The 103,512-nt window shown below is 51.3% G+C and overlaps 2 protein-coding genes across 13 annotated transcripts; both read right to left on the bottom strand.

The window, feature by feature from the left end:
- Positions 1–20,893: 20,893 nt before the first annotated feature.
- Triobp (TRIO and F-actin binding protein) lies at positions 20,894–86,653 on the bottom strand. 10 transcript variants are annotated; one of them, NM_001409036.1, is made up of 24 exons: positions 86,537–86,604; positions 86,190–86,346; positions 83,961–84,112; positions 79,258–79,357; positions 78,124–78,269; positions 76,327–76,513; positions 75,043–75,199; positions 68,952–71,286; positions 64,569–64,680; positions 62,920–63,960; positions 60,513–60,584; positions 49,119–49,175; positions 46,282–46,350; positions 46,099–46,188; positions 45,697–45,806; positions 43,620–44,148; positions 42,874–42,984; positions 35,979–36,126; positions 34,536–34,638; positions 33,941–34,100; positions 33,751–33,864; positions 32,092–32,178; positions 31,295–31,455; positions 30,100–30,768 (listed from the first exon to the last, which is right to left on the bottom strand). In NM_001409036.1, the coding sequence occupies exons 3-23, from the start codon at positions 83,981–83,983 to the stop codon at positions 31,297–31,299; spliced, it is 5,910 nt and encodes a 1,969-aa protein (NP_001395965.1). In that variant the 5' UTR covers positions 83,984–84,112; positions 86,190–86,346; positions 86,537–86,604; the 3' UTR covers positions 30,100–30,768; positions 31,295–31,296. The 10 variants fall into 10 exon arrangements, with proteins under 10 accessions (XP_038935507.1, XP_063119989.1, NP_001395965.1 ...); XM_039079579.2 differs by lacking the exons at positions 30,100–30,768; positions 60,513–60,584 and adding an exon at positions 20,894–23,871 and having other exon boundaries at positions 75,043–75,202; positions 86,537–86,653; XM_017594983.2 differs by lacking the exon at positions 60,513–60,584 and having other exon boundaries at positions 75,043–75,202; positions 86,537–86,653.
- A 7,008-nt stretch (positions 86,654–93,661) lies between these two features.
- Nol12 (nucleolar protein 12) lies at positions 93,662–99,275 on the bottom strand. 3 transcript variants are annotated; one of them, XM_063263916.1, is made up of 8 exons: positions 99,171–99,225; positions 98,238–98,330; positions 97,932–97,938; positions 97,525–97,630; positions 96,594–96,642; positions 96,000–96,142; positions 94,376–94,476; positions 93,662–94,085 (listed from the first exon to the last, which is right to left on the bottom strand). In XM_063263916.1, the coding sequence occupies exons 1-8, from the start codon at positions 99,223–99,225 to the stop codon at positions 93,917–93,919; spliced, it is 723 nt and encodes a 240-aa protein (XP_063119986.1). In that variant the 3' UTR covers positions 93,662–93,916. The 3 variants fall into 3 exon arrangements, with proteins under 3 accessions (XP_063119986.1, NP_001012765.1, XP_006242069.1); NM_001012747.2 differs by lacking the exons at positions 97,932–97,938; positions 98,238–98,330 and having other exon boundaries at positions 99,171–99,275; XM_006242007.4 differs by lacking the exons at positions 97,932–97,938; positions 98,238–98,330; positions 99,171–99,225 and adding an exon at positions 98,784–99,067.
- Positions 99,276–103,512: the final 4,237 nt, after the last annotated feature.

The raw sequence follows: 103,512 nt of genomic DNA, 5'->3' as shown, positions 1-103,512 counted from the left end.
TCCGCCGAGCAAACTCGACCTTTCCCAGCGGCCCGGGCCCTCCCGCTGCCCGCCGTCTCTCAGGGTCTCTGCTCGGCTCCCTAGGCTTCCCCGCTGGGGACCCTGGCGCCCCGGCCGCCGCCCCCCGCGCCCGCCACAAGCCCCAAACGGCGCCGAGGAGCGCTGGGGCACCGGCACATTTCCCCTTTGCGGGGGACTGGCTCTGCGGAGGCGGGGAGCCCCGGGACTTGAGACCCCCCGTAGGAAAGCTCTCCCCTGGGACTACCAGGGACCCCACTCCCGGCTGCCTGCGGGGTCCCCCAACCTGGCGGAGCGGCTCAGAAGCGGCCACAACTAACACACGCGGCCCTGAGCTGGGCGACTCCCAACCGGGCCGAGTCGGGACAAGGGGGGAGGGGTCGCCTCCCCGGGGTCCGGTCACCTCTCGGGGGTCACCGGACCACAGCTCCCCTGACACCCCTACCCCCTCTTTGCCTGCGGGGACCTCAAGGAAACTTTCCCAGGAAGAGTTGGAAGGGCACTTTCAAACTTTGTCCCTTCCCCCTCTTGAGTCTCCTCTCCCCTCGATGCACCCCCGGACCTCCGCGAGGAGATTGCTCCCTAAGCCCGAGCCCCCCAAAGCTTCCTGAGACCCCTGGGAGATGCGGACCGGCCTCCCGGGTGGACTGCTCTCCTCAAAGACCCCCCCACATCTTCCATATACCTGAGTATAAGAGTTCATTTACATGCCTTGCTAGCTTGGGAGTTTTGGGGGTGTGAGAAGCAGGACGCCGAGGCCCACCCTGGGGGGGGAAGGTCCCCTCTCCCACTGCCTTTTCAAGGTGGGGTGTGCCTTGATGGGGGGTGCAGTCTATATCATAGGTGCTGCCCCATGGCTCTGAGCAAACTGCCCTGGGGACCCTTGGGATGAGCAGAGGGCTCCGTGTGCTTTAGAGACTTGGAAAAATGGGAGCAGAGGGAGAAGCCGGGGAGGGAGTCCTCGTTTCGCAAGTTGTGACTTAGGTATATAGGAGGTATGTAGTCCACCAAGGAGCCGTGAGCCGGACCACCGCCATTTTGCTTGGAAGATGCTGTGTCTTTGTTAAAATGTATCCATCTTCCTCTCCCTGCTTGGCAAAAATCCACGAAGTGAGGAAGGGGCTCAACCATCTGTAGTCCGACCTGGGGCTGTTGGGAGTCCTAGGCTCCGAGAGAGTTTAGAGGCTCCGAGATCTGCCGAAGACACCCCCAGAGAGCCCAGAACCTCTTGTCTGCAGCGGACATCCTATTCCCAATGGCAGGTCCTCTTGGCAGCGGCCCTGAAGTACGGTTCTGGTGGTCTTGCCTGCCTGAACTCGATCCCTGGACCCCCCAGTGTTTTCATTCCCTATCAAAAAGGCACGAAGCTGTTTAATTAAACAGTAACCCGGGAGTGGGGAATTGTAGCTGATCTAGATGAACTAATGTCTGCTAAGGCCTGGGGCTGTTTGTCACACCAGAAGGAGCAGCTTAGATGATGGAGCTGGGGGAGGTATGGGGAGAGCTCTACTGGACTTGGGAGTCCCTGAGACCAAGGTAGCGCGCGCGCGCGCGCACACACACACACACACACACACACACACACACACACACACACACCACACTCTATAGGTTAATCCCAATGATTGGAGGAGGGGAAGGAGGAACCAAGTCGGGTGCCTTCCTTGCAGGCTTATCTAGGTGAAGGGATGAGTTGCTGTTGGAGGCCGGGTTAGTTCAAAAGGTCAAGGTTTTTAATTTTAATTCTGATTCTGTCAGTGACCCTGCAGGCTCCTAATTTGAAAATACATTCTAGTAGGTTGGTTTGGGATATTTTGAAAACAGATTCTCTGGGTTCCCGCTAAAATCTTTATGGAGAAGGCACCCACATGCCCTTACCTCTGAGATAATGTACAATGCTCCCCACGAATACAAACGAAATTAATCCGATCACACAATGTTGAAATTTTTTTATCCTCATATCCATTACAGTTTGCAAGATGCTTTCCAGCAGTTCCTCGATTCTTTGGCAGAGAGGCTGTGTATTAGGATCAGGACCTCATACTCACCTTTACCGGGAGGTTTTGGGGCTTGGAAGGAGAGGTGAGAGCCTTTATGCAGTGAGGCTCAGGTCCACACAAACCCCAGACCTTCATTTAGTCTCGCAGTTCTAACAACATCTTTACCGCCCCACACAGTCCTCTAACATCTATTACCTGCCCCACTCCTGCGCCCGACCCCATCCCAAAACAGTATATCTCCTGAAGACAGAATTGTGGAAGGAAGGGGACTCCTTGGGTTGGAACTAGGAGGGGCGTGTAGGGAAGTGGGGGAGGCACCTCCCGCTGAGACACAAGATTAACAACTCCACCTCCTTATGGTTCTGGGGAGTTAAGGGAAGAATCGGGGTTTTCTGAGAGATGCCGAGTTGGGCAAGATGAGAGGGGCTGCCGCTGGAATAACCTAGGCTTACTTCCGGGACACTACAGAGCCAGGAGGCTTGGTGACTCCTGCCTGCTCACACAATCCCCCTCGCAGGTGGCTCTCCGTGGCTGGCTTCCATCCGGCAGCCCCCACCCCATCCCGGACTCCCGACCAGATCGCTCGAGATTTAGCAGCTGAGGCTCTTTAAAAGCCTCAGAGCTGCGGCGCTGCAGGCAACCTTCCTGGGAAATGTAGTCTCTATAGAGTGGAGTCTCGCTGCTTCCCGGGCTGTTTCTCTACTGGCCAAAAAGGGGCCTTGCCACCTCGGTGACAGAAAAATGAAACCTTGAGGGGAAAAACATACATCTCATTACAGTGGGAATCAGGTTCTTGTCGGGCAGTGGGGCTTATGCTCTTGACGATAGCATCTGCAAGTTATACACGGGAGCCCTGAAAGGCTTAGTGACTCTACAGGGTGGCTGACTCCTTTCCTTCCATCTCCTGGTAAGACCCCCTGGCTCATTCTGAGCTCAAGATTCCTAATGTGTTTAGTATGTGTTAGGCACTGAGTGTAAAGCCAGGAGCTGAAAAGAGATGCCTGCCTGTGTGGGGGATGAAATTGCAGTGGAAAATAGACGCACAAAGCAGAAAATGAACGGTAACCATTAAATCCGATGGGCACAGTGATGCACATCAGTAACCTCAGCCCAGGGGAGGTTGAGTCAGGAAGACTGGAGAGTTTGAAGTAGGCTGAGCTACATAGGTCCTTCTTTCAAAAAAGAAAAGAAAATGTGTTTGTTGGAAAGGGATGATCGGGGGTTGGGGATTTGGCTCAGTGGTAGAGCGCTTGCCTAGCAAGCGCAAGGCCCTGGGTTTGGTCCCTAGCTCCTGAAAAAAAAAAAAAAAAAAGAAAAGAAAGGGATGATCACAGACAGACAAGTAGAGGTCTTCAGAGGGACTGAAGCTCCATTCAGAACCCATCTGGGGGCAGGAGAAATGACTCAGAGGCTAAGAGCACTGGCTGCTTTTCCAGAGGACCTGGATTCAATTCCCAGCATCCACGTGGTGGCTCATGACCATCTGTGACCCCAGTTCTCAGCGATCTGACATCCTTTCTAGGCTTCCACCTTTTCCTGGCACTCGTGTGCACAGACATACATACATGCAAAACTCTCACACACGAAATTAAAATTATATTTTCTTTATTTTTCTAAGATTTATTTATTTTATGTATATGAGTGATCTCTATGTATACCTGCAGGCCAGAAGAGGACATCGGATCCCATTACAGATTGTTGGGAGCCACCATGTGGTTGCTGGGATTTGAACTCAGGACCTCTGGAAAAGCAGTGGTTAAGTGCTCTTAACTGCTGAGTCATCACTCCAGCCCTCTAAAATTATTTAACAAAAAACCAACAGAGACCTGGAGAAGGTGGCTCCTTTGTTAAAAGCACTTGCTACTCTCCCAGAACACCTGAGTTTCAGTCCCAGCACCTATGACAGCAGGCTCACGGGCTGTTACTCCAGTCCCAGGGGATCCAGTGTCCTTTCCTGGTGTCCTTACCGGACACCCTCACATACACACATATATGAATAAAAATAAAAGGCACCAACATTGGGCAGGTGAGATGGCTCAGTAGATAAAGGTGCTTGCAACCAAACCTAAGGACCCCAGGTCAAGTACCCAGACCCACAAAGCTGGAGAAGAGATCTGCCCTCCAGGTAATTTTCTTCTGACCCCAGCCCATGGCTTGTGATAAGTTCATGTGTGTGCACAGACAATAAGTGTCACTTTTTGTTTTGCTTTTTGTTTCTAAGACAGGGTCTCTCTGTGTAGCCCTGGCTGTCCTAGAACTCACTCTGTAGGTCAGATTGGCCTCAAACTCACAAAGATCCACCTGCCTCTGCCCCTGCCCCTGCCCCTGCCCCTGCCCCTGCCCCTGCCCCTGCCCCTGCCCCTGCCCCTGCCCCTGCCCCTGCCCCTGCCCCTGCTGGGATTAAAGGCATGCATGCGTCACCACTGCCCGACTGATGTAACCATTTTTTCTTCTTCTTTTTTTTCGGGGCTGGGGACCGAACCCAGGACCTTGCGCTTCCTAGGCAAGCGCTCTACCACTGAGCCAAATCCCCAACCACTTTTCTTCTTCTTTTTTTTTCTTTTGATGAAACCATTTTTAAAAGCAGCCAACGTTTAAGCAACTATTTGAAGGAGGGAAGGAAAGGAGCCGTTCCTATTACAAGGGGGAAGACTTTTATGCCAAGGAAACAGCTGTCACTAGGGACATGTGGCAGGGATGTGCAGAAAGGGATGTGCAGAATGGCTAAAACAAACACAGTGGGCACAGGTGCGTTTAAGTGACACGAGGAGGTGGCCGCAGAAGGAGGCACACCTGGTGTAGGGGTCTGTGTGTGTGACTAGAGACTTTGGATTTCAGTCAGTGAGGTGGGAGCCACCGGAGGGACACAACCTCACCCACAGTCTCTGTGTCTCTGTGTGTAGAAGCTGACATCAGATACTGTGAAAGAGACACAGAAGGGCCAAGGTGAGTGGGTGGAGCACAAGGAGCAGCAGTGGCCAATGACGAAGGAAAGTGTCAGGCAGGAAAAAAGGCCAGTCATATCAGATGCCACCAGCCAGGGTAACAAGGACATAGTCCACTCTGTTGTAAGGCTGCTACCCTCCAGGAGATGAAAGTCTGACAAAGGATCCCCAGAGTCTGCAAACCTCTGTGGGGGTCAAAGTTCAGTTTCTAACCCGTCTTCTCCAGAAGCAAGGCCTTGCTGAGGTTAATGCGGGGTGGGGGCTGAAGGGCAGGAGGAGCTGAGGGAGCTCAGTGGAAGGAAAGAGCTGGGCTTTGGAGCACCAGAGGAAGGCTTTTATAGAGCCGTGCAGCAGCTCCAGCCTGACAGGACAACTTGAGTAGAGCCCATCGGTGGGAAAATTGGGCACTATAGAGAGTAGGGGGCCTGAAAGGAGGAGATCCAGCAGAAAGAGGGAGCTGGGGACAATGGAAGGAGTGTGTGTGTGTGTGTGTGTGTGTGTGTGTGCGCGCGCGCGCGCCAGGTGCCAGGTGCCAGGTGCCAGGGAAGGCTGTGTAGGTGGTTTGAGGACATTAAAGGAGAATGTGGGCGGAGAGGTGCTCAGGCCAGGTCATATGGCCTTTAAGTTATGGGAGGGCTTGGAATTTGTTCACGGGGCAGTCAGAAAACACTGGAGAATCTACAATAGAAACATTATACTTTATAAAAATAATACAGTTGGGGTTGGGGATTTAGCTCAGTGGTAGAGTGCTTGCCTAGGAAGCGCAAGGCCCTGGGTTCGGTCCCCAGCTCCAAAAAAAGAACCAAAAAAATAATAATAATACAGTTATTTTAAAGTAAACACGTTAAATTATGGCATACAAAATTACAGCATTGGGGCTGGGGATTTAGCTCAGTGGTCGAGCGCTTACCTAGGAAGCGCAAGGCCCTGGGTTCGGTCCCCGGCTCCGAAAAAAAAAGAACCAAAAAAAAAAAAAATTACAGCATCTACTGCCCACCAAAAAAGTAGGTCACATTTGTACAATTCTCTGTAGTCAACGTAAGAAACTTGGTGGTGGAGGAGAGAAAATGAAAGAAGAAAAAAGCATGCCTGATTCACTGTTGCCAGGGGAGGGGATGGCTCAGTAGATAAAAGCCCTTGCAGCCAGGCATGGTGGACCCCTTTAATCCTAGCACTTGGGAGGCAGAGGCAGGTGGATCTCTGTGAATTCCAGGCCAACTTGGTGTGCACATCAAGTCCAGGACAGCCAAGGCTGTATTGAGAGACTTCATTTCAACTGTCTCCTGGTCACCAAAGCCCTAAAAGACCTCTTTTTGAAATGGATTTCTCCCCTCCAACCCCCAGAAAGAACTTGCACCTAAGTAGGAGTTGGAGGCAGACAGCTGGGGGAGCTGGGCAAGGTGACCATAACAGAGAGGCTTCTCCACTGGTGCCTCCAGAAGGGACATGACCCAGTTGGCTCGGTAAACTTAGCCCACTGCAGACGTGTGATATACGGAGTGATACATTTGTATATGTAAGAAGACAGGGCACAGCCAAGACAGTGGTGGCAGTGCATGCCTTTAATCCCAGCACTCAGGAGGCAGAGGGGTCTCTGAGTTTTAGGCCAGCCTGTTCTACAGATCAAGTTCCAGGATAGCCAGGGCTACACAGAGAAACCCTGTCTCAAGAAGAGAAAGAGGATGGCTGGAGAGATGGCTCAGAGGTTAAGAGCACTGTCTGCTCTTCCAGGGGTCTTGAGTTCGATTCCCAGCAACCACATGGTGGCTCACAACCATCTGTAAGGAGATCTGGTGCTCTCCTCTGGCCTATAGGCATTCATGCAGGCAGAAAGCTATGTGATATATACATAATAAATATTTTTAAATAACAAAGAGGAAAGAAGGAAAGAAAGACGGGGGTCAGGGAGGAGTGGGGAGAACTCTCTGCTTTCAGCAGCAGATGGGTGGGATGGGCGAGTTGGAGATGTGATGGCTGAGACTTGAGTGCAGACCCTTCCTCTGGAAGGCCTCCCTTTTTTCTGTGCCCTTGTGCTGTGATCACTTTGATGGCCAGATGAGGACTGAGTCAAGTCTGACTCCCCTACTTCACCAGCTCAAAGCTGCTCCTCCCGTAACTGGGGACAAGGGGGTAAATTTGAAGATGACTGAAGAGCCTGCTGATAGGAAAGAGTTTCAGGCCTCTCATCCTGTGTGAGGTTCAGTGGGACTAGCTGCCACCTGGCTCATCAGGGTAGGCCTGTCCCAGGTCAGCTGGCAGAGAGGACACTTGGACTTCAAAGGAGACGCCTCACGGTGTGGCAAGTTGCTGACCAGTGGTGACCTATATTACTTAGAGCCGGAGGCCAGGCATTGGGGTGTGCAATGACTCATGTGCTTTAAGCCAGTGGCCACATTGAACCCACAAACTCCATCCATTCCCTTTTCCAGGAGCCCAGGGCATGCACAGGAAGTGGGAAATGGGAAGGTTATGACCGCGGGGCCCTCCAGAGGCCAGCCTCTTTTGGAGGCAGCAGGACTTCCAGACTATTCTGTAAGAGACCTCAAGAGGGAGACTCTGGTCTTTTAACTAACTCAGGAGTGCACAACAGGGTCTGGGGAAATCTGGGGCAGGAGGATTGTGAGTTCTAGGCCAGCCTGAGAAATAAGACCTCATCTAGAAAACCCACCTCAATGCAGTGGTCACATTGCTTAATGATAAATAAATATTTACTTATTCTTACTTTATGTTCACTGGTGTTTTGCCCGATCAGTGTCTATGTGAAGGTGTCAGATCCCCTGAAGCTGGAGATACAGCTGTGAGCCACCATTTGGGTGCTGGGAATTGAACTCATGACCTCCGGAAGTGCAGTCAGTGCTCCTAACTGTAGTGTTATTGGGGTCCTGCATATGCTCCGCCGCAGGGCTCAGGTCACTCTGGGTCAAGATGTGGGAAGTTGGTGGGGTTTACCACACACCACCGCTGGGCGGGTGTCGGGCTGTGGGAAGCTGCGGGACATCACTCTGGGGGTGAGTGCAGGACACAGCCAGAGCTGACTCGGGGGTCCCCGGACCTGCAAGGAGACCAAGTTTGGTTCTCTGGCTCTTAGGTATCCAGGCACTGCTGGGATGCCACAGAAGAGCTGAGAACAGAGTGGGGGCCCACAGGCTGGATCTAGCCCGAGCCAAGGGGGGAATGAAGGGGTGCTCTGGCTGGTCCCGAGGGGTAGTCCTTGGCTGGACAGTAGGCTGCAGGGTTGGTGGCAGACCTGGCTGAGAGCACAGGGAGGCCTCCTATGGGAGATGAGACATCAGCTGTGTAGGCGAAGGCCTTCTCTGTGGCTCCCCACGGTGGATCCCTATGAGGTTGATTATCATGGTGGAGAGTGGATGAGTAGGATTGTACTCCACTTCCCAGGGTGGACCTGAGGTTAGATATCTTTTGCAGGGTGGAGTGTCTGGGAAGGAAAGCTTATTGGCTAAACCTCCAGGCCTTTGGTTACCTCATTATAATGGAGCTCTGTCTTGAGCCTGTGGTCACGTCCTCTACCTGTGGAGGGGCTTGGGACGTTGCCCTTACGTGACTGATGGCCACAAGTCTATGAAGGGCGGCAGCTAATGATTTGCCTGGTTTGCTGGGAGTCAGGCGAGTGCCTACCATCCCCTTCAGGGTCACTGGGGTTTCAAGCCTTCTCAACCTGGAACCAGGATGCCTTTCACAGTACCACACCTAACCACAGAGCCATCTCTCCAGCCCCAGTTTGTTGGTTTTTATTTTTCACTCCATGAGCTCCTGTACTGTTGTAGTTCTCTATAAACAGCCAGCACATACTTCCCAACTTTGATTGTATTTTTAAACGTATTCTCTGACAATTCCATACATGTATGTAATGCCATATGCGTGTGAGCCACTGAACTGAGTGGCAGGCACACTTGTAAACGGGTTATTTTGAAGCACACGGCAACTTACCGGTCACTACATCAATGAAGAAATATGACTCCCCCTTCCTAGCAGTTATTAATCACCAATAGCACCTCAGCTAAGGATAGGGCCCCCCTTTATCCACAATGGAATGTTGACAGCCTTCATCCTGTACAGGTCTTGTTACAGTAGCCACAACTTCTGAGTACATGAGTGTAATGGCCGTGTCACATCCAGAAGACAGTGTTTCTGTTGAAAGAGAGAGGGGCTGGAGAGATGGCTCAGTGGTTAAGAGCGCCGACTGCTCTTCCAGAGGTCCTGAGTTCAATTCCCAGCAACCACATGGTGGCTCACAACCATCTGCAATGGGGATCTGATGCCCTCTTCTGGTGTGTCCGAAGAGGGTGAGAGCATACTCATATACATAAGATAATTCTTTTTTATAAATTTATTTTTTTTAAGATTTTATTTTATTGTATGAGTACACTGTGCCTTCAGACACACCAGAAGAGGGCATCAGATCTCATTACAGATGGTTGTGAGCCACCATGTGGTTGCTGGGATTTGAACTCAGGACCTCAGGAAGAGCAGTTGGTGCTCTTAACCACTGAGCCATCTCTCCAGTCCCCGATAATTCTTAAAAAAAGAAAAAGAAAGAAAAGAAAAAAGGTAGTGAGGCATAGGAATGGAGGAACATTTAACTAGCACATGGGCTTTCACCCCAAGCTGTTGCTACTGTCATTATATTGCACACAAGCAAAAAGAAATAAAGAAAAATCTTGCTGGGTGGTGGTGGTGGTGGTGGTGGTGGTGGCGGCGGTGGCGGCTGCAGTGGTGCACGCCTTTAATCCCAGCTCCTGGGAGGCAGAGGTAGGCAGATCTCTGTGAGCTCAAAGCTAGCTTGGTCTATAGAGTAAGTTCCAGGACAGCCAAGGCTACACAGAGAAACCCTGTTTCCATAACCAAACAAACAAGCTAAAAGAGTCGTGGCCTTATTGAAGAAGGTGTGTCACTGGGGGTGAGGTTTTGGCTTCAGAAGCCCAGGACATTTCCTGCGTCTCTCTGCCTCACACTCATGCATCAAGATACCTGCTCTCAGCTATTGCTGCAGCGCCATGCCTGCCTGCCTGCTCTCAAGCTCCCGGCCATGACGATCGTGGAACTAACCCTCTGGAACTGTGAGCTCCAATTTAAATGGTTTCTTTTATAAATTTCCTTGGTCATGATGTTTTATGGCAATAGAAATAGGTCTAACCAAGACAGGCGTGGTGTCTGCAGTCATTCCACTCAGTGCCACGCACCATCAACTCAGAGATGTCCTCGGCTGAACACCGCAGGCTCTCTTCAGGCATAGATTCAAGCAACTGACACTCAAAAATATTTAGAAGAGAAAGTCAGAGAACAGACTGGGGTCGGGTGGGGGAGAACTGAGATGAAGTGAAAGACCCCCAAACTTGGGGAGACTCTCGCTCCAGTCACGGGTTGGGGTACCCCCAGGAAACACGAGTAGCTGGTCTTGATGTAATCAGCAAGAGGCAGTTTTATTTACGAGATCTCGGGCTGACACATATCCCACACAGGAGATTGAGTCAAGCCCCTAGCCTCTCTAGGCAGGAGCTTATATAGGGAAAACCAGGGGTTTCGTGTGGATACACATAATTGGCTAATACAAATGGTGCACAGTTACTTTTGGCACGGAGTTACATCAACAAAGCATACATGTAATCTAGCATCTCAGCAATGTGGGCAGGGCAACTCATCTCACTGCAGCAGGGAGTGAAGGAAGGGGAGGGGGTGGCTCCAGATGGCCAGTGTCCTTAGGAGCTGATAGTCGGGCCGGTGAGCCCTATCTCAAATTCTCTCAGGCATGTCTGGACTTTGTTTGAGACTAACTTTTTGAAAAAATTTTTTAAAGATTTATTTATCTACTATATATAGGTACACTGTAGCTGTCTTCAGACACACTAGAAGAGGGCATCAGATCTCATTACAGATGGTTGTGAGCCACCATGTGGTTTCTGGGACTTGAACTCAGGACCTCTGGAAGAGCAGTCAGTGCTCCTAACCACTGAGTCATCTCTCCAGCCCCAACTTTTTGAAATTTAACTCTTCATTCCCCTCTACTTGTTGTGAGTAGTTCTAATCTTAGAACTACATGGAGAGTTCAGCTTCATCTGGCATAACAGCTTGGTACTGTTGTCTTAACATGAGGATGCGTACAGTGCTAATCTGCTCCCTGACAAAAGCTAAAAGGCGATTAATGATGTAGGGCCCAAAAGTGAGCAAAAGGAGGAAGATAATCAAGGGACCAGCTAAGGCTGACAGCAGGGTGGTAAGCCATGGGGACCTATCGAACCAGCTTTGAAACCAGTTATCAGTGGTTTCTCGTTCTCGTCGTCTCTTGTCCAACCTCTCTCTAAGTTTAGCCATAGAATCTTTAATGGTCCCGGAGTGATCGAGGTAAAAACAACATTCTTCCCTCAAAGCAGCACATAGCCCTCTTTCTTTAAGGAATATCAGTCTAATCTTCTCCTATTTTGAAGGACTACTTCTGAGAGGGAGGTTAGGTATTCTTGGAGGTCAGCTAAAAAGTCTTTAGGATTCCAATCTGAACACTATCTAAACCTATACACCAAGGTCATGACTATCTTAGAACTTTTAAACTTATGGCCCCTGAGGCACAGTCCCAAGAAGTGTTAGGAGTATTAACATATGTAATGTTACATCATTTGTAATAGAAATCAAACCTATCTCTATATTTTTCTCGATGGAACCCAGGGCAAACATGAAATTCTTGTTTCTAAAGCACACTCCTCAAGTGAGCATTATAACAACCTCCCAGTCACTTATCTGATGTGTAAGTCTAGGGAGCTTTTTGAAGATCTGAGTGTCCCTCTAGGTCCCAGCTCTCAGCCCCAACAGCTAGTATGCGACTGGTGAGGGCTGAGAATTGACAGCTGTCAGGGTGGTCAGCAGCACCAGGTACGGTCCTTTCCAGCAAGGCTCCAGTGTCTGGGCTCCGTGTCATTGTATGTACCTACAGTCTCTGACCTGGAATGGATGAGATGTCTCGGAGGTCCCTGGGGCATAGGCTGCTGCCAGCTGTGAGCAGATTTCTTTCTGTATCACCTGTAGGTCTTTTAGCCTGGCACATAAATCATTATTACTATGACATGTTGGTTCAGTAACATCATCTAATACAGTCAGAGGATCTGAGGCCCCATATAAGATCTCAAAGGGGGTAAAGCTGAATCTGGAAGGGGTATTTCTTGCTCTGAAGAGAGCAAGAGGGAAGGAGGGCCACCCAGTCTACGCCAGTCTCCATGGTCAATTTAATTTGGTCAGGGTCTCTTTTAGAGTTTTATTTATTTACTCTACCTGTCCTGAACTTTGAGGTCTGTAAATAGAATGTAATCGACCTCTAAATACTTGGCCACACCCTGGCTTACCTTGGCAACGAAAGTAGGGCCATTGTCTGACCAGATTACCTTGGGCATTCCAAATCCGGGGAAAGATTTCTTCCAGTATCTTCTTGATGATTGTAGAGGCCGTCTCTTGTTTGGTGAGGAAAGTTTTTGTCTATTCCTGAAAAGGTATCTACAAGCACTAGGAGATACTTGTGATCATATTTTCCTGGTTTCATCTCAGTGAAGTTTACTTCGACTTTTCATTAAACTCTCTAGGTCTCTTTGCCCTGTTTACTTGTTAAGTATTCACTTATTGACATACCTTATACTTTTTACTGTCTCTCTGGTTAAAATCTTAAAGTCTATTATATACACTTAACTACTTGGACAAACTTTTTATCTCTTAAATGAGTCCATTTCTGTATTTGGCAAAGTGAGTTTTTTTCTTTGTTCTCTGAGGAGTATAGCTTTCTCAAGTGTGCCATTGTCTTTTTTATTTTTTTTTTTTAAGCAATTTGGGCCTTTTCTTCTGTTGTACATTCTAAGTGAGGCCATCCCTTAGTCCAATCCCAGTTCCCAGTGGCTGTCTCTTTTTTTTTTTTTTTTTTTGGTTCTTTTTTTCGGAGCTGGGGACCGAACCCAGGGCCTTGCGCTTCCTAGGTAAGCGCTCTACCACTGAGCTAAATCCCCAGCCCCCCAGTGGCTGTCTCTTATAGGTCTGTAACCAGGATAGGCTTCTGTATAGCCATTTCCTGAGCCACTTTATCTGCTTTGTTACTGCCCCATGCCACTGAATCTCTTCCTTCTGATATCCTGAGCAATGAATAATACTCACAGTTGTTGGCTTCACCAGGGCATCCAAGAGATGGTAAAGGCATCTGCAGCACTGATGTGCTGGGGGGTAGAAGTTCAGCCATCCCAGATGACATTGTGTTGTCCACCACGGCAGCACCCACTTATCTCTGACCTTCATGAAGAGAACTGTTCCCATCTGTAGACAAGGTAGCCTCGGCTTTCAGCAGGGGTCAATCAACCAGTCACAGAGGTCTTTTCTCCACCCATGGGCTTCTGCCAGTGCTTGACACTCATGTTGCAGTGGCTCCAGGTCAGGATTGGGCAGCAAGGTGACCAGATTGCCCCCAACAGGTGGAGAATCTAGTCCATGTCAGCTGATCAGTGATCCCATCCTCTGGGACATTTCATTTAAAGGCAAAACATCAGCCACTCTACCACAGTTTAAGTCCTGGATTGGGTGATAATTGTCAGAGCCCGGCTGGCAGGAATGATGTGTTCCAGGCAGAACGGCACTAAGCCACACACACACATCTCCCAGCATCAGGTACTGGTGCACTGAGACAGGTCTTAAGCTCCACATACGCAGTCTGTAGATATGCATACACATGGCCTCACCCAGCCATTTTAGCCCACGCAAGCCATTTTGGAGAGCAATTTTCTCATGAGCAAGGGATAGGGGCAGTCAGGGATGACCATGAACTAGTGGGTGGGTTACCCGGCCCACGCCAAGGTCCACTGTTCTTCGGGCAGTCCATAAGTATTGTTCGTTGCCAGTAGCCTCTTGCACTCAAAGTCTTTGAATATTGGCCCACTGGGGGGGGGCATAGGAGCACAGAGCATTGGGTCCCTGTATCCACACTTCCCTTCTATCTCTGTACATAGCCAGCACTCTAGGACCAAGAAGCTCTCCAGTGGCCCCTCTTGTTCTTTCTTGGGCAGTCCCTGACCCAGTGTCCTTTTTCTTTGTATTAGGCACATTGATCTTTAGCCAGGAATTCTCTTCTGTTGCCAGGTACTATCTTCCTAGGTTCCCTAACTACTGTGGCCAGTATATGTTCCTCTCTTGTCTTTTTTCTTCCCTAGCTTCCTGTTCTTTTTACCTTCTTTTTTCCTCTTTCTCTTCCACAGTCTCTCTCATATCTTCTGTATCTTCTTCTACAGCTATTAGATGCTGTCCACTTAACCACACTTTAACTTTACTTTCTCTGTAACTTACACTAACTCTCAGCAACTTAACTTAACCCTTTAAATTTCTGTAATTTTTTTCTTTATATCCTTTCTTTATCTTAACCAGATTGGTGGGGCATTTTCTAGCCCCTCTGAGACCCACCCTTGGAGCCTGGCGGCAGACCTGGCACTCCCTACCTTTAGGCGTATTGAAGTTAACAGGCAGAAGTGAGGGCCTTCCATCCGTGTCTGGAACATTCTTTCTGGCCTCTAGTAGGATTCCGTCTTTCCTCAGTGGTAAAGAAGACCTGTAACAGTTACTAACAAGCATCTCAGATGGGATGGTGAGAAAACAAGAGAATCTTGAGAATAGAGGTCCACTGAAGAGGACAAATAGCATTTAGTCACACAGCTAAACCAGGAGGCCTTCTTGGGACAAAAAGGCCGTTGTAGAAATAAGCACAAGCTTTGTGTCTGTGAAACAGAAAGGCAAGCAGAGAGGCAGCTGATCTGTTATCGACTATTTCTCTGGACTTAGATTTTACTTAAGAAGTACCTCTCCCTTCAGTGCCAGCTCAGTGGCTCTGTCTCTCAATAAACCCAGCCTCTGAAGGACACTAGGCTTCTAGTAAGAACTAATAACAAAAGGATGGAGAGAGGGTTAGAACCTGGGTGTTAGATACTAAGTGGCTGACAAAAGAATTGTAACCAGTTCACCTGGGGCTATCAGGACCTCAGTAGCAGCCCTTTACCAAACTGTCTCACTGGGTTAAAGGCCCATGGAAAAGAAAACATTAATCCTGACCTTGGCCACGGCCAAAGCCTGAATTCAAAATTTTGACTGGCAAAACAAAGTTCTTCACAGTTTGTTGTAGATTCTTTGAAACTATTTTAGGGGCTTCTCTGCCCCCCAACCTGGGGCATTTTGACCACAGGGGCAGGAACTGGCTGCTGTGGGGATAGGATCAAAGCCACTCTCCATGTCAATGATGACTAACAGGGAAGGTTACTTAATGTTGGAGATCAACTCCTCTCTTGGAATAGGGCCAGCAGATAAGGCAGGCTCCCTTAAAGAACTTCTCTTAATGAACACTCTCCTTTTGTGAGCAAGTGTTGAAGGTCTGGCCACTGAAGGCAGCAACTGGAATTTTTTTTTTTTCAGGGCCAAAAGTCTTCTCATAATACAACCACTAACTCTACGCTATCTTTCTTTTTTTTTCTTTTTTTTGGTTCTTTTTTTCGGAGCTGGGGACCGAACCCAGGGCCTTGCGCTTCCTAGGTAAGCGCTCTACCACTGAGCTAAATCCCCAGCCCCCTATGCTATCTTTTTGTTGTCAAAGCATCAACCCCAGCCGGCCTCCTTACCTTGAAACTCCTCTTACGCTGACTTGGCCAGAGCTGCGCTGCTGCCCACGCACAGCCTGTAGCTTGCCAGCAGGCCTGCATGCTTGCCACCCTCAGCCCCTACATTTTCCTACTCTGTGCTGTCCCTTCATTAGAAGCTGTGAATGTTTAAGCAACAGGGAGAATTTTTCTTCAGGATCTAAGGTAAAGTTTTCAGGTTCTTGTTAATGCCTGCTTCAGACGGATCACTCGCTAACCTGGAATCCTTCATACACAATGGTTAACAGCAGCTGGGCTGGACAATGGGAGTAAAGAAAGGGGCAGCTCTCCTTGGGGAGGAGGCTCAAGAGAGAAAGACAAAACTCCCCGGCAGAAAACAATTTCTCTCAAGCAAATTATTTTTAACTTTTAAGTTAAGCACCAAGAGGACCAAGTAAAACTCCTTGACAAACAAAGCAAACAGTTTCATGATTTCAAACACAGTCGTCAGTCCAAGATTTTAAACACAGTCGTCAGTCCAAATTCAAACACAAAACAAAAGTCAAAAAGACACTGGACAATACCACAGAAAACAATCCAGACAAACAAGACCAAGACAAAGCATCCTATAACCAATTTCCACAGATGCCTGGTACCTTCAGTACCTGGCCCAAACTGCAGCTTAACCTTAGCTGCTTCTGGGATACCAAACACAGAAACAGAATACAGACAACAGACACTAACACATCTACGCACACTTGTCCGTGCCTATACTTAAATAGGCAGCCGAACACAACCTCCGAAGTCAAGTCACAGTCAGATCTTTTCGACTGTCAGTCGCCGGGTTCTCCCGACAATATTCGGCTCTTGGAACGTCTCCCAGAGCTGGGGCGTCCCCACTTCTGCTATCTAAAAAAAGAAAACAAAAAGAAAACGGCTATTCGGAGTAGGAACCCAGCACCTACTCACAGGCGTCTGTCCGGGGTGGGAAACCCTTCCACCCAAGCACACTTAAATACAGGGCAGGAAACCCATCTACCCAAGTGTACTTACAGGCGTCTGTCAGGGGCAGGAAACCCTTTTGCCCGAGTGCACTCAAAAACGGGGTGCACTCAAATTCGGGGTGGGAAGCCCATCCACCCGAGCGCACTCAAATTAAACCTAGACCATGGCACAATATACAGTACGTAATACACAACATACACACACACACACACACAGCGGCCGCTTTCAACACTCACACCAACGTACCTCCAAGAGGCATTCGGGTCTCCGGGGGTCACGCTCCTATCCCGGACGAGCCCCCAATGAAAGACCCCCAAAACTTGGGGAGACTCTCACTCCAGTCACGGGTTGGGGTACCCCCAGGAAACACGAGTAGCCGGTCTTGATGTAATCAGCAAGAGGCAGTTTTATTTACGAGATCTCGGGCTGACACATATCCCACACAGGAGATTGAGTCAAGCCCCGAGCCTCTCTAGGCAGGAGCTTATATAGGGAAAACCAGGGGTTTCGTGTGGATACACATAATTGGCTAATACAAATGGTGCACAGTTACTTTTGGCACGGAGTTACATCAACAAAGCATACGTGTAATCTAGCATCTCAGCAATGTGGGCAGGGCAACTCATCTCACTGCAGCAGGGAGTGAAGGAAGGGGAGGGGGTGGCTCCAGATGGCCAGTGTCCTTGGGAGCTGATATCGGGCCGGTGAGCCCTATCTCAAATTCTCTCAGGCATGTCTGGACTTTGTTTGAGACTAACTTTTTGAAATTTAACTCTTCAAAAGTACTTGCAGTAGAAGAAGCCTGACACCTTGGGTTTGATTCCCAGAACCCATGGTGGAAAGAGAGAACCAACTCCTAAAAGTTTCTGATCTCTGAATGACGTCCTGGAACATTTGTGCCTGCACTTTCGTATACACACACACACACACACACACACACACACACACACACAAATACACACATCATCATCATCACTACCACCATCATCATCATCATAATGTAGAACTAGAGTTTCATAAAGGTTACTCATTGTCAGAGCCCGAATGTGCAGAACTAGAGTTTCATAAAGGTTGCTCATTGTCAGAGTCCGATGTGCAGGGCCGGACGTGCCTGAGGGAGAGCCAGAAATAGGACTTGCCAAACCAGCTATCAGCCCCAAGGACATTGATCATCTGTAGCCACCCCCTCCCCTTCCTTCACCCCCCTGAGTGAGATGAGCCACCGTACCTGCCTGCCGAGCTGCTAGAGAGCACGTACTCCTTGCTGATGTCATTTCGCGCCGAAAGTAACTGTGCACCATTTGAATTGACCAATCATGTGTAACCGCGTGAATGCCCCTTACCTCCCCTATAAAAACCCCCGAGTTTGGAAGCTCGGGGTCGATTCCTCTGTCTCCTGTGTGAGATATGTGTCGACCCGGGATCCCACTAAGACCTGGGATCTCGTTAATAAAGCTACCTCTTGCTGTTACATCAAGAATGGCTCCTCGTGATTCCTGGGGGCACCCCACCCTGCGATCGGAGCGAGAGACGCGGCTCCCCGTTTTGGGGGTACGCTCTTTCAATAACAACAACGACAATTAAAATAAATAAAAAGGTTAATGGGCTGGATGTGTGGCTCAGTGGTTGAGCACCCAGCATTAGCAAGCTCCTCAGGATTTACCTGTGCTGAAGAGGCCCAGACCTTACCAGACTGGGTCTCGGACACCACGTAAAAGCTGTGCACCCGGGCTGGAGGGATGGCTCAGTGGTTAAGAGCACTGACTGCTCTTCCAGAGGTCCTGAGTTCAGTTCCCAGCAACCACACGGTGGCTCACAACCATCTGTAATGGGATCTTGATGCCCTCTTCTGGTGTGTCTGAAGACAGTGATAGTGTACTCATATACATGAAATAAATAAATCTTAAAAAAAAAAAAAAAAGCTGTGCACACAGTAATCGCATTGTATCAGGGACTGGCTAGAGTTCGTGGAGAGTTGACTTAAGGTGTTTAGAAGGCTGTGCACAGTTAACTTGCAAATACCACACCATCGTGTGTGTGTGTGGGGGGATTCAGCATCCTGAGGGATGTTCTATCCCCAAGGATCCCCAAGAGCCAGTACATGTAGACATAGGCGTGTCAGCATCAGGAACACGATAGAATAACAAGACGGCAGAACTCTGGTAGCTGGCGAACCCAGGCATCCGCGTAGATAGTACCGTGCCATCCAGTCACACAGCTCTTCTGTAGGTCTGAGGCCTTACAGAGTCAACTGGTTAGAAAAAAAGCACTGAAGAGTCAGTCTGGTGGCCAGGCTCCCACAAGCCCACAACAGGGCCAGTGAGGCAGAGCTAGTCAGTTCACAAAGGCTAGCCCAAGTCTGTTCCTGAATGCCACTAAGCCTGCTCCTCTTCTCCCCTGTTCTGAGAGCCACAGCCTCAGGCACCTCTGGCCGGGGAACCTCAGCAGATCTCTATCTCAGAGGTCTTTGTCCAGCCTCAGGGTAGAGACTGTAACCAGACCCTTCTAATCAGCCCTAATCCTATGGCTCTAGGAGACAGCCATTCCAAGCCCCCGCCCTGGAGGTCTTTAGCAAATTAACTGGCATTTGTCTTTGTTTGGTTTGTGTTTGTTTGGTTGGTTTTGTTTTTTGAGACAGGGTTTCTCTGGGTAGCCCTCACTGTGCTAGAACTCACTATACAGACTGAGCTGGTCTCGAACTCAGAGCTCCACCTGTCTCTGCCTTCCAAGTACTGGGACTAAAGGTGTGTGGCACCACTGCCTGGCTTGTTTTGTTTTGTTTTGTTTTTGCCATTTGTATTACTTAGGTATCTATTTCTGTGGTAAAACACCGTTAGAAAAAAGAAAGTGGGGCTGGAGAGATGGCTCAGTGGTTAAGAGCACTGGCTGCTTTTCCAGAGGTCCTGAGTTCAATTCCCAGAAACCACATGGTGGCTCACAACCATCTGTAATGGGATCTGATGCCTTCTTCTTGTGTGTCTGAAGAGAGCAACAATGGAATCACATATGTAAAATAAATAAATCTTTTAAAAGAAAAGAAAAAGTGACAAAGGGAGGAAAGGGTTTATTTCAGCTTACAAAATTACATTCATTCCATCATGAAGAGAAGTCAAGGCAAGAACTTAAACCTGGAGCTAGAGACTGACGCAGAAGCCACAGAGGAAGGCTGTTTACTGGCTTGTTCTCCATGACTTGCTCAACTTACTTTCTTTTTTTTTTTTTTTTAATAACATGAGTATTTCTTATTTACATTTCGAGTGTTATTCCCTTTCCCGGTTTCCGGGCCAACGTCCCCCTAACCCCTCCCCCTCCCCTTCTTTATGGGTGTTCCCCTCCCCATCCTCCCCCCATTACCGTCCTCCCCCCAACAATCACGTTCGCTGGGGGTTCAGTCTTAGCAGGACCAAGGGCTTCCCCTTCCACTGGTGCTCTTACTAGGATATTCATTGCTACCTATGAGGTCAGAGTCCAGGGTCAGTCCATGTATAGTCTTTGGGTAGTGGCTTAGTCAATTTACTTTCTTATATAATCCAAACCCACCTGCTCAGGCAGTGGGCACCATGCACACTGGGCTGGCCCCTCCCACATCAGTCATAAATCAAGAATTAATCAAGATTAATTAATTGAGATTTGCCTACAGGTGATCTGATGGAAGCTTTTTCTCCATTGAGGGCCTCTCTTCCCAGATAGCTCTAGCTTGTGTCAGGCTGACAAAAACAAGCACAGCCAGATGTGTTGTGACAAGGACCCTGATACTGCCTGTGGCCTTGCCCGAGGCTCCCCTGCCCTGTTCCAGCTCCCCGGCTCTCTATATGACTCTTTTCCTCAGGTCTGGGTGCACAGGCGCCCACAAGAGGAGTCCCAGAAGCCCCATATCCCCTGCTCCTGCCCTGTATTTATTCTTTGGTGCAGGCCTTCCTTGCAAAGTGGCCAGGGTTTGACTGGGAAAAGGAATGTCTTTTTTTCCCTTTCTTTCTTTCTCTCTCTCTCTCTCTCTCTCTCTCTCTCTCTCTCTCTCTCTCTCTCTCTCTCTCTCTCCAAACGCATCCGAAGAGGGCATCAGATCCCATTCCAGATGGTTGTGGTGGTTCATGTGGAGCCACCACGTGGTTACTGGGAATTGAACTCAGGACCTCTGGAGCACTCACCTCTCTTGCAGCCCTGAGCTTAGTTCCTTGAACCCACACAACAGGCAGCTCACGACTGCCTGTAACCTCGGTTCTGGGGGGACCTGACTCCCTCTTCTGGCCTCCAAGAGCACTGCATGCAGGTGCTATCCTAAAGTCACAGATACGCAGGCTCACGCATGTGCACACATACATACATGAAAACATTTTTTGTCAACATAATATTTTTAATTGATTCTTTGGGAGTTTCCCAGCATGCACACCAACTCCACTCATTTCCCTGTCCTTCCATGTCTGCCCCACCCTTGTAACCTCCCCCACACAAGAAAATTGCAAAAATTAAATTAAACTGAAAGAAAATAATCATTGCAGTGGCGTTTGTAGCTGCAGTGTGTCACATGGTATATCCTTTTGCCCACACAGGTTTACTTGCAGATGTTTATTGCAGTGAATCTGGTTCGAGGCCTCTAGTTTCTGCCACATGATCGCTATTGGACCCTTGTGGAGACTCCTCTCAGATATTTGGTTGTAGCCCAGAGTCATGGAGATCCTGCAGCTCTGGCTCTACAGGACTGGCCCCCTTGTGCACCCCAGCAATGATCAGATGGAGTAAACGTTAGGACGGGCTAACTCAAAGGATCTGGGCCTAGGTGAGAGCAGAGTTGGTGTAGTGGCAGCCGAACAGGGTTGTGGGGCAGCTCAGCACAGCCCACAGACATCAGCATGGCTTCAGGCAGCAGCCCAGACCACAAACATCCACATAACCTTCAGTGGTAGCATGAGCCACAGACATCAACACAGCCTCTGTCTGGATCTGGACCACTGACCCAGTCATAGCCCTCAGCAGGACCTCGGGTCTCATCATGGTTTCAGATGGCTACACAAGCCACTCACATCAACATGCCCCCACCCCACCCCGAGGCAGGAAAGCTGGATGACATCACCAAGGCTTCAGTCAGAGGCACAGAGGCACTGCTAACATCCACGTGGATCCCCGGCTTCACCTCAGCCTGGGGCAGCAGCACGGACACAGACACCAACATGACCACTGGTGACATCATGGACCATGGTGGTCCTTCCAGGAGGGCCAATCCAGAAACTGAACTTTTTCTCATCTCAGGCCTTTGTCCTCGCACAGAGCCAGGGTGATTCTGTGGCCTGGCCCGGTGGCAGGCTCAGGACCCAAGTCCGCACTTGTGTAAGCTCCAGGCTGCCACACACCATGCTGTGGACCTTACTGAGCAATGACAGCAGGTCAACCCTCTCTCACCTGTCACCACCACCATGTCTGCATACACCACTGTTTTCTGTCTTTCCCATCTCCCCATCACGTGTCATCATCATAGTGGCCATGGGAATGAATTTTTGAAGAAGCAATAGAAAGAATTCCGATGCTGTGCAGTGGCAGCTCACACTTTTAATCCCAACATTTGGGAGGCAGAGGCAGGGAGATTTTTGAGTTCGAGGCCAGCCTGGTCTATACAGAGAGTTCTAGGACAGCCAGTGCTACACAGAAAAACGAGAGAGAGAGAGAGAGAGAGAGAGAGAGAGAGAGAGAGAGAGAGAGAGAGAGATGGGGTGGGGGAAGGCAGGCAGCCTGACCCTAGGCCACATGCTGGGCCCGGCTGCTGCCAAGAGCTATGTCTACTTGTGCCTCAAACTGTCCTAGGTGTGTCACACACCTCTGAGGACAGTGTTGTTGATACCCTCATAGGGGCAGGAAAGCCAAGTCCAGAGAGTGGGGCTTTTCCTCTGGGGTCAGAAGAGGTATGTTCATGAGTAGGCAGGGCTGGAGAGATGGCTCAGTGGTTAAGAACACTGGCTGTACACTCTTGGGACTGGAGTGTTGGGATGGCCATGAAATGCTCTTACAGAGCCTGCCTCTGTCAATGGTCAAGTGAAGGAATCATATCCAGTCAGGACAGGATCTGGGCTTGGGAGCTGTTGTGGTTTGTATATGCTTGGCCCAGGGAGTGGCACCATTTGGAGGTGTGGTCTTATTGGAATGGGTGTGGCCTTGAGTGGGCGTGGCCTTATCAGAGGAAGTGTATCACTGTGGGCATGGGCTTTAAGACCCTCACCCCACCTGTCTGGAAGCCAGTATTCTGCTAGCAGCTTTCAGATGAAGATGTAGAACTTTGCTCCTTCTGCACCATGCCTGATTGCGTGCCACCATGTTTCCACCTTGAAAATAATGGACTAAACCTCTGAACCTGTAAGCCAGCCCCAACTAGATGTTGTCCTTATAAGAGTTGTCTTGGTCATGATGTCTGTTCATAGCAGTAAAACCCTAACTAAGAGTGGCTGAGGTGTGAGTTACTATGCCCCTTATTGTCCCTGAGTGAGTCATGCTGTTCTCTAATCATGGGGTTCCCCCCACCCTCTCCCTGTAAAATGAGAGAGAACTGCCGGTACTTGGAAGGCTTATTGTGAACATTAGGAGAGATGCTGTGTATGAAGTTTGCTTGACGCAGATACTCATCAAAGTAAACCCCTCCCTCCCAGGCCCTCAGAGGCCACCCAGCCCTTGTGAAGTTCAGATGGGACGCCAGGGTGGCTGAAATGAGTCAGTTACAGCTGAGCCCTTTCATGTTCAGAAACTGCTATTAGCCTGCAGCCCTTCAGGTTAGCTGCTGGGGTTCCTGGGGGTGGGGGCAGGGGTGTGGGGGAGAACAACCTCTTGCTGCTTGGTGTGAAGCTGAGGCCGTTTATAGGGTGCTTGGCTCAACCATTCATTTCCAGACGGTCTGTCAGTCAGTCAACAAATTCTCACCCAGCTGAGAGGTCAGGTGCCGGGTAATGGGCAAAGTGAAGCTGGCTTCCTTTTGGAGCTTTCATGTCCGGGAGACCATGGAGAGATCATGGCATGTGGGAGGGACTGTGGGGACCTGAGCAGGCATCTAACTCTGAATATCTACATCTGGGAGGGAATCCGAGGGATGGCAGGTGGTAGCTGGACCTTGAGGTTGCATGGGAGGGGTCTGCCACTGGGGAGGGCATGGACCAGGGAGTGGAAAGCAAGGCAGGCTGCATCCTGTAGAAGTCAAGGGCAAGTGAGGGGCTACTGTGCCAAGAGTCATCACAAAGGTGATGGAGGGCAGGGCAGGACTTCAGGAGAGGAAACAGCATTGCTTTGAAAAGCAAGTGTGTCAGGAGTGCTTGCCACAGAAGTCTTTCTGGGAACCTGCAGTAGGAGGAAAGAACCAATGCCATATAACTGCCTCTGACCTAGACAGACAGACAGACAGACAGACAGACAGACAGACAGACACACACACACACACACACACACACACCCCACACCACATACCACACACCACAGTATGCATATGCCAGTACATACATATCTACACAGACAGAATGATGCTTTTTTTTTTTTTTTTTTTTTTAAAGCCAGTGTCGGGGTTGGGGATTTAGCTCAGTGGTACAGCCCTTGCCTAGCAAGTGCAAGGCCCTGGGTTCGGTCCCCAGCTCCGAAAAAAAGAAAAGAAAAGAAAAAAAAAAAAAAGCCAGTGTGCTCTTGAGAAGACCCACACTTGATTCCCAGCACCCAGATGGCTGTTCACAACTGTTACTCGAGTTCCAGGAGCTCTGACAGAAGGTGTCATGGGTACCTCCACAAGGGACTTTCTTTCTTTCTTTCTTTTTTGGTTCTTTTTTTTGGAGCTGGGGACCGAACCCAGGGCCTTGCGCTTCCTAGGTAAGCGCTCTACCACTGAGCTAAATCCCCAGCCCCTCTTTCTTTTTTTTTTAATATTTATTATATATAAGTATATTGTAGCTGTCTTCAAACATACCATAAGAGAGCATCAGACTCCATGGTTGTGAGTCACCATGTGGTTGCTGGGAATTGAACTCAGGACCTCTGGAAGAGCAGTCAGTGCTCTTAACCACTGAGCCATCTCTCCAGCCCTACAAGGGACTTTCAGAGGCTCTTCTGCTTGTGTCCTCAAAGACCTGTGGCCATTCTGAAAATGTACCAGGTCCTGCAGAACCACCAGGTGTCCCACATACCCAGGGGGAAACCTAGCCCACTTCCCTGTCAAGGTGCCCTTTTGACCCTGAGACTGGTTCAAGGTCCTGCCTTTCTACCCAGAGAGGGTCAGTTGGAGGAGTCATGCTGGCCTAGACAAAGATCCAAATTCACAGGTTCACCACGGACAGTGAGTCACTTGCACCACTGTCAGCCAAAGGACTCTTAAGTTCAGCCATCACAAAGAACGGACCATTTGGCTTTGTGCCTAGCAGCTGTTGTCAGCCCCACAACTTTAATGAAGCCCCAGGAATGGCTGAGAAGTGATTCAAGGGGCTCTGCCTGAATGGAAGGGCGGGTCTGCAGTCTCAGAGCTGCCATTTAGGTTTAAAGCTGACCCCAGGGCTGGGGAGAGGAGGCCTCCAGCTGGCCAGGGAGCAACAGCCCCTGCGGATGTGGAGGAGAATGACAATGTGGTGACAACCCGTGTTTGCATTTCCTTTGGTGAGGCACAGTCACTCTCTTCAGTATGGTGCCTGTCATTTGCTGTCTTCAGCTTTGGGATATTCAGCAGAGCAGCCACCAGCTCTATTGTGCGGATGAGGAACTGGAGGTTCAGAGACACTTTGTCACCTGCTCCGGGTTGCACAGCTACGGACAGATATGGGAGAGGTCTCCTTGATTCTCAGACCTGTCCTCTCTCCATTAGTAAACCTCCCTTGGCATCTGTGCTGGGTGAGGGGAGAGGTGCCCAGGGGAAGAGGGTGGGAATTGCTTCCTCGGGCCATCTTCTTATTGGGGGTTCAGCCTGGCTCAGGTTCAGACATTTATCTTCAATAAGACACCCAAAAGAGCCAAATTAACAAGGGAGAGCAGCCAGGTGCTGGTGGTGCACGCTTTAGTCCTAGCATTGAGAGGCGGGTGGACTGCTGAGTCCTACACCAGCCTGGTCTGTCTCAAAAAGCCAAAACCACTCAGCCAACCCAATAAATAAATACTGGAAAGCAGCAAAAGATTTGGTCAATGTGACCACAATGGGAAGAGGGAGAAATCCATTTTCGGGTCCTGAAGTGAGGTAAGTTTAGATAGAGGGTCAAGGATTTGCATTTTCAGGCAGTCTTAGGGGTCAAGGGGCAGCCCCATTCAACGTTGACTGGTCATTGTCTGGCCCTTCTGTATGGGGGTCTGACAAGATGTTAGAACTGAGATCCCTTCTGGTGGTGGCCTTCCCTTCTCTCAGCCAGAGACTCCCCATTTTTCTGGGGTCCACAGCCATCTGAGGGACAGTGAGTGTCTCTTCAGAGCATCTTCATTCCCATAGGTCAGGGACAAGAGTCCTCCTCCTCAGAAGCCAAGAGTAAGGTTGCAGAGTCGCTGTGGAAGGGAGGAGGACTGGAGAACTCCAGGGAAGCACAGAGAGGGAGAGGCCGACCTCTGATAATAGAAACTGTCACTTCAAGGAAGGCCCTCAGGCAAGAAGCTTGGGGTACAGGGGATGGGCTGGAAACAACCCTGGGGCCAACCCAAGAGCCCTCTGTGGCCATTTAGCTGGCCACCTGCTCCCCACTCTGGCTGCAGGGAGCCTGCGTGTTCCCTGATACCTGATACCTGGTGTGCCTGGAGCTTCTCTGTGTCCCACTCCTGGGCTGACGCCTTAACTAGCATTTCTGTGCTGACCGGGCTCCAGGCTCCAGCATCTTTACCCAGACTTCTGTCCTGAGCCAGGATGTTTGATGTACCCCTGAGGCTCCTCAACTCCTGAAGCTCATTCAGGGCAGTGGCCCCACTTTCCCCGCTCCAGCCTCATCTGCTGCCCCTCCACAGATGGAGCTCCAGCTATAGTAGCAGCACATTCCTAGGATGAGAATCTCTTCAGACTCAGCCTTGAACGCCATGCTCAGAGGCAGACCCATTTCCAACCCCTGGCCTGGCTAATTCCTGCTCAGCTCCAGAGCCTCTTTCACCAAGAAGCCTCCCTGATCTCCCCAGCTGGTTTTTTTTTTTTTTTTCTCTTTTCTTTTTTTCGGAACTGGGGATTGAACCCAGGACCTTGCGCTTCCTAGGCAAGCGCTCTACCACGCTTTTACCAAGCCAAATCCCCAACCCTGATGGTGGCTTTTTGGATGAGCTGATTGCCTCTAACTTCCGAACCTTCTTCATAGGCCAAGGCAGCCTCAGGATGGAAGGCTGGCTTCATGGGGCCTCATCCAGAAGGTGGCTCCCAGGACAAGGAGGAGTTAAAGCCCAGGTCATTGGTTCTCAACCTTCCTGATGCTGCAGCCCTTTAATACAGTTCCTCATGTTGATGACCTCCAACCATAATATTATTTTCGTTGCTACTTCACAATTAATTATGCTACTGGTATGAATGGTAATGTAAACATCTGATGTGCAGAATAGCAGATATGAGACCCCTCCCCATGAAAGGGGTCATGACCCACAGATTGAGAACCACTGGGTTAGAGAGCCGACACCCTGCAGGTAAACCTTGGGACAGGGGTTCCCCGAGTTCCTGAAAACGGGGTAGGGATAGATCAGTGGTTAGATGCATGCAAGCAAGTAATGGAAAATGGTCAAGGTCAGAACAAAGAAACACCCAGCTATAGAAGACCCTAAAGAGGGGGCTGGAGAGATGGCTCAGCGGTTAAGAGCACCGACTGCTCTTCCAGAGGTCCTGAGTTCAATTCCCAGCAACCACATGGTGGCTCACAACCATCTGTAAAGAGATCCGATGCCCTCTTCTGGTGTCTGAAGACAGCTACGGTGTACTTACATATAATAAATGAATAAATCTTTTTTTTTTTTTAAAAAAAGAAGACCCTAAAGAGCGCCCTGCAAAGAATCCCACCTTAGTAGAGGAACAGGAGGCTGGGAAGAGATCTGGTCTGAAGGATCCACCTCTGGTGATCAGGTCCGGCTACTGTCCTGTCCCCTTGAACCTGGACTAGCCCTAACTTGTTTTTGATTAACAAGGGGAAGTGATGTCACAGCATCCAAGTGCTGCTCATAAACTCCATGGATTCTGCATCTGAAACCCTTCTTATCGGAATCAGCCAGCAGGAAGGGAGTCAGACTACAGATGTCTTAGGACCACTCAGGATATTCAGGAACCATGAGGAGAGCTGTAGAGGAGCAGACATCTTAGTAAGGTGGCAGACCTGTGAAGGAAGAAGCTATCACGCACATCCACAGGGAACGTCGGGTGACCTGCACTTTGACCACCACCTGACAGAGCTGCAGGAAAGGCCCAGGAGACTGGTCCAGGCCCGCCGTAAGTCCAGGAGGGTGGACAAAGCAATAGATGACTGAATGTTTGTGGTTCAGTACTCCAAGCCTTCTGGAGGGGAGGGATTACTGTCCTATTTAACAGATGAAGAAACCAAGGCCCGAGAGGGAAGTGAGTTCCGGAGGCAGTAGTGGAGTACAAGGGAGTTCAGGCTACTGACAGAGCAATGGCTAGAGGCCACAAACAGACCGAATGGCCAATGATGAAGGGGACTGAGCTCCTCTCCCAAGGTAGCTCACCTGACACCTGCTGGAAACCTGGTTTGTTCTTTTGAAAGTGAGTTTACTGGGCCAAAGAGATTGCTCAGAGCACTGGCTACTCTCCCAGAGGACCTGGGTTCAATTCCTGGCACCCTGATGGCAGCTCACAACTGGACCATCTGTAAGTCCAGTTCCAGGGGATCCAGCTCCCTCTTCTGTGAGGACCAGGCACCCAAACTGCATGCAGGCAAAATGCATGTGCGCGCGCACACACACACACACACACACACACACACACACACACACACATGTTAAAAAATAGTTTTTAAAAAGTTTACTAACGAGATTTGTACCCAGTAAAATGCAGACATGTGCAGCTCGGTACCTCTTACACGGGTGTGTGCCCTGACACCACCACCCAGACTGAGGCAGTACACAGCTGCAACCTCGAGATCCCTATGCCCACTGCCAGGTAGTGTCCCTCCGTCCCCAGCTCAAGGCCTTGCCTTTGAACTTCATGTGAACTCCTCCTCCTTCGTGTGAATGAACTCCTCCACATGTGATTTCTATGGCTTCTACTACACCATTAAGTCTGGATGATTTACCTGTACTTTTGCATATAGTGACTATGGTTTATTGTCATATTATATTACCATATACAACTATACCGCAGTTGTCCTTTGGTTGGGCGCAGGGAATTGGGTCCTGGAGCTTGCTATGGAGCCGAGGGTGAGACTTTGAACCTCTGATCTTCCATCTCTCAAGTGCTAGGATTAACAGATGTGTACCACGGCCCCTAGCTTACTCGGGGTTATGGATGGGACCCAGTGCACCAACTAAGCCACACCCCCAGACACTTCTTCTGTCATTGACTGACAGGTAAGGTTTGGGCAACCTTGAATAGGGCTAGTTGTGCAAAGGCTGGCCTTGATGCTCTATGTGCCTGTACAGGAAGGGAGGGGCTGGGTCAGAAGGGAGATGTCTCAGAAAGAAACTGCCAAAAAACTCCCCACTGTGTGCCAAGTATGCTTCTGCCCCGAGCATGACAATCCCTGGCACCTCCGTCTTGGCTAACACTCGGTCTTTTGAGCTAGTCTAGAACTGGGGAGGGAGGAGTGTGTGGTGCTGGAGCTACCATCCACAGATGGCCAGCATCTCTTCTCTGGTATCTCATTGGTGGAACTGCCTGCCATTCACAAACCAATCACAGGGAAGGATATAGAGAGACACTGCTATACTCTACGAGGCAGGGCTGTGTCTTTTCCAAAACACACCATTGATGTTCACAGAGCAATTCCTCTTGCTGGTGGTTCTGCTTCAGAAGGCCCTTTTTTGAGTTTTCCATTTGGGAAAACTGATCTTGAAGCTGCTCTAAAACCAGTAGCAGGCTGAGCCAATGTCTTCTGTGGGATTCCTGGGACTCAACCCAATATGGTTTCTGTATCTTGGGAAAGTGACCACAGGTACAGCCTGCCATAATGGTCGCATCTGCCATTCCCACTCCTACTTTTCCCTAGGGGAAGAGACTCTCTGGGCATAGTCTCAGCCCAGTGCAGGGAATGATGGGAAACACCCATATTCTGGAGAGGCAAACTGAGGTGCATGGGGAGGAGGTTGGGGAGGACAGACTTGGCACTAGCCCTCTTTGCAACTCCTCAGCCAATGAGTCGATGAGTTAATGAGTCTGAGGCGGGGCCACTGGTGTTTCACCAGAGAACCAGGTCAGAGTGCAATTTCTGATTGCCATGAGGGTGGAGCCTGGGTTCCGAGGCTGCTACTGCTGCTGCTAACCTTCACGTCACTCAAATGTCTAGGTCTCTGGCTCAGGGGATAAACTGGGGTCAGCTCGGGCCTCAGGAGCATACAGACTCTGCTTCAGCTACAGTGGGACACAGAAGCCACTTTTAACAATCTGGTTGCCACTTCCCACCCTGCCCAGCATCCACAAAGCCATAGTTGCCGGAAGGTTTTATTAAGTTAGGATGACTCATGGAACAGAGGAGAAGCGTCTTCATGGGTGGCACTGGTGGTCCTCACTCAGCACCCCTCAGAGGAGTGGAACTATGGGGACAGCTACTGGCTCCTCCCTCTGCCCCCTGGTCCCCATGTCCAGAGGCCAGGGCAGGAAGTGGTTAGTAGAGGTAGGGCAGGAAGAGAGGGCTGCTCCCTGCCTTCTCTCTCTGGTCAATCACCCTGACCCTGCTTGGGCCTTTGTGAGAAACCAGGGTCGGAAGGAGGGCCATGCCAGGGATCAGAGAGGAACAGGAGCCAGTGCTTGAGGCACACATCATCGAGAACTGCCTTTTTAAAAAGTTCAAATGTTTTAGAAAAAAAAAGGCGGAAAAAAATCTATATAAAAATCTCTTCACATATAAAATCCTGAAGAAGGTGCAAGGTAAGACCCTGTGCAAGGGACGAGCTCAGATCCGCAGGGTGTGTCTGTGCATATATGTGTATATGTGTGTGTGTGTGTGTGTGTGTGTGTGTGTGTGTGTGTGTGTGGTGTGAGTGCACATGTGACCCAGGGTGGGGAGAAAGCTTGGCTTCTGACTTCTGCCAGAGAAGGAGGGTGGCTGGTCCCCTGGGGCTGGAGGGTCCTCAGCTGATGGGAACCACAGGGACCTGAAAGGTAAGAGTAAGCACTGAGCACTGCCAGTGTGGGCCAAAGTGTGTGAGCGAGACTGCCGTGACTGCTGCCCTCAAGGCTGGGCCAGACCCATACTTCTGCACTGTACACACAGCCTAGAGCGGCCTGACTCAAGTGGCTTTTCAGGAAGGGAAGGTAGACAGGCTGTGTCAAACCGGAAGGAAGGGCTTCTTTAGTCAGTGCTGACTGCAGCGTGAAGCAAGTTTGGAATGTGCCAGGGGCCACCACCAGCCTGTGGAGGGTCAGACTACTAGGGAAGTGGTCATGACAATGGCTAAGATGCAGGCCTTCGGGATACCAACCTAGCCATGTGTCATCACCTGGGGACAAACACGTACAGGCTGACAGAGCAGACCCGGACAGTCTTATGGTCATAACAACCCTTTGTAGCTAGCACAACAATGTCACTGGCAGTCAGAGAAATGAGCCAGGGAAGGGATGTGCTGGTCCACAAGCTGCACACAAATGACCATCAAGCTGCACTGCAGGGTCCTCACCCACCTCTACTCAGCCAAGCTGTTCCTTACAGCCTCCTTCTCCTGCAGGGCAGCCATGGCCAGGCGCAGGTGCTCCTTCAGCTGCTCGATCTCACGCTCTGACCGAGTCTTGATGTGGTTCAGCTCCACATACACGTCCTGGTACTTTCCCGTGAAGCGCTTGTCCTAGGGCCACAGAGGAACACTGAGGGCTGGAGCCCACCACACCCACTCCCTGCCACATACCCACTTTGGCCCCTGCTGGTCTCGTAGAAGGCCAGGTTCCCCCAGTGATGGGGATTTCATTGTCCTTCCTTGCCCATGAGATGGGTGGCAGCCAGGGCCTGGGGAGGTGAAGCTTTTGCCAGGGTCACAAGGAGTGCATGTCAGGGGCTCTGGTCTTTTACTGAGTTCTCTCTGCCTATTCTCCCAAGTACAGCCAGAGTGGCCCTGGCTCACACTCTCAGCGTCACCATATATTCACAGCTAGATGAAGGCAGGAATACATCAAGGGTGGCCAGACAGGCTGTACAGAACTGGGTAGGTTTCCCGATTGCTAGCAACACTTGGAATCAACCCACAGCCAGGCTGGGAGAGTTCTGTTCTGTTTTCAAGTCTAACCCCAGCACCTGCTAGGTGCTCAACAGTAACAAATGACCTTGAATGACTAAAACCAGGCATGGCCTTGGATGAGTCACAGCCCTCCCTTCTCATGCTTGTGTGTAGTGGGGCAGTGGAAGGCCTAAGGCGAGGCCATGGCCAATGGCAGCTGGCCCAGGCCAGCACCTGGTGCTCACCTAACCCAAGGCTGGCGCTGCCTACCTTCTGTATCACCTGGAGTTCGTCCCGGAGACACTGCACCTCCTTTTTCAGGTACTGGAGTTCATTCTCCTTCACTCGCAGCAGCACCTAGGGACACGTGTGCTGGGCTGAGGCAGGACCAGAGGCCAAGGCTATCCAGATCCATTTCCCTGCAGCCTGGGACTTCGCAGACTCAAGCCTCCGTGCACAGCAGTGAAAGCCCCTGCAAGCCACAGTCTACTCCCCCAGGCCACTGCCTCTGCTTTCCTCTTCCTCACTCTTGCCCCTCCTATAAGGTACGTAGGTCTCTCCCTGCTCCCTCAGCATGGCCTGACGCAGTCCCTGGCACAGGCTGTACTGTGGCTCCACTGTGAACAGTAGCCGTATGACAGTGGTGGGCCTACTCCCTGAGCTCTCTGAACTCTAAGGAGTAGCACTATTTACACGTGGCGGACATAAACTCAGCCTGGCAGGAAAGTCCCTAAACTTCAGACTAGCAATCTACTGCCCTGTTCCAGCCCCAGCTCCCACACAGATAGCTATGTGACCTTTCAAAAGGCCATCAACTCCTCTAGGTTTCTCCACTGGTTTAAAGCAGACAGTAACAGTGCTTGACTAATGGGTTTGATGGCTGATAAGGGAACAAAGGGTTTAGAGCCTCTGGGCACAGAAACGAGTCTTGTATCAATGGCTCTCAACTATGGGTCGAGACCCCTTTGGGGAGTTAAACGACCTTTTCACACGCTGCCTAAGACCATCCTGCATATCATATATTTACATTATGATTCATAACAGTAGCAACATTACAGTTATCAAGTAGCAACAAAAATAATTCTATGGTTGGGGGGTCACCACAGCATGAGGAACTGTACTCCAGGGTCACAGCACTAGGAATGTTGAGATCTTTGCTAATAAATGAAACAAAAGCTGGGTGATCCTGGAAACACTCACACGTTCTACCTTCAATGCCCCATATACAGAGCACCAGCAGCCTGCGCCCCCTTAATTTTATCTATTTATTCCTTGAGACTAGATGCTAGGGATATAGTTGAAAACAGCGGTTAAGAGCACTGACTGCTCTTCCAGAGGTCCTGAGTTCAATTCCCAGCAACCACACAGTGGCTCACGACCATCTGTAATGGGATCTGATGCCCTCTTCAGGTATGTCTCTGTACTCACATAAATAAAATAAATAAATAAATAAATCTTTTTTTTTTTTCTTTTTTTCGGAGCTGGGGACCGAACCCAGGGCCTTCCGCTTGCTAGGCAAGCGCTCTACCACTGAGCTAAATCCCCAACCCCATAAATAAATAAATCTTTATTCCTTGAGACAAGAGTTTCTCTATGTAGTCTGGCTGTCCTGGAACTTGCTATATAGACCAGACTGTCCTTGAACTCACAGAGATCTGCCTGCCTCTGCCTTTGCCTCTGGAGTCCTGGGACTTCAGCTGTACATACCGTGCCCAGCACGCTAGCTGTTTATTCACAGAGGCAGAGACTGAGCAGGTCACTCAGCAGGCAGATGCCAGGCCCGGGTCAAAGGCTAGAAGGCTTAGCCTGGAAGACCGCAGAGTTTTGAGTGACACCTTCGGGAGACACCCAGTATTCTAGAGAGCTGCCGCACAAGTCCTTGAGCCAGGGGTCGCCTGGCACACAGGAGGAGGAGAAGGGAAGGTTTACCTCCAGCTCACAGGAGCTCCTCTCATTGCTGCGCCCACAGCTGTTGCCTGTGCCCTGAGAGGCAATGAAACTGCGCAGACGGTCGATCTCCTCAGACAGGTGGGAGTGCAGCTCCTGAGAGGATAGGGCAGTCAGGGCGGAGACCCCAGGCCCGTTTGGCCTACTCAGAGCCTGCTGGGGGCCAGTCTACCTGGTTGTGGCGCAGCAGCTCCTGGCCCTCCTGCTGGCAGCACCGCAGGGTGTGCTCTCGCTCCTCCGCCTGCCTTGTCAGGGCCCCGATCTCCAGGCACTTCTGCGAGTACCTCTCAGACAGCACCTGCAGCTCCTGTTTCAGCGCCTCCATGTCCAACCTAGCCAGCAGGGGATGGGGCAGAGATGAACCATGTGGGCTCTCTTGCCACCACTTGGCCTGGAGTCACATCTCGACATTACTGGTTTTAGATACATCGCGGTTTTGAACTCAGCCTATACTGGCTGTGGGCTGGTAGCACTCTGGCCCGTAGGGGTGTCCGCTGACAGGATGAGCTCAGGAGCTACCTCTCACACTACCACAGCCTCAGTACCCACAACTTTGTTGGGGCAGGGAGACTTGACTAGAGGTCAAGAACAACACTGCAGCTCTGGGAGACACTGAAGGGGCATAGAGGCTAGGCCCTGGACACTGAAGACCCATGTGGTCTCTGCCAAGGCCCTCAGCAAAGCCCCAGGCACATCTGTCAGGCTAGTGCTCCTGGCTCCGAGCCACACCCACACCCAGGCCCCGCCCCACCCTGCCGCCATCTTACTGGTGTTGCTTCCGAAGGCTATCTGGGCCCTGCTGGAGACTCCGTGTTTTGCTCAGCTCCCGGCTTAGCTCTTCTTGATAAGCCTTCTTCATGGCTTCAATGGCTAGGAGCAGGACAGACAGGCAGAGGACAAGTTGGAAGGGGGTCATCACAATTCCGTTTGTACTGGTGCAGACAGGGCCAGAGGTGTGCAAAGAACACGGTCAAAGCTGTGTCCTGCACCCAGTGGCCTTGTGTGAGTTGGTCAACCTTTCTGGGTCCTTCTTGAGGTAATTCTTTGTGAAGGGCTCTCCTGGGGTGATATGTCAGTATCTTCTATTAGTGGTTTCTGGCTAGCCTCGCACAGTGCCTCACACCATCTCTGCATTGTCTGGAGGACCATCCGTCACAGCCCATCTGCCCTGCCCTGCCTGTGATCCAGATAGCAAGCTCTGCAGCTCGCTACCCCATCACCACAAACCTGTGTGATGCTGTGTGGGTGACTCAATGGCTCTGCCTCAGGACCCTTCCTGGAGGTGCTTAACTATAGCTTCTCCTCACCAGAGGGTGCTAAGTAAGGCCTAACACAGTGAATAAGGCCCCAACACTGGCTCCTGTGGGCTGTTTCTAACGGTGAGCTCCCAAGAACCCAATATTTTTCCCATACTGCACAGGGCAATCTAAAGTTCACTGCAGAGACTTTGGTGCAGACCAGTGGGCGATGCCTGCATCCTGCTGGGGAGGGGCAGCGTCTCTAGGCTGCCTGCTGGGCGGGCCTGCCCTAAAATGTGAGCACAGCCAAGGCTTGGCAGGACCACGTGGACCTGAGCACAGGGAATATTTAGACGGTATCAGCAGGATGCAAGCTCCAGGTCACATGACCCCATTCATGACCAGAGGGGCTGCCCAGGATGTTCCAGGCACACAGCAGGTGTGCAACGGACAGAGGAGGAGGTAGTTTGTCTGTCTCAGGGGTTTCCTGTTTCTGGCTTGGGAAGTGGGCAGTTCAGAGGCCAGCTTTGCAGCTCTGCCATTTCTGAGCTGTGCCATCTGGGACAGGCCACTAACCTCTCTGAGGTCCAGCTTCCTCACTCGCTGCACACCATAAACACTCGGTGCCGCGAATATGTGGGCTACAGCAAGGCTCACAACCACTTCTTGAGCATCCCAGGGTCTGATCCTAGTACCTAGGTGGGGGATATTCTACCAGAAGTGTGTGGCTGACCGGTGTCTCTCCCCTCTGCCTTCACAATGTTGACAGAACCAAAGGAAGAGAAGTCACAGCCCATGGGAGGAAGGGGAGGGGAGGGTCTTTTACTGCTTCACTTTCCCCTTTGTAAGCTGGACCGCAGATTACTTCTGGGGCTTCCACTGCTACTGGATCCTTCCCCCATGTCCTTAAGGGGCTTCCCAGTTCAAACAAGGAGGCATCAGGCGCTGCCCGTGGCCATCCTGGGTCCTCACCTGAGGCCGTGGCTGCCGTCTCCTCAGCCAGTAGCCACTCCTTCTCCTGCTGCAGCCTCTGCAGCTCTCGCTCATGGTGCCGCTGCAGCTGCTCCATCACCTGCTGGTGTGAGGACTCCATCTCTGCCAGGCTGCGCTCACAGGCTTCCTGTGGGCCAGAGGCCAGGGAGGTCATGAGGTGGTGACCCCTGTAGGCTTGTCTGGAGCCTGGCTCATTTCCATGCTCTGAAATGCTACACCAGGATTCCATACCTGCTCCCCTCCTCCGCCCAGCTCTCCTCACTCACAGACTTCACCAGTCCCTCTTCAGCCTCAAGCCCTGCAGCTACTCTCCATTTGCAGGACTAAGTCTGGCTCCCACAGTCCCATCTCTGCCTGGCCTGGTACTGCCAAATAACCTCATAGTTAAGAAACCAGCTCTTGGGATAGTGAAAGGGCTCATCAGGTATAAGCCTGCAGTTCAATCCCCAGAGCAGGCTCAAGAACGGAAGGAGAGAAATGACTGCACGAAGCTGTCTTCGGAGTGCAACATGCATGCTCTGGCATGCGTGTGTCCGCCCACCCCCTCGATAACAACAATTTAGAAACCTCTGCCTGCGATAGGAATGCTCTCCTGGGTCACTCGCTTTCCCCCACAGACCATCTTAAACACCTCTCCTAGTTCTGCCTCTACCCTGCCTCCCCAGGTCTTGCTTCTTCAGGAACATAATAGCCTGGTGACACCATACACCTGACCCAGCTTAGGCCTGGGGTACAGACCAGGGTAGGTCACGTGGCAGGGGCTTAGTAAATGAGCTGGAACTGCTCATAGCATGCAAATGGTTTTGTAGGCCAGATAGTAAGCAGTTAGACCCATGTCTACTATGACGAATGTGGACGGGCAGCTGAGGTTATCACCGTCATCATCTTTTTGTTTGTTTTGTTTTTGAGGGAAGATTTCTCTATCTAGCCCAGGCTGTCCAGGAAACCACAGATCCCCCTGTCTCTGCCTCCTGAGTGGTGGGATTAAAGGTGTGTGCCACCACTGCCCAGCCATCACCATCTGTTTGGGAGAGGGTCTGGCTATGTAGCCAGACTGGCTTTGAACTCTCAGCATTTCTGCCTCAGCCTCCCAAGGGATTTCAGGCATCAGTGCATTTCTACCACTCTAGCCCTTGCTTGGGCAGGTTGACTCCTAGGAGCATCCCACGGATGGGGACAAGAGGGTTCCCACTGAAAGTTGGGGTATGAAATCTGAAGGTAACCGACATGCTCACCAGGAGACCCTTGATTCAGTGATGGGCTCTAAACCGCGAAGCACAATAGGAGGCTGTTGGAGGCCAGGGATGCCACGTGGACTGCTGTGGAATGAAAGCTGACTCCTGACAATACTAAGGGGTGCAAAACAGGCCACTGCCTGCCCTGGTCTAGGTATGCAGAAACACAGAAAACGCTGGAAGGCTATTGTGGCACGCAGAATAGCAGCCCTCCAAAGATATCCATATATGACCTGAGACCATCTCACTCCACGAACAAAGGAACTAGGGCTTCTGACCAGCTGGCTCTAGAAGCAGAAGTTTGTCCTAGACAGTGTGGAGGCCTGAGGGATGTTTGAGGACAGCCCAGGGGACAAGGGCAGAGAGCAACAGTGAGGGAAAGGCCTTGAAAGGAAGGAAGGGAACATGAGCTGGGAAAGCAGGCACAGCAAAGACGCGGATCCCATGAGCCCGCCTGCGGCCTACCAAAAAGTGGTGTCCAGCTCACACCCGCTCCCCAGCCCGTAAGGACTTCAGCAAGTCTGCCATCAAGTCAGCTGTTGGTGCTGACTGGTCCCCTTGGCCACAGAAAGCTGATCCAGACAAGGCAATGGTGGGAGAGGCATGCACAGGGCTGGGGTCCGTGCACGCCACCATGCACATATGGAAGTCAAAGGTTCTCCATTTCCTGGGGTGGAACTCGGGTCACCGGGCTGGGAGGCAAGTAACTTTACCCACTGAGTCATTAATGGCACTTGTGAGCTTATTTCCAACCTTTTGATTTAGATAGATTTTGCAGTGGAACCTCGAGATTTGAGCATCCGAGGTAAATGTTCTAGTACTAAAGAAAAGCCCAGGCCCATCCTGTGATCTTGTGGTTTTTTTTTTTTTTTTTTTTTTGTTTTTTGTTTTTTTTTTAAAGACCTTAGCCTCTAGCTAAGCTGGCCTTGCATGGAGGATCCTGCTACAGTTTTCCAAATGCTGGGATGATGCACGACCATACCTATAATCCCAGGACTCAAACTCTGAGGGCAGAGGCAGGTAGATCTCTGTGAATTCAAGGCCAGCCTGGTCCACAGAGAGCTAGATCCAGGACAGCCAGAACTACATGCACACACACACACACACACACACACACACACACACACCCCTGCTTAAAAAAAAAGAACAGGGGCTGGGGATTTAATTCAGTGGTAGAGCGCTTACCTAGGAAGCGCAAGGCCCTGGGTTCGGTCCCCAGCTCCGAAAAAAAGAACCAAAAAAAAAAAAAAAAAAAAAAAAGAACAAAAAGTAAATGTTCTTATGTAATTTACTTATTAATTTCTTGGTTTTTTTGAATCAGGATCTCATTACATATCTCTGGCTGCCCTGAAACTCACTAGACCAGGCTGACCTTGAACTCATGGAGATCTGCCTGCCTCTGCCTCTGTCTCCTAAGTGCTGGGATTAAAGGTATGTGCTTTCCTGCTGGGCTGTTTCTTGTATGATTAAAAAAAGGGTTGGAGGCTGAAGAGATGTCGAGAGATGGCAGAGTGGGGAGTGGGTAAACTACTTTCTGTGGCTCAGGACCTGGGTCCTGATCCCTAACAGCACAGTAGTAACCACGGTGCTACAGGGAATGAATCAGGCAGACCCCCAGCTCGCAGCGAGCTCTAGGTTCAGTGAGAGACCCTGTCTGAAAAACGTAATGTGTAGTTGGCATGGCGGTACACTTTTTTAATCCCAGTACTTGGGAGGCAGAGGTGAGTTTGAGGCCAGACTAGTCTACGTACCAAGTTGCAGGCCAGACAAGGCTACATAGTGAAACTCGGTCCCAAAAAGAAAAGAAGAGGGGATATCTAGAGAGCGTCTCAGCACCCAAGTCAGTGGCTCAACCCCTTGTTAAGTTCCAGGGGATCTGAAGCTCTTTTCTGACCTTGGTGGGTATCCACATATACAAGATATACATTCACACGCATGCTCACACATACACACACGTACACATGCTCACACATGGACATGTACACTTACACATAAATAAAAATAAAGAGGCCCGGTGTGGTGGCACATGCCTTTAATCCTAGCACTCAGGAGGCAAGGCAGGTGAGTAGTAGGGAAGCCTGGGCTACACAGAGTCTCCGTCTGTAAAAACAAACAAAACAAAAACCAAGCAACCAAAACCAAGCAAACAAAAAATAAAAAAAGTTAACTTCTGGCTTTCACCTGCATACACAGGTGAGTACACACATGCACACACATGAACATACCACATGCACAGAGAAAAAAGAAGAAAGAAACAAGTATGAGGTCACTAAAAAGGGCAGGGCCAGGAAGAAGCTGAGACACGGAAGGGCACATGAAGGAGTAGTTCCCCCTGAGACCTCCACCCACTTCTTGGGCAGCTACTCCTGAGACTTGTAGATGTAAAAGGCTGGGTCCCGATGTTCTGAGTGTGTGTGTGTGTGTGAGTGTGTGTGAGTGTGTGTGTGGGGGGGGGTCACCTGTCCTGCCGGGCCTTTGCCCCTGTCCTCTCCCTGTAGGTCACCTAGGGAGTAGAGATGAGCTGACTGTGCTCTACCATGCTGCTTCACCTGTGAGCTTCAGCCTCCACCAGAGAGGCCTCACAAGGGGGTGAGGGCAAGCCAGGTGGCAACTGCGACCTGCCTTTCTTAGTGCTCAAGATGTCCTGGGGGCTGGAGAGATGGTTCAGCGGTTAAGAGCACTGACTGCTCTTCCAGAGGTCCTGAGTTCAGTTCCCAGCAACCACATGGTGGCTCACAACCCTCTGCAATGGGATTTAATGCCTTCTTCTGGTGTGTCTGAAGACAGCTACAGTATACTTATAGCATAAAAGAATAAATAAATTAAAAAAAAATAAAGATGTCCTGACACTGGCCACCTCTCTGCTATGACATCAAGATAGAGCCCTTCTCCTATAGCTACTGCAAGTAGGCCCAGTGTTGAAGCCCCTGTTCTGAGTCCTTTAGCCCTGCAAGAGGGCCACCCACTCAGCCTGAGAGAACAGGCTGAAGAATTGCTTCCCAGTGGTCACCTCTCCAGGATCAGCTGAGTTTCCAACCACCATCTCCTGTGCCAAGGGACATGGGACTTATAAGCTTCCTCTTCTCTCTAGTGTCTGCTGTCCCGCCTTCACTGTTTCCCCGAGTCCCTCCACTTCATCTTTTAGCACCTCAGTCTCACCTGCCCCGAGCCTGTGCCAACTTACACAGATGGAGCACTGGCAGGTTTGAGGTGCCTAGTGGGGCAGAAGAGGAGCAGAATGCAAGGCTCCAGGTCTGCCTACAGCTCAACGATCACACCAAACTTCTGGGCATCCTTGGGAGCTACTGTAGTGAGTGCCTCTAAAATTTCAGCTGAGTAAAACAGGGTTTTTCTTAAATGAAGTCTAAAGCCTGCTCTAATAGAAAAGGGAACACATACAGCTGCTCTGATCCCAGAGAACCAACCCTCCCAGAGAGGATCTCCGAAGTCCACTCAGGGACCCCAGGTTGGAAACCACCCATGACAGGACCTGACAACACTGTCCCCACTTCCACCCTCCCTTAGCTCAGGTAACCCCAGGATAGCCTCCTCACCAGTCACCCAGACTTTTGCCCCTTCAGCTACCCCTTGTCCCCACAACTCAGCAACAGCTAGACCCTGCTAATGTAGCAGCCCAGCCCCAGGACTGCCAGGGCTCCCCTGCCCTCCCAGGCTCCAGTCACCAGGGTTCCAAATCTCCCTTTGACCTCGGCCAATCTATTCTCAGTCAGCCTGCCCTAGCTCCTCAAGCTTGGGCCTTGTCCTCTTCTGATCACTGCACTCCAGGAGATCCTGGTGTGTCACTGGAGAACTCTCAACATCTGCAGGAGACAAACTCCAGCTTGTTCTTGGAGGTTCCACTGTAGGCACCAGTTAGCCTGCCACCTGCCGTCGCAATGTCCCCACCCACTCGCCACTAGGAGCTCAGTCTGTGCCCCTCCTCCCATCCCAGCATTCTCTCCTCCTCTTGGCACTGGTATGTATGGTGTAGACGATCCGATTAGTCAGAACCATGACTCTGCTGCTAAGCAAACCTACTTTGGAAAACTTAAATGCATCAGCGTCAGTTATCACCTAGACAGACCATGAATCACCTAGGCAACAAGCCTCCGGACACGCCTGTGAGAAATTATTTATGGCTAGGCTCTGGCCATGTCTGTGAGGAACTGTCTCCTGAAGTTTAACTGAGGTGGAGAGACCGCCATACAGGAGAGATGTACCAACTTCCTGCCCCTGTCCCCGGGTCCCATTCTGCATGGAGGAAGAGCAGCTGGGCACCTTCATCTCTATGTCCTGGCCATGGGTGTGATGTGGCGGCTGACTCCCGTGACCATGCCATCCTACCACGGACCCTGCCTGAGCCCAAAGAAACCCTCTCTCCCTTGAGGCGCCTGTATCAGGATACTTTACCACAACACAGAAGTAAGGAAGACAGAGACGTCATGGCTGACGTCCCACCTCTGTAAAGCAAAGCATTTCTATTGTATGTGGCCTTGGTTTTGCTTATGGCTACTGCACCCAGACAGCAGGAAGCCTACACAGCAGCGCTGGTCCACCGCACGGGGAGGCTCACACCATGGAAACTGCTCCACGTCCCATCCTGAGACTCAGTTACTGCCTTCCACGTTGTCTGGAAGTGACGGGAACATGCTAGGAACGCAGATGGAGCCTCTCGCTGTATCATGTCTACAATTACTTCTGTACAGAATACACAAAGGTGAACTATTCTGACTAGAATGTTCTCGGTCTCGACAGAAAGCTGTTGTTCAGTTCCACAAAGATTTGCTTACAACGTTGATCTTGAAAAGCTACTCATTAGTATAAAAATATCAACCAATACACGTCTGAGAACTGCCCGTAACTGTTAATCAGCTGTGGCCACAAGAGTATGGAGAAATCATTAAAGCCGTCCGAGGAAATCCATTTCTGTATGGAATTCACAATAAAAGGATTGTAGACTTTATTTGTACATTATATAGTAAACAACCTTTTATAAGTTATAATAAATATGAGCACACACACACATTTTTTTTTTTCTGGTGAGCTAGTTATCCAGTTGTGAGAATCAAAATCTTCCCCAGACACAGACAAATGTCCCCAGGGGACTAAGTCATTTCCCAGGGGCAGACAAGGTTGCCCTAGAGGGAGAAAGTCACCCTCCCTCATTGAGAACTGCTGTCTCAGGCAAACTCCTAAGGGCAAACTGGAGGCTCCCAAGTCCTGTGGACATCCTTGGTGGGCAGGGAAAGCCTCTCCCTGTATTAGGAGTGACTCCCAGGACCACTGGGTCCCCACTTCCCCACAGTGATGCAAGGAAGAGGTCCAAGTGCAGACCAGTCACACGGGGACTCACACACAGGCTCTGCAGTCAGCTGGACCCATTCTTAAATCCCACCTCTGACACCTGCAGGCTGGGCAACCTCGGGCAGGTCACATACCCTCTCAGAGCTCAGTGGCCTTGTCTGTAAAATGGGCACAGTGATCATGCCCACCAGCTGTGGGGAGATTAAACAACATGATGTGTAGCAACCGCCGGGCACGAGTCTCACACACAGAGGGTTTCCCAAACACAGGTGATCTCTGACAACACAGCAACCAAAAACCTGCCCCTGGCCCACAGAGCAGTTCTTCAACCCTACCTGTGAGATGTAGCCTGGAGGGATATGGCTGTCCTCCTGGAGTCTGGGTGCATTCTGAGGAGCTTCCCCTCGGAGACGCCAAGCCTCCAGCTGGGCACGAAGAGACTGGACCTAGGACACAGGAAGCCCAGATCAATGGGTGTCCTAAAATGGGGAAGGGGGCTGGTTGGAGGAGCCCACAGCTCCATACATTACAAGCCCAGGTTCCCTGGGTTGTATAGTAACAGCTCTGGTTTGGAGAAGGGCAGCAGTCCTGAGAGGTACCAACAAAGGACTCTGTGTCTGTGTCCAAGATGGCTAGGTCAGTGACCCGGGTGAGCTTTGGCCCAGAGATGAAAAGACAAGATTGGGAAGAGCACACTGTAGTCGCAGTATCTATCAGCCCATGAAGGGAATGGGGTGACATCCCTGTGCTCACTTCCCCTGGATGAATGCTGTAGTGGGATCTAGCAGATCAGAAGCCAAGGAGGGCAAAGGGGCACCTAACCCGGCTCAGGGTGTCACAGTATCCAGCAAATGGCCTGTTCGTCACCTCTCCTCATGCCTCCTCCCTGTGGTTAAGGGCAGAAAAAGCCATACAAAACAAAGGCAATGTGCAAATCAGTCAAAGAGGCAGTGCCCTCTGAGGAGCCTGAGGTGCCAGTTGGCAAGTCAGAAAGGGGTGAGCTCCTCATCACCACAGGGCTGCAGGGCCAATGTCAGGCCATGCCCACTGACCCAGTCAGCAGCTGGGGAGAGAACCCTACCTCCTTCTCCAGGGCCTCATGGCTGTCACTTGTAGGTCCCCGACGCTCACTGTGGCCTTGGTTGAGCAAGGCAGTGAGCGGCACTCGCTTGTTCTCCCGCAGGGGCAGCTTTTCCAGTTCCTGCCACTTCTTCTCAATCTCCTCACTGAGCCTGCTCTGCTGGTCATCAGTCAGTGGGGCACCCAGGCCCCTTCGAGACCCATCACCACTGGGCGTCTCTGGGGTCCTGCTGTCCGTGGACTCGAACCACTTGCGTCTTTCCTCAGAGCGTTGTGCCAGGTCCCGCTCCAGATCCTCCTGTTTGCTTGGGCGTTCAGGAGTGGAGCGGGACAGAGTACGCACGCGCTGTGGGGAGCTTGGCGTTAATGGAGAGAGTTCCACGTAGTCCAGTGACTGCCGTGATCCATCCACCTTTCGAGGACCACCCCGGCCGATAACTTCAGAGCCCGTCCGCTGCTCCCCTATCTTCAGGGAGCTCTTCTGAGTGCCGTAGCCATGCAGTGTGTTTTCCTTATTGCATTCTGAGAGCCTAGGAATCAACAGAGCCTCGTCAGGGGATCTCTGTCCACTCAAGTCTCATACAAGCACTTGCAGAGGGGTTACTCATAAGTCAGGCCCCTGGGCAGGGGCTGGACATGGACCCCAGTGAGCAAGCAGTCCAGCCTAGAGATTGAGAACTCACGCCTCATTATTATCAGACCCTGGGAAGACCTTAGCAGATCATCTGCCAGGCTGGTCCCTCTTTTTTTTTTTTTTTTTTTTTTTTGGTTCTTTTCTTTTTGGAGCTGGGGACCGAACCCAGGGCCTTGCGCTTCCTAGGTAAGCGCTCTACCACTGAGCTAAATCCCCAGCCCCCAGGCTGGTCCCTCTTGAAGTTCTGGTCACTGTATGAGGAACACAGGACAGCAGTGTCTCATATGGCATGGATGTGGGGGCTCAGTGTGCAAAACAGGAGATCCCATCCTTTGTGCATGTGTTACGGAAGTCATAAAACAACAGTAACAGCAACAAATACACAAATAGTGAAGCGATGGCTCAGCAGTTAAGAGCGCTAGCTACTCTCGTGGAAGATTTGGGTTTGGCTCCCAGCACTTGCACGGCCATTTATGACTCGGGGGATCTTATGCCCTCTTCTGGCCTCCATGGGCACCGTACACACATGGTGCACAGACAGACATATATACAGGCAACATACACATACACACAAATACACACACACAAAAGAAACCTTAAAAATGCGTAAGGCCAGGCCCTGGGTTCAGGGGCTCAGTGTAGGCCCTGCTGACGAGGGGACACACTGAAACCTGAGTGAGCAGTGTGTATGTTGTTGAGATGTCGAGTAAGTGACAGCAGCAGCTTGGCTGTGTTCACTGTCATTCAGCTCTACCTATGTTTCCCAGCATCCCCTGAAGCAATGTGATCACGTGACCACATTACTAGGGGGCGGGTAGAAGCAACTCCCTCTAAAGGGCCTTCTCTCTGCAGTTCAGCTGTGCCTTCTGACCTGAGGACCAAGCTGCTGTGCTGAACACCAGTCCTGTACCGCACACTTCTGGGCCAGTCTTGCAGAGCACTCTAGCCTACACCAGAACGGCCCAACAGTGCAATTCTGCAGAATTCACCAACGGCCCTGGGCACATGCCTACACAGCTCGAACATGACAAGTGAGGAGCCTGAGGTGTAGATGGAAAGGCCTTTGCCCTCTGGCTGAATAATCAGGGTCTAGTCAGGCTTGGGGACTCATGCTTGCATCCCCCTTAACCGAGGCAACTAGAGGCAGCTGTGTGACGAGGCCGAGCTAGCAGAAGAGCCTCTCAAGCCTTCTCTCTAAGTCACTAGGACCCCATCCAGCTGTTAGAATATAGGAGGACGGAATAATGAGACAGCAGGTAAAATCCTCATTCTCAGAGGATCTCTGAATGGCCAAGGACGTGTGTTCTCTTTCCACAGTTTGTTACTAGATTAACTGAGCCCCAGAAGGTACAGTCACAGGGCCTTCAGGTGAGTGCACAGAACCCCACTCAGGGACACAACATCTTCATCCCCCACCGGGGTCCCAGTCCAGCCCAATACATACTTGGTGACATCTGGGGCTGAAGTTGGACGCACAGTCTTCCTGAGAGCCTCAATCCAGTTCCGCCGGATGCCCGAGGTCATGGCCGACAAGGTATATACAGCATCCTTGGTCTGTAAGGACACCTTACGTGTAACTCGACACATGGCCAGCCCTGGGTTCTCTCCCCTTGGGGAGGTAGCCCTTCCTTCCCAGGAGGGTGTATGGGGTTGAGTGAGTGGAGGGTATGACAGACACCCTCTGCCTGTCTGTGGAAAGTGCCTCCCTAGGTATGTTAAGTATGGGCATCAGAACTGCTGACTGGCAGAGGGTAGTCTGAGAGTAAATGAGCAAGTGAGTCAGGTCACTGCCTGCCCAGGGCCTCGGGTTACACCCTCCGCCTCCCAGATCTACATGCAGCCTCACATGGATCTGGAAGCCATAGTTGCGCTGGACTGCATATTCTGTGACGTCCGTGCAGGATCGCAGGTCGATCTCCCCATCCAGCTCATCGGCCTAAAGCAAGAAAATCCACGATGGGTTCCCACTGCTCGAACACCAACCACAGCTGCCAGCCCTCCCAGGGGCCCGCCCACCCAGGCACCTCACCTCCTCAGCCGTGGAGTCTCTGTAATATTTGAGGCTTGAATCTGTCAGCACAAACCAATGCTTTTTCCACTGTGAAAGAGGAGACAGTGAGGAAAGGTTCTGGGAAGCCTGTGTGTGCTTGTCCATCCTTTAACCTTGTTCCTACAGCTGAGGGATGTGAAGGGCAGATCAGATCTGAAGCCAAGCAGACAGAGGCTATGAAATGGACTGCCCCTCCTCAGTAACTAGGCCTTCTGTGCTCCAGCGTGCAGCCTTTCTCTGCTCGCTGGCACCCCCACACTACTGTTTTTGTAGTTTTTTGAGACATGGTTGCATGTAGCTTGGGCTGGCTTTCAGCTTGTGATGGAACAAGGATGACCAGGTACAGGTATGTCAATGCACATAGAGCATGTGGATGGGTATATGTGCATGTGTATCAGAGCATGTGGATGGTATATGTATGTCAGTGCACACGTGTGTCAGAGCATGTTGGTGGGTACATGTATGTAAGTGCACATGTATGTCATGTGGAAGGGTACATGTCAGCAGTGTGCATATGGGTCAGAGGACAACTCTGTGGAGACTGTTCTTGTTCCGTCACCTTTACTCTTCCCAGATTCCAGGAATTAACTCAGGTCACCAAGTTTGCCATGGTAAGTGCTTTAGCGGCTAAACTGTCTTGCTGCCTCAACCCTGAACTTTTCTGATCGTCTGGCCTTCACCCTTCTGGGCACTAGAATTACAGGTATGTGCCATCATGCCTGGATTATGTGATGCTGGGGGTCGAGGCCACTGTTTGCCTGGGAGGCAACCATTCTATTAACTGAAGTATTCGCAGCCCATTCCAGACCTCTCAGGACGCCAAAGCTCAGCATAGCACGTGCCTTCCTCCAGTGCAGATGAGGGAAGGGACAGGGCTTTGTGAGGTTAAATGCCTACAGGGGCAGTGACTAAGTGGGGTCAGACCTCTGCAAGTCTTTCTCCACAGGCCCGTTGGACTGATACAGGGTCAAGGACAAAGGCCTCTCAGAAGGACTAGAAAGAGGTCTGAGGCAGGCCACTGAGTGCCGCCTCCTGGTCTGTGCTGTGGGGTGTGGGGAGGTTCTAGTGTGAGAATACACTGGTTAACCCCTCACATTTGTGATTCTGCAGTTTGAGTCTCTGCAGTGCCTCCCTCAGGCTGGGGAGCCACACGGGCGGCTGAGCCTGGCATCCCCTGTGTATCTCAGACCCCATCTGGCCACTTTACTGGGATTCCAGCTGAGATCAGCCCTCTTCCAAGATCAGTGTCTTCCAGTGAAACCTCCTGGGGCTCCCCCAATAGCACCAACCCTGTCTAGGCTGTTTCCTATTTTTATTCCTCAGGGACATGATATGGTTTCTAGCATTTGAGGGTGATGTTTTCTACTTCTTCCCAGGCATCTCCCCTGAGAAACAGGCTTTAGCACCAAACACCCAGAGTGTGAGTGCTGCCTTGCCATGTGCAAGGGTCACCTCTCCCCAACCTTCAGTGTTCTGACTGTATACTGGGGTTGGCAAGAAGTCCCCCGATGTTGGGTCGTGTTGGAGGTTATCTGTCCCCCATGTGTCTCTCACGGCATGTAGCACAGGAGCCTGAGGACAGTTCAAAGACACCAGCCACTTAGAACAATCTTGCTCCTGGAGTGGACTAAGGTACCACTTGGGAACTCAACTGTCTCTGCAAAGTGAGGTGGGTTCTATGAAAAATGGTTTCTTAGAGGTCTAGGCCTACTCTGTCACTAATTGCAACAGAAGCTGGTGGAGCTCTGAGGGCCCAAGGTACCAGGTTCTAGGCCTGGGCTGCCCAGGGTATCACTCAGCCAGAAAGAGAGCTCATTCTTGTGGACCTGACTCCCATCTGTGCATGAGGGGCTGGGCTGGCTGCCCTCCCAAGGCCCTTCCAGTTTGGACATTCCAAAACCCAATGTTAGAGCATGAATAACGGCCAGTTCTGGGTGGGGCCTATAATCCTTCTGCCCTCCGGGGACTTTGGGTAGGGAGGCCAGAGAGGGGTCACTGGCAGGGCGCCAGGCCTTGTGTGAGCCTGGAGAGCAGCCACTAAGGGATGGCGAGCAGGCAGGAGGGACAGAAGGCTGCTGGCTGCGGGGACTAAAGCGCGTGGGCAGGAAACACAATGCGATTCCCCTTGGCTCTGAGCCCTGCCCGGCATGCAGGCCACATGCAGATCTGAGCCACAGGCGCATGCAGGCAGAGTAGGCAGAGAGCCAGTGCAGCTCCCAGCCGTCGGCCTGCCTGGCAGCTGAAAGAGCAGGGCTAGTGGACAGCACGGCCCCAGCTATTTCCACGGACAGCCACAGCAGACTAGAAAGATGGACGGTGAAGAACTGAGCTTATCAACCCAGACAACAGGGGCTTCTGGCTCCTCAACGCAGTGACCTCCGTGACTCTGTTCTCCATCACACCCATGTCACAGATCTGGTGACGGAGGCTGTGGTTCCACCGACAGGTCTGGCCTGTGTTCCGTGCCCTACTCTGTACTGTCTGGAAGTTGGTACAATTCAGGCTTCACAGAAAAGACCCTCAGATTCCTAGCCAGTGTTGTCCTGAGGAAGGAGAGCCAAGACACTGCTGGTGAGAGCTAAAGATGGGATCTGGAGCGTGCAGGGTACAGAAGCTCTACCCTGTGACTTACACACTAGGACTATGAGGAAGCCTAAAGCTAGCAACCGGTCCCTCCTGAGTACTCACTAGGACCAGAGATTTGACTCCATTAGGGTTGTCACTGGCCCTCACAATGAACCTCTTTGCCCAGCCCAAGAGCCGTTCCACAGAAGCCCTGCATCAGCCCAGCCAACCTCTCCCATCCAGCTTCCTACCTCTCCAGGCTCATCCAAGATCGACATCCATCCCTTCTTGAAGTTGAGCAGATCGGGCTGTGGGTGGATCAGAAGGCAAACGGTCAGACTTAGTAAGAAAGCCAACTGTGCTGCTACAAGGAAACGTGACAGTCATCTTGCCCTAGTCCTGTGACACTGAGGTCCTGGGAGACCAATGGAGAGAGCAAAGAACCCAGAGAACTTAACTTCCCCTCCTAAACCAAGCAGAACCAAGCAGACTCCCAGCCACTGAGATAGCCTTGGACCTTTCCCCAGCATCTCCTGAGAGCCAAGAGGTGGAGCTGAGTGGCTAACACCCATCCCAGATGTCCAAGCTCCCTGGCCCCACCCAAGATGGGGGGCCAACAAAAGGAACTTTGCCTATAAAGAGAGCCCTGGGGAATCCAGAGGGTAGCCCCGAGAAACAGCCTAGCCAATGTCCGAGTCCTCTTCGATAAGATCTAGGTGGGCCATGCAGAGCACAACCTAATGCTTTATCCGAGCCGCTACTCCTGCCCTTCCCTCATCTCCTAGACACCCTGAAAGGTTGAGCCAGGCCCAGACTGAGGTCAGATACTCTAGGGCCTCTTTCCCCTATGTCTCCTTAGACAGGCCATAGCACCTCAATCCTGGCAAGCCCTACCTGGCAGGTCCTACCCAGGGTGGCATAGCCCTGAAGTCTGGGAGCCCCCAGCTGCAGCTTGTTCCACAGGCACAGGGAGGCTGTGAGCTGGATGTCTCTGCCTGGGTCTACATGTGGGTGCGCATCCTGGCATTTCCCTGACCTGCTCATCTGGAATGTATCATCCACCAGATCCTCTCTGACCACTGGGGCCCTCTCCTATCTAGGTCCCCTGTCCTTCAGTAGCCTCAGCTTCTGCCCACTGGCAGGGAGAACAACAGGGCAGACCAAACAGGCTGGCGGGGAGGAGGTGGCCACCTGTTGCCATGGCTCTGAGCCCACCTATCAGAATGTGCATCAAGTGAGCCTCACCAGGCCAAGGTGTCTGGTTGCACGAAGATAGTCTTTGGGACCGTGTAGCAGGGTGGCAGTGGCAGCTGGGAACCACCTGACCCTGCCATCTCTGTGGGCCTGTTCTCTTCTAGAGAACCCCATTTTCCTCAGGTAGCGTAAGTGTGCTGAGAGAACCCCCATCAAGCAGCCTAAACACCTAGAGCCATCCACGGCTACAGCTGGGGCTCCCTCATCCTGTATACCTGTCTGAGGGAGGAGGTGGGCTGTGCTCCAAGCCCGGAAACCCTGGGGCTGTGTTCATCCTGTTTGCTTTCTCTTCTGTCAGAGCGTCTCCCATCTGTGACAAGGCAACCCAGGATGATTCCCAGCTAAGACTGAAGACGGTGATCACCCATATCTGGTGGGCTGAAAAAACCTTCCCTTCAACATAGACTCTAACACCTGACCACAGCCTCAGGACCTGGAGGAGAGGCCTAACACAACAGGTCTCAGGAGAGGCTGTGTAGGAATATTTTTATCTCCTTCGCATACATTCCTGTGCTTTGGGGCAGAGCCCCTGATTCCAAGCAGCCAAAAGCTGGTATGATGGGGCTAATCCAGAGGAGAAGGCCACCAGGCACAATGACAGACAGGGACCCAGAATGCTGCTTTCCAAGTGTGCGCCATAGCAGCGACCAGTTCCCTTCGTCACAAGTGTGGCCCCATCCAGGCTCTGTTTCATGTGTGGCAAATGACCATGGGTTCTGCCCCTGCCCCAGTCAGAGAGCCAGGTGACTCAAGCCCAGTAACAACGAAGGCATGTCAAGTCTGGTGTGACGCAGCGTAGCAACTTCAGGGAGAGAAGACCAGCAAAGTGAGTGTTTAATCCTTCTGGGAGGGGAACCTATGGGCAGGGTGGAGAGATCTGACAAGAACTAGGGAGGTGGTTCAGTCAGTGAAGCATGTGCCACATGAGCCCAAGGACCTGAGTTTGGACCCCTAGCACCCATATAAAAAGCTGGATTGGACGGTACGCGCCTATAATCCTACCCAGGCAATGTAGACACAGGATCCCTTTGGTTTGCTGTGAGTCAGCCTAAACTGGAAAGTACAGATGCAGTAAGAGATTCTATCTTAAAAAATACAGTACAGGGGTTGGGGATTTAGCTCAGTGGTAGAGCGCTTGCCTAGCAAGTGCAAGGCCCTGGGTTCGGTCCCCAGCCCTGAAAAAAAGAAAAAAGAAAAAGAAAGAAAAAGAAAAAAAGAAAAAGAAAAAAAATACAGTACAGATGCAGTAAGAGATTCTGTCTTAAAAAAATACAGTGAAGAGAGAGGCGTTCCCAAAGCCAACCTCTAGCTTCCTCCAGAAGTGTGCATCCACAGACGGACAGACACAGACACAGCTACACACACACACACACACACACACACACACACACACACACACACAACTGACAAAACCTGGACAAGGTGCATTCAGAGGGCCACAGCTTCCCCAACTCCTCAGGCCCAGAGGCCCATTCTCCACCAGCAAGACTAGCATGAGGAACACCCTCCTTCCCCAACCAGTACCACAGGTCATTCCTGCCTGTCATTCAGCCCGAGCTGCTGACCCTTCTAAGCGCGGACAGCTAAGGGGACCCTTTTACTGGGGTCATTAAATGCCTTAATCTCTCCCGCCCGTCTGCCCCGACCCTGTTTATTCCACCACACTGTGCTCACAGATCCCCAACACACAAGGACACCTCCCTCCAAGTCTCTTACATCTGCCATGTCCTCACCTTGAAATACTAGGCATCTTCCTCTGCTGACCAAGCCAGAGCTCACCCCATAAGATCATCTACCCAGCCACCTCCCCCCCTCCCTCTGCAGAGCCCCCTGAGGCATCAGGCCCCTCATAAAACACTTTCAGGAGTTGGGGATTTAGCTCAGTGGTAGAGCGCTTGCCTAGGAAGCGCAAGGCCCTGGGTTCGGTCCCCAGCTCCGAAAAAAAGAAAAAAAAAATAAATAAAACGCTTTCATTTTCCCTCTGGGTGGGCTGATGCAGTACAGACAGGGCTCAGAGTCCCAAGCAGTCCTGAAGGCACCAGGTACTTAGGAGACAGACAGACAGACAGTATAAGAACAGAACAAGTATATAATTTGATGTGCAGCAGTGGCTGCAGAATGAGGCTCCTTAACACAGTCTGGCCTGGCTAAGGCGAAATGAGAAAGAGGCTCTGGATTCTAGGTCAACCAGGATCCACTGGCTCCCTGAAGAAGCCTTTCTTACCCGGCCCGGTCCTGTGCCACTTGCTCTGTATAGAACACTACTCAGTTAGGAGTGAGCGTTCTCTCTCTCTCTCTCTCTCTCTCTCTCTCTCTCTCTCTCTGTGTGTGTGTGTGTGTGTGTGTGTGTGTGTGTGTGTGTGTGTGTGTCAGATGGCAGACATGAACAGAGTTTGAAGGCTGGAAGGACCTGAAAACAAGCCCTGGGTTCTGAATGGAACCCAGGAGGAGCCCAGTGAGCAGTGTGGCCGGAAACCTCAAGCCTCTTCCCTGCTTCAAATCATTCATGATACTCACTACTCATGGTCTGGCCCTTCCCCAGACCCTACTCTAGGCTTTCAGCATCCCCAATTTTGCCCACTAGCCTTAATCTACACACCCCTTCCTCCACATTCCATCACCATCTGACAAAGTCTTGCAATCAAAGGACAACTCCTTCAGGAAGCCCTCCTAGCAGCAGGGATGTATGTACTCTCCCGCCTCCTGGCACCCCTCGCTCAGGATGCAGGTACACAGGAGGCGCTCAGCAGACTCACCCCCGCCTAGCGCGTGCTTCTTGGGAGTGGCAACTGTGTACATTTCTTATCTCTCCCTGGAAAGCAAACTGAGACTGACTGAGGCATAAATTTTGGCCTAGCCAAGGCCAAACTGTATCACCAGGGCTCTACACTTCATTCCTACACTCAGCTTCCCCAACTGTCCAATGGGGTTGGTCTGTCAACTTTGAATCTGGTACTATGAAAGCACCCAGTTTAGCATCTGCTAGGGGCCCACTGAGCCAAGCAACCACCTCCCCCCCACACCAGGACACTGCCTCCACTCCTCCCCCAACATCCCTCGGCTCCCTAACAGGGAAGGGGAGGTTGCTGACGCCAGGAAAGGCCAGTAGGGAGGTGGCAGGATGTGGGGAGGCCGAGGAAGTCCAGGCAACAGAGCCAGGTCATCACACACACACACACACGCACGCACGCACGCACGCACACACGCACACACACACACACACACACACACACACACACACACACACAGAGCAGGGGCACTACAGACCACGCCCCCCGACAACAGAGCCAGGTCATCACACACACACACACACACACACACACACACAGGGCAGGGGCCCCACAGACAGACCACACCCCCAGCAGCACAGCCCACCCCTCACTAGAAGGCTGGGTTGCGCATGTGCATACACACCCTGTTCATCCTCCTCCCAACCCCAGGAGGGCCACTAGACTCCCAGAGCCTGTCTGGGGTACTAGCCAGAAATCAAAAACTGCCCCACCCCTCCACTCCAGAACTTGATGGCCAGGTGGTCAGACCGACCTGGAAACAAGGCTGCTTCTTCTCTTACATTCAGGACACCTCATTAGCACCCCACCCCGAGTATCAATCCACTTGGCTGTGAAACAGGGAGAAGAGTGCTCTCAACTGTGAGCTTCGACAGGATGATCAGGGCACAGCCATTGATTGACAAGTCTTGGTACAGCCGACCTCCAAGAGAAACTGAAACCTCTGACCCCGCCCAAGGCCCCAGCTCTTAACGCTGTGAAGACTCAGTTTCAGCTACCCTAGAGCGGTCTCCCAACTATGGGGTGGGCGGGGCCGGATACCCCAAACCTCTGGCCAGATCCCACATGGGCTGAACAACCATCCCTGTTCAGGTCAGGTCAGCGCGACCCGACCAAGGCCGGGAACACCTCTTCCGAGGCCCAAGCCAAGCAGCCTTGGAGGACTCGGGCTTCCACCATAAGATCTGGTGGGCAGAGAAAATATAGCCCTAGTCTGTCAGTGACTACTGCCCTCCACAGCACGGGCTCCGCGGGGGGAGGAGGGCAGGGAACCAAGGGGGCAAGTCTGGACCGAGCTGCCCGGGCACTCGGTCCCCAGCCTCGCTGGGTTCCAGCCGGGGCCACTCACCGTCATGGCGGCGCCCGAGGACGCTGCACGGGACTCTCGGGCCGGGCTCCGCGGCGCACCCAGCCCGCCGCCCCTCTCGGCCGCCGGCCGCCGTAGCTCCAGCCCTTCCCTTCCCCGGAGTTGCCCCGGCCCCTTCCATCCGCCCATAAAACTTTTTTTTTTTTCAAACTTCCTGGGAGGACCCGGGCGGACCAATGGGCAACTTGGAAGCCCGGGCAAACATTGGCGGGGGTGGCGGAAAGACCAATGGGAGCGAGGGCCGGGCTGGGGGCGGGGCCTGTACGACGGGGCGGGCGGATGGGGCGGCCGGCCGGGCGGGCCCGGCTCCGGCCGTAGTTCGCAGGAAGGAAGGGCCTGCGTGCAGGTGACTCCGCCGGAGACCGCATAGGGGCGGGACACTCCGGCCGCACAGCCGAGACAGAGAGCCTGAGTGCCCCCGCCAGAGTGATAGATGCCTCTGGCGAAGACGTCAGTGTTGCAAAGCGAACGCAGTACAGCACTCTACTAAAGTTACCCGCGGTGTCAGCATTCGTGCTCCCCTGAGAAGGGGGCTCATTCGTTTCTATTTTACCCATGAGAACGCGGTGGTTCAAAGATGGACCCACTTACTTGGCAGAAGTCTCACGGAGAGGGAGAATTGGGGAGGGTGGGAAAGAGGAGTGGGGAGAATTCTAGCAAGTAAGCTGCACACCAAATGAATTCCGGATTGGTAGATGGAGACGTAAAACTTTCTCAAAGTGCCCTGTTTCCCAGGTGGGACTTTTTGCTAAGAAGTGCTGAGTTCCCGGATGTGGGTGTACACCTGTTGCGCATGTTCCCAGCTCCCTTATCAATGTGCTGTATTTTCTTTGCCTGTGGACGTTTTAACTGTGGTCCTGCAGGTGAGGAGGGACCTTAGAATTAGTTGCTGATTGCACTGGAAGCTTGTGTGGCAGTAGCCATTCAACCGTGTTAGCTTAAGCAAGGAACTTTGAATACGCTATACCTGAATCTCACACTCGACAAAATGAGTCGATGTGATCGCCCATGAATGTTAATCCAGTCAAGTAATTAAAACAACTTCTCTGTCTGTAGTTAGCTTAGGTGTGAGCCAGGAAGCCTGGATCACTTGCAGTTTCAGATACTCTGCCACCTTGATTTGGAGAGGCATTGCTCTTGCTGGCCATGCTGATATAGGCTGGGGGCGGGGCAGGGGGGGGGGACGGGACAGGAGGATCAAGAGTTCCAATCCAGCATGAGTAACACGTGTAATTCTAGGCTAGCCTGAGCTACATAGCAATATTCTGCCAAACAAGTAAACAAACAAAAAACATAGGGGTGCACACCTGTAATCCCTGCGCTTGGGTGACAGAGGCAGGAGGATCACCACAAATGGTGACTTGAGGGCTAGACTGAGCTTCCTATCAAGACCCTGTCTCAAAACTAAAGAAATAAATGTGTATTGTATATTTTAATGACTGTGGTATTCTGAATCTTTACCCATTTCACAGATGAGGACTCAGAGGCCCAGAGAGCTGAGTTCTTTTCGTGGCATCTCTGTTGGAGTCTCCTCATTGCGGCCCACAAATCCACGTATTAAGTTAATTTACTCTAGACGCTGGCCATTTGGTGCCCATTTGCTTCCCACCCGTGTGGGCAATCCTCAGAGGTTGTCAGCCCTTAGAGAGTCAGTGAGAAGAGGAAACCTCCTACCACTAGGGGCCTGGGCTAAGCACCAGCCTCCTGGCTCCTGGCCTCTGAGGTTCACCTTCTGGTAACCTCCACCCAAGGGCTGCAGTGCTGGTGATGGGCTCGATACACTGGATTTTGCCCAGGAATCCTTTATAACCTGCCCAGGACTGTGCTAACTTCTATATGTGCTTCTTCCATATAAGGGACACAATGCTGGACTTTTAGAATCCCCTGTAAAGGCAGAACTTTGGAAGCTAGACTACCGAGTATGGAACACTTTCCTTCCTGCCTTCTGTATTTGCGCGCGCGCACACACACACACACACACACACACACACACACACACACACACGTGGGGAGAGAGACAGAGAGAGAGACAGAGAGTTTTCTCTCTCCTGCTACCCCATAAAAAAGATGCCTGGAAAATTCTCTTCAGCCTTCAGGCCTCAGTCTAAACACATTCCAGGCAGACTTAGAAACTCACTGCACAGTGCTCCCATTCCTCACCTACTGGTCCTTTCATCCAAGTACCTTGCTCAGGAGACCTGAGCACATAGTTATAGGATACAGCCCGACACACACACAAAGCTCTGGGTTCCATCCCCAGTGGTGGAAAAAAAATCTTCGCCCTTTATTCCCCACATCTGACCTTTCATCCCGTGCTCCCTGCATCTGACCCCTCCATCTGTGTTCCCCACATTTGACCCTTCATCCCGTGCTCCCTGCATCTGATTCCCTGCTCAGTGCTCCTCATGCCCTTCCACTTACCTGAGTTTGTGGCTCAGGAAAAGAGACAATGGCCCAAGAGCACACAGACAGGTATGGGCAGAGATAGAATTCCAGGCAGCTTTCTGGGTCCTCAGCAATTCTCAGAGAAGCCCCAGGTCTCTGGTACAATTCTAGTCCACAGATAAAGACATCATTGCCCCCAGACTTACCTAGCCTCAGCAGCCACAGTCTGTCAGGGAACATGATGGGCAAACAAGCCAGAGGGCTATGGGAAGTCACCATCACACGGGTAGGTTTGTAGCTATTTGAAGCTCAGATTGGCCAGAGCAGGCCAGAGCATGGAACAAGACACCTCACTGCTACCTGTACCAAACAGAGTCAGGCACATCCTGCGTGGGACATGGGGCTGGGAATCCAGTAGGTACACAATAATTGCTGGTGGTATGCAGTCCCACACTTCCCTCACCCATCTCTCCACCAAGGTGTTCCCAGCCACCCCTCCCAACCCTGCTGTGTATGGGTGACCTTTAGTTATTTTGATAAGGCAAATCCTGCCCATGCTTGAAGGACCACTGCACCCAGGTAGCCATGTTTGCTTGGCTGTCATGGGTGCCTCTACCCACAAAGAACAGCAGGACAGACTCCATGACATAAATGGGAAGCATTATGGACAGCAACCCCCACTCCTCCATCCCCCTACAGTTTCTGGGCATCCTGAGCTTCTTCCCCTAAATCCTAGACAGTTCCATGAACCACCCTAGCTAACAGATGTGACAGATGTGACATTCAGTGCTCTGACTTCCTCTGTAACACTCTCACTTGGGACTTTGCAAAACCACCCTGACGAGATCCTGACTGTCAGCTCATTTCAGTGAGCCCAGCGCCCAATTTGTAAAAATTGGTGTCTGCCTCCAAGGGCCCAGCATCAACAAGAAAGTCCAAGAATCACCCAGTCACTGACACGATTGACACCCCCCCCACCTCCTACCCCTGCCGCCCCAAAGTGAGCCCTTGGTTGCTTCTTGCCTGCTGTGAAGGGGCAGGAGAGGACAAGTCATAGCTATCTCTTCCCAGTGCCCTGGAGGAAGCCCCCACCAGAGGCCCCAATGTTTACAGGCCTCTCTGGGCAGGAGATGGGTTACGTAAGGCCAGATGTTTGTGAAACTGGCCCAGGCCCAAGTCTGAGACACTCTCTGTAATCTCAGAGCCCCTTTAGGCCCTCCTCCTTCTCCCCTCCCCCAACCTGGCTCACTGGTCCAGGCTAGTAGCTGCTGATTGCACATTACCCAAACACCCTTCATCCTGAAGGCTTGCAGGATCTGTGCGCTGCCCCAAGGCAGAAAAGACTACCTTCCAGAGCCTGCCAGAGCTTTGGACCATCCTCTCCTTCCATGAGGTTCCCCCACTCCTCCCTCGTAGCCCCCCCTCCTCTCTTGGCTAGCCCCAGCCTCCTCCCCACTTCCCTTCTCTATCCACCCTCACCCCTCCAACCCCTCAGGAGCCCGCCTACCCTTTGCCACCTGAGGACCCCCAGAGACAGCAGGTACGGATTGAACAGCGCGGGCCGGTCCCCGGGCATCCGCCATGAAGTCACCAGTCGGCCCTTGAGTGGGCTCCCAGCCTTGCCCTCTGCTGGCCTCTTGTCTGCCTGTCAAACAGGGTCCGGTGTTGGCTGTAGGTCCCTTTGGTGGGATGTGGCATCCCTGGCCACAGCCTCCCCTGACAATTCTGTTACTGCAAAGGCCCAGGGCTCCCCCCCACCTTCCCCATCAGAGCTGCGAAGGAGACAACTGTCACCTTGCTTGTACTACATGGTGTTTGACCAACAGGGGCCCTGGGACCCCACACATCCTTGGGATTTGTATCTACATTTTTTTTCTTTTTTCTTTTTTTTTTCTTTTTTTTCTTTTTTTTTCAGAGCTGGGGACCGAACCCAGGGCCTTGCGCTTGCTAGGCAAGCACTCTACCACTGAGCTAAATCCCCAACGGGATTTGTATCTACAAACCTAAGGTCAAACCGTAGACTGCCAAGGAGTGGGGTATGGGTCACAGACATTTAGCTCATGTGGTGTGTGCCAATCTGGTTCTAACATTAAAAACCAAGAAATCTGAGCCAGGTGTGGTAGTGCCCATCCGTGATCTCAGTACTTCAGAGGTGGAGGGCAGGAGGATCAGGAATTCAAGAGCAGCCTCAGCAACATTGCCAGTTTGAGGTCTACCTGGGCTACAGCAGGCCCAAATTAAAACCGCATTTAAAGAAATATTAAATATGTATTTCTGAGTTCTCTTGAAACATCTAAAAGCTATGGAGGTCTGGGTCTACCAACCTCTCAGCCGCTACCATCTAGAGACAAGGGATCTCACATGTGACCCCAGCTTTCACTCTCATCTGGAGCTTCTTAATCTGCCTGGCCTCTCGGGCATTACCTTGAAAGGAATGAATCATCAGCTTAATACGGATGCCTATGGCAGAGCCCTAGCGAGTCAATTATGAAGTCATCTCTCTTGGGGCAACCGAATCAACCAGCAAAACAGACGGATTGGCCTAAAGCAACAGCAACACAGCAGCCCACAAGTTGAGGAGAGGAGGCAGAATTTCCCTGTCCTCTGACTGGAATCTGTAAGTCTCTAGAATGGTATGTGACGTGTCGAAGCACAGGTACCACGGAGCTTTGGGGAAAAGGCGTGTCCCCATGAGCACACTCCCGTCACAGCCCACGGCCCTGACCATCACATGGCACCATACTGGCTCTCCTCAACTCACACCACCACGCAGAGATGCTCACTACGTGTTGTGAGTAGGAACAGGTGAAAAAAGAACGAATGATGACTGAATGAGGCAGTTAACACTTCCGTCCAGTAGAGGTGGCCTGGGGAGGGGGTGGGGGCTTTCCATGTTGCTAATTTCCTCTTTGCTCACAAAGCCCAAGCTCCAGGAAGCATGAAGAAATCACCCCAAAAGAGGAAGAGTAGAGCTGTCAGGGCCCCTTTTAGTGACAGGAGCCCTCTGTCCCCTCCGCATTTCACAGAAGAAAAGACTGGCCACCAAGCAGATAGAGGTACATACACTCTACAGAGCCAGGAAGCAGGAAGACAGGGTGGGGATGGGGAGCAGAGGGAGCCCTGAGTAGGGAAGTGGAGTCCTGGTTCTACTTTAGGTCCAGCCACACAGTGGCTGTTGCCTTGTCTGTAGAGATGGGTTGGACAGCACATGTCTGTCCCTAGCTCTGATCAGTGGCTGGCCAGTCTTGGCTACTAGTCACCTCTGGCTTTTCAGGAGACAGCATGGGGAACACTGGGGAAGGAAAAGGCATAGCCACAGCGTCCTCCCTCACGTCTGCCTGTTCTCTGCCTCTGCCTCACTCCTTCAGAGATTTCTGGTGAGAAGAGTCTGTTTGCAGGTTTCAAGGAGGAGTAGGACACAGCTATGCTGCTACAGCCAGGCCCAGGACGCCTTCCCAGCCCATCACCTGCTCTGGCCTCCAGGACCCTGCAGAGCCTCCTTTAACCCACTCTACTACTCCAGACCCTAGCTCCAGGAAGCCTGGTCCAGCCCTCTACACCCAAAAGAACATTGCTCCCAGGAACTATTGGGACCAAACTGTCATTTGCTTAGGGAAGGACAGTGTGCGAGTAAGTCAGAAGCAGAGCCCTGAGCTTCTGACCCCAGGACCATCCCCACCCAGGTCCCCACTTGATGGTGGCTCTGCTGACCACCTCCTCCAAAAGTTCCCCTTCTCAAGAACTCATAGCAGAGCCAGTCTGGGTCACGATGGTCCCAGAGCTCATCCCACCTCCAACCTGATTTTCTTTCCTTTCCCCTCCCCATGTGCCCAAGCTTAGAACCCAACTACCGAATCAGCCTGCTTCTGGTCAGCCAGTGAGTCTTCGCCTCTGCTTGGTTCTGACGCCTCAGGTTCCTCTGGCTGAAATTGGGAGATAAGAAAACACAACTGGGGCTGGAGAGATGGCTCAGCAATTAAGAGCACTGACTGCTCTTCCAGAGGACCCAGGTTCAAATCCCAACACCCACAATGGCAGCTCACAACTGTCTGTAACTCCAAGATCTGATACCCTCACACAGACATACATTTGGCAAAACACCAACATACATAAAATTAAAAAACAAAACACATGAGGCACATAGGTGTGCATACACACAATTAAAAAAAAAAAAAAAGAAAGGGGATTGGGGATTTAGCTCAGTGGTAGAGCACTTGCCTAGCAAGCGCAAGGCCCTGGGTTCGGTCCCCAGCTCCGGAAAAAAAAAAAAAGAAAAAAGAAAGAAAGGAAGGAAAGAAAGAAAGAAAAGAAGAAAAGATCACAGCTTAGCCTTGGCCACCCCTGTGATTCACCCATCCATTTACCTTCCAAATTTTTCAGTTATTTTCTCTTCATCCAACATCAGCCAGTGTCCATCCAGCCATCCCGGATGTGTCCCACATTACCCTCCTGCCACCCACTGCCCATCACTGTTAGCCACTTTCATTTGATTGTCACCCAGCCATCCATCTACCATCATGTAGACCCCACCCCCATCCACTCACCCGTCTACTCATCCTTCCAGTGGTCACTCATCATTAACTAAACATCCACGCCATACCATCCATCATATTCCACTTAATGTTCACCTACCTAGCCATATGCTCACCCGTCACTGAGCAACCACCACTGCCCATCCCCCACCCGTCTATCTGCCACCTGACCATCACCACTTGGTCATCCTTCTTGTCCATCCATCACCTAACTACTATCCCGTCCACTCGCTCCTGTGTGCCAAGAAGCATCCACGGATTCACTGATCTACCAGCCACTGAGTTGAACATCTCCTCTCTAGCAGGTCTTGGGCTGAGAGCCAGAGGCACAGGGATAAAGTACTCACCACGGCCCCTGACCCCATAGAGCTCATGTTTGCTTGTTTTATGGTGCTGGAAATGGAACCCAGGGCTTTGAGCATGCTGTGTAAGTATGAATATGCAAGTGCTCTCAGAATATTAGATCTGGGGTTGGGGATTTAGCTCAGTGGTAGAGCGCTTGCCTAGCAAGTGCAAGGCCCTGGGTTCGGTCCTCAGCTCCGGAAAAAAAAAAAAAAAAAAAAAAAAAAAGAGAACATTAGATCTGAGGCTTAGATAGTGAACAGACATTTGGCAGGTGACAAGGGATGGCAGAATCAGCAGCAGCAACGGGAACAGCATGTGCAAAAACATGATGTACAGAGTCCTCCAGCCAGCCCCGCATGGTGAGAGCAAAATATGTGGAGGGAGCCAGAGGAAGGGGCCCTGAATAATATGGAAAGCATCTTCATTAGAGGAGGACCTGGAGCCCCTGGAAGGACCAGCAGAGTTCTCTGCTTTGTCATCCATGAAATTCCTTCACGCTGGATTGACTCATGTGTGACATATGTGTTCCTATAGAACTGCAGCCAGGGTGCAGCCACCCCCAACACACACGCACGCACACACACACACATTAGTGCTCTGGGCTAGGAGGCATCACTGGCTTAGCCCCTGATCTGTTCTGGCTACTATCCTGAGTAGCCAGTGAGCACTTCACAGCCTATGTGAGCTACTGAAAAGGCTATCGGTTCAGGGGCTGGGGATTTAGCTCAGTTGTAGAGAGCTTGCCTAGGAAGCGCAAGGCCCTGGGTTCGGTCCCCAGCTCCAAAAAAAAGAACAAAAAAAAAAAAAAAGACTATGGGTTCTCCACGACACCCCCCAAGGATCCTGAGCCTCAAGTAGAGGAACCCCAATCTTTCTGACCTCCCATCTCCCCTGTAGAAGTCAAACTGAAGCAAGCCAGAGACCACTGGGAGGCATCTTTGAATCCCCATCCCACCCCCACCCCTGGCCCCTGAGCATCCTGCCATTGGCCTGCCTCTCCATAGCCTAATGCCAACCTGAGACCATGTCATCTGACCCTGCATCCTGGTGTCTCTGTACTGAAATAGACAGTCCACAGGATAGGGTGGGAGAGAGGCTGACGGTGTAGTAAGCAGGGCCTTTGGGGTGGAACACTTTAGTAAAGCTCCTGCAGGTATGACCCCTGGGAAATTCTAAGGAGTGTGGGCCTCAGCTTCATCATCTGTAAACTGGGGACAGTGGCAGCTGCTTCTTCACTGTGCATGGTGTGTATGGCCTACACACTGCCTATGAGCTGGTGAGAGAACTGCCAGGTGTCTTGCTGTCCTGTGGCAGGGGGCAGGGAGCATAGTTTGAAAGAATGGCCTTTGCTGGACATCCTTCAGATATTGGGCAGACTTACCCCCAGGTCTGGTGGGCTGTGGCTTTCTAGGTGATCTATCTGCTCCAGAGCAACCGGAGGTGAAGTTTCTGGTCCACTTGTCACTTTGGTTGTTGGCCACTGGGTGGAGGTACAGGCAGGGCTGGGTAGCTGTGCGGGGCTCTCTGACTGCTGGCCAGGCCTGTGTCCATTGGCTAGGGTGGCCTTGGCCCATCCTTCAGGCTGGGTCTGCGACTCTGTCTTCAGGGTGTCCTCTGTGTCTGAGGAACCCGGCTCTGGTCCTGGAGCTTTGGCTGGGTCACGCGAGTGCCTAGTCGGGTCTTTTTGGGGCAGTCTAGCCTGCAGGAGCTCCAAGAGGCCTTCCCAGTCCAGCCTTGGGAGCCGGGTCCAGGCCCCATCCTCAGGTGCCCGGAGAAGGCCTAGCAGGTCCCTCCAATCTAAGTCGGGTGGCCTCTCAGCACTATACTGGTGTGGGGATGTTCCCTCAGCCCTCCAGCCCATAGCAGTGCCGGCTTCAGGCTGCCGAGCACAAAAGCATTCTGCTGGGCCTGCCCAGGAGTTCTCTGGGGAAGGTGGAGGCTGGTGGGGCCTGGGCAATTCCTGAAGGCTACCTTGGCCCCTTGGGGGCCCCCCCTGTATTCCATTACTGGGAGGCTCCTCCCAGGCCTCTGACTGTCCCCACCTTTCCCTGTGTTCCTGGGGAGGGCCCCTCCATATCCCCTCCAGGCTGGGACCCCCAAGTTCCGGCCAGCCTCCCAGACTTAGGCCCTCCTCCTGGCTGCCCCAGTTCTTTTCTGGGTGTCTGTTAGGACTTTGGGGTCCTGACAGCCCCTCCCGGCTCTGCCACCCTCCCAGAGGCTGCCTCAGGCCTGTGTAGCCACTCTCCAGATGCCTCTCTATCTGAGCCTTCCTCTCAGGAGGCCTGGCTGATGTCCTGGCAGGTGGTGCGATCCTCTGGAGCTGCCGGTCTCCCTCAGAATGCTTCTCCGGACTCTTAGGATGTGGAGGTCCTGTTCGGCTCTGCCGAGTTGGCTCTGCCTGCTTGGCAGAAGGTTTGGTCACCTGCGGATGAGGTGAAGAGATGGGTGAGGCTCCCGACTGCACCCGGTAGCTGACTGTCTTAGCCAAACCCCAGAAGTGAGGCTGTGTCTTCCTAAAAGCTTGGATCGAAGCAGGTGGGAAGTCACGGCTCTGTCTGTGGTGTGCAGCTCTCACCTCTCACACACTTTCCTCTGCTCCAGAAAGAGATCTGCAGAGAGCTGCTCACTTTCCAGACTCCCCTCCGTAAGCTATCAGGTACCCGAATTTCCACCGTGGGTAACTGTGCCATTGGGGTGTGCCTTGCCCTCTAAGTTTCATTTGAGATCCAATCTCTAGACTGGATGAGGCAGCCCCAAGAGCTTGCCTGATGCACCTGTGGCTCTCAGAGATAGCAAGATAGCAGGTGCCTCCGAGGGGACAGCACTGAGGGAATGTCTTCAAAAGATTTGTACAGAGTCCTTCACATCTTACTAAGAGTTTTTGGACCATGGGAAAGAATGGAGTTCAATCCTATGCTGGGGCCCTGCCCTTCTCACAGAGGACCTCCCTGCCCAGGACACCTGCCTGGAACCGAGGGTATTGGGAGAAGCAGTGACAAATCATAAGGGCTGGTGGCTAGCGGTGCTCACCTGCCTGCTGGGGGCAGGACTGGACTGTCTTCGAAGTTGGCTCTGACCTTGGCTGGGCCGCTGTGACCGTCCCTCATCCCGAGCCTGGAAGGCCCCCGGTGCCTCCGATTTCCTATGAGGAAACGTAGCTGTTCCAAAGGGCCCTGGGGACTCCACTCCAGCACCCCGCATTCCCAGCCAACCCTGATAAAAGACTCACTGAAAGCCCAACATGAGGATGACCCTCTCAGGGTCTCAGTTTCTCCTTCTGGAAAATGGGGACATGTAATCTGACTCATGAGGCCATGAAGACACAGGAGTGAGGGGTAGGGAGGAGCCCATGGCTCTCAGCCACCTCATTCAGCCAAGAGCCACCCAGTAGCCAGCCACCCCCCCCAACAAAGGTTAGACTAGTCCTTGTGGGGATTCAGATTTAATGAGCATCTATTGTGTAGCAGGCACTGAGCAAAAATAATCACAATGTTTAAAAAAAATATTTATTGAGCACTTCCTACATTCTAGATGCCAAGCGCTTGTGTGCCAAGAAGTCCCACTTTGTACAGCTACTTTGAGAGGACAAGAGGGGTGAATGTTGGGTACCCCATTTCCCGTTCTTTCTGCCCCTTCCCCGTCCACATGCACACTGCAGATTCCTCGAACCAGCTGCATTCTCTGCTTCTCTTAAAGCTAAACCGGCCTCTCCATCACTCAGCTTCCACAACGCTGGTCCCTTCTTAACTACTGGCTCCTGGCTGGGTGACTAGGAAGAAACTTTTCCCTCCAACACAATGATCCCAGAAAGGTCACTAGCAAATGTCACCATACACAACGGAGGTGACCTTCAGCCTGTGCCAAAATCCAGATACTCGTGTGGGTCGACAAAGAGCACTCAAGGTTATATTCAGCACAGGTTATATTCAGCACAGTACCGCCATTAGAAGGCTAAGACCCGGGACAGTCTGTTCCCTCTCCTGGTCTGGGAGCTACCACCAAAGACCCAGCCTCTGTGAACATTTACCTTCTGTGGGGTCTGACTATTGGACTTCATCTAAACTGGTAAAGGAAAGAGGTGTGTGTGAGATCCCAGGGTCCATCCCCAGTCCAGCAAAACTAAGTAAAGTCAGTGGAGCCATGCCTGTGGACACCAGGAAGAAGAGAAGCTTTCAGTGAGCCCAGAGTCCCAAAAGGAGACAAGAGGAGGGTTGTGAGGGGGTCTGTGAGGGGGGCCCTGAAGGAGGTCTGTGAGGGGGTTTGTGAGGGGGGCCCTGAGGGAGGTCTGTGAGGGGATCTGTGGGGAATGTCTCTCCCAAGTCTTCACAGCAGAAGAACCATGCAGAACACTGCAGAGGTTTGCAGAAGGAATGGACCATGGGCGGTTGATGACACCTGAGATCCCAGTGCTCAGGTGGTAGGGCAGGGAGACCAGGCGTTCAAGCTCATCACTCACTACATGGAAAGTTGGAGGCCAGCTGGGCTACGTGAGACCCTGTCTACCAGAAGTGTGGCGTCAGGCTTTGCTATGGTCCTGTGGCTTTTGCTGATGTCATTAGAATTCGTTCTGGAGGCTGTTGGAGTCCTTAGTAATCCTGAGCTCCCTGGATTCTAAGCTTGAGGAATCCCTGATAAGGTTCCATTTTTAATCAATTTTAAGGCCTCTGAGCAAGTTTCCCCTAGAACTGACATGTAGGAGCTTCGATGAAGCAACATCTCAAACATGACGGGGACCTAATAAGAAAGTGTAAATGTGAGGTTGGGGATTTAGCTCAGCGGTAGAGCACTTGCCTAGCAAGCGCAAGGCCCTGGGTTCGGTCCTCAGCTCCGAAAAAAAGAAAAAAAAAAAAAAAAAAAAAAGAAAGTGTAAATGTTTGAGCTCTTTCAAACATTCATTTTCCATACCAACTCCAGCTTGCTCAATGGCCATTCCTCCCAATACGTCTTCCCTTATCCCTCTTGAAGCTTTGAAAGACAGGACTGAAAGCCCTAAAATATCCTGAGACACCTCCTCTCCTGGTGGAAAGCCAGCTCTTCTGCAACAGGTCTTGCCTGGGGCAACCTTTTCCCAAGGGCTGATGTGGCTGACCAAGGAAATGAGTTTCCTCTGGATACTCAGATGGGCCTCTGGGCCTCCAAATGGTGTCAAAGAACCAACAGGGCAGGGTAGCACACACCTTTAATCCCAGCACTGGGAGGCAGAAGCAACTAGGAGTTCTAGGCTAACCTGGTCTACAGAGCACATTCCAGACAAACTAGGGCTACATAGTTTGTGTTCGTTTGTTTTTAAAAGAACCAAAGACACCAAGTCTAGGTGGCCCAAGGAAGACTGTTTTAAAATTCAGGCATCTAATGGGGGTTGGGGGAAGAAGGCTGAAACACCAAGTCAAATGCCTAATGATATGACTCTTCCAGATTTTCTTTGAGAAAAATGTTCCAGGCTTAGAATGAAGTTTGGACAAAGCAGATGCTCAATAAATACATGTCAGAGGAGTAAATTGAAGACGATAAAAATACAACCCTGTACACCCCCCTACCCTGCTGCCTCATAAATTCTGCCTCTCACAAAATACATGCTGTCCACAGAAGGCAAATGGTGCTCAACCTGGAAATGTACTAGACGGAGAAAATATGAGAGTCCAAGGCCAGCCTGAGCTACATAGCAAAGCACTATCTCAAAAGTAACTTTGAGAGGGAATATTTAATAAATGCGTAAACACATAGGTGATCTCTATTACAGAGCCAGCACGGCAGTGCATTTGGCTGCACCATGAGTTCAGTGCCAACTTGGGCTTCAATGAGTCTCTGTCTCCAGCCCATTCCTTCCCCAAAATTGGTTTTCCATTTTTTAAAGATCAAAGAAAGAGACACACGAATGCCAGGGTCGACAAGGCTTCTCTCTTGGATAGTAAATGAATCTGATTTACTGGGATGGGCATTTGAATAAAACTTCTCATCCAAATTCAGATCTTACAGACATGTTGCCTGAGGGCCAGCAAAGAAAAGAATCTTAGGGTGCTAGGGTTGGCACAGTGGTGCACATCTTTAATCCCAGTACTCGGGAGGCAGAGGCAGGTGGACCTCTGAGTTTGAGGCCAACCTGGTCTACTGAGGGAGTTTCAGGACAGCCAGGGCTACACAGAGAAACTGTGTCTAAAAAGAAGGTGCTGGAAATGCTTTAACGTTCCCGTGTGGGTTGTCCCACTCAGTCATACACTAAAACCCACTAGATAATACTCAGAATGTTTCCAGGCTTCTAGGCACCCCTACCTTATTTCTCTTGTTTCTAATCAGTGTAACTGCATCTCTAAAAAAGCCTCAGGTGCTGCCTTCCCTGAGGAGAGAAACCCCAGCCAGATGGACAGGAGGATGGGAGGGGTCCCGGAAGTAAAATGCTACTGGTGACATAGGACTTTCATAGGACACAAGGACTCAGGACTCTGTGACCCTGTCCCTGGAAAGTAATGCCTCACCTTTGAAAGTCTGCAATTCTGGGAGCTTTTCCATAAAGCACGTGGCTCTGAGGTGACTATCTCCTTGGCAGGTGTACATTTTGGGATCCATCCCCAGCACCCAGAGGAATAAAGCCCAAGGCATTTATCTACTCAGAGCCGTGGATCAAGCACAGGGCTTGTGTATGCTGCCAAGGGCTTGTGTGTGCTGCTACCACTGAGCTACATCCCCAGCCTCTGACCATACATGTAAAACATGTCTCTCTGGAGTTGGGGATTTAGCTCAGTGGTAGAGCACTTGCCTAGCAAGTGCAAGGCCCTGGGTTCGGTCCCCAGCTCCGAAAAAAAAAAAAAGAAAAGAAAAACAAACAAACAAACAAAAAACAAAACCATGTCTCTCTTCCCACAATGCACAGAGAAAAAGTCACAGGTACTTTCTTTTTCTCCTTCATGCAGGGAAGAAACACTAAACCCACCACTCTGGATCAAACCCTTCTGGAATTTTGCCTCAGTGAAATCAATATACTAATAATAGTCTCTCCCGGAGTTGGGGTTTAGCTCAGTGGTGGAGCGCTTGCCTGGGAAGCGCAAGGCCCTGGGTTCCGGTCCCCAGCTCCGAAAAAAAGAACCAAAAAAAAAAAATAGTCTCTCCCCATTTGACAGATGAGGAAACTAAGGCTTAAGTAAGTTAAATTGCTTTAAGCAGGTATCACAAGATATAGGGTAGATTTGACCCCCATATTTGAACTTAGACCATTAGACTCCAGTGTTTTTGACTACCTGACTATCCATAGTGTTACTTCAACCTCAGGAAGGAAAAAAAAACTGATATAGATAGATGGAGAGAGTGACATGCCCAAGACTGTACAGCCAGTGGGCAGCAGGACTTGAACTCTTGCTTCTTGAACTTTCCAACTGTTCTCCTCCCCAGCCCAACCTGGCTGCCCCTGCCCTGGCTCACCTGCGCTCTTGCCCGAAGAGGCGCTCCACCTCTGCTCGGCCAGGGCTGCGGGTACGGCCCTCGTTGCTGCCCTGTGCCTGGGGCTCTGGCACCCTCTGAGCCAGCCTCCTGGGTGGGGGCAGGTCAGCCAGCATGGTGTACTCTTCCCTCTCCAAGTTATGTCTGGTCTCCCCTGGGGGTGCTGAGCCCCGGGAGCCTGAGCTACCTGGTGGAGGTGAGGGTGCCAGGATACCTACGTCACTAGGTGGGTGGCGGGGAGGAGAGGAGGCTCTGGGTGCATCTCGATGTCCGATGCATACTTGTGGGAGCAGCAGTGGGGAGCCATGCAAAGAGTCAACGGAAGGGGCAAGACTCTCCATACTGGTCCCAGGAGGATCCTGGAAAAAGAGGGAAGGCTCAGGGGCCTGGCGTGGTGGGGAGGAGAAGGAGGGAGCGTCTCTGTGCCCAATACACACAGGAGTGGGAATGTGGGGAGGCTCATGCATAGAGTCTGTGGAAGGGACAAGGCTCTCTGTGCTGGCCCTGGGGAGATCTTGGAAGAAGGAGGGCTCTGGGAACTGGCGTGGTGGGGAAGAGGCCCGCGGAGCATCGCGGTACCCGATGCACACTGGTGGGGGAAACTGAGGAGGATCGTGCTGGGGGGACTCATTCTCAGCATCTGATGTGTCTGGGAGGAAGGGGAAGGGATCGAACTGGGTGTGACGAGGTGGTGAAGTGGCCCGGGGGGCATCACGATGCCCAATACACACTGCAGGGGGCATGTAGGGGGGTTCATGGTGGGGTGATTCGCTCTCAGACGAGCGGGGATCTGGGAAAAAGGGGAAAGGGTCATACTGAAAATAGCGCGGCGGGGAAGAGGCGCGAGGTGCATCCCGGTGCCCAATGCACACAGCACATGGTGGCTGAGAGGGCTCCAAAGAGGTCTGGGGAGCCCCTCGTGGTGCTGGGTGAAGAGGCGATGAAGTCCTAGAGGCACTGGGATGGCCAGGGTTATGAGAGGAGGAGGAGGAGGTGGCCAGGGATGGCGAATACTGCTGGGGAGGGTCATTATGAGCTAGCTTGCTAGGAGCTGAGGTTTGAGGCTTGTCCCCTTGGGTTGGCCGGAGAGAAATGGATGCCCAAGGCACCTGGTTTTGTTTGGTGCGTGATGGTGATGAGGTTCGGGAACTGTCACTTTGGGTTGGCCGAAGGGGAAAGGAAGCCCAGGGGATATCTTTGTTGGTACGGTGGGGAGAAGGATTCCTGGAGCTACTCCCCTGAGTGGCACGGTGGGGAGAGGATGGGCCTGGATTGTCCTTTTGGGTACAGCCTTGAGAGAGGGTCCTGGGGTTGTCTCGTTGGGTGCAGGCGCTTCGGAGATGTTCCCATCTGCTGCAGGAAGCTGTAGTCTTGTCTACTTGAGTAGAAGAGGTCCTGGGGGTATTCTGTGATACGCAGGAAGTTCTGGGGTTATCCTGATGGATAGTTCTGTTGGGAGAGGAGGTCCTGGGATTGTTTCTCTGGGCACAAGAAGTTCTGAGGTTATCACGCTGGGTGGTTCTGTTGGGAGAGGAGGTCCTGGGATTGTTTCTCTGAGCACAAGACATTCTGGGGTTATCCTGCTGGGTGGTTCTGTTGGGAGATGAGGTCCTGGGATTGTCCCTCTGGGCACAAGAAGTTCTGGGGTTATCATGCTGGGTGGTTCTGCTGGGAGATGAGGTTCTGGGATTGTTTCTCTGGGCACAAGAAGTTCTGGGGTTATCCTGCTGGGTAGTTCTGTTGGGGGAGGAGGTCCTGGGATTGTTCCTCTGGGCACAAGAAGTTCTGGGGTTATCACGCTGGGTGGTTCTGTTGGGAGATGAGGTTCTGGGATTGTTTCTCTGGGCACAGGAAGTTCGAGAGCTGTCCCTCTGGGTGGTTCTATTGAGAGAGGAGTCTTGGGCACACAGAGGTGATGTAACATGGGGACCATCTTCTGGAGCAGAGGTCTTCAGGGTCTCTGGAGTGGGTCTGAGGGGAGAGGAAAGTGGAGTATTCTTTCGCTGGGTAGACATGATTCTAGGAGTATCCCTCTGGGATACTCTTGAAGGAGAGGAAGTTCTAGGGGTGCTTCGCTGTGTATCCCTTTGGGTGTTTCGGGGCAGAGAGGAGGTTTGGGGAGCTTCTTGTGCAGAAGCAGCCTGGGAAACATCCCTTTGAGCAGAAGAAGCCTGGGTGGTGGTCCGAGGTCCGCTTGGTGGTGTCCCAGAGGAAGCCTGGGTTTGCCCTGAGCGCTGTCGCTCCAGAGAGAAGTAGCCGCTTTCTGATCGCAGCTTCACCCAGTGCTGGCCAGCGCTCTGTCCACCACTGCCAGAATCTGGAGAGAGATGAGAATTAAACAGGTGAGGAGAGGAATCCAGGCAGGACAGAAAACTAGGGCAGCCCCCAACCTACTACTCATAGGCTTCAGCGTCCATTCTAAAGAGACACCCTCTTCCTATTTAGGCCGAGACTAGCACAGGTACCCCTCTGCTGCCGGGTCAAGGCTACGCAATGACTCATGGGATGGTGCCAGATGGAGAAGGCCATGGATATGTCAAAGGAGATCAAAGTTGTGGAAAACGGTGGCCCCAGAGAGGATGAATGAACCAGGAGCATCTGCCTGATGACTTTGGCTCCTCGCTTTTACTTCCTGAGTCAAATGACCACAAATCACCCCCACTCCTAAGAACCCTCTTTCATGGGTGCCAAGGCATAGTGCCCTCACCTATGCCTACTCCTAAGGACCCTTCCTACCCTCCTGTCTCAGACACTCATCCCAGAGTCTAGAAATGTGCAAGGTTAGTGTGGCTGCTGGTGAATGGTGACCTGAATGTCTGCAGCAGATGCAGAATGCCAGGTCTAGCAAGCAGAAGCGGCGCCTAACCAGGTTACCGCATGTGACAGTTGATATTGTCAACAAGATGTACTCACCTAGGGGACACAACCCTGAGCATGTCTGTGAGGGTGTTTCAAGTTTGGGTTAACTGAAGAAGAAAGGGCCGGCTGAAATATGGGCAGTGCTGTCCCCCACACTCGGGTCCCAGAGTGACTCCTTAGGGAGGGCCAGTGAGATGGTTCAGCAGGTGAACCTGTTTGCGGCTAAGGCTCAGGATCTGAGTGTGATCCCCAGGACTTAGATAGTGGAGAGGTTGTCTTCTGACCTCACATAAGCACGTTAACACATGCACAAATGCATGCGTGTAAATTCACACTCACACAAAAATAAATAAATGACTATTTGAAGAGAGGGCACCGGGGCGGGGGAGCTTACGCTGAATGTCTAGATCAGTGTTTCTCTACCTGGAGGCTGCAACCTGGGTGGGGAGAATGGCCCTTTCATAGGGGTTGCCCACCACCATTGGAAAACATGGATATTTACATTACAATTCATAACAGGAGCAAAATCACAGTTAGGAAGCAGCAGCAAAAATAACTTTATGGTTTGGGGGTCACCACATAACAAGGAACTGTATTAAAACAAGGAACTGTACTAAAGGGTCGCAGCATTGGGAAGGTTGAGAACCACTGGCATAGGTGCTTCCTGACCACAGATTATTTCAAAATGCAAAGAAGGAAAAACCCCTCCAGGGGCTCCCCGCTGGATTTGGAATAAGACTCTGGCTGTGCAGGAATTGTCCCCTTCCCCTCTCCATTCCTCGCCCACTCTCCAAGGCCCGGCACCCACTCTTTGAGGTCCTCCGATACAGCACAGGAGCCTCATGACGCCAAGGCCGTTTGTCTTGCTGATGCCTATTTCCTTCTAGTGCTTAGGTTCCCTGCCCAAGGGCTGCCTTCCATGCCCTTCCTTATGACTGTTGCCTTGATTACCTGCCCCCTTGGCAGCTCTGTGTGGAAGGGCCTTGCATTCCCATGGTGCCTCTGGGACTTGCAGTGGTGGGCAGCACACAGGGATGCAGTACCCATAATGCAGAACCTCTGGTTCTGGCTTGGCCTCTCCTCCAGTTGCCTTACCCTTTGTGCCACATACTGGACGACCTGTCTCCTGCCACCCCACCCGTCAAGATGCTCTAGGAGCCTGCCTCTCACAGAACGAGGTCTCCAAACAGGGCAGGTACACACAGTTGTGCTTGGGCGATCTGTGTCCTGCACCCCTCCTCGCACCCCAGTAGGCTGTGCCAACTGGGATGTGCCTAGTTAGCCTCCGACTGCAATGTAGCAAGTGGCCACCAGGTGGACAGTGGCCACAGACAGAATCTGGCTAAGTAGGTCACAGAGAGGATACCATCCACTCTCAAGAGGGACCAAGGAAAGCCTGTTTGTAATCCCAGCATAGACGAGGTGGAGACAGGAGGATCTGGAGTTCCAGACTAGCCTCAGCTCCAGATAGCCAAAGCTCATTTGTGCCAGGTTAGAGGCATGGACCCCCCACACCCAGGGGCTGTTTGCGATCCTGTCCCCAGGGAAACCATCAGGGGGACAGCTTGTCTGATGCTGAGTGGCCTCTTGGCTGCTGCAGTATCTGGAAAGCTCCCCAGACTCGGGGAGCCTCTCCCTGTAGGTCAAGTGTGGTCTGGGGGAACATGGTGAGGTCCCTGAACGTCCCGGTTGGGGAGCAACCCCTCACCCTGGAACTCAGCATCTCAGCATCAGTTCTGGACTGAACTAGATGTTACCAGGTGGCTGCCACGAGTTTACCTGTTTCCAAATCCTCCTGCCTCACTGCATTCTGACTGCATTCTGTCCAAACCATGCTTAGAGAATCCCAACTGCTTGGCAAGGCTGAGAGGTCTGGCACAGCCCACCCCTATTGTGTCCCCTTACCCACATTTAAACTGCAGCTGCCAATGGGTCACATAGTCCTGCCTCCCTGCCCTGCTCTCCTTGATCCAAACAGCCCTCCTGTCCTGTGCCAGCCCTGTACCCATGTCTTCGGTCATTTCTGTGTATTCTCTTGCTGTGTCCTGGGTCACTGTGGATGGCTCCTGTCTGTCTGCTTGGCTGGAGTATGACCTTTCTAGGTCAAGGGTCCATGCTAACTCCCTCTGAGACCCCAAACTTCACTCATGCATGTTGATGACACTTCTGCAGGGACCAGGAAAAGCCAGGACTGCCATCAGGGAAGGGGGTGGGAGGTAGCAGGCATCCTCACCCCAACTCCTGGATCATGCTGAAGAAAGACACCAGGGCCAGAACATGGTGCCCACCATACTGGACTCACATCCCAGCAAGATGCTGGCCAACCTTGCCAGCCTCTATAGACTTGGCACACCAGACGTCTCCATCCCCTTCTCTTTCTCAGAAGAGCACCCTGACTGCTCTCTGGAGGCTCTCCCTCCTCTTAGCTCAAGCTATGACGTTTGCCCTGAGGAGGCCATCAAAACGACACACAACGGTGCTGGTGAGAGCTTCCTGACACTTTAACTGTAGTTACAGGAAAGGCACGCCCTTTTTCTGTGTGAGGCAGACCATCATCATGCTATCATTGGAAAAGTGTTTAACAAAGAATGAAGCCACTTCAGCACTACCGTCTCAACCCCTGGGCCCAGCCGTACCCGAGGTCCCACCTGATCATTCTGTTTACGGTAGGTACTCCATTTGTGTTCAGGCAGCTTCAGAGACCCCAATCTTTCAAGAGAAGTCAGTATGACACATGATACAAGAATGTCTATTATTAAGATTAAAGATTATTATTATTAATATTCAAGCCCTTGGCTGGACAGTAGTGGTGGTGCACACCTTTAATCCCACCACTCGGGAGGCAGAGGCAGGCAGGTCTCTGAGAGTTCGAGGCCAGCCTGGTCTACAGAGCAAGTGCCAGGACAGCCAGGGAACACAGAGAAACCTTGTATCAAACAAACAAGATTTGAGCCCTCAAGGCTGGAGAGATGGCTCAGCTGTTAAGAGCACTGGTTGCTCTCCAGAAGCCCTGGGTTCAATTCCCGCACCCACATGTCAGTTCACAATTTCCTATTTCAGGGGTCCAACACACTCTCACAGACATACATGAAGCCAAAACACCTATGCACATAAAATAGAAATAAACTAGTTAAAAAATTGATCCCTCAAAGGAAGACCAGGGCCCTTGGCCATCACTACTTCATGGTTATGAGAGCAGCCTAGAAGGACTTACTCTCCTTCCTCTGGCCTGCTGTGTCTCCTCTGGCTGGGGACCTGGTGACCTTTTGAGCACTGTCAGTTCTCAACCCCTCCTGAGGCCTCCTTGGGATCATCATGGTGAGTCTGTTCCTGTTGGGGACCACCCCAGGCCTCTCAACAGTGTCCCAATCCTGCTAGAGAGAAAAAGAGTTTGTTGGAAGAGGACCCCTAGGTTAGGTGTGCACTCCCAGAATGAAGGGTAGAATAATAGAATTTTCCCTGGGTTCGGTCCCCAGCTCCGAAAAAAAAAAAAAAAAAGAAAAAAGAATAATAGAATTTTAAGGACACCCCTGCTGCCTGTGTGACGCTCTTAGCCACAGTGGATCATCTGTCAGTCTTGAGGAGACACAGTCATTAAAGCCAAAAGCTGGGCAAAAGACACACAGATAGGAGAAATAGATTCAAATCCCAGGCCCACCGCTTCCCAGCTGTGTGGTCTCCAGTGATGAGCTTCCAGTCTCTGGGCCTCAGCTCCTTATAGGGCCACAGCAGTCTCGAGCTTAGAGGGTGTTGGAGAACTTTCCTTGGGCTCAGGCCAAGCCCTGTGCATGGCACTTGCCACAGGTGTGAGGCTGGCTAGGCTGTTTCTGTGGTGTCCATTTTTTTCCCCGTCATTTCCTTCTTGGTGGGGTGGGGATGTCTTTTTTTTTTTTTTTTTTTTGGTTCTTTTTTTCGGAGCTGGGGACCGAACCCAGGGCCTTGCGCTTCCTAGGTAAGCGCTCTACCACTGAGTTAAATCCCCAGCCCCGGGGTGGGGATGTCTTATGGGACAGGTCTGAGTGTGCAGGCAAAGGGACAGTTTCTAGGCTCCTCTCTCCTGCCAGCCCCTGACAACTCCCAAGCCCAGTTACTTCCCTCCACCTTTGGAAATCAACACTAGGACTGGTTATGGACTCAAGCACGTGGCGAGGGCACAATTGGGGCCAGTCTCATGCTTACTCTGGACACCATTCCTACTTCTCAGTCCTGAGGCCTGAGCCAGCTGGTGACTCAACGAAAGTCCCTGTGGACTGAAACTCCACCCACCACCCACCATCACTACACCCTCCTCCTCTCCACACACCCTCCCTCCTCCCCACCCCAAGCCAGCCCAACAGCCCTGACCTCCCAGCAGGAAAGGCAAGGGCTAAGTTTGGCCTAGCCTTTCTGCTATAAAAAGTTCAGCCCTCTGGAAGTTTAGAGCTCCTCCTGTCTCCAAGGCTGAGGACACTAGGTGATCCTGTTCTTGTTCCCAGACTCCTGCCTGCCCTCAGCTCACCACAGAAGAGGAATTGCTGGTATCATGAGGGGTATTGCTGTCTTGGCTGGAGCTGGTATTGGAGTTGGGGTCCTCGTCTTTGTGTTCGTCAGTGCTATAGGCCGGGCCCTCCAGATAGGGTATCGCCTCGGGGTCCCGGTGCCTGTTCCTTGGGTCTGCAGGGAGAGCTGTTGTTGGGGACCCAATCCTGGAAGAGGTGAGAGATCAGTAACGTTCCTCTAGAAGGTAACAGAGTCAGGGACTGAGCCCTGCCCACCCAGGTAAAAGTGGGTGTGTTCACACCGAGCCAGGGTGTGAACTGTTCTGCACTGCTGAACAGGAAGTCAGTGCCGAGGGTGTAGGGCTGGGATATCGACCACCTCCTAGACCCATAGCACCCTCCCATGGAAGTGGGCAGCTATGGGGACGCTAAGCTGTGCTCGCAGATGAAGGCTGTTAAGCATTGTGAGGTGAAGCAAGCTCCGAGGGCAGGCGCTGTGGAAATAAGTGCACTTTACGAAGTCTGTGCCCTGGTTCAAGAGGCTTGCAGCTCACGGTATTCCCTAAGTGACCCACACTCAGGCCCATAAAATAGTGAGAAGGGCTGGAGTGGTGGCTCTGCTGTTAAAAGCAAAAAGTAAACCCAAAATAAAAGACAGGCTGGACTGAGGCTATGATAAAGGAGATCTGCCACCATTAAGGGAAGAATGGAACATTCGACACACACCCGTGGGCGTACACCCTCACGCCTAAACCACAGGACGAGGGTTTGCAAATCAAATGCTCTGACAAGTCCTGCAGGAAAGATTCCACTAACGAATGTGTCCCCAAATTTTCCTAAAATACATTGACCACCACAGCCCACCTGAAGGGAAAACTTGCTCTCACACAATGAGGATTTGGTATAGCCTCTCTTCTTTTTAAGTTTTATGTCTGATGTATGGGAAATCAAACCCCAGAATATTAGGCACACCTCCTGTCATCGAGCTAAAGTCTCAGCCTCTCTTATTTTACAGCCAGGAAAGGTAAGGCATACAGAGGTGGAACAGCATATCAAAGGTTCCATAGCCCATCACAGCGATGCGAAGGCAGGATCTAGCTCTCTGGACCCTCAAGCCACGGCCTCCCAAAGTCTCAAGACCCCAGCAGGGAACCTTGGGTCAAGCCTGGACTGAAAGGAATCTCAAAACCCGGGAACCCAATCAAGCAGGGGTAATAAGAGGTGCCCTTGGGGCTGGGGATTTAGCTCAGTGGTAGAGCGCTTACCTAGGAAGCGCAAGGCCCTGGGTTCGGTCCCCAGCTCCGAAAAAAAAAGAACCAAAAAAAAAAAAAAAAAAAAAGAGGTGCCCTTGCCAAGAGGACCATTCAGCCTTTTGGGGGGCTAAGAGGGACAGAGTCTAGCCATGTAACCCAAGCTAGGCTTGAGCTCCAAATCCTCTCACCTCTGAGTGCTGGTATTACATCCATCTGCCACCGGCTCCCAGCTCCTTCAATCATTTAAAGACATACACAAGGACCAGGAGAAGTGCATAGCTATCCCTCCTTACGCCATGGAATTATGGGATGGGTAGGACCACCAGGAAAGAAAACCAGGGCTAGGATCAGAGACCCCAGTAAAACAAGGACAGCTCAATGTGAGTTTTCCAGGGACCCCAAGAATCATGCCTAAAGCCCTCTGTGCCCAGACTTTGTGGGCTGACCACGTGACCCATGCCAGCTTCTGTAGATGGACCCTGCCGTCATGAAGAGATGCATGGTGGAGGTTGGCGAGCATTTTCCCCCCAGGGAGCCCATTCCTAAAGCCTGGGGTCTACCCACCTCTGAGGCTCCTGGTCAAGGCCAAGACCAAGGTTGTCCACAGACTGGCCAACACAGGTGGTGGTGTGGAGTGGGTCCTGCAGGGCCGGTGGGCAGCGAGGCAGGTCACAGTAGGGTGCCTCAGCACTGGGAGGGCTGTGAGGCTCCTGGGCCCCGCATTGGAGAGAGGAGACAGCTCAGACCCACGTGGGACTCCCCTTCCCCCTCCCCCAGACAGCCCCTCCCAGCTCAGACTGGTAGGTGTCTCCAGAAGTCACCTTCTGAGATCTCCCTGCTCAAGAAGACATGCCCTCCCATCAGCTGGAGGTGCCCTGGGGACCCAGGTCAGAGCGAGTGGGCAAGCTACCTCGATTGCATACATACACGTGCACCCATGCACAGGTCTAGGGACAGGTACATCTGTGGTTTGGGGCACCCATGAATGCATTGTTGTTGAGTGATATGTGCATGTGTGCAGACTTGTCAGTTACACTAATGCATGTATGCATGCAAGACCATGTAAACACATATCTACGGGTGCATTCCTGAGAACCGGAACTTAAAGGTCCCAGAACACCATCGCAGCCAGAAAACAAGAGGGAAGAAGGGGATTGGCCTGAGGAAGTCTGATGGTGGAGGGGCTAGGGAGCTCTAGAAGAAATGAAGGGCTCTCTTCCTCTACAGGAGAGGCAAGAGCCAAAGCAGGGGGTACAGCCCCTGGCACTGCCCACAGCAGGGCCACACCTGGAAAGGCTGGTACTGGTCTCAGCCAGGAGGAATGACTGCTCCCCTTAAAGAAGGTCCCCCTATTCCTTCCACCTCCCAGAATGGCAGGGCCCTCCCCTGGTGGTGGGAGACAGGGCCATGGCACCTTGTGCCCCGCCTCCTCTCAAGTTACCTGGGCAGCGGGCTCCGGCAGCGGCAGCTGGCGGCTGTCAGCACCCTCTTTCCCGGGGGGCTCCGGCTGAGGCCCCCACGCTGTCACCCTCCCAGGCCCCGATTCTGTGCCGTGGTGGCTGCAGTGTTCCAGGCAGCAGAAACCTTAGAGGGGCCAGCCTCGGGAGCAGGGCCCCTCATTACTGTTTCATAAGCCGGGGCCCAGCCAAGAACAATGCAGGGACATGAAACCGAAGGAACCCGATCCTGTCGGCTCACCTGAGAGCAGGCCTGGTGGGAGTCTCCCTGGGGACCCTGGAGCCTGGCGACTGGAACAGAGGCTGTAGCCCAGGCAGTGCCCTGGGTGGGCAGAAGTGCTCTAGGATTCAAGAAAGTCACCATGAGCAAGGCCAGGCTGTGCTAAGGAAGGGCGAGGGTCGGCAGCCATATCCAGGCCAAAGAACAACCCTTCAGCATTCGGTTTCACACCTGCCCCACAGCCAGAATCTGATCAGAGCCAGGCAGCAGGAGGTGTCAGATCCACAGTCGAGCCTGGCGCCTTGGCCACCCAGGGGACAGCACGGCATGAAGGAGGAGCAGACTCTCTCCTAACCGCTGCACTTCCCATGAACCCCACCCAGCATGAACCCCAGGGCTGACATGGCACCTGGGTCTTGCTTTCATCCTTAGCCCTGTCCCCTCCCCTGTCCACATGAACGAGTCCGATTGTCAGTCCCCAGCTCTGATTTCCTGCCTAGTCAGTGTCACAGTCTCTGGCTATAGACAGACCTGGGTCCCATCCCAGCTGGATGATCTCACTCGGTGGCTTCCCCTCTCTGGGCCTTCTTATCTATGGAAAGGAGGCAGAGATGTGACCAAAACCTTGGAGAGGGTGACTTGTCCTCAATTACTTCGCCTATAAAATTGTCACGATAACCACAGCCACCCCCTAGGGGACATGAGGAGAATTGCACGATGTGACATTTGTCTATCCAAGTATAAAACTGGATTAAGTAGAACCTAACAAATGTTAAGTTGCTAGAATCGCATTAAATACAATAAAACATAAATAAATTAACCAGACGTGGTAATGTACACTTGCAATGGAAGCACTAAGACCGGAAGGTTATGAGTTCAAGGCCAGCCTGGGCTGTATAAAAAGACCCTGTCTAAAAAAGGGGCGGGGAGGGGGCATGCATGGAATGACGGAAAATAGAATATAAAGGTCTGTGTGGCCCTAGCATAAAGCAAGGCTCTCTCATGCAACCTGTCCTCCCTCTCTCCAAACCAGGCCATGGCCTGCTCAGTACCATGTGACTTTCCCAGGGCTCCACTTTGGGTCATAGGGGACCCCTTGTGACCCAAGCCATTTCTACATACTTATTAAATTTCGATTCATTAATTTATTATGTACACAGCGTTCTGCCTGCACGTATGCTTGCAGGCCAGAAGAGGGCACCATGCCTTTCTAGATGGATATGAGTATGAGCCACCATGTGGTTGCTGGGAATTGAACTCAGGACCAATGCTCTTAACCTCTGAGCCATCTCTCCAGCCTCCCATTTCTACATATTCTAGAGCAGTTGAAACCATGAGCAGGTAAGCTTAAGCCATCCCCTGTGACAGGTGTCTGTGTGTGTGTGTGTGTGTGTGTGTACATCACCTGTGTGCAGGGGCCCATGGAGGCCAGAAGAGGGCATTAGAGTCCCCAGAACTGGAGTTCCAGGCAGTCATAAGCAGCCTGACATGGGGCTGGGAACTAAGCCAAACTCCTCGTAAGAGCAGCAAGTGCTCTTAACTACTGACCCACTGACCCATCTCTCAGCCCCAGCTTCCTTTCTAAAACATTTACTTGTGTGTGCGTGTGTGCGTGTATGTAAATCAGAAGACAACTTGCAAGAGTCAGATCTCACCTTTTACCACTTGGGTCCTGGGGATTGAAGTCAGGTCATCAGACCCAGACTGGGCGCCACTGGGCTCACTTGCTGAGTTATTTTGCGGCCCCCAGTCAGTTTCTAATTTCAAGCCAGAGGAGGCAGAGGTGGCCCCTAAGATGGAGATGAGCAGCCAGAGGGCTGGGCACACACCAACCTGTGGCCCTCCTCCCCCAGGAGGTTGAGAGTCTTCACTGCTTAAAGGGGCCCTGGAGTCACATCTTATTTGTTTCAGTGGTGACCTCGGCTTTAAAACTCTGCTCATGGGCTGGAGAGATGGCTCAGTGGTTAAGAGCACTGACTGCTCTTCCAGAGGTCCTGAGGTTAATTCCCAGCAACCACATGGTGGCTCTCAACCATCTGTAATGGGATCCAATGCCCTCTTTCTGGTGTATCAAAATACCTACAGTGTACTTATATAAATAAATAAAATAAATAAATCTTAAAACAACAACAGCTCTGCTCACTTCTGAAAGCCCAAGAAGGTCAGCAAGGAAGCCCTGGGACCCAACTCTAAGAAGGACAAATTTCTCTGCATGAGACATGGTAGTAAAACCTGATTCTGGGGACTGGACAGTCCTGTGTCCCCATCTCAAGGCCACCATTCTCTCTGGACCAAGTACACACTCGCAGCATCCCCCTGTCTCCCTCTCTCCCGGCTGCATCCCACACTTTGCCCAGCAACCACAGGAAACACTGAAAATGAAACCCGGATCACTTTAGTCATTCGCTCTCTTGACTACTAAGGGTCCTTAGTGTGTGGCCCCTGACAACTGAGGTAGAATATAAGGCCCTCACTGTGTCCACTGAAGTTCACAAAGAGTCAGGCCCCAGACAGTTCTCCATCCTGTTTCTGAGTGACTCTCCCCTTTAGGATGTCCCTCATCCTTTCTACCTCAAAAAACCTTTATATGTTCCATAGTATCCCCTTCTCTTCTCTTCTCCCCAGCTCCACTGGCAAGCTGCCTTCAGCAAGTGGCCAAAGGTCCTCAGAGGTCTTTCCTTGTGATCTGACAACTTCATAGTCCAGATCATAATCATGATGAAACAGCCATTTCCAGGGACGCTCCCTTCTTCTCCATGTCTTTGACTAGACCATCAGGCCCCTGGACCCAGTGATGTCACAGGCTTGCTTAACATCGCTGAGCTAGAACACTTATTCGATAGAATACAGCTCAGTTCAAGCAACTATTTATTCCAAATGACTACATGAGTTGACTGGAATCTTTGTTGGGGAATTGTGGGACTGAGGGTACACCTCAGATCTGATTGAATCCGTAACCCTTTGGTCTAGGTCTGCAGTAGATAGAACTCCCAAAGCTTAGTTTCTGGGCAGGAAGCAAACATCCTGCAAGAGCTCCTTACATCTAGGGCTTAAGCTATACCAGGTATCCAGAGCAAAGAGACTGCTGTGCTCACCACAGTGCTGGCAGCAGGAGGGCTTAGATGGCCTGGGGCATGTGTTGTAGGGAACTGGCCAGCAGAGGTTACCATGCAGGCCGCCCGCTCCAGACAAACAGATACCCTTACAATTGGGAAGCTGACTGCCAGGCTGAGAGGACTCAGACTCTGCTGGGAACAACAGGCACACATGAGGTGGAGGCTGAAGGAGCCTTGGAGAGTCACAGGCTCTGTGCTTCTCAAGGTGCGAGCCTGGGCACTCTGGGCTTGTGTGTGACTGCAGCTTGGCATCTGCCCACACTGACTGCAGAGTGAGAGGATGGTTCCTCCTTCACTCCAGCATCTGAGGAATCACCAGGCATTTTCCCTGCCTCTCATACCTGCCAAGGAAGCTCTCCCACAGAGGTGGGAATTTAAGGGCGGCCGTGGACAGACAACAGTCTAACAACCTGTCTCTTTCAGTCTCTTCTTCTGCACTTCGTTTTGCTTTGTGTTTTGAGATAGGGTCTCACTCTGTAGCTCAGGTTTGCCTAGAATCACTAGGTAGCCATGTTGGTAACACTATGCAAATCCTCCTGCATCGGCCTCCAATCGCTGGGATTATGGGCATGCACCCTCACACCTGGCCTTTATTTATTTATTTATTTATTTTTAATCTCCCCCCCGGAAGCTTTACTGCATTATCATTGAGAAGCCACAATCATAGGAATCCCGGCACTTGGGAAGCAGGGGCATGTGACTGTGAGTTTGGAGCTAGCCTGATCTATACAGTAAGTTCTAGGTCAACCAGGGCTACAGAATGTTACCCTGTCACAAAACAAGACAAAAGATCAGCTAAGCCGGGAATAGGTTAGATGAGCCTATGGTTCAAAAAGACCATAAAAGCATAGGCTGGTAAGATGGCTCACTGGGCAACCGCACTTGTCTCCAAGTCTCATGACCTGAGTTCAATCTCTGGGATGTACATGGTGAAAGGAGGAAAGTCATTCCCACCAATCGTTCTCTGATCTCTATGAGTGATCATGGCGCTCACAGACATAGAAGTAAGTAAATATAATTTAAATTTTTCTTTAAATAAGCTGGGCGTGCCAGGCAGTGGTGGCATACATCTTTAATCCCAGCACTCAGGAGGCAGAGGCAGGTGGATCTCTGAGTTTGAGGCTAGCCTGGTCTACAGAGTGAATTCCAGGGCAGTTGGGGCTGCCCAGAGAAACCCTATCTCAAAAGCAGAACAAAACAGCCAGGCATGACAGAGTGCACCTTTAATCCCAATATTTGAGAAGCAGACCGCTGGATCTTTGAGTTCAAGGCCAGCCTGGTTTACATAGCAAGCTCCAGGCCATCCAGCTAGGGCTACATCATAAGAGATCCTACCTTAAAAAAAAGAGGAAGAAGGCAGTGTCAGAGAGTCAGGCAGATCTCTGTGAGTTCAAGGCCAGCCTAGCCTACATAATGAGTTCCAGGAGAGTCAAAAAATAAAAATAAATAAATAAAAATAACGTCTTTGGAAAGTGACAATGTGTAGAAATATTAACAGAGCCCAAGCACACAAGGCACAGGGGGAAGCACCCTCCAACAACTGCATGTTCATGGCTCAACCCGCCACTGACTGCATTCCAAACCACCTGCAAGACCAAGCCAGCCTACCTGGTGTCTTGCTCCATGGACATCCCCAGGGTGACAGCAGCTCAGACAGTGGCTCTTGGCAGATACACTGGCTTCAGAGTGTACACTTGGAACATTCATAGTCGCTTCCTCCATAGCAGGTGAGCCACAGTGGCTGGCTCTCTAGGTGGGGCCTAGGAAAGATAGGGGGACAAGAACCTGATAACTGGTGGGCCACTATGTAGACCCTAGTTCTGATATGTCCAAGCCAGACAAAACTGTCTACCCATTTTTTGTTCATGTATTCACTCAACAAACAGTAACATCAGCTAAGTGCCCAAACATGCTGCCAAGTGTTTAGATGTGATTTTTTAATATAAAGTGTTGATTGAAAATCCAGACCCTGGATTATATTCTGCTTGTGCTATTCATAAAATCCAAGTTTTCACTAAGGGAAGAAAGAAAGACAAACAGATGAACAGACAGAAAGAAAGATTTGAAAAAGCTGGGTGTGATAGAACACACCTTTAATCCCATCACTACGGAGGCAGAGACAGATGGATCTCTGTGAGTTGGAGGCCAGCCAGGACTATTACACAGAGAAACTCAGAAAACAAACAAAACAAAAAGCAAACAAACAAAGCAAGTTCCCAGCCATAGGTGGTGACTATGCCCCTGATCCCAGTAGGAGGCAGGAGGACCTTGTGAGGATGCAAGTTTGTGATCAAGTGGGCTACATACCGTCTCCATCTCTTGAAAGGGAAAATAAAGCCAAAGGGCTGCCAACAAGCACGAGGACCTGCATCTGAAAGCCCAGAACCCAAGCACGAGATTCGGAGCTAGTGGGGTGAGAACTGAGGGATCCCTAGTGCTCACTGCCCAGCCAGTCTTGCTGAGTCAGCCAACTCCAGGCTCAGTGAGACCCTGTCTCCAAAAGTAATGTGGACTGTGACTGAAAAGGAAACTCAACCCCAAACTCTTTCCTCTGTGTGTACCACAGGCACGTGCATACACACACACACACACACACACACACATACATAAATACATACACATGTGCACACACAAATACATACATATGTACACACATGTCCACACACACATGGGCACACACACTCATACACGCATACACACATACATAAATACATACACATGTACATACACAAATACATACACATACACATGCACACACATACACACACATGCACACACAAACACATACATATGTACACACATGCCCACGCGCACATGTGCACACACACTCATACACACATACACACGTGCACACACACAAACACATACACATGCACACCCCTTACCCACACACACCAAATGAAGAAGCTAACAACAACCCCCCAGAATTCTGTTTTCTCTGTGACCCATCCAGTCAGAATCTAAGGTGCTGAGTCCCATACTACACCATGTAAGGGAGACCCTGGGTCATCCCAGAGTGTGTAGTTCTACAAACTTAGAGTTTCCCTCTTATTCAGCTCAACTTAACACCAGTTTTAGAGGAAGCAATCGAGGCACGGAGAGGTTCCCCAACAGAGGTGGTACTGGTCCAGCTGGAGGTTCTGGTCTGTCTCCTACAGCTCAGAGGTGAACATGAGGATGCTGGATCATACTGCCAAGGCACCTGGGGTCCCTTGGCAAACACAGAGGGGTATAAAGGGCTGGCCAGGTATTTCCAGACTGGAGAACAAAGGGTTAACACAAAAGTGAACAACCATCTACCGTTATAAAGCACCTGTGTGACTGTTTTGGTTTTTCCCTTTTCTAAAGCTCAAACCCAAGTCCTGGCAGGCATTAGACAATTGCTGTACTACTGAGCTACACCCCCAACCTAGCCTACTGCCAGGTCTTGAGAGGCTGTCCAGTCCTCTCTGTTCTGGAGGCTACAATGTCCACACCCTAGAAGTGGCTCTGGGTGGGGAGATTGATCTCCACTCATCCCAAGTAGGAGAGGTATCTAGCGTGCTTCAGAGCCCAAGTACCTCATGGCACCACAGGTCACTTCATTCCTGACCTACTTGGTGATGATGGAACTGGGGTGGGGGGGGTCAAACCTTTGTTGCCAATTTCTGCTGAGCTGAGGAATTTGGGTCCCCCCCTGGGGCTCTAGGTCGTTCCTTTGGAGAGTGGAACTCCCACAGGAAGATCCACGGGGCTTGGATTTCTCCTAAGGTGCCCACTTATCTGCCCTACTTAGTCCCCGTTTTGTATGATGGATGGATATATGGATGGATGGAGAGATGGATGTGCCACACAAACCTGGGCTGTTCTTTTTTGGTTCAGTCACCGAGAGGAGCGTCCTCTTGGATGGAGAATGTGGCTCCTTTTCCAGGGAAGCTAAACAGGGGTTCTTCATGAGCCCCTTCTGACTCCAGTTTTCTTCACGACCCCCAACAAACTGGAAGAAAAATCCTCCCTAAAATACACATTAGATGATAAGAATTTAACCATAAAAAGCCTTTGTACATCTACACGCCCCACCCGGAGAATAGACCCTGAATCTCCTCTTCCCGCAGCCAGTCAGCCAGCTCCTCGGGGTCCCTCAGCTTCCCTCCCCTGGCCTCCCCTTCCAGGCGGCTCAGTTCCGCTAGCCGCGGGGTTCTGACCTGGACTCGGGTTTCCACTCACGGGGCGATGGAGGTACTAGTGCCAGAGTCACAGCCTCTATTTTAACAATGAATCAAAAACGATGCCAGGAGGTGCGTGTAAGACCACGCCCCTGCCGAGCTCCAATAGGCTTGCCCTAAGAGCTTCATTTGGTCAGTGTGTGATTGGACACACCGAGGACTAGAGGCGGGGCAGAGGCGGGCGGTGCCCAGGCGCCTTGCAGCGCGGGATGCAGGGTATGTTTCGCCTGCCCGCGCTACCCGCATCTTGGTCCAGTCCTGTCCCCATGGGGCTGAGGACAGGACCTGAGGGCTTGTCTCTTTCTCGTTGACTCTCTCTAGCTAAGGTCCCCCAAAAGGCATTAATGCGTGTATGGAAAGTACAAAATGTGGTTAATCTGGCGCGGGGGCACAGATTTGTTATCCCAGCACTTGAAAAACTGAAGCAGGAGGATGAATCGCCCACCGCTCCAAGCATATCCAGAGGGCTGGTGATGTACACCTCTAAATCCAGAAATTGAGAAGTGAAGACAGTAGGGAAGTAAGGGGAAGAAAATCAGAAGGTTAAGGCCAGAAACAGTTGGAGCTCTGCCTGCCTGGTCTACATGAGACCCTGTCAAACAAAAGTAAAACCACCAAAAACTGAAACCAACCAACCAACCAACCAAGTATATTGTTCCGGCAGAACAGTTGTGAAACACGAATGGAACACAGAACCAAAATCACACCACTCTAAGTCACTGCAGTCAGGGTCTCAGGGACCACAGAGCATTCCTTGCCCAGGGATCTTCATCTCCATTTGAACACTGACCTGGGTTCACCCACAAAACAAGCAGCCCCACCTCAACTTTTCAAGTTAAGCTCTATTGTGCACTGGTTAAACACCGGCTCCTAAGCCAGGCCTTTACACACATAGCAACAAAGATCAGAGATGTCAACAGACTTGCCAGGGTCACACAGCTAATAAAGGGCAGAATCCGGACTAAAATCTCAGAATGTCTGACTGTGCAGGCCACTGTGGAACACCCCCACCCCATTTACTAATACTTTCATTCACTTGTGCTGGGGGGGGCATGAATAAAATGTAATTTCTTCCGGGTTGGGGATTTAGCTCAGTGGTAGAGCGCTTGCCTGGCAAGCGCAAGGCCCTGGGTTCGGTCCCCAGCTCTGAAAAAAAAAATGTAATTTCTTCCAAAGTGAAGACATCCCGACCCTGCATGAATCTGGCTGACAAGCACAATAGGCTTATTCCTGGTCTGGCTAGCTCTAAGAAAGGGGCTAGTGAGACCTGGGCTCAGGGTCAGCCTCTAGCACTTCTTGGCTGGGTGATCTTGAGACAATTCCTTGATCTTTCTGAGCCTGGAGTGGAACGGGTGTTTCCACTGAGTTGGAACTGACATGGCCCCAGCCCTCTGCTCCTACCAGGCTATTCATCCCAGAGCCAACTGAGGCTGGCACTCCTGACAGTGCAGTTCGTTAAAAATGGATGGAGCCCTTTGTCAGTCATGTTTACCAAGGGTTCATCAGAGAACAAGGGACCTGAGCACTGCTTTTGTGTGGTCATGTGGTGGAGGAAAACAGACCCAGGCAAGAGAAAGAAGCAGAGCAGAGAGTGGCAGGCATGGAGTGGCAGGCGTGGAGTGGGAGCGTGTTTCCAAGAGGTTGCCAGTGACCTTAGGGCGGTCATCTGAGCGGCGACTCTGAGAGGATGAGCCTGTTGGTCTGGATAGGTCACAAGCTGAAGGACAGCAAGACCTGGAGTGACAAGTAGGAGAGCCGGACCAAGTGGGCACCTGATTATGTCCTCACCTTAACTTTGGAGTGCCTGCCGAGAGAATGGCTGAAGGCAGGGAGCAGAGTGGACTATGGGAAGGGGCCCCTCCTGTAGGGTCGGGGAGAATGATGGTGGAGGCCAGAGAGCTCTTAGGGGTTGGTAAAGTGGCAGCCGAAGAATGAAGCCTCCCTTTGTGGCCATTCCTCCCATGTAGTCTGGGGCACAGGGACCATACAGCCCTCCTAGTCCTTATCCTATCAGAAGAAAGTCGCTCTAGTGAGCTCTCCAGAGTCCCCTAACCTCCACTGTGGCTCCATGAGGGTGTTTGTCTAGGAACGGTGTCCCAGAGCTCTGTGAGCTGTTGAGGGGATTCAGTTGAGAGTAGTGTGATGGCGGCCAGTCAAGTCACCACTGTCGCTGTTCCTCCTCCTGTCTCCCCCTCCAGCTTGGACTTGCCGGCATCGAGTCTTTTAAATTGTATTGTTTTATCATGTGACGTGTGAAGGGCACAATTGTGGAAGACAACTTTGCAGAGTGAACGCTGCTAAAATTTCTCCCTAGACAGTGTCTGCCCATCCTCCCAATGACAAGCCAAGGCACTTTTCCACCACAGTCCTCTCAGGGGAACCAATGGTTTTATTGGGCTTCCTTTCGGAACACAAGTGAGGGGTTACTTACAGAAATGTTGGTGTTCCTTCACAAAGGCTACACTGCAGGGATTATAGCTTCCCCAGAGTTGCATGCATAGAGCCCATCCCCTTCCTTAGCCCTTCTCCCACCTATAGCCTTTAGCCTGTCCCCACTACAAGACTGAAGCCACATGCTATTAGAGCAGAACTGCATATGGCTGGTTTGGAGGAGTGGCGACTCAGGCCAGGAGGGTACTGTATCTCCTCCTAGAAGGGAAAGCAAAGTCAACAGGCCCAGTTGTGGTGATTTTTTTTTTAAGATTTTTTTTTTATTGGGGTTGGGGATTTAGCTCAGTGGAGAGTGCTTGCCTAGCAAGCGCAAGGCCCTGGGTTCGGTCCCCAGCTCCGAAAAAAAGAAAGGGAAAAAAAAGATTTTTTTTTTTAATTTATATGAGTACACTGTCACTGTCTTCAAACACACATACAGAGGGCATCGGATCCCATTACAGATGGTTGTGAACCACCATGTGGTGCTGGGAATTGAACTCAGGACCTTTGGAAGAGCAGTCAGTTCCCTTTAACCGTTAAGCCATCTTTCCAGCCCGTGGCGACCTTTTATAAACAGGTCTAGCAGAACTCCTATGAGCTAGAAAGATGACTTATCCGTTAGCAGCACATGCTCCTCTCGTCAAGGACCTGGGTTTGGTTCCCAGCAACCATATGGTAGCTCACACCAACTGTAAGTTCCTTTCCAAGAATCCAGCACCTTCTTCTGACCTCCACTGGCCCTGTACATATGGGATACATTTACATACATGCCAAGCATGGGGGTGTATGCATTTAATCTCAACACTTGGGAGGCAGAGGCAGGCAGATCTCTATGAGTTTGAGGCTACTCTGGTCTATATATCGAGTTCCAGGACAGTCAAAGTTACGCAGAGAAACCCTCCTCTCAAAAAACCACCACCACCGCCGCTAATAATAATAATAATAATAATAATAATAATTTAAAAGATGTCTTCAGTTTGGCTCAGAGGATAGTCTTATACAACCATTGCTTTTTTTTCCTTCCATAGTTATGTGGGGATCAAACTCAGGTTCTCAGAATAAAATGATGTGATGGTTAATTTTAATCATCAACTTTTCACAATCTGCAATCACGTGTAAAGTCTCAGTGAAGGACTGACTGCCTAGATCAGGGCTTGTGGGCAGGGCTATGGGGGTTTGTCTTGATTAGTGTTGATCTGGAAAGACTCACCCACTGTGGGCAGCACCATCCCCTAGACAGAGGGTCCTGAACTGCCGAAATGGAGGAAGGGAGCTGAGCACAAAGAAGCATGAATATATTTTTCCTCTCTGCTCTTGACTGGATGCAATGAGACTAGCTGCTTCAAGTCCCTGCCTTGATTTCCCTTGCACGATGGACCATATAATCTGGAATTTACTAAAATAAACCCTTTCCTCCATAAATTGCTTTTTCACAGCGTATTTCATCCCAGCAACAGAAACAAAACTAAGACAAACATCTACCTGCAGTCACTTCATTAGGCCTCTGTTCCACACATTTGCTCAGGTTGTGGCCTGCCCTGTTTGAGAACCCCCCTCAGAGATCTGCAGAGTGCCACAACTCTCTGTTCAACCCCCAGAACCGGTGTCTTTACCCAGCCTTCTCTAACAGGCTATGGAGGGTTCAGAGCCTGGGTGGGCAAGGTAGAGGGCAGACCAGGGCGTATGAGGCTTTATGGGGGTCATCAGAACTGGCTGTGGCCAGGGCTGTCTGTGATAACTGCACACGGTCAGGCTTGTTCTCCTCTTCTTTACTTTCACAGGAAAACTTAGTTGAAATTAGTGGATATTGATTTCAGCTCGCAATTTAAGGGGATACAGCGAAAGGCATGGAGGCAGAGTCAAGCCAACTGTGATGGCAAAAGCTTGTTTTATCTGAGGGAACGCAAGTGGTGCTATGAAGTCAGGTTGCTTTTTGACATGTGACTAAAGCCACTCTTAGCTTGAGGCCTCTCCTGTGCCATCTCTGAAGTGGTGAACCCAGCAAATCTTCATTGCCTTGCGATGGTTCAAATCCCACTCGCTCCAGGAAGATCTCTCTGCCACCCCAACCCCAACCCGAAGCAAGCGCTCTCAGCTGAGAGTCTGGGCAGGACCCACAATCCTCGTGGGTTGTCTTTTGCCTCAGGAACCCCTGAGCAACCCCCTCTACAGGCTAGCTCCTGTGCTTTGGCCTTTCTCCCTGGGTGTGGTCAGCCAGCTTGGTGGACTTAATTTTCCCATTGATGTTAGAGTTACCATCTTCCCTCCGTTCCCTTCTTGGAGTCCCTGACGCATGCTCATGGCACTTGATCTGCCGTGCCCTGTACTTGGCAAGTGCCCTCTTAGTGTTTGGAGAGTGAAAGGGCGGCAGGAGGAGCCCTCCCATCTCTCCCTGGACCTTTGCTCTGAATTTCAGAATTTCTGATCTGCCTGCAGACACCCTCACTGCCACCAGGGGGCCTCTCTAAAATAAAGACCTGGCCCTGACTTCATTCCGTCAGCCAGAGCTTCCTCCTCTCCTCTGACCCACTATCCTTTGCTCTCCAGGGACCTTGAGCCACACTCCATCCCCTCCTGTCACCCAGCTTAGGAAGAGCCTCTCCAGACATGTCAAAGGGCATCTTTGATCAGAAGCCTTCTCAAATGCTCTTGTCCTGCTCTGGAGTTCCTCAGCTGTCTGTTGCTGACCCCGCCCAGAGCCTGCTGGGAGCCTTTAACTCTTTGCTGTTGGACACTCTCCCCAAGGCTCTCCTTGGGGAAGTCTGCTAGTTATATCCCAATACCTCCTCTTCCCCCCATTAGCAGATCACCCCTAGGTCTCCTCCAGGAGCTTTCCTTCCTAGAACAGGCCTGGGTTGGCAGTGAGTGCCTCCCTCCCCATCCCAGGCCAACAGAACACAAGTGTCAAGGTTTCTAAAAAAGATTATGATGTCCTTTCCCATCCCCTCCTCTTCTCTGCTAACTGGAATGCAGGTATGATGGTTATAGCTCAAGCAACTGTCTTACGATATGAGGCCAAGTTGTCAAAAAGTCAATGACATAAAAGTCCACCACCCCAGGCTTCTAGCCTTTCCAGCTCCAGGCTGGTAACTTTGTCGGTCTGAGAGTCCTCACTACACAAACTAGTTCTGATCTTTTGCTGTCATATGGATCCGAATTGGCCACACAGCCCAAGCTCGCCTAGAACTTGCGGGTCCCTACCTCAGTGTCTGCTGCTGGCACTAGTGATATGTGCAAACAGCCTAGTAACCTCATCATCCCTTCTCTTGTGCTTGCTCTTTTGAGGCTGGCTCTCTGTAGCCCTGGCTGGACTGCTAAACTTCAGCAATCCTTCCTCCCAGGCTTCTAAGTGCCAGGACCAGAGGTGTGTGCCACCATGCCAGCTCCCCTCACTGCTGCTGCTGAAGCCCCAACCGATGCAACTCTGGCCAGCTGGAGAGACAGGGAAGGAGTTCAAGATTAGAGAAACATAGTATATGTGTAGGGTATGTTGTGTGTGTGGGAGTCTCGTGTTGTGTGTGTATATGCAGAGGGGGGTCTCCTGTGTATGTGTGTGTGTCCTGGAGAAGACACAAGTCCTTGAGGGTTTCTGACTCTACCTCCCTGACCTGAGGACTGGCTGAATTACTATGACTCAATTTCCCTGGTCAGCTAGAAAAACCAGTGACACACAGGAAGTGGTGGATAGCATTTCACTTTTTTTTTCTCTTTTTTCTTCCAAGTGGAAAGGTTTAATAAGAGAAGAGTAGAAGAGGGGAGAAGTAAAGGAGGCCAACCATGAGAGTGGAGGGAAGTGGGGGATGGGGAGAGAAGGGACAAAGGGGAGAGCAGGGGAGCAGGGGAGAGGAAAGAGCGAGAGAGTGAGAGAGTGAGAGAGAGAGAGGAGCAGAGGCATTTCACTTCTTGTGCAGACTGGAAATGACTTCACATAGCCAGAGGCAGACATCTCCACCGAGGAGACAGACATGCTGTGAGCCATGAGGTGTGAGCCCAGTGTGGTGCAGAGCATCCTATAATACCCACTCCAGCCTCAGGGAGGCCCTGGAGATTCATACAGGGAAACACCAATAGGATAGCACTACTTGAGGCTCACATGGGGACTAACTCCCTTCTTCTGGGTTTCTGTCCTGATCAGTGGTCTAAAGGGTGAGGCCCAGGGCTCCTTCACTGGGCTGAGTACGAGGACCTCCTGGAGACACAGGTTCATCTGAGCCAGACAGGTAGTTACTGCTCTTGGAGCAGAGGGCACAGAATGGAGAGAAGGGGCCGAGGCCAGGCCAAGTCAGCTCCCAGGAAAGGCCCAGAGTAAGCTTTCTGTCCCTGAATGTGGCCTTCTGACACTGCCTCTCAGTCTTCAGATAACTCCTGATAGCCCATCAGCCCAAGATGGCCTTAAACTTCCTGTGTAGCTGAAGATGACCTTGAATTTAGTCTCCTGCCTCAGCCACTTTGGTACAGTTTTATCATATACCACCAAAGCTGACTACAGCTCTGGATGCTACAGGGGACATGCTGGTCTTCAACTGGGATGAGGGGACCCAGCTATGATAGGACCTTGTAATACCCTCAGGAAAACTTGGAGGTTGATGGATCCCTGACTATTCCCATCACCCCAGAAGTCAACCTTTAGTGCATGGCATCAAAGCCAGGACAAATCACAAACACAGACAGGAGGAGTTTCAAAAGTCTGTTCAGTCCCAGGTGAACGTACACTTGCAAACAAGCCACAACACTGTCCTACAGGCCCCGGGAACCCGGGGTTCTCAGAAGCCCGTTTCTTCTGGGCTCAAACCCCAGGTGGTTCAAAGCAAGGATGACCCCAGGCTGGCAAAGTCCTGATTTTCAGGCTCAGGCTGCAGGTGACCCTTGGTGTAGCTGGGTTATAGGGGCAGCCAAGGACTCAGGCTGGGGACCCACAAGCTTGAGGGCTCACTCCCCGTTGTGCCTGGCTTTTCCAGTCATCCGACGGCGGCGCTGGGTCTTGCTGGTACGAGTGGCACTTGGAGGTTTCTTGGTGGAGTCCTGCGCCCGCCGAGGGTGTTTCCTCTTGACCTTCTTCCGACTGTGTGCATGCAGTGTAGCTGTGAGGGAGGAGATGCTGTGGGAAAAGTAGAGGCTGGTGAGGCCAAGGCCTTGGCTTACCCTCGAGACTCAAGCAATGGTGGGGCGGGAGGCTAGGTAGTGATCTTCAGTTACAGATGAGTATGATCATTTGACTTGCGGATGGGAAGCTGCAACAAGTGCCAAACACATTTCAACCTGGGCCTGGTCTGGCTCCACGAGGCTGGCAGCGTCCTCTCCTACCCTCTACCTCTCAAGCGAGGGGTTCCACATACCCAGTCACTAGTGCCAGAGAGGAGAGGACCCAAGAACGACAGAAGAACTCACCGCTGAGAGAGCAGGGGATCCTTGGACTTCTTGGGCAAGGCTTTTGTTGGCTTTTCCATGGATGACACCTCCTCCTCCTGGGACCCATCCTGGTCCCCTTGCTAGAGAAACAAAGGACAGGGACCATTACAGGGTGTGGACAGTCGCTCTGAGCAGTTCTGGCTTTCACCGAGAAGTCTGACCAGCTACCTTAAAGGCCTGAGTAGAGCTCAGAGAAGGCTCTGGGCAGAACTGTACTGTCTGTGTCTAATCTGCTGAGCCTTGTCGGTTTAAGAAATATAACATCTGGGGGTTGGAGAGATGGCTCAGCAGTTAAGAGCACTGACCGTTCTTCCAGAGGTCCCAAGTTCAAATCCCAGCAACCACATGGTGGTTCACAACCATCTATAATGAGATCTGATGCCCTCTTCTGGTGTGTCTGAAGACAGCTACAGTGTACTTATATATAATAAATAAATAAATCGTAAAAAAAAAAAAGAAGAAAGAAATATAACATCTGGAAGGAAATACAGTGTCTGTGCTAAGAACAGACTTCTTGTTTTAAAAATTGTTTTTGATTTCTAAATCTGTTTTATGTGTATGTCTATATTGCTTGTATGTCTGTGTACTACATGCATGCCTGGTGCTTGCAGAGGACAGAAGAGGTATCAGGTGCTCTGGAATGGAGTTATAGATGCTTCTGAGACTCCATGGCAATTGATCCTGGGTCTTCTGCAAGAGCAGAAAGCATTCCTAACCACTGAACCAGGACCCAGACTTCCTCTTTGAGTACTGTAGTGTAACAATTTAAGTAACACTTACAGGATACTCAGATTTTGGGGTGTGTGTGTGTGTGTGTGTGTGTGTGTGTGTGTGTGACACACCATGAATACCATAGCATGGGTACAGGAGGTCAGAGAATAACCTTCCACCATGTGGTGCTCCAGAGTGCTTTACCCCGAAGCTATCTTGCTGGTCCGGCATTCAGCTCCTCAATCTCTCCCATGCCCTCATTTTTTTGTTTTTTGAAGCAGGGTTTCTCTGTGTAGCCCTGGCTGTCCTGGAAATCACTCTGTAGAGCTGCCTGTCTCTGCCTCCTGAGTGCTGGGATTGAAGCCACCACTGCCTGGCTTAGCATGCAGTTTTCTAAGTAACTCAGAGGTGATTTAAAGGACAAGGGAAGACATTCGTAAGCTCTATGCAAATATTATAGTATTTTCTTCAAAAGACTTGAGCATTTGCAGGCCTGAAGGGACCCTGACATAGAAATTCCTACACAAGCCACAGGCACAGAAGTGGCACAGTTTTGTTACTGTACCCACACTACAAACTCACTGCCCCTGCACACACATGCCACAGGGTACTGTTTGCCACACAAGGGTTCCAGTCCCTCTAAGCCTGCTGAGCTTCTATAGATGAGCCAAGTCAGTGTCAAGGGCCTCATCCCTGCACCCTCATGGTTACCCACCTCCATACCCAGTCAAGTCTACCATGGCAACCCTCAACTGATGAGCTGAGCTGCGTTAAGAAAGCTGCAGGAGCACACTTCCAGTACGAGACTCTTGATATGGACCAGCTCTGAGCAGCCCCCACAAACCCACCTACTCCCAAACCCCTTCTTCCCCAGGGCTGTCCTGGGGCCTACCTCAGGCAGGGGTAGACCTAGCAGCCGGGCCCCTGAGAGGTCCAGGTCACTGACGGTGGTCACAGTGACTGTGTGATTGGGATGGTCGTACTGCACCGACTCTGTCTTTGCTGTCACCAGCCGCTCCAGCTCATCGGCCTCCTCTGTAAGGTGGGTACAAAGTAGTTCTTAGGCCTGGCTCAGTTCGGGCTCCAGCTTCCCTCCCAGCCCTGGAGGATGGGGACTGGCACACAGCTTTTCTAGAGACAGCCATGTTCTCCTGGCATCTTCCCCTGCCTCTCCCTTTCTTTCCGCATCTACAGAGTGGTCCAGAGTCCCACCCACATGTTAACTGCTGGACCCGAACCTCTCTTCCCTTTGTGCTCCAGTTCATCCCTGCTGTGGAGAGAGAGCTGCTCCATCCCCAGGTTCTTTGCTCAGCCTCAGCTTACCCTATGAGGTACTCAGACCACCCGTGCCCCCCACACCACCACCAAGATCTCTACGCTAAGGAAATAACCCTCTCCACAGCTCTCTCCCCATTCCCCCTTGGCCCCCGAGGGGACACAGAAGCACAGGCTCACCGGATGCTCTCCACATAAGTTAAAGACTTACCTAGTGCCTCCTCTCTTTCTGCCAGCATCTTCAGGTACTCCTGGTGGCGCTGAAGCCAAATGGGAAAATGTGAAGGTGTTAACTGTTAACCTGACTAAATCTAAGATAGCCTGGGAAATGGGCCTCTGAGTACACTGTGGGATATTATCTTGATTTTGTTCACTGAGGTGAGAAGACCACTATGGGTGGTGCTATTCCCGGGCTGGGATCCTGGATTGCGTAAGTCAGAAAAGGGAGTTGCTCACTATAGGTGAGCCATTCCCGGTCTTTGTTAAGTGAGGAAAGGGAGTCAAGGGGCAGCATTTGTTTCATCACTCTGCTTCCCGACTGTGGGTGCAATGGGACCAGCTGACTCGAGCAGGCAGTGCTCTTAACAGTTGAGCCCAAGATTTCTCCAGCCCAAGATTTATTTATTTATTATATATAAGTACACTGCAGCTGTCTTCAGACACCAGAAGAGGGCATCAGATCTCATTACAGATGGTTGTGAGCCACCATGTGGTTGCTGGGAATTGAACTTGGCACCTCAGGAAGAGCAGTCAGTGCTCTTAACTGCTGAGCCATGTCTCTAGCCCAAACCTTTTCTCCCTTAAGCTGCCTTTTTTCAAGAGTTTTTTTTTTTTTTTTTTGTTTTTAATCACAGTCCCAGGAAAAGCCACTAAGACAGAAATAAACACACTGAGAACGGCCTTTCCATCCATGCCCTGTGACAGTCCCACGCACTTCACTGCCATCGTGTGGGACCATGGTTCACACAGCAAAGTCAAGGGGAGACCGTCCTTTACAGAGATCCTTAGCATCTCCACTTGTATGAAGAGCTCCCAGCACACTCACGCTGCTGTCCCACAGCTGACTCCAGCAGCCCTATTCAAGGCTGACCCTCCCTGGTAGCTGAGCCCCCACCCAGTCCATACCCCACCCTCAACCGCACCTCTTCCCGAAGCTTCTTCTGCTCTTGCTTAAGCCGCTGCTTTATCTCTTCAATGGCTGCCTTCTTGCGCTCTACCTTCCGCTTGTGGAAGCCTGTCAGGTATTCCCTGCAGGAAGGAAGCAGGGGAGAAGTGGGGGAAGTCAGGAGGGGCCACGGGAAAGCAGGGCTCTAGAGTGTTCCATGAGTTGTCAGGCTCTATCCTACCCACTAACCCACTTTACCCTTTCAACAGCCAGTCCTCACTTTATAGAGAGGGACTTGAGGAAGAGACTAGGGTACTTATCCAAGGTCACATACAATGCAGTTATTAGTCATTCAATGACAAGGGTACCTTAAGAGAAATAAGTTGGTAGTCCTTGCTGGACCATCAGAGTGTACTTATATAATCCTAGGAGGTATTAACCTACCGTACACCTATGCCAAGCTACAGTCTCAGTACATGCCCCATTACTAACCAAAACACCGTAACACAATGTGTGTCTTGACAAGGTCTCTCACCTACCTCACCTGGGCTTCCTGCCCCTAGGTAAGTACACACCAGGCTACGTGGTCAACATGTAGAGCAAGTAGTCACTATTTCTATACTGGCAAACTTTATCTCATAGGAGTCATTTCTAGTAAAGCTTTCTAATAATACCTTCACCCAGACCCCCAAAACTTTCACTGAACCAACCAACACCCTGTCCCCAATGACACCTGACTCCTGAACCCACCTGTGTGGCAGGACCTAGGAGTGCCCCCACCTTCCTGACTCTTGCTTCCTCTTCCTGTCTGATCTCTGCTCTGTTCCTGAGTTTGTTGTTGTACTGGAGGGTTAATTAAGTTTAGTACCTTGTTCGAGCTAGACAAATGGTCTAATAGATTAATTAGTTTATATTGACTTGGAGACAGGGACTCCATAAATTGTCCAAATACCCATTCTGTTCTTGAACTTTTCCAGACAGGGTTTGACTCTGCAATCCTCCTGCCTCAACATTCCGGGTGACTGAGGATTACAGGTCTGTACCACCATGCTTGGCAATTGTCTTTGGTACACTGCACCAGGGTTTTTGCAAACAGTGGTTCTCAACCTTCCCAATGCAATGACCTTTTAATAAAAGTTCCTTATGTTGTGGTGATCCCTAACCATAAAATTATTTTTGTTGCTACTTCATAACTGTAATTTTGCTACTGTTAAGAATCGTAAATGTAAATATCTTTTCCAATGGGTCTAAAGGGGTCGCGACCCACGGGTTGAGAACCACCGGACTACAAGGTGCCATTTATCCACGGTGACACTGAAACGCAGAGGTTCAGCCTCTGGTCTCAAGCTTGGTTGGCACACGGTCTGATGAGCGAATGAACATAAATCTCTCTCATCCCATTCGCTCGTCCTTCGTCGATTCGTCGACAACGACTGGGAGCCGGCTATATGCCGTGATAAAGGACGATGTTGGACTCGCGTGGTCCAAGGCATAGCCCTGAGAACCGTAAACCGCGAGTGAGGGGCAGAGCAGGAGACTTCACTCCACGGGAAAGGGGAACACGCTCTTCAGTCACATCCAGGGGCGGGACCGGAAGTGCCCTTTGCGAGGGCGTGTGCGCACCGGGACTGGCGCGCTAACCCCGGCAGCCGGACGGGAATCTGTTTCTACCCTGGCACTCACCGCCGCTTCTCTTCATCAAAGTTGAGGATGAGCCGGGGACGCCGGTCATCTCCATCTCTTTTTTTCTTCTTGTTGCGGCCCATAACAGTGAAGCTTCCGGCAGCGTGGCTGCTTCTGACCTAAAACACTTCCGGGCGGAGCCGTTTCATATTTCCGGTAGGGGCGCACGTCGTGGCCTTGTTCCAGAGTTCCACTGATTTGGCTCCACCTTTTAAAGGAGCCTCCCATCCTGTCTTAGCTTTGGTTCAGGTCTTCTGAGTAATTGTCCTAGAATGGCTCCAGTGAGCACTAGGTTCCTGATTCCATCATCTGCCCTGCCTCAAACAGACGCTCAATCTGGAGTTATTCATAAATGTCCAAGAATTACTGATTTTAATTGAATTCTGATGTCAACTCTTTTGTGATTTCTATGGTCGCGGGAAACTGCCTAGATCCAAACACTGGTACTCCTTTACAAAGTATGTGACTCAGGAGCAATTGCCGTAAAAAAACAAAAAAAAACCAAAAACATAAATTATGAGCTGGGCAAGGTGGCATATGTCTTGAATCCCAGCATTTGAGAGGCAGAGGCAGGGGATTCGAGGTCGGCCTACCCTACATAGTGAGTTCCAGGACAACCAGAGCAGAGCGACATAATAAAGAGACCTTGTCTATAAATAAATAAGATTAATAAAATACTGTGCCTGAGTGAGTTGTGTGCACCGCATGAGTAAGTGCCCAGAAGAGGGTATCGGATCCCCGGCAACTAGAGTTACAGATGGTGAGTCATGTGGGTTTTGGGAACCAAACCCTGGTCCTCTGCAAGAGAAGTTAGGGCTGTTAACCATTGAGTCATCTCTCCAGCCCCCAAATTACCATTTTCTTTGTGTCTCACTTTCCTATTTATAAAACACAGATCGCTGTAGTGACTTTGTAAGGTTATTGTAAAGAGGTGGCTCTAGAACTCTGGGCATGCACTAGAAGGCTTGCTGAAATCCAAATCAAGAACTTGGGGGTTCAGCACATTTGACAGGATCCCAGAATGTCTATTTCTAGCACATTCTCTTGTGGCCCTGAATATTGCTCCTGCGTGCAACAAACTGAGAGCCACGACCGTGGTGGGATAAGTGTGTTGTTAGGAGTGTGTCACACAATAGTCTGCCATACTCCGGTTTGGTGCACAAGCCGTATCCAGCTATGTGCCTCAGTATCCTCAAGTATGGAGAGGAAATTTAACAACACACCTTCTACTAACCACAAAAGTTTGAACGTGAAACCCGGGATAAAATAACACTGGGCAGGGGACTTTACTGACCCTGTTGTACAGACTTCCTCCCATTCTCAAGGCTATGTGCATCTGGTGACCCAGTCCTGTGTTGCAGCAGGACTGATGTCTTTGACTGTAGTCAGTTTTCATGATAGTCCTGGAGATGATGTGTCTGCAGCAAGAAGCTCAGGAAGTTGCAGGTCAGGATGTCTCCAACATTGCAGTTTGGGACTGGAGAGATGGCTCACTGGTTAAGAGAACTGACTACTCTTCCAGAGGTCCTGAGTTCACATCCCAGCAACCACATGGTGGCTCGCAACCATCTGTAATGAGATCTGATGCCCTTTCTGGTGTGTCTGAAGACAGCCACAGTGTACCTATATATAATAAATGAATAAATCTTTTTAAAAGAAAGGTGTCTCCAACAATGTGGAGGGTACGGAGGGGTCCTGGAGCCAGTGTTGATGCACAAGGTAATCAGACTTAAAACAGACTCTTAGGATCCAGTCCTCTTCTGGATATAAGCTCTGAGAGCCAGGAAACTACACATATTGAATGCCTACTGTGTACCAGCACACAGAGAGGCAAGCTGTCACCCTAGACTGTTCTTGCCAGGCATGGTGGTACACACCCTTAATCCCAGCACTCTTGAGGCAGAGGCAGGGGAATCTCTTGAGATTGAGGCTGGCCTGATCTATAGAGTACATTCCACGACAGCCAGGGCTCCTCCACAGAGAAACCCTGTCCAAAAAAAAAAAAAAAAAAAAAAAAAAGCAAAAAACAAACAAACAAACAAACAAACAAACAAAACAAAGGAAAGGGTGGGGTGGGGGGAGGATTGTGCCAGTGCTAAAAGGTGAGCTGGATTGTCTGATCTTTGGTGTTTGGTCTCCCTTCCCAGCTCCCTGGCCACTCCCTCAGAAGCCAATGTGTCTGCTTAGAGAGGTAGGAAGCAGGCTGTGATGATGAGTTTTGAAGGAGCCTCACTTACAGGTAGGCACGGCACCCCACGAATGTCAAATTCCTCTCACATGAGTCTCCTACTTGGAGACTCTACGCTAGATGCTGGGTCCCCAAACCAACCGGGCAGAGTAACACAGCCTGTTATCCTAACAAGTGGAGATAGGAGGATCAGGAGTTCAAAGACATCCCAATACATAGAAAACTAGAGTCTGGCCTGGGCTAGAGATACTGTCTAAAGAAAAGGGCTACTAGACAACATGTGTTTCTGGGTGGTCATTTTTGTTCCCTTGTCATTTCCTCTCTGGGTAGAGGCATTGTCCTGGCCACACTGTGTCCCCCTGAAGAAACCTAGAGAGCTGAGAGCTGCCTTCTGCCACTGGGCTATCACCTACTATCCCCTCCTCCCTGTGGCTATGGACTAACAGAAGTTCTGTGGTCTGACTTGGTAAGTCAGAGCCTGCACTTCTGTCTTCGGCCCCTTCTCAGACTCCTCCCCTCTCTGTGGATCATGTGCTGGATGTGTCCTGGGCTGAGGCTGTGGCCTGTGCATTCCCTACCACCATCTCATCCCTCGTTTTTTTTCCTTTTACTTTTTTTTTACTTTTAAGATTTATTTATTTATTTTATGTATGTGAGTGCACTGTAGCTGTCTTCAAACACACCAGAACATCAGTTCCCATTACAGATATTGGTGATCTACCATGTGGTTGCTGGGAGTTGAACTCAGGACCTATGAAAGAGCAGTCAGTGCTCTAAACTGCTGAGCCACCTCTCCAGTCCCCCCTTTTTATTTTTTAATTTATTATTTGAATTTGAATTTTCATTTTATTATTTAGACAGAGTCTCCCTACATATCCCTGGCTGTCCTGAAACTCACTATATAGACCAGGCTGTCCTCGAACTCACAGAGCTCTGTAAAAGCACCATCAAGCTGGCAACCCGTGCAAATAATCTTTATTATTATTATTATTATTATTATTATTATTATTTGTAATTTATTTCACTATATAGGTGTTTTCCCTAAGGAGGTCAGAAGAAAGCATTTGATCGTCTGAACCTGGAGTTACAGACAGCTGTAGATGGCTCTGAGCTGCTATCTGAATGCTGGGAATTGAACCCAGGTCCTCTGGAAGGGCAGTAAGTGCTCCTACCCACTGAGCCATCTCCCAGCCCCACACCTGTGGTGAGCCTTACAACCTCCCTGTGAGGTCATCCCTTCCTTGTTCAAGATCAATGTTTAGCTTCTAGGGTAAATTGTGAACACAGGAAGACAGTCTGAGGCACATTTTCTTTGACCCAGCAGAGGGCCATTCCTCCACAGCCACACTTGGGAGCCTCAGAAAAGCACAGTGATTGGGGTGTGTTTCATGGGAGCCCAAGGCTTATGTATTCCATTCTCTTTGGCCTTCTCCTATGGGTACCCCCACTTCCTGGACCCACCACCATGAAAAGTCTTCATCTTGCTGTGGATTGGGAAACTGAGGCTGGGGGATGGACCCTACCAAGAGGGTGCCAGTTGTCCCAGAAAATGAGATGGCACATCTCACAGGCACCCACCTCCCAGCCTCAGGATATGAACCCCGGATTTGAGAGCTGGAGAGAGCCCAGTGAGGTTTATAGTTGAAGCCTTCCAGAACCTTGGCTCAGTTCCTGCAGCTGTTTCCTGGGAAGTGGTGACACTGGTATGGATGAACAATGGTGGCCCACCGGTTTGATGCAGTTAATTGCACTGGATGGGGCAGGCCTCAGCTAACAACCACATCCCGAGGCAGCAGAACCTGAGCTGAGGGCAGGGGAAGACACCCACTGCTCTGGAAGGCAGGAGCAAGCTTGCAGTGAGCCACCTGCCCTCTGGAAGACCTGCTTCTGGGCCTTCCCATCCCATTCCTCACCCCACGTCTCCGAAGGGACCCACTCAGAGCCCCCAACCACATTACAGGGCTGTGACCTCATCCTGGATTCCCATTGTTAGGGAGGGGATCTGTTCAGTGCCACAGAGTTAGCAGCTTCTAGCCTAGGCCTCTAGCTGCCCTTTGACAGCAGAAGAATGTAGCCGAGGATCATAGGACTAGGAAGCCTGCTTCACATGTGCTCCTCAGCTGCTGGTGCGTCATTTTGTCCCTCAGAGACCGT

This window comes from Rattus norvegicus, chromosome 7 (genome assembly GCF_036323735.1).
Source record: "Rattus norvegicus strain BN/NHsdMcwi chromosome 7, GRCr8, whole genome shotgun sequence".
Lineage (NCBI taxonomy): Eukaryota > Metazoa > Chordata > Mammalia > Rodentia > Muridae > Rattus > Rattus norvegicus.
Note: the sequence above shows the minus strand (reverse complement) of the source record. Positions and strands in the feature narration are given on the sequence as shown.

Bases quoted from the DNA above. Each gene is read 5' to 3' on its own strand.
- Nol12 (XM_006242007.4), bottom strand. From the start codon at position 98,980: ATGCCTTGGACCACGCGAGTCCAACATCGTCCTTTATCACGGCATATA. The intron at 94,477-95,999 runs GTAGGCCCCAGG...TTGTTTCTCTAG, and splicing joins TAGGTCTACCCCTGCCTGAG to CAAGGGGACCAGGATGGGTC. The intron at 94,086-94,375 runs GTGAGTTCTTCT...CTTTTCCCACAG, and splicing joins GATCCCCTGCTCTCTCAGCG to CATCTCCTCCCTCACAGCTA.
- Triobp (NM_001409036.1), bottom strand. From the start codon at position 83,983: ATGTCCATGGAGCAAGACACCAG. The intron at 79,358-83,960 runs GTAGGCTGGCTT...CTTGAATCCTAG, and splicing joins TCCATGGAGCAAGACACCAG to AGCACTTCTGCCCACCCAGG. The intron at 36,127-42,873 runs GTAGGGTTGAAG...TCTGGCCCACAG, and splicing joins CTCCAGGCTACATCTCACAG to GAAGCCTGTGAGCGCAGCCT.